Here is a 144,179-nt window from a genome sequence, read left to right on the forward strand (position 1 = left end):
CTCAGAAGACTCCACATAGAGCTTCCCTATGACCCAGCAATCCCACATTGGGCATTTACCTGAATGATCACAAACAAGACCATACTAAAGCTACCAGACCAAGTATGTTTATTGCAACATTATTTACCATAGCTAAGATATGGAACCAGCCAAGATGCTCCTCAGTAGATGAATGGATCAAGAAAATGTGAATGGAATTCTATGCCTCCATCAGAGATCTTCATTATAGCAATTCTAACTGGGGTGAGGTGTATTTCCTCTTTAGAGAAGCTTCTCTTTAAGTCTTTAGGCCACTTATTTATTGGGCAATTGTTTCTTTTAGTATTTGTTGTTGGGCGATTTAATTATTTGAGCGCCAAGTATATTTTAGATATGAGATCCTTACCAGTTGTGTGGATAGTTAAGATCTTCTCCCAGTACATGGGCTTCCTATTGATCTTGTTAGCTATGTGTTCTGCCATTTAGAATCTGTACAGCTTCATGCAATCCCATTTGTGCAACCTTTCTTTGATTTGTTGTGTTTCAGGATCTCTATTAAGAAAAATTTGACCTATGCCAAGAAGACCTAGGGTTTCTCCTATTCTGTATTTTAATTTTTTTAGTTTGTCTGCTCTGACTCCTAGGTCTTTGATACATTTGGAGGTGATTCGCTTGCAGAGTGATATATTCAGATATAACTTTAGTTTTGTACAGGTGATTAACCAATTTTGCCATTTAGTGAGGATGCTGTCTTTCTTGCATTCTATTTTTTAGCTCTCTCATGGAAGATTAGGTGGCTAAAATTCTGTGTGTTCATTTCTGAATTTTCAATTCTATTCCATTGTTCCTGAGGTCTCTTCTTGTGCCACTACCACACTGTTATGATTACTATGGCTTTGTAGTAGAATTGGTAATTTGCTATTGATATTCTTCCAGCACTGTTTTATTCTGTTAAGGATTGTTTTTCTATGCACAGTATTTTATTGTTCCATATGAATTTTTGGATTACCTTTTCTATTCCCTTGAAGAATAAGGTTGGAATATTGACAGGTATCACATTGAATTTGTAGATACCCTTGGGAAGTATGGCTATTTTCACGATATTAATCCTTCTGATCCAGGAGCAAGGGAGGATTTCCACTTTCTAAGTTCTGTTTTGATTTCCTTTTTCAGGTTTATATAATTTTCATCTTAGTGGTCCTTCACTTTTTAAGTTAACTCCTAGGTATTTTATTTTTTGTGGGCTTATTACAAAGGAGTTGCTTTCTTAATTTCTGCTGTGCTCTACTCATTGTTGGCATACAGAAAAACCATTGATTTTTGAGGGTTAATTTTATACCCTGCTTCTTTGCCAAATTTTCGAAGCAGCTCGAGTAATTTGGGAGTAGAGTCCATGGGATTATTTAAATACAAGATTATATCATCTGCAAAGAGAGAGAGTTTTACTTTGTCTTTCACTATTTGGATACCTTTTATGTTTGCTTCTTGTCTTATTGCTGTAGCTAGGCATTCTAATAATGAATTGAAGAGAAGTGGAGAGTGGACATCCTTGTCTTGTTCCTGAGTTAAGAGGAAATAGCTTTAGTTTTTCGCCATTATGTATAATGCTTTCTCTCAGTTTGTCATATACAGCCTTTATTGTATTGAGGAATGTTCCACGGATTCCTAATTTTTCCAAAGCCTTCATCATAAAGAGGTGTTGAATCTTGTCAAATGCTTTTTCTGCATCTATTGAGATAACCATGTGATTCTTATCCTTGCCCTTATTGATGTGATGAATTACATTTATTGATTTGTGTATGTTGAACCACCTTTACATCCTTGAAATGAATAATCCTGTTTGATCGTGGTGTATGATATTTTTGATGAATTTTTGAAGTTGATTGGCCAAGATTATATTGAGTAGTTTTGCATCGATGTTCATCAAATAGTAGGTCTATAGTTCTCTTTCTTTGATGAGTCCCTGCCTGGTTTTAGGATGAGGGTCATAATGGCTTTTTTTATTATAAAGGTACTCTACAGAGGGGTTACAATTACATGAGTAAGGTAATGAGTACATATCCTATCGAACATTGTTACCCCCTCCTTTGTTTTTACCCTATTATCCCTTTCCCCCTTACCTCACCAACTCCTCCCTTCCCCCCACACTCAAAGATATAAAGTTCATTTTCTTGTACATCTCATTGGTATAATGGTTAAACTTGTAACCTTATTTCAATATTTTGGTACTTTTCTTCCCCTTCCTAAATTTAAAAAAAAAATGTATATATAAGATGTAGGGGGTTGTACTAATCTTTCTTCACCTTGGGAACTCCCTGATTCCTCGTCCTAGTTGGCCCAGGTGCATATATCATCTGTCTTTGTTTTTTTTTTTTCAAAGTAAGTGGTTCCTCTTCCTTCCTCAAATGTAGGAACACAATTTTAGCACAGGGATTGTGGGGTGTGTCTTTGGCGTTAAGAGAACATCGTTTTCTTTCTCTTGCTGTCACTTACTGAACAAAAGATTTTATGTTGTAATATACACAAATTTGTTGATATTTTCCTATATATATATATATATATATATTTCCTTTGTGAAATAAATTTTCATTCTTAAAACACTCACTTAGTATTCTTTAAACGTCCATGGGATGCTTTCTACCTTTGTGTCCTTATTTGTTTTTAGGAATTGTTTGCAAAGGCTTTAAGTCGTGGTATACTTGGTATTTATTCATATAGATAGCTAGCTATCCTAGTGGCTGTTTATTGCATAATCTAGTGTCTGATATCAAGTTCCCTCTTACTTTTGGTCCTTATTTCTCTACTATTTTCTTATTGCGTTTCTTCAGCGTTAATATCAGACTGTCTTGATTACTATGCTTCAGTGTGACAAATCTTCATTTCAGGTGGGATGTGTCCCCACTTGTTCTTCCTCATTCTTTGCGTCTTTGATCTTTCACAATCCCTCCCCTCCTCTAGTGTTGGAGACCAAACCCAGGTCTTCTGCATGGATGCCAAGTTCTCTACAAGTGAGCTACATGCTCACCCAGCTCTTAATTATTTGAAACAGCAGTCACTGGGTCCATGTGGGGATTTTTTAAGTTTCCCTCTAGAATTAGGGTCTCTTTACTTACGATCCCTGACTTTGGTCACAGAATGAGAATTTCCAGAGAAATCACCATGGCAAGAAAAGTTGGCATAGTTTTATTGAGTAAGCAAGCAAACAATCAGCAGCGGACAGACAGAGGCACACTCCGTATGTGGGTGCTGTCACAGAGAGAAGCATAGAGCTGTTTGACATCAGGGGAGTTTTTCTGAAAAAGCAAGGTCTGTCATAAAGTCATGCAGATGCTTGTTTATCTTTGCTTTTTGTCATTCCTGGTGTTACACCTTTTGAGTTCTTGATTATTTATTTGGTGACTCACTCTTTAGTATATTTCTTCTAGGAAAAAAACACATTTTGCCATACAACAGATATTTGTCCTTAAGATGAGGAGTGCATCCTCTTGATTCTCAGGCTGTATTTAGAAGCAAAGAAGATGTGCTTGCATGTTTCTAAATGTCTTGTTTCTTTTTGAGTTCCTGTCTACCATTCCTCAAGGCTTATTTTTCCTAACTGATGATGCCTCCAATCTATACAAATTGCTGTGAAGACTTATCATAGTATTGCATTGAATGTATAGATGGTTTTGATGGAAATTAATACCTACTTGATGCTGTGTATTACTGTTCACAATTGAGCCATGGTTCTCCTTTTAGCTCTATTTCAATTATTTTTGCAAGTTTTAATTTTCTTTACAACGTATGATGTGTTTTGTTAGATAGTTCTTTGTGTGCTTTTATTGGCTTGTTTTGGTATGAACAACACTGGGGATTGAACTCATACCTCGTTTATGGGAAGAAAGCACTCTACCACCGAAGTCACAATCAGCTATGGAAGTTTGTTGTTTGTTGTTTTTTTGTTTTTCTTGGTCATGGGGCTTGAACTCTGGGCCTGGGTGCTATTCCTCAGCTCTTCATCTCAAGGCTAGACCCCTACCACTTTAGCTACAGTGCCACTTCCAGTTTTCTGTGTGGTTATTTGGAGATAAGAGTCTCATGGGCTTTTCCTTCCCAGGCTGGAGTTGAACCACAGTCCTCAGATCTCAGCTTCTGAGTAGCTAGGATTGCATGTGTGAGCCACTGACACCCAGATATGGTAGTTTTTTTTAATAATTGAAATTATTTATTTTTTTGTCCTAATTTAATTTAATATTTTATCTCTTTTTTCATCACATAGAATTGAGTATAGGATAATTTATATGTATGTATGTGCATGCTTCTGTGTACATATGTGCCAATACTGAGGCTTGAATTTCCTTAAATTTTTCCAAGCAAGGTTGGCACTACACCACTTAAACCACACCTTCAGGGATTTTTTGCTGCTTAATTGAAGGTAAGAATCACTGATTGGCTACTTTGAAGGATTAGTTGTGCGATGAGAGTTCAGAGCCAGACTGTGCAGTCTCCTTCCCTCTTCCCTCTAATAAACTACTCAGGAAAAGCTGCAAGTGTCATTGTGGCTCAAGAGGTAGAGCATTAGATTTAATGAAAAGCAACTCATATGCAGTGCCTAGGCCTGAATTTCAACCCTGGGGCCAGCGGGTTAAAAAAATAACAAACTCTGAATTGTCTGACCAGTCTAGCTTTAAACCATCATCCTATAGATCTTAGCCTCTGAAGTAGCTGGGATTACAGGTATGAGCCTTTAGTAATAGTAATAGTTTTCTAATATTATTATTGACAGATGCTTTAAAAAACACATGGCTAACAGTGTCTCATGTTTATAATCCTTGATATTATGGAGGGTGAGACATAAGATCCTCGGTTTGAAGTTGGGACCAATTACAGAATGTTTGAGTCTTATCTCCAACTAACAACCAAAAGGTTGTATGTAGAACTGTGGCCCAAATTTTAGAGTCATAGCCTTGATCAGAAAAATCTCAGAGACAGTGCTCAGGTAATGAGTGCAAGTCCCAGGACCAGCACAAAAAATTAAAATAAATAGAACACAAAATAATCCCAGGTATGGCTAGTGACAGTTTGCATATTTTTCCTACAAATTATGTACCAACAGTCAGGTGAAACTTCTGCTTATAAATCTGCACTAATTATATTTAAACAATTATTACACTCTTTCATTTAGAAAGTTAGCCAAGAATTAATGCCAGTTGAAGAGAAATTGTATGTGATTACGACTTCAGCAACAATGCATTTTTTTTACTTTTTAAAAGTGTCACCTATTTATCACCTTTCAAATATATATATATATATATATATATATATATAAAACATTATTAAATTAATTTCAGCTAAATATTAACTTCACTATCCTCTAAATTTAAGTGTTGAACTAAATTTTATATCAGAGTGAATTGTATAAACAGTAGGGAAATAACTGAGGCAATGAAAAGGGGAGCAAATTGGTTTGAGACTGGCTACCAAGGTAGGTCTTCAAGAGGCCAGGGCTGTTTCTCATTCTTAAGGTCCATTTCCCTGACTGGTCCTCCTCCCCTTGAGTCTAATCAAAGGATTAGCTTATAGGTATGGGAACAGCAGCAGCTTGAGTTGAAGGCTTTCTTTAAAGTCTCTTTCTTTTGTTTAAATGCAGGAACAAGAGAAGTCACTGGCTGACTGGTCTCTGACCTGGAAAGTAATTCGAAATATGAAGACCAACCTGTGTGGTCTGTGTGGAGGAGGATGTGGTGGTGACAAAGAATAGATAGAACTTTTGTGCAGAACTTGCACATTGTTACTCCTGTGTGTAAGTCAGCAATCTTCCCATAGGAAATTGCAATGTCCCAAAATGTTAGAAAGGGGCTTTAGTTTTGTTAGAATTCCTTTTCAGTGGGATCTCTGCTCCTCCACTGTTCCTTTAGATTCTGTAGTTTTAGAAGGCAGCAGCATGCTTAACAGAAACAATCCCTTCTTTCCATAGCACTGGATGCTGCAAGTATGTACACATTTAAGGAAAGTTTGAAAATAATCTTCATCAGGTAGGAGAACAATGAGAGGGATGGGGTGATAATGGGGCTAAGCTAATATTGATTAGATTGTGACAAGTGTTGCCTGTCTGTTGAGAGGCCTCTGGCCTTTCCTGAGCAACACCTCATTTGGGCCTAACAGCAGGGGTCTTACTGGGCTCCCCTAATTACACATGTAATCAGCTTCTTTTTAGAAGCTGTTGGGATTTTTAAACTTTTAGAAGCTATCAGATTAACTGATTGAACTCAAGAGGGTACGGGTACTTAACTGTTCACTGTTACTCAGGTTAGAGTCCTGGGTAATGTATTGGACAGTTTATATAAGTGATGAGATCAAAGCAAATTGAAGGCTTCTAGTACTCTTAAAGATCTTTAAGAACATAAAATCCAGTGGAAAGTGGCACTATGGCTCAAAGTGGTAGATTACTGGCCTTGAGCAAAATACTCTCACGGACAGTACCCAGGCTCTGAGTTCAAGCCCCACGACCGTCACACACACACAAAAATTGAACAAAGTATTTTCTTGTCTCATTTTAAATGTCAATTTAAGTTTTTTATTTAAAGTTTATACAAAAAGAAAGTATTTGGTGTTCTAGGAAATTTCTCCAAAAGTTAATGTAGAGCAGAATGTAGAGCCATTGTGAGATTAATTAGGAATTCAGAGCTGTGAACGACTATAGTTTTATAAGCTGAAGTCAAAACATGTCAGAGAGATGGAAACAAAACTTGGCTTTCTAGCAATAGACTTTCAAGCCTTTTCAACACATTTGGCTGGGTAGATGGTGCTACATTTGGTAATTTTGCTCCACTCTGAAAGTCTTGTGTAAGAAGAAAATCCTATTTGCTTTCTTATTTATGAACTGCATGTGAAAACTTTAGCAAAGGACCTTGTGTGGCCCCTTTTTAACTAGAAGTATTTCAAGTTTTTTAAGACCTCAGAATCCTTCTGTACTCTAGCCAGGCTGCTTTGAACTATTTAATTTGAAATTTATTAGCATAATCATTTATCATTGTTGGGAGGATATTCCTATGCTTAGTAAATCTACTTGTTGGAGTTATTTGTAAGCAATGAAGCATTGGGTCTTTCAGAGTTAGCCTGTGAAGAGTAGAATGGATTGAGGTGACATTTCCATGATTTATAGGCAAAATCACCCTGTTCAATTAGAAGTGTGGGATCAAATGTGTGATGGGCCTTGGTTTAAGGTTTCTTTTATTTTACTATGTATGAATCCTCCATCATATATATGCCTTTAATCTTTCTGATATGTTGTATTATAAACGTTTGGTTTTAACATGATGTGAATTAGTTTTTAAATGAAACAAACAGGACATTTGGCCTTAATGATGGAAGAATTTGATTAATTTTAATAGACAAAAATATTGTCAGAATTAAATTATAAGTTTATCATCAATGGAAAATAAATATTAAAAGTACATAAAGCAGAAGAATTAAGGTGGTGCTAAATATATTCAGCCTTTCTTGTTTATAAGGTAAAAAATGATTTGCAATGGGTAACAGTCCTCTTGGTCACCTAGAGTTGTTACTTCAGCAAAGGTATGATAATGTCTGAGGATGCTGAACCCTAGGTTTCTAAAAGCAAGAAACACAGATGTAAGTCCTCAAAGATGCTGACCAAAATGAATGAAATTCACACTCCATTAATAGGAGGGAAGGACACCATTTTGTTTGCTATCTTCAAAAGCCAAATGCATTTTTCTCTGCAGGTGACTATCAGCAAAGCGGTGGATGATTGTAGACAGACTAGTTTCGTGGATCTTATTCAATCAAGAGAATAAGGAGCTGTGGTGATGGCTGGTGTAGATGGACAACAGTTCTACAGACAGCTGACATCATCCTTGAAGAAAGGCCTGAGAAGTTTCAGAAAGTGAGCCAGCAGTGTCCAGGCAGGTGTAGTTTGAACACCCTTCTTACTGCTGAGAATCTTATATTACAGGCATGATTCCTATAAGGGTTGAAGAAAACAGTTGCTTTCTTTACATTGGCAGGTCTTACAGCAAGAGGGGCTGTGTGTCCTGAAGTATCTTGGTGTGTCAGACTAGTGAAACAGTCTAGTTATTACACAATAACAGAGGTCATCTATGGTGAAATTGATGATTTCAGGTAGTCACTAGGCCTCAGATGTAATGTAGCTCCATAATATCTGTAACAAGAGAGGTGTTCATGTAGTTAAATGAAACTGAATTATATCCACTTGTGAATTCCCAAGTAAATTAGAATAGAAGATATCCATGAGAGAAGTCAGTGGGGCTGCTGCGTCAATAAAGTAAGAACAAACTATATTTTGAATTTGTTTATTGAACCTTTCTTGACTTTCCAACCTTTCCCTTTGAAATTTCATTAACTATCACGTATGATGAGAACTTCTCAATTACAAAACTCTTTAAGAGTCACTCCATATTTGTAGCTAAAGAAATAAATAGTTTTGGAGGCTGAGCACTAATTGCTCAATCCTGTAATCTTAGCTACTCAGAAGCCTTGGAACTGATGGTTGAAGTTCAAATCCATTCCAGACAAAAATCTCCCTTTAGTCCTCAAAAACCATGTAAATGTAGCTTTAACTCAAGTTATAGAGCACTTGTCTTAACAGAAAAGCTAAAGGACAGTGCCCAGGCCTTGAGTTCAAGTTCTCATAGTGGAACAAATAAAAAGTAAAAAAAGAGAGATAGAGAAATACTGGAATTTCCTGTTTTCATAAATTACCAGGACCATATGGAGGTAATAATCCTGTTAAGTTAAAAGAAGGTCCAGTTGAAGCAAATGGATGAACAGTTGAAAAGTGGCAGCAGAAAGACAAGAACCTTCAGTATGGATAACACGCTTAGCAAAATCAAGGGCATTCATCTTCAAGAAAGTACACGTCTCTAATGACATATTCATCTTAGATTATTCTCCTCATATCTATGAACATCCTCTAAGATTGGCTACACATATCCACTAGAGTCAGCTGACCACAGCATACTGTTTGTGACATTTCCTGGATAAAGTTGCTTGTTCTCATTGTCATTAGCCTTCAGCAGTTTCAGTGAAGAGCATGTTCTCCCATTTTGCCTGTAGTCGATAGCCTCCTCTTCTATTTCACAGCAAAGAAACTGTGGCTAGCAGACTTGAGAACTGTTACATTCAGGGGTTCTTCAGCTTTGCATTTTCCTTTCCTTTCTTGGTAGGTGAGTTGGAATAAGAAAAAAAATTAAGCAGTGTGTTTTAGTTTTAACTTAAAGATATTTATTTGAAAATACTACAAGTTATAATTCTTTAAATTTATTATTAATTCGCATATAATAGGGCTAGTTTTAGGGTTGCATGCCTTTAAACCTAAATATTTAGAAAGCTGAAAGATGAGGATCATTGTTTCAAGACAGACAAGGTAAAATCTATCATGAGACTGCTATCTTCAACTAAGAACCAAAAAGCTCAAGGTGGAGCTGTGGCTCAAATGGAAGAATGCTAACTTTGAGCAAAAAGGAAAAGCGAAAGAAACTAGGCCCTGAATTTAATTCCTAGTACTAGGACACAGGAATTGTATATGTGTATATATATATATATATATATATATATATATATATATATACATACATACATATATATGTATATATATACTATATGTATGCATATATATGCATATTTGTGTGTCAATATGTATATAAATTGTATATGCATATGTATATGTATATATATAATTATATGTTATTAGCAAGTGTCAACTATATGCAAGTGAACATTTAGTCTTGCTCTTAAAAACAGATTCATATGCAATTATGAACCCTTGTGATTTATAGGATCTAACATACATAGGAACATAAACCACCAGACTGGGAAATTAATAGAATGGTTTTTGTTGTAGAATAGACTGTATGCACAATATTAGGTAAATGATACTAAGTTATTCACTAAAACATTGAAAGCAAAAGCATAATAGTACAAGAAATCACATTTAGACCTGGACTATGACATTCAGTGGACAGGTAGATCATGAAAATATGATAGCTATATGCATATAAGTATGCATATATATGTTCATATTCATACATAAGCTTATATACATACATATGTACATGCACACTGGAATTTTATTTATCCATTTGATAAAATGATAATGCATCATTTGCAAAGAAAGGAAAGAAATTGGGAAAAATCATGTTAAGTGAAGTAAGGAAAGAAAGTTAAACCCAAAGTGACAAATGAGATATGTTTTCTGTTATATAGGAAGTTATATATAATCTAGATCACTGCAATATGCACACATTGGGGTGGAATCCATGTATACACCTAGGTACGAACTGAAATATGATTGGTTCAGAAAAGAATTCAAAGAATGTAATTCCTTAGAATAGCTAACTTAAATTCCAACAAAGGAAACACTAGAAATCAAGTATTCACAGGTAGGGCTGGGATTAGGGTAGGGAGAAATAGATAAATGAAGCAATAAAGTGGGGAAAAAAGCAATGATCTAGCTTAATGAATATCCTACAAAATGAAGAAACTTGAGGAAAAGATGGGAGTGCCTGTGTTGGGAAAATTATGAAAGAAGTGACATTGATTAATATCCATTATAGACATGTACTCATGTATTGAATGTCAACTCATGTGTACTAGTAGAAATCAAAATAAAATTTAGAAAAGCAATACTCGGTATGCTCATTCGAGTATTTCAGTGATGGCGGTTCTCTGAATAACTAACAAACAATCAAAAGTTCAAGAAAATAAGTAACAGAAAGGGAAGTCATGTTTGGATGCAGAAGAGGTTTCAGAAAAGAGGGGGCAGATTAATGAAAAGAGGAAGGGATGGGAAATACAATCATATTGATGATATATATGTAAAATTGGAACCAGGAAACATAGGATGGGTAGTGTTGGGAAAGATGGGGTAGATCAATGGAACATTAATCAAGATGCATTGTACTAATAAACAAACTCATTGAATTGAAAACTCTTCGCACAACAACTATATGATAAATACAAATGAGTAAAAATAAAGACATGACTTAAATTTGTGCTCCATTTCTTGTAGCAAAGTAATATATAGTAAGCTTTAGTTTTGGCAAAAAGTAAAATTAAATTAGCTACATGACAAAACAAGAAATGGGAAATGTATTGGGGGTAACATTGCCTTTTGAAATATACATGCCTCATGATATGCATTTCAAAAATATCAATATTCTGATTACTTTTTATGTTTTTTTAATTGTGAAAATAGCATATGGAGGGGTTACAATTACATGTACAAGATAATGAGTACATTTCTTATCAAGCATTGTTGCCTCCTCCTTTGTTTCCACTTGCCATCCCTTCCCATCTCCCCCCTCCCTCTGCCAAAATTGTAAAGTTCGGTTTTCAACATAATGATTTGTACATGTCATTGTTGCAATGGGTCCACCTGTATCCCTATTTAAATGATTTGTTTTTTTCCCTTCCCCTCCAAAAATTATACCAACATCAAATAGAGTGAAAACAGGAGTTACGGAGTATGGGAGGGACATACTAAGCAACAAAGAAATCATCTTATAAATATGTTAGAAACAATTGCATGAAAGAAAAAAAACATTTGAATACTTATCTTGGGGTTCATTTCACCTAACATCAACTTATCTGACCTTTTCTGCTTGTCTCAGACATATGCTAGTTATTTCAAATAAGGGAAACCATGGGACCTATGTTTTTTTTGGCCTGACTTACTTCACTTAATATAATTTTTTCCAAGTCTTTCCATTTCTTAACAAATGGGGCAATGTCATTCTTTCTGATGGAGGCATAGAATTCTGTTTTGTATATAAACCATATTTTCTTGATCCATTCATCTACTGAGGGGTATCTGGGTTGGTACATATCTTAACTATGGTAAATAATGCTGCATTAAACATAAATAAAGTGATCTGTGAACTTTGGGACACTATTATCATAATGTCTTATGATACATAATTTAGCCAGAGTTGCTAAGAAAATCATTGTTATTTATCTTATATTGTAAAATATAAGGAACTCTTATAATACCACAACATTATAACATAGATACAGAAGTTTCTCTCTTTAAATTGCTCCATGGGAGACTGTTACATATAAGCTGCTACAAGATCCAAAACCACAAATATAAATAAAATTACTTAGAAAGAATTGTTAGGAGGACAATTCTTATCTTTCACAATCAATGTCAGCCATGGACTTCCTGAAAGAAAGTCAATCAGAGACAAATGTGTTTGTTTCGCTAGGCCTCTAGTGCCAAAGAAGAGTGTTGAAAAGACCCATTATAGGAACTTAATTCTCAAAGTCAGACCACAGTATGGTCAGAACCTCAAAGTCTACTATATGGAAGAGACTATCTCTGACCCCCATGCTCTTCTTTTTACCAAAGAAAAAGTTCTTTTAGTAATTTATGTTTTTTGAATTTATATAATGAATGAACATTTTTCACATAAATGAAGTTTGAAATCCCTTTGATCCATTTTCCCATGCTTAAAACTAGCAACACAATAAATAATAGTGGCCACAAATTAGAACTTTTCTGTATCAATGGAAAAACAATATAGAGAATATAGATTCTACAGAGAACCAAAGGAATCCAGAGATACATCTATTTTCCATACAATTGTTCCAACGGAATAAAGACCAACACGGTTTCTTTAAAGTAAGAATTAGTCTAATGTCTGCACACTCACACTTAACAAATATTTATTGTAAACTTACTGATTGTATTCTAGGTAGACTTTCTTATTGTTGACAGACAAAAATTGCTTGAGTGAGACACAGGAATCTTAAGAAAGTCTTATAGATAAAGGACATAGTGTGTTAGAAGAGGAAACCATGGTAGGAAAATGAAACTTACTTTCTGTTGGTCACAGGGCACGAACTCAGGGCCTGAGTACTGTCTCTCAGCTCTTTGGTTCAAGGCTAGCCCTTTACCTCTTTGGAACAGAGTACCACTTTGGGTTTTTCGTTGATTAGATACAGGCAAATCTCATAGGCTTTCTTCCCAGGCAAGTTTAGAACCATAGTTCTCACATCTCAGCCTCATGACTAACTAGGATTATAGACGTGAATCACCAGTATCCACCAACCCACAAACTGAAACTTTTGAGCTTCTAGTGAGTTCAATCAATTTTCAGTGGAAACCTCAAAAAGTGTGGTCAGGAAAGACCTCATAGAATGGTTCTATCAATATGATTGATCTTCAGTACAAATCTGATCTTGTTGTCACCTCTTGGCAGCAGCAGAGCCTGGGTCTATTCTATCACAAATGTAAAAGACTAGCAAAAGGATAGCCTATGGTATTTCTGCTTAGGAGTCAGGACAAGTAGTTGAATGCAGGAATGAAGCAATATGTTCCTGGCATAGGAAGGCGTGGGAGAGACAACAGACTAGAGAGAAAACTGGTGGACCCAACATGTAACCCCTTCTCCTTCGAGGAAAATGACCTCCTACAAAGTGGCAGTTACACAATTGACCTACTGCATTTTCTGATATGAAGGAAGGTGTCATATCTCACTAAACAACTCACTTGTAGAAAAAGAAAGGGAAATTCTTTAGTTTACCCCTTAGGCCCAGTCTCAGTTAATCTCCATCTTAGACTTTGTCCAGTTTCTATTCCCACCAGAAGGTCCCTGATGAGGCCTTGTGGGAACTGAAACCACTATCAGTTTTGGATCTGTTCCTTCTGTCAATGCTGTGGTGGGTGATGGGAAAGCTCGTTCTCTGAATTGTGCCCTAGTTCCAAATCTCTTCAGAGAAAGTCAAGGAATAACAGATTCTGCCTGAGGGAGTGAGTTTCTCCATTTCAAAAGAGATCAATTAATATCTGATTCTGAGGCCCAGGTGGAAGTCCTTCACTAGATCCTCTAAGCTGGAGTGGAAGTTAGCACAGACTCTAGGCCACCCTCACATTTCTCCATCTCTTTCTCATGAACACAAAGATTACAGGAGTTGAGTTCAGAAACAAGGAAAAATGAGAGTAGTAGAAAAATCATACCCAGTGGGAGGAATTAGAATCTCTGGGTAAAAATGAGGTCACAAAATCTCGTAGGATCACTCACGTAATTCGGGAATCACATCATAAAATTAGAGAATAAACATAATAAATTACTGCCTAAATTAGTCACCCTACTGTTCTGACTACAAGTGTTCTTTTAAAAGCTAGGTGTCCTAGATCTAGGTTGATGAGGAAAAGAAAGCACATTCTTTCCTCACAAAGTTCTACTGAGTATCTTCATCCATAGCATATATATATAGCATCCTATATTTTATTTTAATCCATTTGTTACGAAATTAAACAAATTATGGGGAAAATCTTTCTATGGTAAATTTTCTTCCATGGCCTATTTATTTGATATTATTAAGTATTATTTTTATAGTTTCATTTTTTAAAATTTGAGCAAAATATTTTGTTAAATTAACACAAATTAGTTGCACATTTTTCTTATTTTTCTGTGTCTGTATATGTGAAAATATACCTTGATCAGCACCACATATGTTTTCTTCATCTTCTTTCCTCCCTTCCCACACAAACACAGATATCTTCAAACAATCACATCAACATTTTTGGCCATATTCTCTCTCCTTCACAGTTCTGATCCTTCTGTGAATTCCTACTATTACGTATACAAAATACAGCTACTGTTTTGTCTTTTCATAAACATTTTAAGTGTATTTTATGTTTTGGAATGAGTTTCATCAGTGTGCACCAAATATGCATATACTTCATTCAACTTGACCATGCAGATGAATGTTTTTCTAACATTCATCCATCTTCTACCATTCAACAGCTTCTGATGTGTCTTATTTTATACTTTCTTTATTTAGCTTTTCAAGATAATTTCTTATTAAGCTTCTAGCATTATCTTTTTCCCAATTGTTGCCTTCTTAACATTGCTTCAAATTATAAACTATATATGATCGTCCTGTATGTGTTCACTAATATATTTAAATTTTGGTCTAATATTCATCTATTATAGGATATCCTTAACCTGTTGTAACTGCTCTGAAAATCAATATGGATGTTCCTCACAAAAGCAAAAACATAGTGCCATAAAAGCCCATGAAATTAGTATTAGGTGTATATCCAAAAATACGTTGCAATGAAACAGTAGAAGCATTCACTTCTCTTATATCCGAGAATATGTTTATAGCTATGAACAGCACATTTTCTTTATTCCCTTTACTGGTACACCTAGGTTGATTGCAGATCTTGGTTGTTATGAATACTGCTACCATGAACACAGATGTTCATGTTTAATCATATTCCTTCAATATGTATCCAAGTTATTGTAAAGGTCATTAAAATATGTGGGGTTTTTTGGTATTTTGTAAATCTCCACTCTGAGTTCCATATGGCTTGCACTAGTTTACAATTGCCACACAACTAAACACAGATCCTGATTTATTTCAACCTCTCCAGCATTTGTGTTTATTTGTTTGAGTGGTTATAAATATTCTGATGTGTAAGATTGGAGCTCAGTAACTTTTTGATATGTGGATAAGAATTTCAAATATTTCATTTATTTATTAAACATTTACATTTGTACTTCATTCCTGATCAGTGTCCTTTTTGATATTTGATCAATTTTTAAGTTTTACAATTTGTGTTTTTTTCCCATTCCAACTATTAACATTAGTTAAAAAATTATTACAGTGGTGCAAAATTTACTAAAATCAAGTGATTGTACAATTATAACACTGGATTTTTGTTTGTTTGTTTGTTTATACCCAGGCAATTATTTCAATAAAGATGTTGAACTTCTTTCACTAGAAAAGTAGATTGAAAGGATAGTATCTCATATTAGTGCTAAGATAATCTCAAATTAACAGTCACTGCGTAGTCCCCGACAATTGGGCAAAGTAAAACACATTAATACAGCACAAATTGCATTTGAAGAGATCCAAAGGCTTCATAAAAGATGTTTTCAAAAGGCACCAACTTCATGAAGCAAATGGTGAAGTTTACAAGCAGACCATAGGAATCTGATTATCAAGAAGATGAAGGGATAAAAGTATACAGAAAGACAACTTTAGAACATTGACTAAGAATTTGTGGAGGGGGGGAAACCACTAGATACAAAATCTCAATGCTGAAGGGAAGAAGTGTTTTACCCTAAAACTCAGGTGTGTCTGATTCTCTCACACCACACACACGCACACACGCACACACACACACACACACACACACACACACGCGCACACACACACACACACACCTCGTGTACACATAGAAATCCAGGGGCAGCTGTATCTGGGACAATGAAGCTTTTTTCCTCTTGCTATCAGATAATCAAACATGATAGTGCAGTTGGCTCCACAGCCACCCTACACTTGAGCAGGAGGAGGGAAAGGATGCCTTAGACTGCAGCACAGCTTTGTGTATCCCTGGCTTTCTATGTAAGAATGAAGTTCGTGGTCCCATAGGCATGGGTGGCGAAGGTGAAATAGGGGTACACTTTGCCTGGAGGATGGCACACCATGAGCCTTTTATGCATGGCGAACCAGGTGTGGGAAGCCCTGTGAGCATCTCCATAATGACCTCTCAGTGGCATGGAGTTGACACTGTACTTGGATGTGGCAGGAGGCAGGAGGACAGCTGGAATCCAGAAGGTGGAAGAGACACAGGAGTGAATGGGCCTTTCTGTGGAGAAACCTAAGGCAAGCTAAGGAAGTTCCCAGCTCACACATGACAGCCACCATGCTGGTCCCCAGAGGACACACCTAGTCTTGTCAATGGCAGAAGTCCAGATCTACAGCTGGAACTTCCCCAGTGGCCCTTGACCTGACTGGGCTGGAACAGCACCAGCCAGGCATGTTTCCTCGACCCCGCTGTGCGTGGCCTCCCAGACACTGCTCTGTGGGGCAGGCCGAGGCTGTGCTGGCCATTCCTGGTGCCAGGTGCGAGACCAGTCATAGACTGAGCCCACAGCATTGGAGCTGCCCCTCACAAACTTCCAAGAGGCGTCAAAAGAGGTACACTGCAGCTTGAATCCTGTGGCGTCCACCCTCCACACCCCCAGAGTTTGCCTCCAAGTCCCAGCCTTTGTTGTTGAAATTCTTCATCCCCTAGTTGTCTCATTTCTCATTGTCTGCTTTGCCAGCACTTGAGACTCCTTCCTCTCCTCACTAGACTGTCATACCGCAGGGGATCTGCCCCAAACATCCCACCTCAAAGACAGTCCCCAGACCTAGCTATCATAGGGGTGGCAGCTGCCTGAGCCACTGACCTGCCCATCCTTCCTCCCCTCACCAGCCTCTGTCGGGGCCTACCTTCCCCTCCCCAACACCCCCAGCCTCAACCCCAGTGCAGCCTCCCCTGTGTCCTACCCTCCTCTCCTCACCCCCACCCCCAGATCCGACCCCAGCATGGCCACTGCTCTGGGAAAGCCAACTGCGTGCTCCAGGTAGCATCAAGGGTGCCACAGTGTGTGGTTGGCTGAGAGCTTGAGGCAGCATAGGTCTCTCTGATCAATGTCTTTCACTTTACTTACTCATGTATTCATTATTAATTTAGTATTTAATTTTTGGATCTTATAATTATCGTTTCATTAATCCTTTGCAGAATAGCTGGTAGAAATACGGTCCCAAAATGCAGATTGTCTGTTTAATTCTTTCCAGATTCAGAGATGTTTTAGGTAGTCATAATAATAATGATCTCTCATTCTATAGCAGAGTGCTATTCAGAAATAATTGCTTGTGCATCTGTTATTAATTATTTAAAATACTTAAAACTTTTAAATTTCAAATATTACAGGAAGATCTTTGATTCATGTTGAGTGGATATTTGTGAGTAAGTTGAGCTGTTGTATACATTCCTGTGTGAGTATGTATGTGTGTGTGTGTGGGGAGTGTACATGTATTATTGAAATCACAGATACAGATGATTAGCGCTGTTCTGAACTTGTGTCCTTTTTCTGAGATATATATTGTGGTGTTTCTTTGTTGGTGGTAGGCTCCGACTGCTTGCCTTTGCCTGATGTGCACTTTCCAGCTCAATTTTTCAATAAAAGCTTCTTATTGAGCATCTAGGGCTCTGGTATTACTTTGTCTTTAGTCTGCCATCAGTGATCATATTTTCTTCTTTAAAAATTAACAATTAATATAAATTTTATTTCCTGGTTGATTTTCCCCTTTAATTTGCATTTAGAAATATGTATTATAAGACCTTTGAGCTCTGTATTCATGTAAAAAACCATTTTGAGTTCATTTCTTATTGGACAGTCTCATCACTTCCTTTGCTCTCTCTCTCTGCTTTTCCCTCCTGTCCCTGTTCACAAGTGGTATAGTTCATTGTCAAAATAATATATTCAGAGAACCATCGCTGCATTTGTTTTCCTGTTATCCATGAACTTCTGTGGCTTCCTCACTGCCCATAAATGGATAAAAAAGATCAAAAAAATCCCTCTTGTTTCCAATTCCTGCAATTCATTTCAATATAAACATCAGTAGTTTTATGAGAGTGTCAGGGTTTGTCCACACATCCCGAACACTTATACTTCAAGCAACAAGTCATAACTCTCACCATATTCTAAGGTCCAGAAAGTAATTCTTTTCACTTTCCGCGCAGGAAGAAGCTGAGATTCAGAAAGGTTAAGTAACTGACTGGAAATACCGGATTCAGCATTGAAGCTCATTCTTATAGCTTACCTAATTCAGAAAGTGAGATCTGAAAACCACAGTTTGAAACCAACCTAGATTGGCATATCCATTACGTGTTATTCTCCAGATAACCAGCAGACTTGTGTGTTTCAAGTGGTAGAGTTAGAATGCCATTAGTCTTGAATGGGAAACATAAAGGCCACTGCCAATATGTTGTTTTTTAACAACCGATGCTATCCCATACAAAATCTGACACCACACACACACACACACACACACACACACACAAACACACACACACACACACACACACTTTATAAAAGATCTTAGTAATGAAATCCAAATAGTTTATTTTTTTATTTTCATATGTTTTAGAATTAGCTTTAGTGAGATTTGACTTGGTAGTCTCTGCTGATGAGCCACAATTTGAAAACTGTTGAAATTGCTACCCATATCCGGGCTCAGAGAAACATTCTCCTATTTAAGTGTTCCTCCTTTCCGACAATGATAAATTGTCTTTCCTTGGCCCAGTTTCCACTTTGGGACTCAATATCTTAGACTTTCCTGTCTTAATAAGCAGGATTATGGGTGGCAACTACTGTAGTGGACGGTATGTGACTTGGGAAAAGTGTTCAAAATTCACTATTCAGTGGAGGTTGTTAGCACTCACCCATGATCATTCTGTGCTCAGAATTAGGAACAGTTTAGGGCCAGGAATTCAGGGGAAGCACTGTGTGCTACTTCATATTTTTGATTTACTAACAGATTTCCATCCATTGTTTACTTTAAGCATTGTGTGAAGAGAATGATTGCTTCTAGGAGACAGAAGCACTGCACTAACTGTTGCTCTCAGAACACAGGAGGAGGGAAAAGAATTTCTGAATGAGCCATATAGCCTAGACACTGAGTTCTTAGAAACTCAGTCTGCCTGTTATCTTACTTTAAACCTAGAAAGTCAGAGCCAGAAGGGGCTTGTAAGCTCCATTTATATTCCTGATCATGGGACTCCGTTCCCCTCAGTCCTTCTGACCCTTGTCTTTCTTTTTTGTTACTTCATTGCATATTAGGAACACACAAAAGCAGATTTCCATTATCCTAGTAGATGTTTTGCATTCCAGGACCTTCCTTCCAGGGAACTCTCTCCTTGAGACCTCATATGCATATATCCACAGATGTGAGTGACTCACAGACTGTGGAACATAGTTGCTCAATGATGATCAACTCAGAGACTCATGCAGGTTGAATTTGGAGCCTATCTGAGAGGCCTTAGCCTAGGCACTGTGGGCAACATTGACAGCAATTCCTCAGAGCAATATCACTGACAGCAAGTGAGCCCTGACTAGTCCTTAGTCCTTGACAGTTCTACTTAGGGGTGTGAACAAATGACTAGGTATGGTTAGCCTATTGCACCGTACCCCAAGCACTGAAGTCATTTTAAGCCTAGGAGAAAAATCTCCCTGTGTAAATCAGAACACATAAGAAGCAGATGATGTGCCACACTCAAACGCTCCAGGAGAAACGAGTGTATTGATGTCTCCACAGATGGGAAATAATATTCTGAGTGGTGGGAAGGGAAGATTTCAGATATTAAACTATGAAGTATTTATAAGTTTTTGAATTGCTAACCCAACTTCCTTGCTGCCCCTTAAATCTAGTTTCAGGTAGTGGTGGAATTTTTATGATCACAAAATGGAGCTTTTAAACCCAGACCCAAACTCAGGTGAGCTTCTTAGATCTTCCCACCTGCTACTCATACCAAATAAAGAGATGTGGTGAAGATCAGGAAAGGACATTGATTAGATTGCAGTCATAACATGACAACAACTTCGCGCAACTTCAGAAAACTAAGCAATACTCACTAACATTTCTATTCACCCATGTCATTAGGTCTGAGTTGTATCTAGGTGTCCTCAGTGCCTTCAGAACAGGAAGATCTAGGGCAGAGCCCAAGACTGGTCTGGAATTTTGTAAATAAACTAACTTGTTTGATGGAAACTATTTGTACTGTCGTAATGGAAATGTAGAGACAGATCACAGCACATTTGCACTTTTGTCAATGAGCAGTGATTGGGAGGGGAGTATTTAAGATGCTACCCATGTTCTTAGTTGCCTAGTACCACCTTGGATTCCAGAGTCAATATTGATAAACAGATATAGAAGTTACATGTAGCTTGCTATGCCCAATTCACACCTAGAGAAGCAGATGAGAAATTGGAAGGGTTTGGTGTGAAAGCCACACGTTGATCCAAAGCAGAAATCAAAGGATGTGGAGATGAAGCAACTACCTGGGAGGAAAAGGAGAGACAGTTGAAGGTGATGATCACCTAGAGGAGACAGAGAAAATTTGAAGTCACATTTAGTCCTGTAGATCAAAGTAACCCATCTGAGGTAGAAGAGTCTGGCTGTCCAGAGCCACAGAGATGTTGGAAGAGCAGCAGCAAGTGCTCTTGCCCATTTCAAGTGAGCTCCCAGAATGCCAGGGTAAGAACTGGTACCGTCCCAGAGCACTGCTGCTGAGCAGTCCTCAGATCCCTTGCTACCATGATAATTGACGTTGGAGAGAAGCAGTGAGATTTGTAAAAGGTGATTGAAGCTCACTATGTGGAGCCTGTTCTGCAGCATTGTGGAGTGTCGTCTCTCAGGATGCTTAGGGAAAAGATCCCAAAGCCACTATCAAACATTGCAATCTATTTGGAGTAGATATTTATGGATGGAACATGCCTGAACCCAACATACTGATAATGAGCTGCTAGCAGTAGTTACCTAAAGATTTGACAGCCAAAACTGGAGAGGGAAACAGCTCTGCACCACATCAGTATACCATGCAAATTGCTTCTATCCTAGTACTTGGTACCCAGTTTGCACACCCATGACATTGTTACCCTGATTGTGCCACCTTAATCCCTCACAACTTGTACTCTTTCACTTTCTCTTTTCCTCCTTATCCCTGCTAAACTCTCTGGATACCTGTGTTAACTACTCCAATCCCTGCAAAGCTGTTGCTGCTACACAATTTCTTGGCACTGCAACTTAGCGAATACAGTCACAATTCCCCTTTCCCAGGTATCCTATTCTCTGCTACTCTGTTCTGCTACCTATAATTCATAACACCATTGTTCCAGCCACCTGATCCCTGACACCCCTGTGGCTGATACCCCTTTCCCTAACATAGCAAGTGTAGAATGGTCGGAGCTAGTTGACTTGGGTACTGCTGTCTTCTTGCAGGGATATCAGGACAAGTTATTACTCAGGTATTTAACATGAAGGACTAACTGGAGGTGGAAATGAAAAAGGTTACTCAGAGGTGACTAAAATCTAGAGACATCAACATATCACTGGTTGTTAGGAAAAGAAGGGCCTAAGATGAAAATTGATGAGAAAAGAAAATTTTACAAAGAATACTAGGAATGATGCAATAGGTTTAGCTTATTGTCTTCTACTAGTGATCTGAATTATTTTATGACATAGATATGCAAATGTTTTGCATTTCAAAAATTACATGAAATTGCACATTTATGTGGTATGTATATTAATTTATGGAATAGGTACATATGATCACGTTAATGATATTCAATACTTTATGATCTATGATATGCTCATGAGTCTGACTATGTCAATATGAATTGAGCTCTCTATCAATAAATGGCATTTCATTGTCAAATACTAGAAGATTACTAATGTTAGTACCAAAATGAAAGCTAGAACAGGAAAATTGAATAAAGCTACATGTTTGAAGAGAGGGGTCAGTGGTTGTAAGGGTTATGATGAAAGAGAAATTCTTCATCATGCAATCTGGGAAGAATAGAATACATTTTGCTGAATTACTAGATTTTAACCTGTGAAAGCAGAACATTATCTTTATTTTGTTTTTTGGAAACTGTTTAATGATTGGTTTACAAAAAATAATCAATATAATTTTGAAAATTCACAGATGTGAATTATCAGATTATCATTATCCTCAAAGCTGTCTTTAGAGGCAAGAAGATTGTATTCCTTTTCTAATGAATTAATGGAGTAATCTTAATTTGGAATGGACAGACATCCATGACATTTGTTCCAAAACAACAAAGATACTGGAGAAAAAAAGAGGAAGTAGACCCAAGACTGATGAAATGAGCATATTTCCTGTTTGGACTTAAAAAGGATTTTGTACAAACAATAAGAATTTCATCTTAATATTATAATTACAAAATCTAGGTGCTATAGGACATCTTTTAAATATAATATTTAATGCTGTTGGATTATTGAAGAAAAAGTTTCACAGAAAACCTTAAATTCCAGAAAAACTGCAATGCTCTAATAAACACTAAGAATAAATATAATATAAATATCCAGACGGGTTGTTGGAAAATGCTGAGGTTCTCATAGGCAAGCCACTAAGTATCTCTGACCAAAAGAAGATCTAGTGCCACAGCCACCGATTACCTCAAGAGATCCACTCCAATCAAACTTTAAATACCTAAAGTCTTTTTCTACTACAAAAGGACTATGCTAGCAGGCAAACAAGAAAAGGCAAAAGAGAAAAAGTGAATGGGACTCCTGTGGAGCACCTGTACCACATAGGTCTATGCAATGCTGCACTAGGACTTTCTGCAGAGTTTTAGCAGAGGAGCACCCAAAAGCTGAAGAAAGTGCTCAATACTATACCTGTGAAATGTTAGAAGGGAATCTGGTGAAGATCTCCGAGTTGGTGAATGCCTCTCCCATTCCCCCCTGCCCAGCCCATGGAGAAGGAGCAAACTTAGTATTACCGCCACCATTACAATGGCCAGAAATTGGCACCACCGGGTAAGCCCCCAAAATCAGTCCATACCTGCAGCACTGGCAGGTTCCCAGAAGGCCCCTATCAACCCTGCACAAGATCTCCAGGAAACCACAGCTGCAGCCAATCGCTCTATGCTCTATGGGCCAATTGCCCAGCCTATTGAGCTTTCTGATGGGACTTCTCCCTCCTTGCTGCCCTGCACAGACCCCTGGCTCACACAGCTGTTGCATGACCAAGCTTCTGCAGGCATCTCTGGTGACACACCTAGCAGCCACAGGCAGAAACCCCCAAGGCTTCCAGCGCCTGCCACCTCCCACCACATCTGCTACAGACCAGCACGGCTCCCCCCACAATCCACACCAGCCTGCCACTCCAACCTTTACCCAGTCCTCCCAGTGCCAGGACTCCTCACACCACCACATAGGAGAGAGACCCTTCAGCATCAGCAAAGCCATCCCCCCAACTTGATCTACTAACACACAGACCCTCTCCTTTAGAACCTGCCAACTCCATCTTAGCCACCATAGCACAGGCTCTGTGGTCCAGCACACCAACAACTACAGACTTGTGAATAACACATCTGGGTCCATGCCCTGGGGGTGGTAATTCTCTGAGGGATCCCAAAGCTCCCTGACACAAGCCCACTTCCAAAAGGGATGGATTACATCAAAACTGAACACAGACATAAGCTCTGTTCCTAAGGCTCCTGTGGCTTCCTGGGAAAGCCTGGGAACCCAACTCCAGGCCTATGATAGCAGTCTACAAACCTGAAACTCCCAAAACTGCCTGCCACCAGGCCTGAGAATGGAACTCTAGGTAGCAGGCACCCTCCCCAATCAAAAAGCCATCTGCTCCCAACCAAGCCACAAAGAAAGTGGACTACAGCAAGGCACACAAGGTTCCATCAGGAATCTGCTCTGAGTACCACAGGGAGAATAAACTCCCCAAAGAACCTGAAAAATCCATTCTTTAGTATTTTCTTCTGGTTTTTGTTCTGCGTTGTTAGTTGTAATGTCTGATCATTTGTTGTTCATTTGTATTTCTATTTGTTACTTATGTGTATTGTGATTTAGAATTTGCTATTCCACTTAAAACTTCTGTTTTTCATTATTATTTGGTATCTGCTTCTACTTTACTATTTGCTAATTTGTAAGTTTTTTCTTCTTTCTTTTCTTCTCACTCCCCCTTAACCTCTCTGTCTCTCTCTACCTTACACTATTACTCCATCAGGGCTACCCTGTCTAGTTCTATGCACAAATAAGGCCTCCTTCTATGTGAGTAAACAATAATTACAGGAGTTAACAGAGTAAGCAACTTTTCAATAATATCTGACTGATATTTTTCTAATCTCAGCAAGCCTCCCCAATACACTTTCTTATTTTCGTCTTGATCTCCAAGCTACTCCCTACATAACCTTTCTTCAAATTCTTTTCAACCTGTTACATTCAGTAACAAGGTATTTATTCTCTTCCTACTACATATACCTCTCCCCTAAGCTGTTCTTACCCTTCTACTATCATTATACCCAAGTTCTCTTCTGAAATTAAATTTATATCTTTCTAATCTTAACCCTTCATTTCTCATTCTAATCCAGCCCATTGATCCTTAATGATTTATATGTGACTCAACTTGCAGTTGGTTCTACATTTGACTACAAAATTGGTTCCATTTGACCACTTTGAGTACAAGGGGCCCATCTTGTTAACTCTAAGGAGCAGACTACTTATTAAACAAACCTAGATTGCCTCAAAAGTTACAACTATATACAATCTCGACCCCAAAGCCAAAATATCCCCTGCAAGCAAAGAAAAAGAGAGCTAAACAGGAAAACACCTCACCTTACCACTGAAACCCTAAGATCTACCCATCTACATGACATCGGGTTGGCTCCGGTACTAAAAGACTGTCCTACTCTTGTAGCAGTGTGGTTCTTGTCTCCAAATGGGCAGAACTAACTGCAGAAACACAAGAAAAATAGCCAATAAACAAATCCCACCATCATCTCCACATAAACAAGCTACATAGCAGTCCCAGTATGACATAGAATATAATGATCAAGATAGATTAAAAGCATGGCTGGTAAACCTGCTGAATGAAAAATTGGAAACCCTTCATGGGGTTATCAGAGAGTGCAAAGAGGCCAACCAGAAGTTAATAGGTGACTTCATGGCCTCCACAAATAAAAAGGTAGAGGAACTCTAGCAGAGGGAGAAAGAATCTAATGAAAAGATAGGAACCTAGATTATGGAGTGGAAAGAAAAGTCTGATAACCAACTCCAGGAGGTAAGGCAATCTATTCAAGACTTGAAAGAGAACCTTAATAAAGAGCTGGGCACCATTAAGAAGACCAGCAAGAAGGAAAGGGGTTAAACACCAAAGTACAAAGTCTTCAACCTAGACTGGAAGAAGCCGAAGAAAGAATATATGTAGCTGAAGACAGTTTAGACTCCATAGAGAAAGAGTACACCATTTTTCATAACAAAATTAAGCATGACAAATCAATGCAGGAAATAGATGAAACGTTCAGAAAGCTTAATTTGAGAATAATAGGAATACAAGAGGGGCTGGAGAGGGAAGCCAATGCATTAGGAAATGCATTCAGCAAAATCCTAGCAGAGAACTTCCCAAATATACAAAAGGACAGGCCCATACACATACAAAAAGCTTTTAGAATCCCAAATAGACCAGAATAGCACATCCCACCTCTACATTACAATCCATACCGCTCAATAGCCACTAAAGAAAGAATTCTTAAAGCTGCCAGGGAGAAGAGATCAATCACATATAAAGGTAACCCAATCAGAATTACCTCAGATTTCACAGAAGACACTATAAAAGCAAGAATGTCCTGGAAAGAGGTATGCCATGTCCTAAAGTCAAATAACTACCAACCAAGAATAATCTACCCAGCTAACCTCTCATTCACAGCAGAAAGACAAATAAAAACCTTCCACAGCACGTTAAATCTGATGCAATATACCGCTACCAAACCAGCTCTTCAAAAATTCCTCAAAGAGGTTCTACATATAGAAAACCAACTAGAAGAGAATATAGTCAATGAAGTGCTCCACAAACACAGAAATATGTAATCACAAGAACAGCCAAGGCACAGCTTCCCCCCCCAAAAAAAATTGGATAAAATGGTAGGGACAGACAAACACCTCTGTGTCTTAACCCTCAATATTAATGGTCTTAACTCTCCAATTAAGCGACATATATTGTCCAGTTGGATCAGAAAGCAAGATTCTTCTATCTGCTGTCTTCAAGAGACACACCTTGCCCAAAAAAATGAACATTCTGAAAGTGAAAGGCTGAAATAAAATATATCAAGCAAATGGACCCCATAAACAGGCAGGATTTGCCATCCTAATATCATATAAATAGACTTCAAATTAAAATCAATGAGAACTGATAAAGAAGGTCACTACATACTAATTAAAGGATCTCTTCTTCAGGAGGATATTATGATCCTAAATATCAACTCACCAAATAATAGAGTACCAAAATTTGTCTAAGAAACACTACTTTCAATCCAGTCTCACATAGATTCAAAGACATTAGTTGTTAGCGACTTTAACACACCATTCCTTTCAATAGAGAGATCAATCTGGCATAAACTCAAGAGAGAAACCTCGGATCTTAAAATATGCATAGATCAACTAGACTTAACAGACATTTAACGAATATGTCACCTAGCAGCATCAGATTACACCTTCTGCTCAGCAGCACATGGGACATTCTCCAAAAAGATATCATTCTAGGCCATTTAGCAAATCTGTCCAAATTTTAAAACATTGAAATTATGCCCTGTATTCTCTCAGACCACAAGGGAATAAAATTAGAATTCAACATCAAAAGCCCCCAAAGGAAATACTGTAAAACATGAAGGCTGAACAACACACGCTTGGATCATCAGTGGAAGGAAGAGATTAGAAAGTAAACACAACTGTTCATGACATTCAACAAAAATGAGCACACAAATTACCAGCTTCTCTGGGACACAGAACGGCAGTACTCAGAGGCAAGTTTATAGCTCTGAGTTCCTCCATTAACAAATTGGAGAGATCTGAAACTAAAAATTTAATGAGTCACCTAAAGTTCCTTGAAAAAGAACAAGCTAAACCCAAATTCAGTAGATGGGAACAAATAATTAAAATTAAATCCAAATTAAGTAAATTACATTTAAAGAAAAACTATAGAAAGAATTGACAAAACAGAGTTGATTCTTCAAAAAAATTAATAGAATTGACAGACCCCTACCAAATCTAATCAGAAAAATGTAGTACACATCCAAATAGACAAACTCAGAGATTAGAATGGAAACATCACTGTAGAAATAGCCAAGATTCAGGGGCTGAGAAGGTGGCTCAGTGGTAGAGCGCTTGCCTTGCATACTTGAGGCCCTGGGTTAGATTCCTCAGCACCACATAAGCAAAAAGAAAAAAGCCGGAAATGGCACTGTGGCTCAAGTGGTAGAAAACTAGCCTTGAGCTGAAGAGCTGAGGGATAGCGCCCAGGCCCAGAGTTTAGTCCCCATGACCAGACCCCCCCCCCCCAAAAAAAAAACAAAAAAGAAATAACCAAGACATAGGATATACTAATAGGATACTTCTCAAAACTTTATGCTAGTAAGTTTGAGAATCTTAAAGGTATGGACAAATTTCTAGCAAATATTGACATGCCCAAACTAAAACAAGATGATTTAAACCAACTTAATAGAGCCATATCAAGCATCAAAATAGAAGCAGCAATAAAAGACCTCCAACTTTTCCCAGGTGCCAGTGGCTCACGCCTGTAATCCTAGCTACCAGGAGGCTGAGATCTGAGGATCACAGTTCAAAGCTAGCCTGGGCAGAAAAGTCCGTGAGTCTCCAATAAATCACTAGAGAAAACGGAAGTGGTGCTGTGGCTCAAGCGGTAGAGTGCTCACCTTGATCTGAAGTGTGCAGGGATAGCGCCCAGGCCCAGAGTTTAAGTCCCATGACCGGCAAAAAAAGAAAAAAGACCGCCCACCAAAGAAAAGCCTAGGACTAGATGGATTTATATCTGGATTCTACAAAGCCTTCAAGGCAGAACTCACACCAATACTCCTCCATCTCCTCAATGAAATTAAAAGTAAATCATACCTACCACACTCTTTTTATGAATTCAGCATAATCCTCCTCCTAAAACCAGGGACTCATCAAAGAAAGAGCACTATAGACCCATTTCTTTGATGAATTTCGATGCAAAATTTCTCAATAAAATCTTGGCCAATCAACTTCAACAACTCATCAAAAAAAATCATACACTGAGATCAAACAGGATTCATTTCAGTGATGCAAAACTGGTTGAACATAAACAAAACAATATAATTCATCTCATCAACAAGAGCAAAAATAAGAAGCACATGATTATTTCAATAGATGTGGAATAAAACTTTCACAAGATCCAACACTTATGATGAAGGCTCTGGATAAACTAGGAATCCATGAAAAATTCCACAATACAATAAAGGCTGTATATGACAAACCTACAGCCAGCATTATACTTAATGGCAAAAGATAAGACCATTTCCTCTAAATTCCGGGAACATGACAAGAATGTCCACTCCCTTCAGTTCTCTTCAAGCTAGTATTAGAATGCCTAGCTAGGGTAATAAGAGAAGACGCTGACATAAAGGGTATCCAAATAGGGGGAAATGAAGTACAACTCTTCCTCTTTGCAGAAGATATGATCTTGCATTTACAGAAACCTATAGATTCAACTCCTAATTACTTGAGCTGATTGGAAACGTTGGCAAAAAAGAAAGGTATAAAATTAACCCTCAGAAATCAATAGCTTTCCTGTATTCCAATAATGAGAAGAGGGCAGGTGAAATTAGGAAAGCAATCCCTTTTACAATAGCCCCACAGAAGAATAAAATACTTAGGAGTTAAGTTAACCAAATGGATGAATGACCTCTATGACAAAAACTTTAAAAACTTTAAAAAAAAAGATTTAAAGGAGAACTAAGCAAGTGGAAAAATCTCCCATGCTCCTGGATTGGGAAGATTAACATCGTGAAAATGGCAATATTGCCCAAGGCTACCTACAAATTCATTGCGATACCTATCAATATCCCAACTTCATTCTTCAATGAAATAGAGTAAGCAATCCAAAAATTCATATGGAACAATAAAAAAACCTGAATAGCAAAAACAATCCTTAGTTGAAAGAGCAGCACTGGAGGAATATCAATTCAAAATTTCAAAACTCTAATAAAAAGCCATAGTAATCAAAACAGCTTGGTACTGGCACAAGAACAGACCCTAGGATGAATTGTTTAGGACTGAAGACCCAGAAATGAGCCCACAGATCTATAGCTACCCAACCTTTGATAAGGGTGCTAAAGAAATTGAATGGGGGCTGAGAAGGTGTCTCAGTGGTAGAGTGCTTGCCTTGCATGCATGAGGCCCTGGGTTCTATTCCTCAGCACCACATAAGCAGAAAAAAAAGCCAGAAGTGGTGTTGTGGTTCAAGTGGTAGAGCTCTAGCCTTGAGCTGAAGAGCTGAGGGACAGCACCCAGGCCCTTAGTTCAGGCCCACAATTGGACTCCCCCCCCCCAAAAAAAAGAAGTTGAATGGAAAGAAAAAACAGCTTTTTCAGTAAATGGTGTTGGTAAAATTGGTTAAAAACTTGTAGAAAACTAAAGATAGGACCGTATCTAACACCCTGCACCAGAATCAACTCCAAATGGATCAAAGACCTCTAAAGAAAAGCAGAGTCCATGAAAACATGACAGGAAGGAATAGGAGAAACTCTAAGGTTCTTTGGCACAAGCCAAAAGTTTCTTAATACAGACCCAGAAGCACAACACATCAAAGAAAGGTTAGGCAAATGGTATTGCATGAAACTGCAGAGCTTCTGCAAGGCAAAAGACATGGCTCGCAAGATCAACAGAAAGCCCTCGGACTGGGGGAAAATCTTCACTAGCCAAACAATGGACAAGAGTCTCATGACTAAAATATACTTAGAACTCAAAAAACTAAATCTCCTAAAAACAAATCCTCAAACAACTGCCCAATTAACAAATGGGCTAAATACTTAAAGAGAGACTACTCTGAAAAGGAAATAAGAATAGCCAATAGACACATGATGAAATGCTTAGCTCCTCTAGCCATAAAATAAATACAAATCAAGATAACACTGAGATTCCACTTCATCCCAGTTAGAATGGCTATAATCAGGAAATGAAGTAACAGATGCTGGAGGCCATGTGGCTAGAAGGGAACCCTACTGCATTGTTGGTGGGAGTAAAAACTTGTTGAATCACGCTGGAAAGCAGTATAGAGGTTCCTCAAAAGACTCCAAACTGCAGGGCGCTGGTGGCTCATGCCTGTAATCCTACCTACTGAGGCTGAGATCTGAGGATCATGGTTCAAAGCCAGCCTGTGCAGGAAAGAACATGAGAATCCTATCTCCAATAAACCACTAGAATACTGGAAGTGGCGCTGTAGTTCAAGTGGTAGATCGCTCGCCTTGAGCTGAAGAGTTGAGGGACAGAGCCCAGGCCCAGAGTTCAAGCCTCACAACCGACAAAAAAAAAAAAAAAAAGACTCCATATAGAGCTCCATTATGGCCCAGCAATCCCACTTTTGGGATTTTACCCAACTAATCACAAACAGGGTAATACCAAAGCTACCAGCACAATCATGTTTATCACAGCATTATTTACCATAGCTAAGATAGGTAACCAACCCAAATGCCCCTCAGTGTATGAATGGATCAAGAAAATGTGTTATAAATATATACAATGAAATTCTGTGCCTCCATCAGAAGAAGGACATTGCCTCATTTGTTAGGAACTGGAAAAAGTTATATTAACTGAAGTAAACCAGGCCCAAAGAAATATAGTTTCCATGGTTTCCCTTGTTTGCAATTCCTAGCATAGGTCTAGAACAAGCAGAGAAGTTCAAAGGCTATGTACACACGAACACATGAGATAATGTGAAGCAAAATGTACCCTAAGACAGGGACACAGTGGTTTTTTCTTTATTGCTAGTGTTTTATAATGTACTTAAAATGCACTATGTGAATCTTTTGTTTCTTCTGTATGTTTCCCCCCCCCCCCACCGTGTAACTCCTGTTTTCACTGGATCTGATACTGGTGTTCTGCACTTGTACATACAATTTTGTAATTTGGGGAGTGGAAAGGATATTAGGGAACGTTTAAATGAGGATGCAGGCTGACCCATCTTGTGATGACAAGATGTACAGGACACTATGTAAAAAAACGAACTTTACAATGCAGGGGAGGGGGTCAGGAGGTGTTGGGGAGGGGGGAGGGAAGTGATGGTAGAGGGAAAACAAAGGAAGAGTTAAATGCTTGCTATGGAATGTACTCATTACCGTACTTATGTACCTGTAACCCCTCTCTACAACATTTTTATTATATATATATATATATATTCGTATATATATGTATAGACATACATATATTTTTTTAAAGAAAATGAACTTTACAACTTCAGCGGGGGAGGGGTTTAGTTATAGAGGTGGGAGGGAAGGAGTGGTAGGGGGAAACAAAGGAGGAGGCAACAATGCTCAATAGGAAATGCACTCATTGCCTTGTTCATGTAACTGTAACCCCTATGTACAGCTTTTTTACAGTAAAAAACTTAAAAAATTAATTCATGATTCAAAGCAAGCCCTAGCAGGAAATTCTGTCAGATACTGATCTCCAACTAACCACGAGAAAACAGGGAGTGGCACTGTGGCTCAAGTGGTAGAGAGCTTGGCTCGAGCTGAAATTCAACCCAACGACCAACAAAAAGAAAAAAAAAAATGAAAACACCAAACAACCTGAAGATGTTGTCCAGAATAATGAGTGTGGCATAATGGAATTGCATGACTTAGTCACTTGCAACCTAGTTTACCAGGGGAGATGGTGGGTGATTTGTGTGTGTACCAAAACCTGCAAAATTATTTTGCTCTTTCCCAAGGAGGGAGGAAGGGAGGAATGGAGGAGGGGAGAAGGAGTTTGTTTGGCCTTGACTTTTGGTTCAGTGATTGCCTTCTGGAGTCAAGTTCAGAGAAATTCCACTTGTAATCCTACTTACATGCCGGGCAAAGAAGTCATTCCATGGAAGTGGTCTGTGTCGTGTCCTTGGCCAGGGCCCAACCACCACTGGGTAATCCAAGTCCCAATTCAGGACCAAGATGCCTTGAAGACAACTGATCCACTGGGCAGGAGGACCTAACCACGCCCAGAAAAGACAGAAAGTACCATGCTGAGGGCAGCACCGGAGATCTAGACTGGGCAAAGATTTTTTTGTGATTCTCATTTTGTATTACCACTTTGATTCTACAAAATAAACTATGGATTTTAACTTTCTTCCCTCCCTTTGGATAAAACTCACAAAAACCTTGTCTTTAGCTTTTAAGACACTTAACTCTTAGGTCTGTCCAATCATTTCCAGGATAGTGAATTACTTAATTGTATTTTGAATGCATAAAACATGCATATAAAACTAGCATATTTCGATCTTATGAGAAAACAGCCTTGTTCTTCTCTGGTGTTATGACTAGTGTGATAATGCTCACTCAGGTTTATATCATTGTGCAATCATTGTTCCATTTTCTTCAGTAAACAGTTTTTCAGGACAGGAGAGCTGTGAGGGGAGAATATGGGATGAATAATTTATCTGTACTTCTTGTGGCCTGGGAAGAGCTTCTCAGAATGTTTGCAAGAGGAAATAGAACTCCATATAGACCGAATATAGAAAAAGATACACACCTTCAGTGCCACAGAAGGACAAATAAGAAAACTCATCCAGGCTCAGAGAAAAGCAACATGATGGGTTGTTTAGGTGCGTGAAAATTTGTGGATTGTCTTTCTTACCATAGAGAGATCATTCAATGCTGGCATTTACAATATGTTCCAGGACTCATATCTGTTTAGGTCTGTTTCCTCTGAAGCATCTTTGATAGTGACAGAAAGGAGAATCTAACAATGGCACCTAGTTATGTTCTCTGAACGAGATTTTATCTCTTTCCCGAAACAAGTTAGGGTTTTAATGAATGACTTGGATTTCCTGAGAGAAATTCATGTGTATTTCTTGTTTCTATTAAAGTTATCAAATGAATAACCTTAAGTTTGTAAGATGTTATTATAACAAATATGAGATAATGATTTTTATGTTACTAGGATGCACCCAGTTTCCTTTTAGATAGAAAATATTTGGCTGGCTTCCAACTACAATCTTTGCATCTCAGCCTCCAGAGTACCTAGGGATGTAGGCATCAGTCACGTCTCCAGGCTGAGACAAATATTTTTGGTAAGGAAAATCACTATGATATGGAACATGAGGCATGAAGAATGTAGACTAAAAAGGAATATTTTGAAAGCATTAACAAAACTGAACTTATCACAAACTTACTGTTTTCAGTGAGGAGAAAAATGAGAAAGAAGTTACAGAGGTAGACAATTGGAGACTAAAGAGAAGTTAGTGAATATTTCTTTGTTATCAGAGCTACTAAAGATTTCTTTTTAGAAAAATTCAGCTTGATATAGTGGTACATGCCTACAATTCTAACTACTTAAGAGCTAGACAGTGGAAAGTATAGGAGGTTTGCTGTTTGTATGGTAAAAATGTGATACAGGTACTTCAATATTTAAAACAAACTGGTGCCACATGTTTATAAGAGGCAAACGTAGGAGGATAAAGGTTTGAGGCCAGTCTAGGCAGTTAATAAGAAACTATCTGAAAAGAAATCTAAAGCCCAACAAAGTGCTAGGTGTATGGATCAAGAGCAATTATCCAGAAAGTTTGAGACCCTGAGTTCAATCCCTTCTCCTGAAAAAAAAAGAGACAAGAAAAAGGAAAAAGATTATGATACAATTTTCAAGATATTGTCTATGCATTGTTTGGCTACAATTTCCTTCTTCAATTGCCTTAAAAGTTTTGTGAAGTCATTTACACAGATGAATACCATTATTTGGGGAATTCACAGGAAATTCTTTACAACTCGTTTGGTTACAGAAAAACTCTGTAAATTCGAGTTCAATGAGCTCGAAAGGAGAGGTAATGGTTTCATGAAAATGCACTTCATAGCTATGCGTCAGAATGTGAGGAATGATTGAGTTGATTTTATATCAATTTTAAAAATTAGGGTAATTTCTTTTAGAATTTGGGATACACTTTTAAGCAAGATTTTTAGAATGCAAATGTGTGTTCTGTTTCATCTGATGGTGTTATATATCTCATCATCTAGGGTTAGGAGGATGTTGTCTTTGTTTTCAAAATACAGAAATGGAGGCAAGAGGAGACTTCGTGTGTTTCTGAAGGCTGATGTGTAAATGACAACTGAGACTGAGCAGAAACTAGAATCATGGCTCAAATTCATTTCATGATTTGCAAACCCCGTGACTATACTAACACTTATAAATTTTGTGCTAGCTGGGTGATATTGTACATGTTTCTTAGAGTTGCCATGTGTTGTTTTATTCTTGTAAACAGGTAAAAATATTGGTGTTTTCCAGAAATAAAGAATATAACTTTTGTAAAGTGTTATGCACAGAACATGAAATAAAAATTCCATGAATTCTGAAGTTCTTTATGCATTTTTGAAAATTATTATTGGAAGAATCAAGATGGTGAAATTATTTACATTTCTTACATTCCAGAAAACATTATCTGAACACATTTGAGAAGAATTTCTATAACATTCTTGTAATGTATGGGTTTTGGATGTGCTTATTTGCCTTCTCTCTGTATCTTCTTAATTGGGTTATTTATTGTCTTGTCTTATCCGTGTGTTTAAGAGTCCTTTATATATATAAATAAAAGCTATTTGTGAAGAACTTTATATTTTTCTTCATTATATTAGCAAAAATGCTTGCTATGTGTTTGAATACAAATGTTTGACATCTTTGCCTGACTTCAGAAGAACTGGGAATATTTTCATTCTAATGCAGTACTCTTTATCAGGTCAAGAAATTTCCCGTATAATAATTTTGACAAAATTCACCACTCTGCTATTTTGAAAAGTGCAGATTTATTATAGGGTCACAGCAGGGAATTGCCCTGTGACCTGTCTCCTCTGCAGGCATGGAACCCTTATTTGCAAACTGTTGATCATACTAGAAGTAATTTTTGCTTGTAGGACTGTTAAATTTTTGGCCTATGTACTCAGGATGTTTTGCCAGGAAACAAATCCACACATAGAAATTATATCATCACAACTCTTTAAATTGGCATTAGCAATACATATTTGTATTCTTGATGTGCAATATCACAAACTGTGTTTGTGACAGAATAAATATAAGTGGATCACCTAGAATCTGGGTATGGTTAGTAAACTTTTTGAGAATTTTCTCATACTTTCAGAACTTTCATAAACATAAATAAGACAAACCAAATGAGGTGGTTTATACCTATAATCCTAGCTACTATGAAAATGGAAATATGGATAGTCACTGTTCAAGGTTAAGCTAGAAGACATACAAGAGACCTTCTTCTCAAACAATAAAAGCTGGATGTGCCAATGTGTGGCTGTCATCCTACCTATGTTGGACATCAAGTAGGAAGTTCACTATCCAGGTATCCTAGGAATAAACAAATGCAAGGTTCTATCTCAAAAATAATCGAGGCAAAAATTGCTGGATGTGGCATGAATCAAGTGGTATGGTGCCTGCTTGGCAAATGCCAGGCTCTGAATTTGAATCCCAGTATTTACCAAAAAATTAAAAGTAAACAATATGAAATAATTCTCTAAACTTCTCACTTAGTGTAATTATCATATGTATTCTCCAAATAAACTTGTAGTGAAGGCAGAGAATTAAATAATCCAGATCAATATAAAACTCCAGAATCATAGAATGGCTAAGATTCAGCTTTGAGATCATTCAATGTCTGGATCTTACTCTTCTTAGATACACAATCTTATAGGAAAAGAAAAGAATGTATATGTACAATACATTTATTTACTCCCTTCATCCAGTTTCACATATCGAAATTCTGTCTCAAATGTAATGTTATAGAATTGGGCCTTTGTGAGTACATGGATGGTAATTAAGTCATGCAAGCAAAACTTCATGAATTGGATTTAAATAAACAACACCAAATAAATTTCACTCCTGAACTTTAAAACAGGGCCTCACTCAGAAATAAAAGGACTGACAGTAAGCCAGCTGAAAAGGACTGTTGTGGTTTTTTTCTTTCTTTCTTTCTTCTTTCTTTCTTTCTTTCTTTCTGTCTTTCTTTCTTTCTTTCTTTCTTTCTTTCTTTCTTTCTTTCTTTCTTTCTTTCTTTCTTTCTTTCTTTCTTCCTTTCTTTCTTTCTTTCTTTCTTCCTTCCTTCCTTCCTTTCTTTCTTTCTTTCTTTCTTTCTTTCTTTCTTTCTTTCTTTCTTTCTTTCTTTCTTTCTTTCTTTCTTTCTTTCTTTCTTTCTTTCTTTCTTTCTTCCTTTCTTTCCTTTGGTTGTGCGGCCTCAAATCTGGGCCAGGGCACTGTCCCACAGTTCTTCAGCTGTAGACTAACGCTCTATCACTTAAGCCTAGGCCCCAAATCCGGCTTTTTCTGATTATGTGGTGCTGAGGAATTGAACCCAGGGCCTCATGCTTGTAAGGCAAGCACTCTACCACTGAGACACCTTCCCAGCGCCACTTTCTCTATTTTATTTTTCCATCTTTCCAGAGTCCTTCTGATATTGAAAAATGCTAAAGCTCCATAGAGAAACGTTTAAAAGTGCCCTTTTGTCCAATTCTGACTTCACAAATTTTGGAGTGTGAGGAATGACATCAAGTACCCAAGAGACCTAAGACAGGACACTTCATCGTCTTCCGCTTTGCTCATCAGCACCTAGTTCAAATTTACACTATATAAACAAATCAACTAATGGTAGTTATAATAAATTTTAAAATGCATACCCAGAAAACACTTTATGAACACTCTTGCACTGTAGTCTCATGGGCTTCCATGTCCAAAATAGGAAACTGAGGTTTAAAAAGAGGTTGCAAAACTGGTATATTGGTTCATTTAAACTCAGACTGATCTATAATCATACTTAGGCTAACATACTATGTGCACTTATTTTTCTGCTCACAGAAAATTTTTCAAGTTCTACACTCTTATATGCTACCATGATATCTTTATCCTGGGTGTTTTACTGGTGCCCCCATGTCATATCAGCTGAAGTTGATATATCTGTTCCCACTCAGATAAAACAGCTGAGAATTGGGCAACGGTACTTTTAAAATCTCCCATGCAGTAATAATGTGTAATTAAGAGTATGAAATCCTGGGCTAGAGAATAAAACTTGTAGACAGGCACAAGTGGCTCAAGCATGTAATCCTAGCGCGTCAGGAGGCTGAGATCTGAGGATCATCGTTCAAAGCCAGCCCAAGCAGGAAAGTTCATGAGATTCTTATCTCCAATAAACCACTAGAAAACGGAAGTGGCACTGTGGCTGAAGTCGTAGAGCCCTCGCCTTGAGCTCAAGAGCACATGGAAAGCCCCCAAGCCCAGAGTTCAACCCCCATGACCAACCAAAAAAAAAAAAAAAAGAAGAAGAGAATAAAATTTCTATGATGATGCTAGGCCTACCTCACAAATCTTTCTTGGTCTCTTCCTTCCTTCATTTTTATTGCTGGGGATTGAACCCAGGGCCCTGTGCATATTAAGAAAGTGCCATAACACCAAGCTATATGGCCATTTCCATCTCTCCAATTTCACTCTCCAACTCACCTTGTTCCTGATACCTTACATTCCTTGGTCATAATATTTGGAGAATACTGAACTTCCTAAGTTTTTCATCATTTTACAGAATATTTGTTTTCTCCCTTCCTATGTATCAAGACACTGTGCAGGAAGGATTCTTTTCAACTCCCCAGGCAGAGTTCATATATCATTACATTTATAATAACAACTCACTTAAATAATTGTTTGTCTTCTTCAGACTATTAGTAGACCCATGTTGAATCCTAGCTTTTATATAAACAGGAATAGAATTCTTCTTGTGTTATTTTACTCTTTTTGACTTGGTCAAATTTTCCTGATTTTGTAGGAAAGGTTTTTCTGCAAGAATAATTTTCAGGACATTTCTGCATATTGTGTATAATAAAATTAAGAGATTTCTAGCCAAATCAAACAATTCAGAATTCTAGAGCTTAATGGCTGTACTCTGGGTTCCTGTGCACCTGGCACTGCATTTGGCATCTTGGTAGTACAAAAATAGACAATCTATATTGAAAGTTGCTGTCTTTTTGGTTTCCCCTTTTCAGCCATATGAAGAATTTAAGGTGTATAACAAGTAAACTGTGGGAGTATGAGCTGGTAATCTTTTAAAAATATTTTTATTGTAAAATATTGTATAGAGGGGTTACAGTTACATGAGTAAGGTAATGAGTACATTTCCCGTTGAGCATTGTTTCTCCATCCTTTGTTTTCCTCCTACATTCCTCTCTCTCCTTACTTCCCTAACTCTTCTTTCTCTGTATCCCGAAGTTGTGAAGTTCATTTTCAACATAGTGTATTGTACATCTCATTGTTACAATTGGTCAACCACTATCCTTGTTTCAGCATTTTGTTATCCTTCCCCTCCCCAAATTAGAAAAATGTATATACAAGATGCAGGGAACTGGAATCAAATACAGTGACAACAGAGGATATATGAGTTGGTAATCTTTAGCCTTCAAATTCCAAAACAAAAATAAGTAATGAAAGATCAAATTTGTTCATAAGAGTAATCTCTGCCTTCCAATGATGCTCTGATTCTTCCATTAAAATAAAATCCTGTTCCAGGCTGAAATGCAGATACCAGTGGAAATGATGACATTAAGTTGCTATTATTTAAATATGGCTTCCTATTAATGAAATACCATGGAAAAGGTTTTTACAAAAACTGGATGATAGCAAGAGTCATTTCAGACAAAGTTTATAGTGGGTAAGGTGGGTAAAAGTTACAAAATTGGAACTACATGCTGGGAAAAAGAATAAATTCACAGGGAGGAGTAACTTACTGTTTTAGATGAGCCAAGTTAAGATGGATCATTATGTAAGAAGAAAGTTTGTATTTGGTTCTTTCTAACTCGCAGATACTTTTCTATAAAAAATGAATACTAGAGTGAAAAATCCAAAAGATCTTTGATGATACATATAATATTTTGGAGACAACAAAGATTTTCAGTAATAAAAACAGTTCAATTAATTATGGAATTTATAAACACTGGACTCCCATGTAATCATTATAAGTGATGCTCTTAGAACAGTATGAAATTTCTAAGGATGTTATTGGGTAGGAAATATATGCATGATACAATGAGATGAAAAGTCAAAGTATAAAGTAGGCTCACACCTGTAATCCTACCTACTCACAAGGGTGAGATTGAGGATCATGGTTCAAAGCCAGCTCCCAGAGAAAGTCCATTCAACTACCAAAATGCCAGAAGTGGAACTGTGGCTAGCACTGAGGTGGAAAAAACACAGAGAACAGTGTTCAGGCCCTGAATTCAAACTCCAGTTTTGCCAATAAACAAATGAATAATCAAACAGATATATGAACCCAAATTGTAGGCATATATATATATAGATATGTATATATATATATATATATATATAGGAACAGGATGGGAACAGCACAAAAATTTACTTAATGGAAATTAAAAGTGACAATATGTTGGAAATGATCTGTACAACTTGGGCGGTGTGATTGAGAGAGCCAGGGAAAGAGGAAGAAAATGAGGGAGGGTGTAACAAGTTACACAAGAAATGTTATAACTGCTTTACTTATGTAAGTATATCCCATCTGTACATAACCTTGACAATAATATTAAAATTACAAAAAAAACAAAGCTTTTATTTATGATATTATATTTAAAAGTATATTTTAAAAGAATTATAGGCATGTTTTAAATTTCAAATGCATTGTCCAACTCTACTGGATTATACTGGAATATTGGAAGAATTACTTACACATGAGTCCATGAGTAAGGACCCCAATAAAAATTCGACAAAGAAATGAAACCTGGACCAAAGGGTCCTAATCATAATACCTTACTTCTATAGCAAATCACACAATCTCCAAAATCCTCATAATTTAATCATGATGATGAACCAAAGTCTCCATTTGTAGAAATACATACTTGCAACAAGGATGGAAAAGGCACCAAGAGCCAAAGTAATAATACACAATTTTAAGAAAGATTACATAATAAAGGAATGTGTCCCACAAATTTCCAACTCTAAATCTGGGAAAGTCAGTTATATTTGTCATGCTAATAAAAAAGCACAAATAAAAGCTAACTGTGGGAATCAAAAAGATTGTCTGAGAACAGGTGTTCATTGTGACAGCAAAGCAACTCCAGTGTGAATTACTATGTCTCTCTTTCCTTGTCTTATTCCCACCTCATTCTTGAATTCTGAAGGTCAGATTCTGGGGAGCCAGTTCTCTTAGCTCCAGTAATTAACAAAAGGGTGGTGGGAGATACATAGTTCATGGATTCTCTTTTTTTATTAAGCTTACTGAGTAATAATGGGACTATAAAACACAAGAAAGTCTTAAGTTTTCCACTAATTTTTGAAATGCCTGCTGTAAGAAGAATCAAAATTAATGAAAAAAACAACTCAGACCAAGGGTATTTCCTATTCCGTCCTGCAATGTTTTCAGGGTGTCTGCTTTGACTTCGGGGTCTTTGATAAATTTGGAGTTGATTGAATGACATTGTCCCATTTGTTAGGAAATGGAAAGACTTGGAAAAAATTATATTAAGTAAAGTAAGTCAGGCCCAAAGAAACATAGGTCCAATGGTTTCCCTTATTTGCAATAACTAGTACATGTCTCAGACAAGCAGAAAAGGTCAGATAAGTTGATGTTAGGTGAAATGAATCCAAGATAAGTACTCAAATGCTTTTTCTTTCTTGTTATTGTTTCTAACATAATTAAGATGATTCCTTTGTTGCTTTGTATGTCCCCTCCCCTGGTACAATACCTGTTTCACTGTATTTGATGTTGGTATAGTATGTGGAGGGGAAGGGAAAAAAATTGTTTATTAGGTTTACAAGTGGACTCATTGCAACAATGAGATGTACAAGACGTTATGTCGAAAAACGACCTTTACAACTTTGGCGCAAGGGGAGGCATGGGGGTGGGGAAGGCGGAGATGAGAAGGGATCATAAGGGGAAACAAAGGAGGAGGCAACAGTGCTTGATAAGAAATGAACTCATTACCTTGCTCATGTAATTGTAAAACCTCTGTACTGTTTGTTCGCAATAAAAAATGTAAAAAAAAAATCCTCAGAAACCATATAAAGATATTTGTGGTGTACTGATACCAGGCAAAATTAAAATGTCATGTGTAAATACCAAATGACATTTACAAGCACAGATCCTAATTCTTCTGTGAGCTAATGTGATAATTACACATTTACTTTCCAACAAAATCACCATTGAGAATACCACAGCCAATTCCAAACACAGAAACAATGTTGCAAAGAATTGCTAAATTTTTCATCTATTCATTCCTAGAGTTGAGAGAGTTGATTCTGCTGACGTTGACTGTTTGATCCTCTTCCTCCTCATAAATAAATGTGCCTATGTAGAACAATTTATATCTATATCTTAACTTGATGGGTTTCTAGAATTTCTGGTCTGATCTTCAGTCTGAGTACCAGCTATGGAGCATATGTAGTTTAGGAAGATGGACTATTTCTTAACAAGCAGAAACACACTCTAAAACAGTTTTTTACAGAAACATCATTGATAATGGAAATATTCTATATATGCGTTGTCTAACAGACTAGCCACTGGCTATATGTGGCTACAGAATCTCAAACGTTAATAGTGTGTGAGAAATTAATCCTTCCAATTTCAGTTAAATGAAATTTTAAATAATGAGATTCATCTACTCTGTTAACTGGACAGAGCAGTTTTCAAATTAGGAAGCTGAAGTACTCACAAAGATGGTGATAATATATATCCAAGTGAAGAAGATTTTATTGGATACTAACTGCATGCCTCTGAAATATCTGAGCTTTTATGTTTTATAGAATTCAGTCATCACTCACCTAGTTTGACAGCTGGGAAAAAAGTGGTAGGAGATATTCATAAGCTACTTGGGTTACTGAAAATTTTTCTTTGAAGATGAGGATTGTGCATGAATCTTTTCTATATTTAGCAGACAGCAAAGTGTGTAGAATCCTGTAGGAGGTAGAAATATAATGTTTGTTTTTCATTATGTCAAAGAGGTGCTCTGTTTATGAAAATGGGAGAGAAGTGAGACAGGCGAATTCTATAAATATACAAACAATATATACAAAATTTGCTACATTCTATTCCATGATAGGCCCTGGAATGAACTTTGGTTCTTTGTACATAATATAGCTATTTACACACTAAAAAACAGAAATGTAATCCTTTAATACTGTTAAAATACATAGACTATCTTCTTAAAATATATTCGTGGACCTATTTTTTCCTTAATTTCTTCCACACCTGCATTAAGAAATGTCTCTAAAAGAAAAACTTCTAGGTGTGTAAAATTTGAACTCCATCTATTTCTTTTGTTGAATTGTACTCTAGATAGGATTGAAATCCCTATTTCATCTTAAGGCTTAGATCTAGAAAAAGAATAAGTATTCTTGACAAATTGTCAAGCCTCATTTTTAAGGAGAGCTATGTACTTATTAGGAGAAATATGTATCTGTCTTGGTAGCTAGGAACCTTCAAGAAACAAAAGAAAAAGAATAATTTCATGGCAGTCTCATGTATTTGCATACCTTCAAGTGAACACTAGCTGCTCTATATTCTATAGTATATTTGCAAAAATATTTTCATAAAGTATTTCTAAGCTATTTTCATACTCCAGAGTAAAGTTCAGGTATGCCTATGTCTCATTATATAGATTGTAGTTGCTCAAAGTCAGAACCTATTGTTTCTATAGGTTTCACATGGCTATCTTTACTTCACTCCGTGTCACTAAGGGCTGGAAGATTCACTTCAAATATATAAATACACACATATACCCACACATATCTGACTGGCTTTCACTATTGTCGTACAAATTAACTCCTTTTTGTCTCTAACTCAAGAGTATCATAAATCTGTGACAAGTTCATTATTAACTTGCAAGTAGGTTATATCTCTAGCTTCACACAATTCTAAATACTCATATGAAGAAAAATATATATCTAGAGTTTTGGTGTGCTTTTATATTACAAAGCTCTCAAGTTTCATCTTATTTTCCTGGAAGAGGCACCAGTGCTCGATAGGTAATATACTTATTACCTTACTCATGTAACTGTAATACCTGTACAGTATTTTTACAATCAAAAACTTACAAAAAGGAAAAAAAGTGAAATTGGATGTCACGTATTTCCATTAGAACTAACTAAATATAGGGGCTTTAAGTTTCTACAGGTTTTAAGGACCTAGTAAGTTTTGGATATGCCCCAAGGCCATTACTAAAAGCTGAGGGAGAGAGATCTAAAAGTGGAAGTAGATAGGTGGCCAGAGCATAATTTTGTATCTTTAGTCACTGTTACAATAACAGGGGTATAAATCAATATGATGGTTTGTAGATACAGGACCAGAAGACGTACTGGAAACTGACATCAGAGTAGGGTCATTCATTGTGGGAAAACACAAATCAGGAGGCAAGAAAGGATGCAATCAACCGTGTCCATGAAACAACACAGAATGGTATAAAGTCAAAGTGTTAACCAGCCCACGAAGAAGGTGTTTAACATCACTAATCACCAGAAAGTGTTAGTCAAAATAATGAAGAAAATTACTGCTTCATATGAATTAGGCAGGATAACTACAAGAAATGGAAAGAACAATGTTGACAAAAGTGTGGTAAAATTGGAACCCCTCTATGGGAACCAGTAGAGCATCTCTTCAAACAATTTAAAACAGGACTATTCATACTAGTCACCTAACCACTCAGGACAGGGGCTGAAATAAAAGGATAGTGGTTCAAAGCCAGCCTGGGCAGAAAATGGGAAGTGGATCTGTGGTTTAAAGTGGTAAAACACTAGCCTTGAGGAAAAGTTCAGAGACAGTGGCCCTGACCTGAGTTCAAGCCCCATGACAGAAAATAAAAAAAGAAGAAAAGAGAATTTTCATATGATCCAATTACTCCATTTCTGGGTATATACTCTAAAGATCTAAAAGCAAGGTCTGGAAGAGATCCTTGTACTCTCATATTCATTTTGTACAATACTCAAAACCTGGAGGCAATCCAAGTGGCCATCAACTAATGAATAGCTAAGGCAAATGTGGTTTATACCCACAGAAGTATATTATTTCAACTTTAAATAGAATTATGTTTTGACAACTGCTATATTATGCATGAATATTTGGGACACTTTGCTAAGTGAAATAAGCCAGTCATAAAAAGATCTAATATTACATGATTCTACTTATATCAGTTATATAGAACAGTCAAATTGATAGAGACAGGAAGCAAAATCGTACCTGATGCATATCTTGAAGCAGAGGAGAGTGGAAAATTGTTTTACTGAATATACAATTTGAATTTTGGAGGATGAAAAGTGTGAACACTGATCTTATACAATATTGTAAATGTACTTACTACAACTATGCTGTATTCTTAAAATGATTAAAATAATAAAAAAAAAACCTGGGAGAGGAGAAGGAGAATAATGAACAGTTAAGTATAATCAAGAGACATTGTATGCCTATGTGGATATATCAAAATGAAATACACTTATTTAACTAGGTAAAGCTAATACAGAGTTTAAAAAAGATAATACATTTTAAGTTGTTGCATTTGAGCACAATTATTGAACAAAAGAGAAAAACAACAACAGGCTTGGAAACAATTTAAATTGTCAGAATTCTATAAACCTATGTTCAAAACTATATCTCATTTAAGTGTGTGAGGGTTTTTTTTGGGGGGGGGGGTCTCTGGTCGTGGTTCCTGAACTCTGGGCCTGGGCACTGTCCCTCAGCATTTCAGCTCAAGGCTAGTGTTTTACCCCTTGAGCCACAGCACTGCTTCTGGCTTTATTCTTTTTGCTTCTGTGGTGCTGGGGAATCATACCGATGGCCTCATGCATGCAAGACAAGCACTCTACCACTGAGCCACCTTCCCAGCCCCTGTGAGGTTGTTTTTTAAACATGTTTTTATTAGTATTATCTTTAAGGAGTTGTACAAACAAGTTCCCATTCTGCACAACAGTATATGAATACGATGTGTCTGACAACATAATCACCCATCCCTCTCAACCCAACCCTTCTCCCACTTTTAAAAAAAATTGAGATAGGTGATTACATAATACTCACATAATTCACAGCATTGTGGAATTATGATACTTAGCAAAAGTCACAAACGTTTTTTAACCATACAAGGAAAATGATCATTTTCATGGCCTATAAAGTTTGTGAATTCTATGAGCTTTGACCACACCAAGTATTTCTTCCATATTAGGTGATGTTTACATTTCTTCCCTTTTGTATAGTGTAGATTATTCCCGCTTTCCCTGTTATTCCTCCCTTCCAATCACTGTCTTTGGATTGCTTATTTCTTTTCCTTCTATGACCAGTGGAGCTGATGGGCCTCTTGTTGTGTGTTGTTCTGTTTTCCACTCATTGTGTTCCTCCTTCTGGCTTCCCTCCATTGAGTGCATATTTTTTTTTAATGTAATGAGAGTATGCTCAGGGAAATCACCCCATTAGTTCAAAATAGATTGTCAATGTGCCTTCATTTGGATGTTTTCATACACATTTTCAATATATAATAGCATATGGAGCATAAGAAATATGTTTCTTCTTTTTCTTATGCTTGAAAGCAGTTTCTAGTTGCAGATAAAATGCATCAACTATTCCTCATACAAAATAGTAAAACATTGCACACGAGTTCTATAGCCCTTGATATACATAGCAAAACATCTCAGGTGCTTACCATAATATCCACCCTTCTTTCTGAATCAATAGATTTAACTGAAGTCTAGGGTAAGTCAAATAGTGATAACATTTCCCAATAGTGGTAATATTTAGATAATACAGATAAAAATATTACCTGATAGCATCTAGGATATTGCTTTAAGGCCAGTCCACACATGTTCTGTATTTCTTGATTTCCTTCTTTCTGTTCCTTCATCACACTTCCTGGAACTTGGAAGTGATTACTGGCAATTGAGGGGTCACTTTGGGCCAAGACAGTGAGAGCTATATCCTAATGCTGGGGTATGCCTCCATCTTCTTGGAATCTTCATGCCTGTACTGTCTTCCTCTGGGCTTTCAACAGATAAGAGACTAAACCATTACTAGTTGCATTTTTATGATCATTTGAGTTCTCCTTTCTTTAAGATACTTACACTGTGGATTGAGATGCACTCACAGAAAATACATAGTATTGCATATATATATATATATATATATATATATATATATATATATACATACATATACATATATATTCCTTTAAGTAGTTGTAGCAAGGGTCATCATTCAACAAGTCAGAAAATAAATACAATGCAGCTTGATCAATATCACTCCTTTTATCATTTTTCTTTCATTTGTTCATCAAAATGTCATTACCAGTTTCTTCTCTTCCTCTTGTTCTGAGATAGAAATTGATCTATTGTAAAGCCAAAGGATATGCTTCCTTCACTAGCTAGATCACGTTCACTGACCTTTGCTTTCTTAAAAACTGCTTAACTCCTGCAAGAGGGAATTGAAGGCTGCCAGACAGGAAGGATTGAGTGTAAGCTGTGGGAAGTGTTCTCATACTCTGCATCTAGAGGGCTAGTAAACATGTTGATCTGCTCGATGCCTCAAGCAATTCAGAAAGTGGCTTGCATTTTCTAAAACCTAAATCCAAACTTTCCCCTTCTCCTTCCCACCAAGAATTCTCCCTCAGGCCTCTTCCTACCATAGTGTCTTGGCAGCTTAGAACTGCTTTACCTCAGAAATGTGGCACCAGAAGTCTGCCCTATGCTCAGCCAAGCATCTGGGATCTGGCTGATTCATCTATGGCTCTGAAAATACTGCAGTCTAATCTGTGTCCTGTGCTCAGGGTTCAATATGTGTGCTTAAATCCATAGCTACGTGCCTCCAGAGAGAGCAGGCTTTCCTCTTTCTATTAGCATTAGGAGCAGAATTACCATATAGGTTCTTTATAATAAAGCAGCCACACACAGCGGTTGGTTTCATAACCACTTGCTGAGGTGAGTTTGCCTAAGGGAGCCAAAGCAATATGTGAATAAGGTGTTTTCAACTGGAATCTCATAAGCCTCCATTCCTAAGAGGAAGTTGCTGATAATAAATTCTGTCTGGGAATGGACTTTGTAGGAGATAGAATATTTTTCTGTGAAAGTGATTGCTTGAAGGAAAGCATTGACTACACGTAGCCATAATCTTACAAAAAGCTATTTTAACTAAAGTATATCCTGTAAGTAAAATCGTTCTAGGAACATGGTTCAACTCATAGGCACAGTCTAATTCATAGAGCACAAGCGTAGTAAGAATTTTCTAACAATTTCTGGAATGGTTGTCCTGGTTTCATTGATTGCTCTGAAACTGATCCCCTTTCAAACTAGCCAGCTGAGCTTCAAAAGAGGCAATTGAGCAAGATTTTGAACACAACTTCTGATCAATACCAGAAGTAGTAACTCATTAGGGGTAAAACCTACTTCCTACTCAGACTTCCTACTCAGAGCAGTTGCTTCATTGGCTTCCTGCCAATAACATGCCCTTCAACAGAACTAAACTTTGCCGTGCTAAGTTTCTTTCAACTTGCTTGTCTTTCTTGGGATATTGGCTTACACTATGGGAGTATTCCCAATAATCTGGGGTATTGTCCACAATCTTTGTTATGCAAGGTGGTAACCCTTTAGAAGGAGACACATCCTGCCTTGTTGGGGTAGCTCAAGGTTCGGTTAAACCCACCCATTGTGGTTAATGATGGAAAATGTATCAGCAATGTCAGGAAAGGGCCGATGGAAGCACCTCAATAAAAAGTTAACTCATGCATTTGCCATGAGAGGAAAAATTGGACTAGTGCACATTACCTTGTTGGTTGGGGACTTTCATGTGCTGAGTGAGTCTTAGGCACAACGAAAACTTGAGTCTTGATGTTTGTTTTCATTCTCTGGCCCAAGAATAAAAATGTGGGAGCTGGAGGAAGCCATATTTGAGAAATCTCCAGTAAGGGGAGAGTTGAATATGAGAGGGGAGCACAAGAAACTTACAATAGATAGGATTTAGTGCACCAAAAACTGAAATCTCAAGAGACCTGCTAAAATGGGGAATAGGAATTCTAGGCTTAAGGAACCAAAGAAAAATGATCCAAGGACCTGCTTCTGATAATCCACTGGGAGAATGGTGAAAAAGATCTCAGAACACTATTAAATAATGGATAATTTTTATTATTGAGATCCATACTGTGCACTTGTCCAAACAACAATTTGTTATACATAAGTGCTTGAATGTGTGTGTTTTAAATCTTATATGCTGAAAGGGGAACTCAAAAAAGTCATGTCCAAATCTGGGTGCCAGTGGCATGCACCTGCAATCCAAGCTACTCAGGATCTGAGGATTGGGGTTTAAAGACAGACAGAGAAGAAAAGTCCTTGAGACTCTTATCTCCAATTAACCACCAGAAAACTGGAATTGGCGCTGGGCTCAACTAGTAGGGCTTTCTTTCGCCTTGTGCTGAAGAGCTCAGGGACAGTGCCCAGGCCCAGAGTTGAAGTCCTATGATCAATAAAAATTAATGCTTGGGTGAAATGGATTAAATATTCTGCTCACCATTACTGTTAAGACTGTGTGGCACAGAGACCAGAAAAACAAGTGGTACACTTCCCACTGTAATGAACCTCAGACCCCCAAGGGCATGGAGTGCATGATCTGTCGGCCAAACACAGCTTGGGGAAACTCGAAAGACCCTGCTGTTGCTGTTTGCAAGAGGAGGATCTAAGACAAAAATCCTATCTTCCCAAGGCCAACTATACCCTTTGCCTCTGTAGGTACGGGGGACAGCTGGCATTTCTGGGAAACTTATCAAGATGCAGTGAAGGCCGAACCTGTGAAGAGTTGAGCAGTAAGCACTAAATATAGCCAGGGGAAATGTCTGATGGTATTGTGGAAGACCAGTGCTGGAGACCTTCCTGGCCAACTAGAGTAGAACCTGTGCTTTGGTTCAATTTGCCATCACTTACATCCTAGCATTTCATCCACCTGTCCATTCTCAAACATTTTATACTAGTTAGGAGAGACCCCTTCCCCAGAGGGTCATTCATATTTCATATTTACATGGGTACTATTCAGGATCCTCCCCCAAAAGTTTCCAAAAATTCAAGCCAGGCCCCAGATAGCAGCTTAGGAATCAGTATAATTAGTATAAATAAGTTAGTATAATTAGTATAAATAAAATGTAGTTTGGAGGCTAGGAATATGGCTTAGTTTTAAATTGTTTGCCTAGCATGCATGAAGCCCTGGGTTTTATTCCTCAGCACCAGATAAACAGAAAAGACTGGAAGTGGCACTGTGACTCAACTGGTAGAGTGCTAGCTTTGAGCAAAAGAAGCTCAGGGAGCACCAGGACTGGCAAAAATAAAATGTAGAGTAGAATAAGATCAACAGAGATTTGTTAATTATACTAAAATATTTTTTAAACCCATAAATTAAGTGCTCTAGTAGGATGGCATGGGAAAATTAATTCTAGAAACATTATCTATAAAGGGTAGATTTTGTTTTGTGATTGAAGGCCAAAGCTGCACAAAGGACTTAGAAGAATTCAACATTGGCAAGTGAGAGAACTAAAATCTCAGATAAAGGGCTGAGAAGGTAGCTCAGCAGTAGAGTGTTTGCCTGGCATGCTTGAGCCTCTGGGTTCGATTCCTCAGAACCACATAAGCAGAGAAAGCCAGAAGTGGTGCTGTGGCTCAAGTGGTAGAGCGCTATCCTTGAGATGAAGAGCTGAGGAACAGTGTCGAGGGCCAGAGTTCAGTCCCAAGACTGACCAAAAATGAAAAAAGAAGGCCAGCTACACATAAAGGGTTTCCTACCAAGAGGGACGGAGGGTTTCCTACCGAGAACGAGGGAGTTTGGCGGATTTTTATCTAGCAGGAATGCAAGTTTCCCTTGTGGGAGAAGGAATGCCTTCTAGTAAGGAGGGTGTTAATGATCACATTGGTCAAAATCATCATTCAGTTTCATAATGCCCAGATAAGTGTCTAATGTTTGTCAGGTATTGACTTGTGAAAACATATTTATTAATGTACTACCATCTGCGTGTCAATCTGTTCTTATTTTCTCAACCCCAGGGGCTCAATCTCAGGTCCGGCATAGTTTCTGTCAGCTCATTTTGCCCCAGGATTGCATGCTGACCCTCACCCATTCAAGAATTTGGCCCTGTAGGCCATGAATTCAGATTCCAGCACTCCCAAACAATAATCGTGTAGTAAGAACCTGATGGTGACACATGTTTTCCTTTTCTGCGAAAGTTTTGGGTGTCAGGTATGAAATGGAAAACATATGCAGTCCTATATCCTATGTAATCAAAGTAATCAATGTTCTATGTGCCAAAATAATCAATAAAATAGTCAATACATGAACAAAATGAAAAATAAAATGAATAACTACACTGAACGTAATATAGAATCAACATATGTATGTAAATATAAATCATATATCTAAAATGTACACGAATGGGATGTTTTCTAGTGTTGAGGATCAGTTTCAGGCCTAAGGAACAGAACTGAATTTCTTCACTTCATGGAGGCGAGCTTCCCCTTCCCTTACATTGTAACAGATTTACCCAGACCATGAGTTCCAATACCAGTCCTGGCAGAGAAAAATGGCATCTCTATACTATGTGATGCCCAATTCTTAGGTATTTCATTATGCCTTCATTAAATGAATGTGATTGTGTAAATGCTTCATAAAGTATTGATTAAAATCGATCAGTGTCCTATAATAGTGTGTAATTTTATCCTGGAATCATTCAAGAACTGCCTATTCAATAATACATACATCCCATTCTATTTGTATTCATACGGATATGAATGAGTGTCTTAGGATCTCCTGCCATTTGGAGGTGGCAGGACCAGGATTTGAACTGTGGGCTCCAGCTCCCACCACTTAAACCTACGGATAGGGAACTCACTGGTCTGTCCCAAAACATCAGCAAGACCAATGATTAGGCAGGCACCAGTGGCTCTCAGCAGTCCTCCTTGATACAAGCCTGTATAGGAGGATTATGGTCAAAGTCACCGTAGGCAGGAAAGTCCTTGAAACGCCTGTCCAAGTTCAATGTCAACAAAGCCATAAGTAGACCTGTATGGTAGAGGGGTAGCCTTGATCAAAAGCAGCTCACGGACTGTGCCCAGACCTTGAGTTCAAGTTCCGAGATTGGCAACAAACAGTCATACAGAACAATCTGTGCAGCCATCTGGCTAAAGCAAGTCACCCTCTAGTCTCCAACTGAATTGGACAGAGTTTACATGGAAAGGGGCTGGGGAGCCGCTGTCATCTTGACTCCACCTATGCAGCCTGCATCACAGGATTCTGACTGCACCCCCATTCTTTCATGGTTCTTTCTAACCAATGGGATACAAGAATTGTGGCCACTCCCATATTCCATGCTGTCCAGTAGCACCCAGATTCCCTCTGTTGGTTGACACCACTACCAGCAGTTGAGGAAGTTAGAGGTGGCTGGGTGGTGAGCAAGAGTCTTGAGGCGACTTTGGAGTGGATTAGGAAACTTACAGCCTAGTCAGTGAGTGGGAGAATAGAGGATTACCCAGAGCCTGGGAATATGGCCAGCCCATCTCTCCCATCCTAGTGCTCAGATGTCTTTAACAACCAGACTCCGTGAGAGAGTTGTGGGCAAGAAACAACTGCCAGATCACCGACAGAAGAATCCTGCCATCAGACCTGCAACATTCAAAAAAACAAAGAACACAAAAAAGGGAGGGATCCCCAAGACAAACACCACTGGAGAGCGTGATTCAAAGGAAGGTCCAGGGGCCACCCCTGCCTTTGGAGAGTGTTATAGCCATCAGGGTCCAGAGTGGCAAGGGTCCGGATACCACCAAAGATCTTCAGAGGTGCTACCAACACATGGTGCCTGCCCTGGACCGCAACAAAAGAAGAAAATAGGTGCTCTGTGCCAATATCTAACCACTGAATCAGGAAAAGACAGACCTGCAGTATCAACGGGAGAAAGAGAGGAAGAAGATAGCCCAGGGGCACAAAGAACTGAAAATAGAGCTAGAAATCCACAAGCCACTCAAACAATAGTTGGTTGTGGCAGAAAGCGATTTACAATCAGCACCGGCCCACATGCAGCACGTGGCCGATCACAGAGTAATGGAGCACAAAACTCTCACTAGCTGCCTGCAGGCCACATAGCAGCGAATGGCCGAGTTGGATATGGAGGCTTCTGCAGTCACTGATGCACAGAAGGAGATTGAAATATTCTTCGAACAGCTGAATGATGTAACACTTCAGCTCGAGTAAAAGATCAGAAGCTTCTATGACCTGGAGCAAGTGAACAAAGATTTGCAGGAGAAGCTGGAAGGACTCTGGACATAGAGGAGCAACAGGAATAACAGAATCTGCAAGCTCCAACAAGCATTGGCAGGGCATGGGATACTAACAAGACTACTGGACAACCTGAGTTGGATGGTGACAGCAGCGAATCTGGACACAGACACCTTAGGGAAGGACCTGAGAATTGAGAGGTCCACACAAAGGAGGAGGCCTGGCCGCTGACCGAGCAGGTGAACCAACTGACAGAGCAGAAGGAGGAAGGGGCTAGGCAGGTGATGGATTTGGAGAAAGAGCTGGGGGAACTGAGAAGGAAGCTGGCAGAGCCATGGCCCCCCACAGGACTATCTCAGGCCAAGCAGCAGCTGCAGACCCAGGCCTACCGCATGCAGATGGAGTTGAAAAACCTAGAGGAACAACTTCACATCCAGGTCAAGGAAAACCAGAGGCCCAATCTCCAGAATGCAGAGCAATGGGAACAACTGCGGAGACTGGAGGAGAAGGCGGAGGGTTGGCAAGGGATCCCGGAGACCCCATGATGCACATGTCTGTGCGACCCACAGCTAGAAGAACAGCTGGCCTTGCTGTGGGTTGCTCTCCATAGGGTGAGCGGTGAGAAGGAGGAGTTTGCTAGCATCTTGGACTCTGAGCAGCAGGTGAAGAAACATCTGCAGGAACAGATGGACCACTCAGAGGAGAAGATAGAGAAATGGAAAGAGATGGATGAGAGAGAGACCCAAGTATCTTGGGAGCTGCAGGAGCAGCAGGAGCAGTCCCTGGCCCAGCTGCAGGAGCTCAGAGCCACCTGTGAGCATCACAACACCTGCAATGAACGGCTGAACTCCAAGAAGTAGGCCTTGCAGCAGCACCTGCAGAGGCAGACCCAGCTGCTGGAGCAGCTTTAGCAAGTGCAGGGCCCGACCAACTGTGGGGACTAGGTGGTGCCTCCAAAGTGGCAGGACACTCTCAAGTGCCTGGAAGTAATCAGAACACAGGATGAGTGCCTGCAGGCCCAGCTGATCTTCCTGGCTTTCCCTTGGGAAGGGGAAGGTGTGAGCCCTGGAGAAGCAAAAGGTAAGAATGCGAATCCCCCTGATGTGCCCATCACAGAGGATAGAGACATCCTCCAAAGTAAGAGGGATGTGTCTCTGCAAGCACTCTTTGAGGCTGACATCCACAGGGGGAAACTCCTGCCGCAGGAACGGTGGGCCTGTTGCAGGCACTCCATCAACCCGACAGCTCAGTGCCAAATAGAGCAGGATCCACAGGTACCCGCCCCGTGAGCTGCCACCACAGCATGTGTGAGGATGGGAAGTGGGGCAAGTGGGAGTCTAAAAACAAAATCTGCTTAATCCACAAACTGCCTGATGAGTTGCACTTCCATAGTCCAGCGAACAAGCTCCACCATCCATGCAACCAGGTGTTGGCACATATCCACACCGTCCAGGAGTTGCTCCTGGTATGTAACGGACAGATGTTCATCCTGGATCAACTGTGTCGGGAGAAAGCAAAGGGCATGTGCCAGCTGTCACAGGAGAAGATAAAGAAGAGGAAAGAGCTGCAGGAGCAGCTGTCTCTCTTCTCAAGGGGCTCCAGATGTCGGTCCAGTCTGAGCCCCCAAATCTGTGTTGCTGCTTTAGAGGCCTCAGGCTCCTGGGTGGGCAAAATGAGGGAGGAGCAGAAAGGTTTTGAAGAATTGCAAATTCAAGACCATGTGGAAATTGCCAGAGGGTTCCTTACCCTGTAAAGGACTCTACCACAGAGCACATCCTGCCACAGACGTCCCACATCCAGAGCCACCCACAGCTGGCGAACTCAGGCTTGCAGCACTCTGTCCCTTTTTTCTGTAGGCTGATGGGGATGATGACTCCCTATGTGACATATTGAGTCTCAAAATCCTCTGCCTGGTGATGGGAAGGGTAAACTGTGGGCTGCGTAGAGCAGAGGCTGCTGGGAAGAGACAAAATTCAAGGGAATAAATTGTTTTCAAAGGGAAACAAATCCTCCACAAAGATTTCTTCTTCCAGTCATAAGGCTTGAACTCAGGGCCTGGTCACTGCCCCTGAGCTCTTTTTGACCAAGACCGGTGCTCTACCAGTTGAGCCCCACCTCTCCTTCCAGCTTTTTCTGTGTGGAATTGAACCCAAGGCTTCAGACATGCTAGACAAACACTCTACCACTTAGCCACATTCTCAGCTAAGATGATCCCCTGCCCCAAAACACATATAGTCTTTACTCAGATAAATTGGAAGTAGGGGCTAGGATGAATATGAAACACAAATCTGGTTCACACAGAAATATTCCACTGCCCCCACTTTGACACCCTTATTTAAAGTTTCTCTTTTACCTTTGAGGGATGAGAGAGGGAGAGGGGAGTCCCGAGAGAGGAGTACCAAGAACAGTGGCCCCCTGAGCTCCACAGCCTCCCCCACAAATGTAGTCCTCCAGATTCTGATCTTACCTGACTCAATGTGGAGTCTACATTGTCTCCCCACCCCTGCAAGGCTCAGGATGAAATAAATGTCAGCCCTGGACTTAGCCCACACCCAGGGTGGAAACTCCTAGTCCCAGACCGACTTCCACCCCTAACTTCCCTGAGTTTGGCTAGACCCACCACTCACCACAATGTTGGTGGCCATGATCTCATGGATGGATTCCAGGAAGTAGGTCTATTGCAGAAGCAGCAGGGTGTGTATGGAAGAAGGAGGTGGGTGATTGCTCTGGGATCTTCCTCCTCGGAGCCCTCCCATCCAACTAGGGCCATGGTGACCCGAAGCATGCCAAGGTCAGGGGGTGAGACAGATGGAGGAGCACAGGACTAAAGGAGGTAATGCTTTATCTTGGTGCACTTGAAAATTCCAATTATATTCAGCCCATGTCAATCCCAGAGCCAACATGCAATGCCTCTCGTTGTTGTTTTCCATGAGTGCTGTCCCTGAGCTCTTTTTCTCAAGGCTGGCATTCTACTACTTGAGCTACAGGGCCACTTCTTGTTTTCTGATGTTTCATCAAGGATAAAAGTCTCATACACTTTCCTGCCCAGGCTGGCTTGTCACCATGATCCTCCAGATCTCAGCTTCTAGAGTAGCTAGGATGACAGGTGTGAACCACCAGTGCCCAGAATGTGATGCCTTTTAAAAGAATCTTGGCGAGTGTGTAAAAGGAGCCCCAAAGGGCTGGGATAGATCACGACCCAATCAAGGAGCTGGGATGGGGAATGCCGACTTTCTAGTCATTCTGTTCCCCAAAATTAAAGATGCCAAGTGGTGTTGTATGCATCAAACTCCTAGGCCAACAACCACCAGGCTTAATGCGGAAAAGGTAGAGAATACCTAAAAATTGCCGTGTAGAAATCTCTGATTTTGCATGCACATAGTGTGTGTGTGTGTGTGTGTGTGTGTGTGTGTGTGTGTGTGTGTGTGTGTGTGTGTGTGTCCGTGTGTGTGTACCGGGTCTTGAACTCAGAGCCTAGGTGGTTACCTTTAGCCTGTTTGCACAAAGTTGGTGCTCTACCACTTGAACTATAGTAGCTCCACTTCCCAGCTTTTTGGTGATTCATTGGAGATAAGAGTCTTCCCAGGTTAGCTTTGAATCTTGATTTATCCTCCTGTGTCTGCCTTGAGGAGCTAGATTATAGGCATGAGCCACTGGCATCCAGCTGCATGGATGTCTTTTCATAGTCTCTTCTGTTCTAACAGCTATCTACTTGCTCTGGCCTAGATCTCTGGCCTCTACATCAGCTCCCAGCAGCCCCTGACTGTGTGGAGAACATAAAGCTCAAATCTGTCAATGCATCCTATTTCTTTGTCCTCAGGGGAAGGAATGATTCCTCTGAAACCTGGAGGAGTAGGGGTAGGGGTAGAGACAGGTGGGATAGCTGTAGATGGGTGCTCAGCTAGAAGATAGATATCCTGTTTTATCCAAGAAGGAAAGCATGGCCAGATGTTAATGACTCATGCTCTTATATTCCTAGCTCCCTCAGGAGGCTGAGATCTGAGGATTGACATTCAGAGGCTAACCAGCAAAAAATATCTGTGAGACAGTCATCTCCCAAAATACCACCTGAAAGCTGGAAGAAAAGCTCTGGCTCAAGTGGTACAGTGCTACCCTTGAATGAAAAAAACTGAAGGACAGAACCTGGGCCCTGAGTTCAAATCCTACTACCAAGATGCACTCATGGGCATGTGCACACACACACACACACACACACAAACACACACAGAGGGAGGTGGTAATGATAAGCAGAGCTAGAACTGCAGGCAGTCCTGAAGCATAATCATAGTACACTCTTTTTTTTTTTTTTTTTAATTTTATTTTATTTTATTTGAGATCATACTGTACAGAGGGGTTACAATTACATGGGCAGGATAATGCATACATTTCTTACCAAGCATTGCAGCCTCCTCCTTTGGTTACCCTTCACCTCCCTTCCCAGCCTCCCCCCTCCCTCCCACCCAATCATACCCCCCCACCCCCACCCCACCCCCCACCGACATTGTAAAGCTGGTTTTGACATGACATTTTGTACTTCTCATTGTTGCAACAGGTCCACCTGAATCCTTAAACGACTTGTTTGTCCCCATCTCCTCCACATGTTATACTGACATCAAATATAGTGAAAGCGGGGGTTACACTGTGGAGGAGGGACATACAAAGCAACAAAGAAATAATCTTATAAATGCGTTAGAAACACATGCATGAGAGAAACAAAAACATTAAAATACATATTTGAGGGTTCGTTTTCCTAACATCACATTATCTGACTTTTTCCGCTTGACTCATACCTATACTAGATATTGCAAATAAGGGAAACCATGGGACCTATGTTTCTTTGGGCCTGGCTTACTTCACTTAATATAATTTTTTCCAAGCCTTTCCATTTCCTAACAAATGGGGAAATGTCATTCTTTCTGATGGAGGCATAGAATTCCATTGTGTATATATACCACGTCTTCTTGATCCATTCATCTACTGAGGGGCATCTGGGTTGGTTCCATGTCTTAGCTATGGTAAATAATGCTGCAATAAACATAGTTGTGCTGGTAGCTTTAGTGTGGCCTTGTTTGTGATCATTTGGGTAAATGCCCAAAAGTGGGATTGCTGGGTCATTGGGGAGCTCTATGTGGAGTCTTTTGAGGAACCTCCATACTGCTTTCCAAAGTGGTTGAACAAGTTTACATTCCCACCAACAATGAAGTAAGGTTCCTTTCTGTCCACATCCCCTCCAGCATCTGTTGTTGTTAGAGTTCTTGATTTTTGCCGTTCTAACTGGAGTGAGGTGATATCTCAATGTTGTTTTGATTTGCATTTCTTTTATGGCTAGGGATGTTGAACATTTCTTCATGTGTCTATTGGCCATCCTTCTTTCTTCTTCAGAGAAGCTTCTCTTTAAGTCTTTCGCCCACTTACTTATTGGACAGTTGTTTCTTTGAGGATTTGTTGTTGGGTGGTTTAATTTTTTGAGTTCCAAGTATATTTTAGATATGAGACCCTTGTCCGTTGTATGGCTAGTAAAGATCTTCTCCCAGTCCGTGGGCTTTCTATTGATCTTGCTAGCTATGTCATTTGCCCTGCAGAAGCTCTGCAACCTTATACAATCCCATTTGTCCAGCCTTTCTTTGATTTGTTGTGTTTCCGGGTCTCTATTCAGAAAATTTCGGCCTGAGCCAAGGAGACCCAGGGTTTCTCCTATTCCATCCTGTAATGTTTTCAGAGTGTCTGCTTTGAGTTCAAGGTCTTTGATCCATTTGGAGTTGATTCTGGTGCAGGGTGATATATAAGGATCTAGTTTTAGTTTTCTACATGTAGTTAACCAGTTTTGCCAGCACCATTTACTGAAGAGGCTGTCTGTCTTCCATTCTATTGTTTTAGCTCCCTTATCGAAGATTAGATGGCTATAGGTCTGTAGGTTCATTTCTGGGTTTTCAATTCTATTCCATTGGTCCTGAGGTCTGTTCTTATGCCAATACCAAGCTGTTTTGATTACTATGGCTTTATAGTAGAGTTTGAAATTTGGTATTGATATTCCTCCAGCAGTGTTCTTTCCGTTGAGGAGCGTTTTTGCTATTCGGGGTCTTTTATTGTTCCATATGAATTTTTGGATTGCCTCTTCTATTTCCTTGAAGAATGAGGGTGGAATTTTGATAGGTATTGCGTTGAATTTGTAGATAGCCTTGGGAAGTATTGCCATTTTCACGATGTTAATCTTTCCAATCCAGGAGCATGGGAGGTTTTGCCATTTTTTAAGTTCTGTGTTGATTTCCTTTTTCAAGATTTTAAAGTTTTCATCATAGAGGTCCTTCACTTCTTTAGTTAAGTTAATTCCTAGGTATTTTATTTTTTGTGGGGCTATTACAAATGGAGTTGCTTTCCTAATTTCAGCCACACTTTTCTCATTGTTGGCATACAGAAAAGCCATTGATTTTGGGGGGTTAATTTTATAACCTGCTACTTTGCCAAAGTTTTGAATCAGCTTGAGTAATTTGGGAGTGGAGTCTGTGGGATTCTTTAAATACAAGATCATGTCATCTGCAAAGAGGGAGAGTTTTATTTCCTCTTTCCCTATTTGGATCCCCTTTATGTCTGCATCTTGTCTTATTGCTGTAGCTAGGCATTCTAATAGGAGATTGAAGAGAAGTGGAGAGAGTGGGCATCCTTGTCTTGTTCCTGAGTTAAGAGGAAATGGCTTTAGTTTTTCACCATTGAGTATAATGCTGGCTGTAGGTTTGTCATATACAGCCTTTATTGTATTGAGGAATGTTCCATGGATTCCTAATTTTTCCAAAACCTTCATCATAAAGGGGTGTTGGATCTTGTCGAATGCTTTTTCTGCGTCTATTGAGATAACCATGTGGTTCTTATTCTTGCTCCTGTTGATGTGATGAATAATATTAATTGATTTGCGTATATTGAACCAGCTTTGCATCCCTGAAATGAATCCTGTTTGATCGTGGTGTATGATTTTTTGGGTGAATTGTTGAAGTTGGTTGGCCAAAATTTTGTTGAGAAGTTTTGCATCAATGTTCATCAAAGAAATGGGTCTATAGTTCTCTTTCTTTGATGAGTCCCTGCATGGTTTTGGGATGAGGGTTATGATGGCTTCATAGAATGTGTTCGGTAGTGAGCTTTCTCTTTCAATTTCATTGAAGAGTTGGAGGAGAATTGGTGTGAGCTCTGCTTTGAAGGCCTTGTAAAATTCCGCTGTGAAACCATCTGGTCCTGGACTTTTCTTAGCTGAGAGGTCTCTTATTGCTGTTTCTATTTCAATGCTTGATATGGGCCTGTTAAGATAGTTTGCCTCATCTTGGTTTAGTTTTGGCATGTCAATATTTGCTAGGAAGAGGTCCATTTCTGTCAAGTTATCAAACTTATTAGCATAAAGTTTTGAGAAGTATTCCCTTATAATGTTCTGAATCTTGCTTGTTTCCGTGGTGATGTTTCCATTCTCATCTCTGAGTTTATTAAGTTGGGTGTGTTCTCTTCTTTTTCTGATAAGATTTGCTAAGGGTCTGTCAATTTTGTTAAGTTTTTCGAAGAACCAACTCTTTGTTTTGTTGATTCTTTCTATAGTTTTTTTGGATTCTAATTCATTTAATTCTGATTTAATTTTGATTATTTCTTTCCGTCTACTGGATTGGGGTTTATCTTGCTGCTCTTTTTCAAGGAGGTTTAGATGTGTCATTAAATTGCTAGTTTCAGATTTCTCCAATTTGTTGATGTAGGAGCTCAGAGCTATAAACTTGCCACTGAGTACTGCCTTTGCTGTGTCCCAGAGGAGCTGGTAATTTGTGTGTTCATTTTTGTTGAATAGCATGAACATTTGAATTTCCTTTCTAATCTCTTTCATGACCCACTCTTGATTCAGCAGTGTGTTGTTCAGCCTCCATGTGATACTGGACTTTCTTTGGTGGCTTTTGGTGTTGAGTTCTAATTTTATTCCCTTGTGGTCTGAGAGAATGCAAGGTATAACTTCAATGTTTTTGAATTTAGACAAGTTTGCTTTGTGGCCTAAAATGTGGTCTATTTTAGAAAACGTTCCATGTGCTGCTGAGAAAAACGTGTATTCTGATGCTGCTGGGTGAAATGTTCGGTAGATGTGTGTTAAGTCTAGTTGATCTATGCAGCTGTTTAGATCTGTGGTTTCTCTGTTGAGTTTTTGCCGAGTTGATCTATCTAGTGGGGAGAGTGGTGTGTTAAAATCCCCAACAATTAATGTCTTTGGATCTATATGGGATTTGAGGGAAAGTAGTGTTTCTTTGATAAATTTGGGTGCTCCATTGTTTGGCGAATAGATATTTAGAATTGTAATATCCTCCTGAAGGAGAGATCCTTTAATTAGTATGTAGCGACCTTCTTTATCTCTTTTCACAAATTTTAATTTGAAGTCTATTTTATCTGATATTAGGATTGCAACTCCCGCCTGTTTATGCGGTCCGTTTGCTTGGTAGATTTTGTTCCAGCCTTTAACATTGAAAATGTGTTTGTTTTTATGGGCAAGATGTGACTCCTGCAGGCAGCAGATAGAAGGGTCTTGTTTTTTAATCCAACTAGACAGTCTATGTCGCTTAATTGGAGAGTTCAGTCCGTTAACATTAAGAGATATGACTGAGAGGTATTTGGGAGTTCCTGCCATGTTATCTACCTTCTTGGGGGCTGCGAAAACTGGGTTCTTCCTATGGTTCTTGGATTCGCAGTTTGGGTGCAGTTTCTTGGCCTTTATTGCGGTCTTGTTGGTTTTCTATGTGTAGGACATCTTTAAGAATCTTTTGTAGGGCTGGTTTGGTGGAGATGTATTGTTTCAATTTTTCTTTGCTATGGAAGGTTTTTATTTGGCCTTCAGTTATGAAGGAGAGTTTAGCTGGGTACAGTATTCTTGGTTGATAGTTGTTTGTTTTTAGGGCCTGGCATACATCATTCCAGGCTCTTCTTGCTTTGATTGTCTCTGCTGAGAAATCTGAGGTGATTCTAATTGGTTTCCCTTTATAAGTGATTACCCTTTTCTCTCTGACAGCTTTAAGGATCTTTTCCTTGTTCTGAGTTGATCCTGTGTGGATTATTATGTGACGGTGGGATGTCCTATTCTGGTCTGGTCTTTTTGGGGTTCTAAAGGCTTCTTGTATCTGGACAGGCCTATCTTTTTGCATGTTTGGGAAGTTCTCTGCTAGGATCCTGTTAAACAGATTTCCTAGACCATTAACTTCTGTTTCTAGGTGCTCCTCTACACCCATTATCCTTAGATTAGGCCTTCTGATGGTGTCTTCCAGGTGTTGGATAGATCTATCATATTTCTTGGACTTGTCTTGGATGGTTGTATGTTCTTTCTCTATAATATCTAGGCTGTCTTCAATCCCTGAGATTTGATCTTCTGCATGGTCTAACCTGCTGTCAAGACTCTCTACTTTGTTTTTTATCTCTTTTCCTTCTAGTTGGTCAGCTTTGATGGCTTCAAGTTCTTTGTTGAAGCTCTGTTTTAGGTCTTGTATGAATTTCTTTACTTCCTTAATTTGGTGTTCAGTGTTTGTCCTCAAATCACTTAGTTGATTGGTTATGGTTTCTTTGGGCTCCCATTCCTTCTGTTGGGTTCCATTCAGCATTCCCTTTGTGGTCTCCCTGACTTCCTTCAGCTCTTTGTTAATGGCTTCCATGAATGCCTTTATTGATCTTTGTGTATTCCCTTCGTGCTCTCTCAATTCCTGTATTACTCTTTGATTAGCTTCCTCCTGTTCGTGGGATTCCTGCAGATCTCTTTGAGTGTTCTCAGCCTGCACACGCCATTCCTCTCTTTCTCTTTGAGTGTTCTCAAGTTGTTCACGCAAATCCTGTATCAGTTTTGAGTAGCTTCCTCACGCTTATGATATTCCTGTATAAACTTCTGGGATGCCTCCTCTCTCTCCCTATCACGCTCATACAGAGTCCTTTGTACGTTGTCAAACTTTTCATTTATCATGTTTGCCAGCAGTGTTTGTAGAGCTGTTTGGGAACTCTCCTCTGGATTATTCATTATCTGTTCTAACCCGTGATTATCAGGATTGGGAATTGAGATACCCGAATTTGCCATTTTTCTTGTGTTTTTCCGGCTTACTCTGCCCATTTGAGATGAAGATAGCACCAGCTTTGTGCTAGAACACTATCTTAAGGCAACCATCAACCAAAGTTTGCATTTGTACAGTCAATAGTCTACAGATACAATCTAGTTCAACAGATACATCTATTCGACATCAAACAACTATATGTTAAAGGACTTCGAACCGCAGAGAAGAATTTGGAAAACCAGAAATTATTAGGGTTAGGGAGAGATGTGGGTAAAAAATAGGAATAGATTGGTGTGGGGAGGCACAGGGAGAGTTAACTATGTCCTAATCACAATGCAGGAAATAGGTTGGGTAGGATGTAAGTAGAGAGAGAGAGAAAAAGAAGAAAGGGAAAGGGGAATGAAAAGAGACCAGAAAATAAAATAGAAACGTAAAAATTAATGTTATTTTAGAGATTAAAAGACCATCTATTTATAGAGGAATATGAATATGTTGAGAGAAAGGGAGGGACATAGAGGAGATGAGAAAAACTTTAAAAAATGCTTAAAATATTATATAGGTATAAAGAGGTAGTACTGCTATTAATGAATTTAAGTCTCAGAGGTTTTGAATTGAGTAATAAGTTTGTGGATTAAGTGTGTACACAATGGGGGATAGGGTCTACTGGTTAACTACGGGTTTATCTGAGGATGTGCAGGACAAGAGTTAAGTCACATAAAGATGAATAAAGAGGAAAAGATGGAAAGGATAGGAAAGTGAGAAGAAAAGATCAGAAGTTCAGTAGAGCTAGAAAAAAAAAACAAGATAATTAAGAATGAAAGAAAAAGAGAAAGAAGACAAGAAAAGAAAAGAAAACACACATTCACGTATTCCTATAATAAAAATTATAAGAGGAGAAAAAAAAAAGTTAATGGAAAACAATTATTTTTTCAGAAGAGGCAAAAATTAAAGATTAATAAAAGTTTTAGAAAAGCAAAAAAAATTTTATATATATATAAGGTAACAAAAAATGAAAAAAAAAACAAAACAAGAAAAAAAAAAAAAGAAAAGAAGAAGAAGAAAAAAAAAAGTTCTTTGATTTTTTTTTTTTTTTTTGGGAGGAGTGGGAAGAGTCCTGTATCTCCCTTTTGTCTGTAATCAGAGTCTGGTTGGAGTCTCTGGTCAGCTTGAGGTCCTGTGGCTTGATTGGTTTCTTAAGTCAGTTTGTTGGAACAGGCAGAAAAATGCTCTGCTTTACCCAAGATTTTGAGATCCCCCTCCCAGGTTAGTTTACTGGGAGGGTGATCTGCTTTGAGAATCACAAAAGAAGGGGATGCAGTGATGAGGCTAGGTTCTGGGTAGAGTTGAGGCCTTTCAATGAACAGTAGCTTTTCCCTGGGGCTATTTTGTGAAAAAAAACTCACAGCACCCAGCCTGGAGCCATTCTCAGGGTTTCTGTTTTTCAATTGATTGTGGTGGCTGCTAGAGGGCGGGGCAGCCTCTGGCTTTGGTTACCCGGTGAGGAGAGCCACTCCAATGGCTGGTGCCTGAGCTGGGTGACTTTTCCCTGGATGGAACTGAGTCTGTGAGGTCACTTCGCCGTTAAGTTAATGTGACCTGCTAAATGACTCGTTTTATTCCAAGGCCTGAGCTGGAGCTAGCCGCTCCTCCGAGCTTTGTCGGTATCCAAGATGGAGATCACAGGTGCTGGGGGGGGGGGAGGGGTGGCCTTCCCTCCTCTGCTCTCAGAGAAGGAGTGAGGAAGTGGGGCTTCTACTCACGCGGAGTCTTGGATCCCAGGTCGTCTCTGGTCTGCAAAGTGCAGGATGAAGTTGTCCGCTCCTTGTCGGTTCTTGCTGGTGTTGAGTAGAATCCGCTCGTCCGCTGGGTCTGGCTCCTTCGTCCCGGACTGCGTCTCAGGTATGCCTCCGCGGCGGTGGTCGCCGCTGCGACCCTGCCGCCGCACCGGCAGCTGCTCAGATGTGTCTGCTTGGCTTCCCCTCTCTTGACTAACTCTCTGTCCTGTGATGGCACACTTGGTGTGATTCTCTGGCTTGGGACTGTTCACTGGAACTCTGAAACTGTTTTCTATGCAAGAGCTTGTTCAGATTCCAGCTTCTCCTCCGCCATCTTCCCGGAACTCTCATAGTAAACTCTTAAACAACATCAGTTGTTTCTCCCTAAGTCTTTCTTGGGCTGAGGGATCTGTGCCTCCATCTAAGCACTGGGGAGGAAAGCTGGGTTCTGAGCCCTGGGACTACTGGGATATAGCGTTTACTACAAACAGCAGCCAGCCGGCACTGGATTCCTGAGACTACAAGTCTTTCATGAGCCCAACTCAACACCGCCCAAGGTGTGCCTGACAAATGTGCATTCTTGTGATATCCATATGAGTGGGCATTTACTGTTTTACCCCTCCTGGACCAGAACTGTGGTCTGAGACATCGATTTAGTGCTCAGATCCACACTGCTCTCATGATAGATGTCATTCTGATGACCGGGTTGATGACCTCCGTGTCACAAGGGTCGATCCATCTCTGGTACTGTGGCCCACTCTGTATGCAAAGGCCTCCGAGGAGGCTGCTCTAAAGAAGTGTAAGACACCTAGACATTGGGAGACCCTCAGGAACCCCATGGAAAATACTCTGCTTAGAGCCACAGCATGAGGTCAAAGCAGTCCAGGTATTGTTCATGTAGCTCAAAAACTGGGCCTGGTTGCTGTCCCCAGCTCTTCATCTTACCACTTGAGCCACAGCACCACTTCCGGTTTTCTGGTGGTTCTTGGAGAACAGAGTCTCCCAGACTTTCCTGCCCAGGCTGGCTTTGAATGGCAATCCTCCAATCTCAGCCTCCTGAGGAGCTAGGAGGACATGCATGAGCCACCAGCGCCCAGCTGATCTGGCCTTTCACCACAGTGGAGTAGGAGCTCCTGAAAGCTTTTCTTTATTTTCTCTGTGCCAGTACTGGGGCCTGAAATCAGGGTCTGGCCTGTGGTCTCTTTAGTTTTGCCCTCAAGGCTGGCAATCTACCACTTGAGCCACAGCTCCATTTCTGGCTTTTGGTAGTTCATCGGCAAAAATGTCTCACTAACTTTCCTCCCCTGAGCTGGCTTTGATTCACGATCTCTGATCTCAGTGTCCTGAGTAGCTAGGATTTACAGGGGTTAAGCCACAGGTGACACTGGGCTAGAAGTTTTTCTTAAGCAAGCATTCTTCCTTGCATTTGCCCTGACTCCTCCATGCAAAGGAGGCCTGAAGGTAAGGAGCTGTGGAAAATAGGCTTCTGGTCAAAGAAAATGGCTGGGGTCCTTGGTGAAAAGACACGCTAATCTTCCCCTGGACCCCATTCTGCCCTAACTGTGACTCAAGTGTAAATTTTGTCCCAGACTTGAGTGTTCTGCCAGACTTGTCTGAAGCCACAGAACTTTCATTCCACTGACACTACCAGCTCTACAACACACCTCAGGACCTTTGCCCAAGCTGTACTTATTGCCTGAGGCTCTCTGCCTTGTTCCACATCTTAGAGCTCCTGTGGAATTTTGGCACTGGTTATATCACCTCATGGAGCAAGCCTTTCCTTCCCTTCTCCCCCTTTAAAAAATATATTGAGTTCCTACAGATTGAACTTGTGCAGGCTGACTGGAAATTGCTCTATTGTGGTGGTGGTGGTGGTGGTGGTGGTGTCTGTGTGTTTGTGTGTGTGTGTGTTTGTGTGTGTGTGCGTGTGTGCATGCGTGCATGTGCACACACGCATGTGCATGCATGCAAACACGCATGCGAGTCGTGGGGTTTGAATTCATGGCCTGGACGCTATCCCTGAGCTTTTGTGCTCAAGACTAGCACTGTACTACTTGATTCTCAGCTCTACTTCTGGCTTTTGGGGTTTAATTGGAGAAAAGAGCCTCATATATCCGTTCCTGCACGCAATTGGCATCCTCAGATCTCAGCCTCCTCAGTAGTTAAGATTACATGGGTGAGCCCCCAGCACCTGCCCTCTACCTCTTACCCATAACGGCCCTCCTCTGAGTCCCAGAAGAATATGTCTCACTCTGCGTACTTTTTTTTTTGTCAATCTTGGGGCTTGAACTCAGGGTCTGGGCATGTTCCTGAGCTGCTTTTTTTCAACACTAGCACTTTTATCACTTAAGCACAGTGTCTCTTTTGGCTTTTTCTCTTTCTGTGGTAGTGAGGAATCAAACTCAGGGCTTTGTGTGTGCTAAGTAAGCACTCTACCAGTAAGACACATTCGCAGACCAAGGCTCATTTCTAAAAGAAGCTATGACGTTAGGATTTATTGGATTACCCACTTTGGCACAGAAATCGCTGACTGTTTCCTATTTTTGTCAGGATTTGGGACCATCCTGAGACTCTGCAATAAGTAATAATGAGTGAATGATGGCCACCAGGCCCCAGAGGTCTAGGCTAACATCTTACAGGGAGATAGAGGAAATGGAGACACAACCTTCGACAACTCCTACAGCCTAGGAACTGTGGTTTCCCTGGAGGCAGTGGCTGGCTGCTAGGTGTTCTGATGGGACATCTCAGCCAGAACATAATGCACCCATTGCACACACTGTAAAGCTAAATTCAGAAATCCTTAACCAAAAGACCACCAGAGGCCACCACCAATGTAAAAGCAAAGTAGTCTTTATTGCGAGCTCAAGCTTGGTCCCCTCAGAGTTACATAGCAGCAACCGAGGTTTGCAGCACCTTTTATACACATTTTAGGGATAATTCTATATTACGATTGGCGAACTACAATGTGGGAAAGGACCAGAAACAAGTTGTTGGTTAGATCAAGGGGACTGACATACTTTAAACTGGTTGGCTTGTACCACAGGGAAGTCTCAAGAGGATATGTGCTAAACTGCAGGGTGTCTGGTTTAGATAATGGTCACCAGACCATAAAAGGGGCTGTTTTGGAGTTTCTGATACCTTGACATCCTGCCTTAAGCAAACACCATGTGTTTCCCCAAATTGTCTGTGCAATGCTATTTCAGATATCTCCACATCCTGGCATCTAGTGTTCCCAGGACTGTCTGTGGCTGGAATAGGTCAAGGGTGGCAGAACTGAGTTGGGGTCTTCAGTAAAATAGAGTTGCATAGGTTCCTCAACACCAATTGCACACACCAGCCCAGGCAAAGCCTTCGTGGCTTCAGTTCTTAAATGGCAGGAAAGGATGCTTTGTTCAAGCTGCAGACTTAGTACTCTCTGAGGGCTTCTTCCAGCTTGCCCAGGTTGGGGGGCTGGGCATGGGCAACCTGCTGAAAGCCCATCATCCAGGCCCTGTCGCTGAGCTCCTTTTGCTCAATGGTAGTGCTCTGCAACTTGAACCACTCAGTGATTTTGTTTGTTTATTTCTTTTGTTTTCCTGTGATCTCTTAAGAAATACAAGGGTCGCGGAATTTCCTGCCCAGGCTGCATTCAAATTGGCATCTCAGCCTTCTGAGGAGCTAGGATCACAGGAAGGAACCACTGACAACCTGGCTTAGTTTTCTTCTTGTTCTTTTTTTTCGTGACAATCTGAAATCTTAACGGTGTCATTCCAATGGTTTAAATTCCAAGAAAACATCCCAGACCTGGAATTCGAATGCTAGGACTGGCACCCACAAATAGAGGGAGATCCTGCAAACTCATTCCTATTCATTTGAATGCTAATGGAATGTTATAAAAGTAATAAGTAAATTTGAAATTAATTCATGATTCTATTTTAGAATGCGACACAAAAATTATTGAATTTATATCTTCCATTCTAGCACCATGGTATGATTAAGGATATTGACTGATATTTTATTAATGCTTTTGTAAGTATTCAACGATGATTCTTCATTAAATGGAGGCATAATTTAATAACTAATAATTGGTAATTATATATATAACTTAATAATATAATATTCCCTCTGCATATATATACACATATATATGTATGTATATATATATATACATATATATACATGTATATACATGTACATATATATATATATATACATATATATATATATATATATTGGGCACTACTGTGGCTTGATTATAGGTCCTCAGAACTTCCTGGCAGCTCAGTTTGCTGGAGGCTGGTGTGCTAAGACTGTGACCCATTTATGAACTGGCCATTGTAGGCTGTGAGTTGAAATCCCCGCATGGCCAAAAATTTATTCATGGAGTAAGAAGCCAATTTTGACAAATTTTTTTCCTTCTCTGTGAAAGTCCTGGGTCTCAGTATATGTGATATGATATAATAAAATAAATGTTATATGTACAATAATACTAAATAAATAAGGGTAATAAATATCATATGGAGTAAACCCATATGACATAGATCTAATATATGACTATTATATTTTATAGTGCTGGGGCTTCAATTCAGGCCCTGGGAACTTGTCTGAATTGCTTGTCTTCGAGGACAGTGATCTTCCCCTTCACCCACAGTGCCTCAGAATTCCCCAGACCCTGAGTTTAAATCCCAGGCCTGCAAGAAAAATGGGGCAAATTCCAAGCCATGATGATGATGATGATGATGATGTTTTGGGTCAACCACCGGGCTTGAACTCGGGTCTTGGTATCTCTGCCACAGCCGATCCTTGGATCCCAGGTCCTGAGTTCAAATTTCGGGGCTGGCTAAAATAAAAATAAAAACGAGAGATAAAACTGAGAAGTTCAAGGAGGTGGTTTTACTTTTTTTTTTTCATTGCATTGTGACCATCCTGGGTCTAAATGACAATGCCCAGAAAGTGTACATGACCTTACATTGCTGATATTTGGATGACTATTAGGGAAGCCAAGCAAAAACTGGCAACTTAAGCCTGGAAATCGAATCCTGGACTGCCGGGATGGCAGGAGATTCTAAGAAACAATTTCCAATATACATCTGTGTGAATGGAATTTTGTAAAAGTAACAATTACCTTAGTAGTTAGTGTACGATTATATTATAAAATTATACACAATTATACAACTTTGAATAATTTTCAATTAATATTTTATTATGTATTCAATCATGATGCTTAAAAAAAGAAGGAATAATTTAATTGCCAATAATTGGTTGTAATATTGTATATGCAATTTCATAATATAGAGACATCTCACGTTATATACATCTATCCATCTATCTATCTATCTATCTATCTATCTATCTATCTATCTATCTGCAAGTCAAACATTTATCTTTTTATACACTTGTCACTAATGGGGCTGAGTGATAGAGTGCTCGCCTAGTACGTACAAAGCCTTCGTTTCGATTCCTCACTACTGTGTGCATAGGAAAATCCAGAAGTTGTGCTGTCGCTCAAACAGTCGAGCACTAACTTTGAGCATAAAAGATTAGCGACTGTGTCTAGACCCTTCCTCAAGACCCATGACTGGCACCAAAACAAAAAATAAAAAGGAAAATATAGAATGTTCTGACTGCAACTATATAAGAATAGGGCTGCAAATACCTCATCACAGAGCAAGGAGGGAGTCTAGTGCTGACAGCTGCCGTCTAACCTGACTTAGCCAGAGGTGAACCACTGCAACCCATCTCCACAGAACCGGATGGTGCTGGCTTACTTACCCCTGTCATCCAAGATACTCAGGGACTGAGATCTGACACTGGTGGGTTTAAAACCAGGCCCTGTCAGGATGTCTGTGAAACTCTGAGCTGTGGCTCAAAGTGGTAGAGCTCTAGTCTTGAGCAAAAAATCTTAGGACAGTACCCCCAAACTGTCAGTGCAATTCCATGGCTGATGCCCTCCCTCCAAAACTCCATCCCTCTAAAATCTAAATTTGGACTGTTTGTGAGGTGTTTCTGAAAGAATTGTGATACTGATGAAAGCACCTTAATTTAATGACAGCATGTGGGATACAGCTATGTGATCAGTCCTTCATGAGATGTTGTGTGTTGAGTCATTCACGCGGTGCATTTTTTCATCTGGTTCTTGTAAGAGCTCCACAAGTAAGATGATGATTTGCCCCTGTCAGGGGCAAAATTATGTATGTACCTATCTCTAGTGAGTTGTCTCCTGCAGACAATTTTTTTGGCTTAAGTTTCTCAGTCATGAACCTTGAACTCAGGACCTAGCCACTGACACTTACCTGTTGGGATCATGGCTAGTGCCCTACCATGTAAAGCCAAGGAACACCTTGCAACAGAGTGTTAGGGTCTAGGCGTATAGTAGCTAAGGACTGTCATCCTTCCTACTCAGGAAGCTGAGATCTGAGGATCTGGGTTCAAAACTATCCCAGACACAAATGGTCCCATGAGACTTTTATCTCCTATTCACCATTTAGAAACTTGAAGTGGAAGCCTCGCGCCTGTCATACAAGCTACTCAGGTGGCAGAGAGCTGAGGATCACGGGTCCAAAACCAGCCTGGGCAGAAAATTCCTTGAGATGCTTCTCTCCAGTGACCCACCAAAAACCAGAAGGGGTGCTGTAGCTCAAGCAATTGGCTTTAGCTGAAGAGCTCAAGGACAGCACCCAGGCCTAGATTTCAATTCTTCCAACTTCCAAGAAAAGAAAGAAAGAAACCTGTAGTGGTGTACTGAGAATGTGTCTTATGGGTAGAGTGTATTGCATGTATGAATCCCTGGGTTTGATTCCTTAGTACCGCATCACTAGAAAAACGCCTGAATTGGCTGTGTGGCTCAAGTGGTAGAATGCTATCCTTGTACAGGAGAAACTCAAGTACTGTGCTCAGGTTCTGAGTTCAAGCTCCAGGACAAGTGAATGAACACACATACATGTACACACACACACACACACACACACACACACACACACACACACACACACACACACAAACACACACACTGATGCCAGAAGTGAAGCTGTGACACCAAATGGTAAAGCACTGAGCTTCTGTTCTGAGCTCATGGTAAGCACCCAGGTCCTGTGTTCAACCCTGAAACACAGCCACCCAGGGCCCAACTAGGAGAGGTCAAAGGTTTCAAAATCTGATGAGCTTCACCAGCCCTAGATGACAGGAAGCATTGTGATATTACACATGTGCTTAGATTTAGCAAGCTTCCAGAAACCTAGGGAAGCACCATTGCCAATAATGAGTCAATTCATTAGGTCCAGCTACCTAGTTGTCTGCCAGAAGGACCCTTGAATTAATTGTAGCAGGTTATTTTAAAACTAGAACATAGTCTAACAAAGACAGGGTAAGTGCAGGAAACTTGGCCTATCATGGGAGGTGGCACAAATAAAGACTTCCTGTCAAAACAGCACTGGAGAGAGAGATAGCTTGGGGGTACAAAGAGGCCTTTTTCTCCTGGCCTTCAGAGCCAGCCCACACTCCTCCTCACTAATTGGCCTCGATGGAGTTTTTTGTTACACAGCAGTACAGGAATGAGGGCTTTTGTCTGCCTGTTCCAACAATGAGGCAGACTTCCTCCAGCAGTCCCTGGTGAGGAGAAAACCTCAGGATAAAATGGGAACAGCAAAGGGAGCCCCGGAACACGCACTGTCTTGAAAGCACTTTCGGTGTTATGAAATCATTCTATTCAAAGCAAATTTCCTAGCTGGATGCCTTTCATCATAGGGACTCTGGACCTTCACTGATAGAAATATATGCATACATACATGGGGACACATAGAGTTACTGGCTATTTTTTTGGCTGTTGCGGGGGTTGTACTATGAGCCTAGGCACTGTCCCTGAGCTACTTTTGCTCAAGGATAGTGTTCTGCCCTTGAGCCATAGCCCCACTCATGGAGATTTTGTATTCCTGTGGTCCCTCAGAAATGAGAATGTGATGGACTTTCCTGTCCTGGCTGAATTCAAACCGGCAGTCCCTACCTCTCAGCCTCCTGAAGAGCTAGGATTACAGGCAAGATCTGCTGACACCTGAGTTTCTTTCTTCTCATACTTTTCTTTCATCGTGACAATCTGAAATCTTCACAGTGTCATTCTAATGGTTTGCATTTCAAAGTAAACTACCCAGGTCTGTAGTTCAAATGCCAGGACTGCCACATACAAATGGCAGGAGATCTTGAGAAAATCATTCCTATCTATAGGAATGCTTACTGTAATGTTATAAAAGTAACTATTAAATTTGCAGTTATTTCATGATTCTCTTATAGAATGCAACACAAAAACTATTGGATTATGTCTTCCATTCTAGAACAATGGTATGATTCTCCTAATTAAGAAATAGTGACTACTTTTACATTAATGCTTTAATAAGTATTCAACCATGATACTTCATTAAGTGGAAGCATAATTCAATAACTAATAATTCATAATATATATAATTTGATATCCTTACATTGTCTCTCTCTCATATATATAGCTAAAGACACATCTGCCTGTCTGTCTATCTATCTATTTATCTGTCTGTCTGTCTGTCTATCTATCTATCTATCTATCTATCTATCTATCTATCTATCTATCTATCTATCTATCTATCTATCTATCCACCAATGCTATTGCTTTATCGAAGGTCCTCAGAACTGACTGGCAGCTCAGTTTGCCAAAGGCTTTTGTTTTACAACTGACCCATTCATGAATTGGGCATTGTGGGCTGTGAGTTCAAGTCCCAGCATGGCCAAAAGTTTATATGTGGAGTCAGAAGCCAATTTTGACACATTTATTTCCCTTCTTGGTGAAAGTCCTGGGTCTCAATATGATGTCTAATCCATATGCAAATAAATCCATGTGATAAGATGTAATAAATGAAATAAATGTTATATATGTAAGAATACTAAATAAAATAAATAAAAATAAATAAGGGTAACAAATGTCATATGGAGTAAACCCATGTACGTAAATAGATCTCATGTATGAATATTATTTTTAACAATGCTGGGGCTTGAATTCCGTCCCTGGAAACTGGTCTGAAATTCTTGTCTTCCACCAGGGTGAGTTTCCCCTTCCCCACAGTGCCAGAGAGTTAATCATACCCTGAATTGAAATCCCAGGCCTGCCAGAAAAATGGTGCAAATTCCAAGCCTGGGTCTTAATTTTTTTTGACCAGGATCATGGACTGTCTTGAAAGCACTCTCTGTTCTATGACATCATTCTATTCAAAGCAAATATCTTAGTTGTTTGCCTTTCTTCATAACAACTGTATGTTCACCGATAGAAATACATGCATACATACATAGACACATGGAGTTACTGGCTCTTTTTTATTTTTGGTGCAGGTCCTGAGACTTGAACTATGAGCCTAGACATTGTGCCTGAGATCCTTTTACACAAGGTAGCACTTTATTGTACCTTAATCCATGATACATCATTAAATTGAGGCATAATTTAATACCTAATACCTAGTAATTTAACAATAATTTAATACCTAATAATTATTAGTAATATATTACATGTAATTTAATAATATACAGACATCTCACATTCTATCAATGTATTTATATGTTTAAATATACAGTGGAATATATATATATATATATATATATATATACATCTCTCTCTAAATATATACATATATATATTTATTTGCAGCAATTTACAAATCTACCTATTTATATATTGGCCACTCCTGGGGCTAGAACTCAGGTCCTGGGAACTGCCTGGCAGTGAATTTGTTTGAGACTGCTGTGCTTACAATGACACCTTGATTAATTGGGCATTCCATGCCCTGAGTTCAAATCCCAGCAGTGCCGAAGACAATAGGTGAGTAAGAAGCCAATATTGTCCTGTTTTCCTTTGTGTGGAAATATTGTGTCCTAGGTACAATATGTAATATCTATGCAAATACATATATATGATACACATTATACATGTATATAAATATTATTTTTGCCTGTTCTGGGGCTGGAATTCACACCCTGGGAAATGCTCCTGAATTTTTTTCTTCCAGGAGGTTAGCTTCCACTTCACCCACAGAAAAATAGAGTTACCTAGTCCCTGAGTTCAAATCCCAGGTCTGGCAGATAAAATGGCCCAAATTCCTAGCCAGGACCTTAACTTTATTGGTAGTGCAGGCATGGGGCTTGAATTCAGGTCATCACAACTCTGCCTCAGCCTTGATTACCCTAGGCTGGGGTGCAGCTTTTACACCCACAGATGATCCAGGGATCCTAGGACCAGAGTTCAACTCCCAGCTTTGGCAAAAAAAAACAAACCAACCAAGATGGAAGAGGAAAAACCAGGAAGTTTTACACAACAGTTTTACCTTTGTTTCCTTAGCACTGTGACCATCCTGGGTCTTAATGACTTGGCTTGAAAACTGTACAAGACCTTGCATGGTCGAAGGCTGGTGGGCTGTCAGTGAAGCCTGAGCCCAACCTAGAAACCTAGGCCCTGAGTTTGATCCTGGGACTGCCACGTACAGGGCTGAAGATCCTAGAGAACTCGTTCCTATCTATAGGAACAATAATAGAATGTTTGTCATGTACTAATTAAATTACTAATTAGCTAGTCATTCTAGTATAAGATTGTATGAAATAAATATAGGTCATTGATTAATTTAATTAATACTTTATTAAGTTTCCTACCGTGATTAATTAATGGAGGCATAATTTTAGACTAAATAATTGGTAGTAATAGAATATATAAAAATAAGATATGGGCATCACACTTTATATAGAATTATACATTAGAATCTACATAAATGTCTATCTGTCTCTGTATAAATTTATTTATAGATACATATACATATGTAAATACACACACACACAAACACACACACACACACACACACACACACACTTGAATCTACACATCTATCTGTTTATATATTGACCACTCCTAGGGCTTGATATCAGGTCTTCAAATTTGCCCTACATCTTCATTTGAATCAGACTGGTGTGCTAACATTGACCCATTCATGAAGTGAGCCTTCTAGGCCCGAAGTTCAAATCACAGAACTGCCCAAAACTTAATCCTGGTGGAAGAAGCCAATTGTCCCACTTGTTTTCCTTATCAGTGAAAGTCTGGGTCTAAGGAATGATGTATAATACATAAGCAAATCTGTGTCCTATGTAATAGGATGTAAAAAATGTTATACATGTAATCATACTCTCTAAAATATATAATAAATAAATAAAACACAAAATAAAATGAATAACTACACTAACTGCCATATGCAGTAAACATGTGTATGTAAATATAAATCATGTATTTAAAATGTATACGAATATTATTTTTTGGAGTGCTAGGGCTTGAATTCAGTCCCTGGGATCAGGCCTGAATTTCTTGACTTCCAGCTCGGTGAGCTTCCCCTTCCCCCACATTGCTGCAGATTGACCAAAACCCTGAGTTCAAATCCCAGGCCTGGCAGAAAAATGGCCTGAATTCCAAGCCAAGGAGCTTCATAATTTTTAAAATATTTTTAATGTATGTCTGTATCTGTCTGTCTGTATGTGTGTGTATATTTTTATTTTGTCAAGGACAGGGCTTGAACTCAGGGCATGGCAATTCTGCCTCAGCTTTGATCACTCTACACTGGGTTGCAGCCACTGGACACACAGCCGAAACTGAGTCCCCAAAGGATGACAAGAAAAAAAAACCACCCGGCAACATTTTTCTTTTCAAGGTGATCATCCTGGGTCTGAATGACACAGCTGAAAAGTGTTTGTAACCTGGCATTGCTGAAGTCTGATGGTCTTCCAGGGAAACCATAGGCCAACACGGCAAAATAGGCTCTGTGTTCGAAGCCCAGTCCTGACCCTTACCAATGGAGGGAGATCCTAAGAGTCTCGTTCCTATTCACAGGAATACCAATGGAAATTAATGTCAAGGTTGAATTTGTTGTTCTGAATGATACTACTATAAAATTAGAGACTGATTTTAGGAGGCTGATGGATTTTAATGAATATTTTTTGACACATTAAGAGAATACTATTAATTATATGGATGCAATAGTTTAGGGACAGTGGTTAATTTAATTAATTATTCATTAAGTATGAAAACAATAATATTAATTACATGGAGGCATAATAATTACCCAAAAATTGGTAGGAATGTAGCCTATATAACTAAATAATGTGTCGACATCTTTGGCACTCTATAAATATCTATATCTATTTGTGTACTACCTTCTGCATGTCAGTCTGTTCTTATTTTGTCAACCCTTGGGGCTTAATCTCAGGCGCTGGGAACTGCTTGTCAGCTCCATATGCCACAGGCTGGTGTGTTGACACTCACACATTCATGATTTGGGCTTTGTGGCTGTGAGTTCAGATGCCAGCACTCACAAAAATTGAATTGTGCAGTAAGAAGCCCATGGTGACATGTTTTCCTTTTCTGTAAAAGTCCTGGGTGTCAGGTATGAAGTTTCATACATAGGCATATCTATATCCTATGTAATAAATGCTGTAAATATTCTATGCATAATAGCAGTCGATAAAATAAATTGCAAATGAATAAAACAAAAATATAAAATGAATAACTACACTAAGCACAATTTGGAGTCAACATACGGGGCAGGATGTCAGGGACTGGGGACCGCCTGGCAGCTGATTTGGCTAGAGGCTGCTGTGCTGGCAGTAACCCATTCATGAAATGAGCCTTTTAGGCCGTGAGTTTAGATTCCAGCCCTGCCAAAAATGTAATCTTGGAGTGAGAAGCCGAGTGTGACACATGATTTCCTTTTCTGTGAAAGTGCTCAGTGTTAGGTAGGATGTTTAATTTGTGTGCAAATCTATAAGCTATGTAATAGGATTTAATAAAGATAAAAATGTCATAGGTGGAAGAATTGTCACTATGATAAACATTGAATTAGTAGTGAATCATTCTAGGATAAAATTAGACACAATAAGTATAGGAAGTACATTAAGTTTAATTAAAATTTTATTAAGCATTAACAGAATAAAAATTACATGGAGACATAATTAAATACCTAATAATTGGTAGTAACACATGATGCATAATTCAATAATATATAGATATCTGTCTCATTCTATGAAATATTAATTATATGTATGGATATATGTACATATATGATAAACAATACTGATATTGAGTAATTATTAATTGATGCTTTATTAATTGTTAACTGGGACACATCATTAAATGGAGATATAATTTAATACCTAAGAATTGGTACTAATATTATCTATAATTTAATAATATGCAGACATCTCTCTTTTTGTGTCTACAATATTTATATACAGAAATCTCTATCTATTTATACCTTGTTCACTCCTGGGGCTCGGTGGTTCAGTGCTCACCTAGTAATCATGAAGCCCTGTGTTCAATTCCTCAGTGCCACATAAATAGAAAAACAGGAAGTTCTGCTATCTTTCAACCAATTGAGTGCTAGCCTTGAGCACAAATGCTTAGGGAGAGTTTATAAGCTCTTCCTCAAGCCCCAGGACTGCCACCAAAAAAGGGTAGGATGTTCTAACTGCAATTATAGAAGGACATAACTTCAAATACCTCATTACAGAGCAAGCTAGGTGTGTGGTGCTTACAGCTGCCACCTAACCTGACTTAGGCACATGTAAACCACTGCAACCCAGCTCCATGGGTTACACATGTCATCCTGGCTTATGCGCGTCATCTTAGCTGCTCGAGGTGTTTAAACGCCAGTCCTGGCAGGATGTCTATGAGACTCTTCAAAATATGGCTCCAAGTCATAGAGCTCTAGCCTTGAGCAAATATCATTAGAACAGTATTCCCATGCTTTCAGTTCAAGCCCCATGTCTACCTCCCCCAAGTAAAAAACCACCCCATTTAACCATTAGATGTGAACTTGTATGGTTTGTGAAATTTTCCTTAAAGAACGGTGATATTGATGAAAGCACCCTAATTTTAATGACAGTTTGTGGAACAGAGCTATGTGCTGAGTCTTCACAGGGTGCAGTGTGCTGAGTCCTGCATTGGGTGCTAAGTCTTTCACAAGATGCTGTGTGCTGAGTCCTGCAAAGAGTGACATGTACTGTGTCCTTCACAGGGTGCATTCTTACATCGTGCCCTTGTAAGGGATCCACAACTGAGATGATTATGCAGACAAGAATATTGAGTCTCAGATATGCTCCCATGGCAAGTATAAAATTATGTATTACTGAAGAATAGTGAGTTGTCTTCTGTGGACAAATGTTTTCTTTTTTTCTGTCATGATCCTTGAACTCGGGTTCTAGGTGCTGACCCTTACCTCTAGGGCTCATGGCTAGCACTTCACCACTTGGAACCATGGACCCCCTTGCAGCAGAAGCCAAGCCCAAGGGGTCAGTAGCTGGTCTGTCATCCCGCCTTCTCAGGAACCTGAAATCTGAAGATCTGGGTTCCAAAATATCCCAGACACAAAAGGTCCCATGAGACTATTATCTCCAATTCACCACTAAGAACCTGAAGTGGAAGCAGGGTGCTTTCCTTATGCTGGTAATCCTAGCTACTCAGGCGAATGAGATCTGAGGATCATGGTTCAAATCAAGCCTGGGCAGGAAAGTCTTTGAGACACCTAGCTCCAATGAACCACCAGAAAACCTGAAGTGGCGCTGTGGCTCAAGTGGTACAGCACAAGACTTTCGCTGAAGAGCTCAAGGAAAGCACCCAGGCCCAGATTTCAACTCCTACAACTGACAACACAACAACAAAAGACAGAAAACACTAACAAATCTGAGGTAGAGGTCTGGGAAAGTGCATTAGGGATAGAGTGTTTTGCATCTATGAAACCCTAGGCTTGATTTCTCAGGACCATATCATTAGGAAAAATCCTGAAGTGGCTCTGTGGCTCCACTGGGAGAAGGCTATCCTTCTACAAGAGAAACTAGGTACAGTGCTCAGGTCCTGAGTTCAAGCTCCAAGACTCATGTATGTGTGTGCGTGCACACATACCCCCACCCCCCCACCCCCACCCCCACACAAACACACACACTCACAGACCAGATGTGATGTTGTTACACAAAATGGAAAAGCACTGGGCTTCTGCACTGTGCTCCTGCTCAGCACAAAGACCTTGTGATCAAAACCTAGCCACCCAAGGCCCAACAAGGAGAGGTCAAAGGTTTCAAAACCTGATGAACTTCACCAGCCCTCGATGACAGGAAGCTTTGTGATATCCAACATGTGCTTGGATTTCCCAAACCTAGGAGAGGCATCATAGGCACATCATTGCTCCAATGAAACATTTCATTAGATTCAGTGCCCTAGTTGTCTGCCAGAAGTACTCCTGAATTATATTGAGCACTTTATCTGAACACAAAAACATAGTCTCACAAAGGCAGGATAAGTGCACGTAACTTTATCTGCCATGGAAAGTGGCACAAATGAAAACTTGTTGTTAAAACAGAGCACTGGGGAGAGAGATAGCTTGGGGTAGAAAGAGACCCTTTTCTCCTGACCTTCAGAGCACGCCCACATTCATCCTCACTAATTGGCTCAGGTGGAATTGTTTGTTACCAAGCTGTACAGGAGTGAGGCCTTTTGTCTGCCTGTCCACACAATGTGAGAGACTTCTTCCAGCAGGCCTGGGATGCAGAGAAACCCTCAGGTTACACTGGGAATAGTGATGAGTTCCCGGGAACATTCACTGTCTTGAAAGAAGTCTCTGTGTTATGAAATTATTGTATTGAATACAAATTTCCTAGCTTGGTGCCATTCATCATAGCTATTCTATAGCTTCACCTATAGGAATACATCCATACATAGACAATGACATGGAAGTACAGGTTCTTTTTGAGGGGGCAGGTCCTGAGGTTGAACTATGAGCCTAGGCATTGTCCCTGAGCTCCTTTTGATCAAGGGTAGTACATGAAGCTTGAGTCATAGCCTCAATTCTGTTTTTTGTGATCTCTTAGAAGTAACAGTGTCATAGACTTTCCTACACTGGCTGGATTCAAGCTGAGATTCTCTCCATCTCAGCATCCTAAGGAGGTGGGATTACAAGCAGCAGCCATTGACATATTATTTCCTTTCTTATTCATTTTTTAATCTGGACAATCTGACTTCTTAGCAGGGTCATTCCAATGGTTTGAATTATTAAGTAAACTACCCAATGTTTATTATAGTTGCTTTCTCTCCTCATCTTCTTCTCTGGTCACAGGTTTGAGGCCAAACGTGAGAAATGAGTGTCACAGTATTTTGGAGCAAATATCCACAGGATATGCCAATTCTGTCACTTAGCATTGAGCTAGAATTTACTGTCTCAGGATGAAAGGACCAAAATCTGGAGTGATCCTCATACTGTCTGCATTGCTCCTTTTGCCTATGAAATGATCTAATCATTATGAGTGTTTTGTGTCTCCAACTTTAAGTATCTAGAACACACTAGAAGCATCTTCCTGTTTCTGTTTTTCTCTAGTACCTCTCGAGATTTAGACTAAGGATTTGTGTGAAGCAGCTCCTCTGCGAATCCCTTGAAGCCTCTTCAGGAGATCACCATTCAAAGCCAACTGAGCAGGAAAATCGGTGAGACTCTTAACTACAATAAACCGCCAGTGAACCAGAAGTGGAGCAGTGGCCCAGAGGGTAGAGCTCCAGGTTTGAGAGAGAAAGCTGAGCAGGACGTACAAGCCAGACCATGCAGGAAAGCCTGGGAGTTAATTATGTCCAATTAACGACCAGATAGCTCTTCAATTACTTTCTGTTGGCATGTTGCATGGGCCTAGGTGAGAAGTCTTGCCCCTGTTATCTGATGATACAGGTAACTGGGACCTGAGATCCTAGGACCCATGGGTCCTACAGAAGAGAAGTATTTTTTAGACATCATATCAGCAAAATTTGGGCATAATCACTGGAATGCTTCAGAAATACGGAGAAAAAAAGATTGGGACCAGCGAGTTAAAACAATAAACAGAGCAGCAGAATAAAATCCCATATAGATTAGAGGAAAACAACACTCATTTTTTGCTATGTGAATTCAGAAGGCCATGTACACTTAGAAGGTATCACAAGTTTGTACCTAAAATATTGCATTGATACAATTTATATTCTGATATATATTCTAAACCTAATTATTTACATTCTAATTGTATTGATTGGAATAAATATCAATTTATTTGTCAAATTATCAAATAATTCTAGTAACTTTCATAGTGTGAAATATAAAATCATCACATATAAATGTAAAATATATAACTATATATAATATAATGAAAAGGCTCATGTTTTGCATTGTTCTCTTGGGGTTAGCGTATCAAAGGCAACTCTGTTTTAAAGTATTATTCCATTATCTCTACCTCAGTGTTTGGTAGAGTTAAACCTAAAGCTTTACCATTTGTAGATTTACAGCCTGGATGCAAGAGGAAACACTGTGGTTAAAACATTAGCAATTTAGGGAGGTTGAGCTTTTCTTCATGTGTCTATTGGTCATTCTTCTTTGTTCTTCAAAGAAGTTTCTCTTTAAGTCTTTAGCCCACTTATTTATTGGACAGATGTTTCTTTGAGTATTTGTTGTTGGGGATTTAATTTTTTGAGTTCCAAGTATATTTTAGATATGAGACTCGTGTCCGTTGTATGGCTAGTGAAGATCTTCTCACAATCCGTGGGCTTTCTATTGATCTTGCTAGCTATGTCCTTTGCCATGTGGAAGCTCTGCAACTTCATGCAATCCCATTTGTCCAACCTTTCTTTGATTTGTTGTGTCCGGGTCTTTATTAAGAAAATTTCAGCCTGCGCCAAGGAGACCTAGGGTTTCTCCTATTCCATCCTGTAATGTTTTCAGAGTGTCTGCTTTGACTCCGAAGTCTTTGATCCATTTGGAGTTGATTCTGGTGTAGGGTGATAATGCAAATCAAGACAACATTGAGATACCACCTCACCCCAGTTAGAATGGCAAAAATGAAGAACTCTAATAACAACAGATGCTGGAGGGGATGTGGACAGAAATGAATCTTACTGCATTGTTGGTGGGAGTGTAAACCTGTTCAACCACTTCTCAAAAAACTTCACATACAGCTCCCCTATGACCCAGCAATCCCACTTTTGGGCATTTACCCAAATGTTTACAAACAAGACCACACTATAGCTATCAGCACACCTATGTTTATTGCAGAATTATTTACCATAGCTAAGATATGGAACCAATCCAGATGCCCCTCAGTACATGAATGGATCAAGAAAATGTGGTATATATACACAATGGAATTCTATGCCTCCATCAGAAAGAATGGCATTACCCCATTTGTTAGGAAATGGAAAGACTTGGAAAAAATTATATTAAGTGAAGTAAGCCAGGCCCAAAGAAACCTAGGTCCCATGGTTTCTCTTATTTGCAATATCTAGTATATGTATGAGTGAAGCAGAAAATGTCAGATAATGTGATGTTAGGAAAATGAATCCTTAGATATGTATTTAAATGTTTTTTTTTCTTTCATGCATTTGTTTCTAACGCACTTATAAGATTATCTTTTTGTTGCTTTGTATGTCCCTCTCCCACATTATAACCCCTGCTTTCACTATATTTGATGTCGGTATAATTTGTGAAGGAGAAGGGGAAAAACAAGTCGTTTAAGGATACAGGAGACCTGTTGCAACAATGAGAAGTACAAGTTGTCATGTCGAAAATGAGCTTTACAACTTTGGTTGGGAGGAGGATTGGGTGGGGGTCGGGGGGAGGCTGGGAAGGGATGTGAAGGGTAACAAAGGAGGAGGTTGCAATACTTGATAAAAATGTACTCATTATCTTGCCCATGTAATGTTACCCCTCTGTACATTTTGTTCACAATAAAAATAATAATAAAAATAATAAAAAAACATTACCAATTTAAGGCCTAATAATGAAGAGAAATATATGGACTTCTCTTGCAACTATGAAAATATTTGGTGATAAAATGGCAGTAGTGTAAGTTCCTGCCTTTTTGGAAGGTAGACAGGCCAAGACATTAGGTAATCACGAATATGAACAATTTTTCACTTTCTTGGTTTTAGCTACATTTGAAATGGTAGGTATCATAAACAATCATATTTTAATAAAATGCCTTCTAGTATGAACAGTTCTGGCTGAACTGTTCATCTCTCTATGATCCCTTGTAACTAAGATTAGATTTGTTCCACTAATACAATCTATCCTGTCAGAGTAAGATATTCTGGTTGGTCTATTCCTACATGGAAGAAGGGTAAAGGGTCAGGTAGACATTTGTGCCAGTAAGACCTCATTTGGGAAAATCTCAGCTGCATATGTTTAGAAGTAGCTCTTAAACAAGGCTTACTTTGAATCCATTGGCTCCACAGATCTAACACAGTTGGATAAATAAGTACTTGAAAAAGCCGTCTCCTTTGGACATAGCTATTAATACTTGAAAGTTTGATCAAATTCTAAGTGAAAAAGACTTAAAATAGTCATTGACAAAAAAATTGCAAATGTGAGCAATGAACTGAACAACATATTTTTTTTAACTATTCAAAGAATTTTAGGGAAATAAGATTAATAGCATTTTTAGGAACAATAAGGTTTCCTTGTTACAAATAGGCACCTAAGCATATAAGACTGTATAAATATTTCATCATTAACTACTAAAATTTACAGGATACTACATTCTTCAGCAGCTTGTATACCAAAATTACAACAATACAGAGATTAACATGGCACTTGTACAAGGATGATATGAAAATTTGTGAAGTATTCAAAATTTTTCATTCTTCAGATGCAAGAAATGAAAAACAGCTATTAAAAAGTTGATTACAAAATTACAAGTGTAACAATACACCTAATTCATATAATTAAAAGTTACTTTGACATCAGTGTATTAAATTTTCACCTTAGAAAGGTCTTTACATAGCATAACCTTTACACAACTTTTGAAATTAGACAACATTGTTGTTTTATCCCAAAGAAATATAATACTAAAAGGACCTAGGGGAAAAAAAAGGAATCTTAAACTGTTTCTGTATGGAATGCAATCTGAAAGGACACATTAATGAACCTATATGTTATAAAACATTGTAGAATTCAATGTATTATATCTAGGAGAGAATAAAAGAGATTATGGACACTATACAAACATAGAATATAGAATATTTTAAAATATACTTTTTCAGACAAACACCGGAAATATCTTTATTTTCTATAGTACTCATTTCAACAGATAAATTAAAATTATTTCCGATCAACAAAATCACAAACTCTGCATAAATCATTATAGATGTATACAAAAACTCTTGAATACATTTTGACATCAAAAGCAGACAATTCCTTTGAAGAACTCCACAGAATCCGTGAATTGTTACTATAAGATATTGTTGTTATTTGGATTGTGAAAATATGTTGTATTGACAAAAAGGAATTAATGACATTTTTGAAATTTAAGAAAATTAACCGAATCATTAGGATTTAGGAGAACAATTTGTACAGCCTTCCACAACTTCAAAGAGGTAGTGATACATACTTATCCTTTTGGTAATATCAAATGCAGTTTCTTCCAAGTGGTTCTTCAGACCTGGTTTGACATATTGGTTCAACAGTTCCAGTGTATTTTTGCTATCTCAATTACCAGCAGCAAGATGCAAGGGGGTCAAAAAGCGTTTAGTTTGGGCATTGGTATCTGCATCATGAAGAAGAAAGAAGCCACTCTGGTTGTATTACACGTATATGCACTGTGCAGGGGTGTCCAGCCATCTACAGTTATTGCATGTGCCCCTTGAGCCACCAACTCACGGACAATGTCTAAGTGTCCACTGTAGGCTTCCCGATGAAGAGGGGTATACTCATCGTCATCCCTAGTATTCACATGAGTAGCCTTTTTGGAAAGTATTCTCTGCACTGTAGTAAGCTGGTTATTTTCAGCAGCCCAAAGAAGAAATTTGCTTGGATCCTTCTCCATTTTTTTTCTTGCAATTTTTATCATTCCTCACATTTTCATCTTGTTCCTCATCTTCATTAGAATTGCCTAACCAGATACATTGAGTGCCAGTGGAAATGAGGTGTCCATGTATTTCCCTAATAGTTCATGTTGGTTGAACTGGTCAGAAATATCTGGTGAATTCTCTGCTTATGTTTTTTCACCATGATTTATTTTCTTTTTCCATTTTTACTATTCGAAATTATTCTAACTGGAGATTAGGGAATAAATGGAGAGCATAGGAAAATGTTCCTCCATATTCAAAGGTACAGACTGAAAATGAGGACCAGTGGTGTCCTCATGTGCAACTTATTCTAGGAATGAGAAAATGTGAAATAATGCCTCCTATATAAATGATTTGGGAAATGGCAGTGCAGAAAGTGAAATGATGCAACCCAAAATATAAAACAATATAAATTAGGATAATTATGGAGCAATCATATTATCTATGAGAGCCATGAAAGACAGAGATGAGCTATCCACAAAATCCATGCCTCTGATCAATTTATAGAACAAGCAGAAATTTTTTTTAAAGAAAGATGGAAATAGAATTTATGTATTTACTTGAAATTAGTAAATACCTTTTTAATAGCCTACATAAGAATCTAAATCCTTGATAGCACTAGTAACAGATCTGACTGAAATCAGTTGAATCACACTTTTCCTGTACAATGAAGGAATAGGTACAGGCTAGGAAAGCAGCTAGAAAAGGCAGGCTGATTGTATCTGTGAGAAAACTTTGTGGAAACTGGTATTGAGGATTACTTACTGGTGACCCACTTGCACTGGAAGCATGATTCTGACCTCTTGCTTGCTGATTCTGAACTATTGTTTTGATCATTATATTCTCCAAAAAGAAAAAGTCAGAATTGATAACAAAGGACTACTAATACAGTTTGACTTTTCATTAAGCATATTCAATCATCAAAATCACACGAAGACAATAGACAGGCCTATTTTTTTTTAGATGAAAACAAGTGTCTTTAAAAAAAACAAGGAATTTAAGTAGTCTTCCAAAGGACTTCCATTTTACTTACTGCATTATACATTTTTCCTAATGTTGAGTAACAATAAATAATGGATCTATTAGAAAGCTCTTAAAGCTCGTCTGTTCAATACTGAGTTCTCTTACACTATATTATGGTATTTTTTTGTATGGTCTTAGGAAGAAATTTACTTTACTAACTTGAATTTGTGACAGGACAATATCATGACTGTACATCTTTCTTCTATACTCTCAGTTTTACATTATTATCTAAATATGTGCATTAAATAAGTATAGAGGAAAAAGTAGAAGCCACACTGGTGGATCATGGCTTTAATCCTAGCTAATCAGAAAGAAGAAATCTGAGAATTGTGGTTTGAAACCAGACCAAGAAAAAAAAGTCCATTAGATCTTGATTTGAAAGTAACCAGCAAAAGCTAGAAATGGAGCTATGGAGCTAGAAATGGAGCTATGGTACAAGCAGTGAAATGCTAGCCTTGAGAAAACTAAAACAAAAAAATGACAAATTCTGAGACAGAGCCAGGCCCTGACTTCAAGCTCTAGTATTAGCATCAAACTAATTAATTAATTAATCAATTAAAAATAAATTAAGTGGTCACGTGTGGAGAAAATGCTCAGAGATATCACCCAGGCTCTTATTTCAAAAACTTCAATCTACCGAAAAAATCTATTTAAATAATACCTGTGTAAATAGAGTATTTTCATCACCCAAATGCACATCCATGCTCAGTTATTTTTGCAAGGTAACTCTGTTATGTCTGGAGTACCACATAACATTATCACTTAAGTAGAAAGCATTGAAACATGGGTTCACTCTATCTCTCTAATGGATTTTTCTCCCCACAAATACTCAAATCTTACATTTATTCCAATTCTTTTAAGTCATAGCTTTTTTCTTTAACATCCATAATATTAAAGTTTGAATTTAGTGTCTTGTGTCTCCTAAATGGGTGTTCTTACCAGTTTGTCATGCCCCCAGCCCTAAATTATCCAGATTAATTTTCAGATAGAATCTGGCTTCCTACTTGTGTATGATCATGGGCTCAGTCCACTTGATGTTATTCTTCCTGGAATTTAGGTTAACAGGTGTCTGGCATTGTGTACAGATCTTTATATCCAGTCTGGGCTTTAACCACTATCCTCACAACAGTAGACTCCCACATAGTCAGGTTTTTCATAAGCTTACCATAGATGATTTTTTAAATAAATTTTTGCATTTCCTGCAGGTTCTTGAGTACTGATTTAATTTGTGTTTTCTTTGGATTCGTTTGTTTCATTTGAATATATGTATTCAGTGGTTCCTCATTTTTCATTTGGTTTCTTTCACTCAAGTTCTTACCTAAATTTCTGAGAAACCAATTCTTCTTTCTGAAGATAGTCAAGCTGAACTTTATTTATTCCAAACCAATTTCAGTAATATTTAAACATCTTCATATCTAGGAAAGGTACACAAATGCTTATCACTGGGAAGGGTCTTTTTATTTTCACAGCAGTCTTTGGCATTCACAGACTTATCATGAATTATACAAATATAATAAAACTCAGATGCTTGCCAGGAGGAGAAAAACCTATTACTAATTGTTTGACAGAGGCTTCCCTTCTCGTGAATGAAATATGCTGCTTGATGCAGGATTTCACAGAATCATATTGCTAGGGAGAGCCTAAAAAATCAGGTAACACTACAGAGTTGAGGGAGATTACTTGACCTCCTGAATAATTTACTTTTATGTCAAATAAAAGCAGGCTTCCAAAAAGAGAGTAGACTTTAGAGAAACATGATGAGTTGTATGTAAATAGGTGCTTAGCTGACTTTGTTGATTGGTGAACTAATACAGGGAAATAAAGTACAGCACGGTAAAAAATTAAAGAACTCTGCATTGAAATAATCATTTCTGTGTGTGTGTGCATGCACACATGTGCGTGTACACACACACGCATGTGCATTGCTCATGCATGCATTATTCATTGCTGAGCCTTGAGAGTGCCTAGACACTATCCCAAAGCTTCTGGTCAAGGAGAGTGGTCTACCACTTAAGCCACTACTCCACTTACGGTTTTTTGGAGATAATCACATGTATTGTCATGATTGGACTGGCTTTGAATAGTGGTCTTCAGATCTCAGCCTCCCGAGTAGCTAGCTAAGCTGATTCAGTCTCTGAGTAGCTTGTTTAAATGCTGCCTGTACTCTATGCTTCACTGCTGTTTTATACTTTTCCTGAGGTAATCACGAGTCTAAGTCATATATGTCTAATTGTTTAAAAATATTTACTGCTTGGCACCAGCGCTCCCAACTGTACTCTTTACTACTTAGGAGGCTTGAGAACAGAACCCAGGCCACATTTTAGTGGACTTCCTTAATCTATAACTGGGTGCATTGGATCATTTCCACCATCTTGCACTATCTAGAGACTAAAATTGGAAGGACTGCAGGATCAAGGCCAGCCATGGTAGATAGTGCAACTCTGATGCCTTTGATGATGGGAAGGCTAAAAGGACAGATCAGGTGCATGTTCTTGTGGAAAGGGAACCCCTACCCTAAAATTAACAACTGATATGATGCCTGCCTAGCAAGAACAATACACCAAGTTGAAATCCCCACCAAAATAAGTATATACCTTAACATCCAAAAACATAGTAGAATCTGTTCTTTGCTCTAATATAATCTTTATCTGATTATCATATGATATGGCAGAATAGTTTCTTCGTTAAACTTATGATATATTTAAAAGGACCTAGAAAATTCTTCCTCACTTCTTAAGTGCAAACGAATGGCAAATTGACTCATTTCTTACATATTTGACTACCACTAAAAATTCGTCTACTGATTATTATAGTAATATATACTGATTTATTACTTTACTGTGTAACAGTTTTTAAACTTTTTGCTTCTCTGTTGAAGTTTAAGTATTTAAATTGTATCATCAAAATATATTCCTTGTGTACTTGGGGTAGTTCTTTACTAAGTTTTTAACCAATGGGTTCTAAGTATTTTTGTTATTGTTAAAATATTGTACAGAGGGGTTACAATTACATGGGCAATACAATGAGTACATTTCTTATCAAGCATTGTTGCCTCCTCCTTTGTTTCCACTTCCCACCCGTCCCCATCCCCTCCTCTCCCCCCCCAACCCAATCCTCCGCCCCTCCACAGCCAATGTTGTAAAGTTTGTTTTTCAACATAACCTCTTGTACATCTCATTGTTGCAGTGGGCCCACCTCTATCCCTATTTAAATTATTTTTTTTCCCTTCCCCTCCAAAAATTATACCAACAGCAAATACAGTGAAAGCAGGGGTTATACCGTGGGGGAGGGACATAGAAAACAACAAAGAAATAATGTCATAAATATGTTGGAAATAATCGCATGAAAGAAAAAAAATTGAATACTTATCTTGAGGTTCATTTCACCTAACATGAACTTATCTGACCTTTCCTACTTGACTCAGACAAATACTAGTTATTGCAAATAAGGGAAACCGTGGAACCTATGTTTCTTTGGGCCTGGTTTAATTAAGTCAATATAATTTTTTCAAGTATTTCCATTTCCTAAAAAATGGGGCAATGTCATTTTTTCTGATGGAGGAAGATCATTCCATCTAAGAATTCGTAATTGGTATATTCTTTGGTTTATTTTTAATTTCAATTTAATTTTATTGTAAAGGTAATTTACTTAGGGATTACATTTTCATAAGTAAGATAATGAGTACATTCCTTATGGAAGGAACATTGTTATCTCCTCCATCGATTTTTTTGTACACTCATACAACTACTGATGCTTTTGCAATTGCTATTGACAAATGGGTACTTTTTCTTTCTTTGTTCATGCATTTTTATTATAAAATTGATATACATTAGGTTTACATTTACTTGTCACCTAAAGAGTACACTTCATTTTATTTTCTAAATTTCAAATTTTGAACTTAATTATTTATTTTCTTTTGTTTCATTAGGGTAATTCTTTTTTCAGAGCTGTAGGATTAGTTAATATAATTGCATGATTTCCACACATGTAAATTAATCAGACACATATATTTTGCTTTTAAAATATTTAACATGTGAACAGGTAAAATTATTTTCTTAATTTTATATGGTTGGTGAATTTAAATACATTTATTTTCTTATAGTTCTAAACATATTTTTCCAGGTAACAAATACTAACTGTATTTTCAAGAAACACATACTTTATTAAGAAAGGCTTCATTATGTGGTCACTTTTTGAAAATTTACTTTCTTGTACTTGAATTAAAAAAGTTTGAGCTGGGCATGGTGATTTGTGGCTTCATTTTCTAGCTATAGGAGGAACTGCAAATAGGTTTGTAATTCAGGAGAGCCTGGGAAACTATGAGACCTTATTCTAAAAATATCCATAGTGAAATGATTAGAGATATAGCCATCAATAGCAAGATATGGAGCACGCACCTGGATATCTTATTCTAAATCTTGAGTTAAAACACCAGTAACCTCAATCTTTTGTCAAAATAAAACGATACATGTTTCAAAATGTTTATTACTTAAAACATGTTTGCAAAGGTTCTCATGTGTTCTATTTCTTAATTTTCAATTTACTTATTCTATAAGAATCCAAGTGTATTGTCTTTTATTTCTCCTAAACTTTTAAATAGTATGAGCAATATTATTATTTCATATATTAACCTTCTTTTAGTATTTGTGATAAATTCCTCGGTTTAATATAATAATATCAATATTCTAAATGTGTGTACGTGGTGTGTGTGTGTGTGTGTGTGTGGTTGTGTGTGTGTGTATGTGTGTGTGCTTTGTGTGTACTCTGTAATGTTGGGGGGGGTCAGATCCATGGTTTCACATATGCTAGGCCAAGGTTGTTCCACTGCACTATACTGTCTAGTTGTAATGTAGTGTTTTAAATTATGACTTTTAAATTTTCATTACTAGTGATTTTTCAAAATTATATATGATAAAATGTGATCCGTATTCTATCCACGTTAGCAAATTTTACTGTTATTTAGAATATTTCTACTGCCTTGCCACTTTCAAACCCTTGTGTTTGTTATTGATAAAGGTTTTACTTTGCTTCTTTTCTCTCTTCATTTTGCCATTAGACTTACTTATTCTTTCCCTTATTTCTTTGGAAAATAATTATCATATTCCTATTACAATTTCTTTACATTGTAAGAGGTCTATACAATGCTTTATTTTCTACTTTATTTTTCCAATCTTCTCTGACACTCAGCCCACACAATTAGGTGGATTAAAAAGAAACTTGTTTCAGGACAGTTGATTATTTTCCTGCTTCTCTTCTCTGTCGTCTTTCTGTCTTTTGAAACAAAATACTAATGGCATACAGCTCCTATATGATCCATCATTCTGTCCCCTCTCACTCTCCTCTGTAGTACAGCTCTCAAGTCGTTATCATTCAGGTATATTATGCTGTAGTGTTATCTAAATTTTAACTCATTCCTAAATTAATTTTAGTGGCTTCAAGCATTCTCTAAAGACATTTTTCTATATATAATCTCTGGGACCTTGTGTTTTCACAAGGTGCAAAATATGAGTGACTATCAAACATCTAGATAACTGTGTTATTGGATATTGGTCCACCTGCTCAATAAACTCACATGTAAGTTCAAGGAATACAGATCATTCAGAACAATCTTGTAAAATGGTGTAGCTTGAGACCTCATACTAGATTTGAATCTTATTACCATGTTTAGTAGTGAGGACAAAATAGCTCTACTATAAGAACAGACACCCAGAAGAATGTAACAGATTTATTAAAAATAAATTCTTAGTTTTATGGTCAAAAGATTTTTAAAAGGATGCCATGAACTTTATCAAATAAAAATAGAATTTTAAATAGGTGTATTGGCACTATTGCTTCTCTAGATTTAAAGAATGATCTTGGACTACTACCTTAAACATTATACAAAAATTTAAAATAAAAAATGATTATCAAACTAAATGTGAGATATAAAAACTGATAATATGTAAATGTAAAAATTCATGGCATTGGATCAGTAAAGGTTTCTAAACATTTGAAATGGAAAACATTAGTGGCTAAAGAAAAGCAAGAATAAATGGGTTAATATCAACAGATGACCTTTCATAATTCTATGAAAAAAGTGAAAACATAGCCAACGGATAGAGGGCAAATATTTGTTAATGCTACAATGTTAATTCGACATTGATCTTGAGTCTTAACTACTTTTATATCTTCTAATTACATATAAATTTTTTCCTAAACAGGTTATTTCTTTAAAGAACATATGTACATTAATGGTCAATAAGAAGAGCAAATGAATTAAACTCCTCTTTAGTATCTAAGAAAAAATAAAAATAAAACTCATTTCTATGACCATAATATAAAAAGATGACAGAAAATATAGTAATGCATTTGCAGATAAATTGATATACTCTAGATAGCAGAATGATTTGTATAATACTGCAATCAATATTGCAAGCAAGTTTTCAAGTCTTCTAAAGCTCAAAGAGAATTGTATATGATCCAGCCATTACACTTCTATGTATTAGTAAAGAGAAGTAAAAAACTTATTTGGACAGGGAATGTAGTTCATTGACAGTGCACTTGAATAGTATGTGTGAGAATCTGGAAATAATCCCCAAAACAAATTTTGAAAAGACACCCTATAAAGGATATATGGAGGACAAATTCCTGTAACTTAATTTTGTATCTATTTTAATGTCTGTTCTAAAATTTACAGCATTTGTTTTTTTATTTTATTTTATTTTTATTATTGTGAACATACTGTACAGAGGGGTTACAATTACATGGGCAAGATAATGAGTACATTTCCTATCAAGCATTGTAGCATCCTCCTGTTTTTACCCTTCACATCCCTTCCCAGCCTTCCCCCACCCTCCACCCAATCCTTCCCCCCTCACCAAAGTTGTAAAGTTCCTTTTCGACTTGATAACTTGTACTTCTCATTGCTGCAACGGGTCCACCTGTGTCCTTATTTAAACGACTCGTTTTTCCCCTTCCCCTCCACAAATTATACCGACATCAAATACAGTGAAAGCAGGGGTTATACTGTGGGGGAGGGACATACAAAGCAACAATCTTATAAATGCGTTACAAACAAATGCATGAAAAAATGATTTAATACATATCTTAGGGTTCAATAAAATTATAGCATTTGTATTCGAAGAAATGCAAGTTTGTGAAAATTAGGCTTGGAAAACCTCTGATTGTACCATTCACTTCCAAAGCACTAAAATGTATACAATAAAAGGAGATAAATATATTACATGTGAATTTCATGTCAGCAAATATATATATATATATATATATGTATATATATATATATATATATATATATATATAGAGAGAGAGAGAGAGAGAGAGAGAGAGAGAGTTAAAAATAATTCACACAAATTGCAGAATACCTAAAAACATGTTTTCGTTGTTGGCTAAAAATTCTTTGTAAATTACAGTTTTTAAAACTAAGATGTGATTCTGTTTATTTTGTTTATTTTCGTATTTTTTTTAGTTTATACAGAGATAACTCAATCAAAAAGTGTATGTGATGACTGGAATATCTAGGAATTATGCAACACTTATAAGTAATTGATAACATTTTCTGGAAGAAACTTTTAGCAAATGACAGAAGACTTAAGTCTATGCATGTACATTTTACGAAAGCCATGTTACTTGCTCAATCCAATTGCTTTCCTCTTCTTTGCTAGAAAAAAGTATTCTCAAGATAAGAGCCAATAGCAGTGAAAAGAAACAAAATACACAATCATCTTGATTTATTTGTGAAAATAACAAATGAAATAAAACAATTCCAATTAAGGAACTCCAATATTAGTATCTATGAAGATGTTCCTGAATTTTTGGAATTTTTGGAATTTTAATTTCTACTAACATATGAAAACTCGAACAAGAAAACAAATATAGTCTTAGAGCAAAACAGCCTTGGAATAATTTTCTTAATTGTTTTGAAATTACAAAAGAATTGATACCAATAAAATGATCCTTTCCTATGGAAATATTTTAAAATATTTATCTCTTATTATAATTCAAATAACAAACAAGAGAAATTTTATATAATCATTGCAAATATCATTTTATTACTATCATAAAATACAATAAATGACAAGACCCAATATATTATCATTATTATTAATTCCTAAACATTACTTAATATCTTAAGCAATCTAAATAGTCATGTCTATAACATAGAGGTAAATATTCTATACTTTTTTTTTAAATAGAAGATTTTTTTATTGTGAAAATACTGTACAGAGTGGTTACAATTAAATAGGGATACAGGTGGACCCATTGCAACAATGAGATGTACAAGTCGTTATGTCGAAAACGAACTTTATTCTATAATTGTTACTTAACATTTTGCAGGGCATATATTCATGTTTCTTTTTTTTTATTGTGAAAATACCGTACAGAGGGGTTAAAATTACATGGGCGAGATAATGAGTACATTTCTTAACAAGCACTGTTGCCTCCTCCTTTGTTTCCCCTTCCCATCCCTTTCCCTACAACCCCCCGCCCCCCCATCCAGTCTTCCCCCGATGTAGGCTAAAGAAGCATTCTAAGAAATGTTCACAGCAGTTAAAAGATGTTTTTATGAAATTAATGTGATATATGCTGTTGTTATTGTTCTTGTTCTTTTTGTTCTCGTTGTTGTTTGCAGGGCTTGAGCATTGTCCCTAAGCCTTTATATGCTCAAAGGCAGCACTCTACAACTTGAGGCACAGAGCTAACTCCTGTTTTTAGTGGTCAATTGGAGATAAGAATCTAACAAGTACTTTTATGACTGGGATAGTTTTGAACACAATTCTAAGATCTCATTACCCAGAATAGTTCGAATTATAGGCGTGAGTCAATGGCACTTGGTTTGATGTATTTTTTAAATTTTAATTATGTTTTAAGATTTTTGTTTAACTATAATGTACATCTTTCTACACATAAATTTAGGTATATGTATATATTTCTGGTGAAAAATAATCTCTAAAAATCTACGCCTTTCTACATACAATATATATGTATATATGTGTGTGTGTGTGTGTGTGTGTGTGTGTGTGTGTGTGTGTGTGTGTATGTATATATATATATATATATGTATATTTCTGAAGACAGACTCCCTCTAAAATTTTATGCTAATATTTTTTAACTTTTTCATTCAAAGATATACACTTTATTTTCCGAAAGTTTCTTAGAATAAAATAACTAATATTCCAATAGAATGTAGAGTTTATTATGTTCAGAGGAAGTTCAGATATACACATGATATTATAGTAAAATTTGCAGTATATTACTTGAAATAATTCTGTTCAAACTCATAAACACTTGTGTGTGGTGGTGGGGAGAGAGGAAGTTAATTCATACTGGTTAGGAATTTGCAATACTTCAAAAATCTATTCCATAATTTGTTATAAGCACATAGTCAAGCTACCTGATATGCTTTAGTTTTTTTGTATATTTGTTCAAAATTTTAATATGGATGCATGCACAGTGGTAACATTAAAATTATTAATCAAAAAACAAATAATCGCAAAATCATAGATACATATCAGACTTTCAATAGTTAGCATTTTGATGTCAATAATAATTTTGATTATGCTGGGCGCTGGTGGCTCACGCCTGTAATCCTAGCTACTCAGGAGGCTGAGATCTGAGGATCGCGGTTCAAAGCCAGCCCGGGCAGGAAAGACCGTGGGACTCCTATCTCCAATAAACCACCAGAAAACCGGAAGTGGCGCTGTAGCTCAAGTGGTAGAGCGCTCGCCTTGAGCTGAAGAGCTGAGGGACAGAGCCCAGGCCCAGAGTTCAAGCCCCACGACCGACAAAAAATAATAATAATAATAATAATTTTGATGGATACGATGATGACCGCAGTGTACCCTGATAATGTCATTGTTGGGATTGAAAAGGAAAAAAACCTTTACACATTTTTACAGCTAGATTTCCCACATTGAATACATAGTAATAAACAGCGTTGGATTACATACAATAAGAATAACAAGAGGAGAGTTTCAATATCAATAAATACATTCACATAAACAGGCAGAGACCGTAAAAACCCAAATTCCTGCAGTCTCTCTAATGTATACTCACTTTTCTTGATAGTACTATTTTCTTATAAATAAAATCATTTATTTCCACATTTTGATGGACTAAAGTGTAGTTTTCAACTTAGTGGGGTTAGTTCAAATAACATTCTCATATAGATACTATTCAGTAACCAATGTTTTCAAATGCTATATTGAGTATGTTCTGCAATACAGCTGTAAAGACATGACACAATTTACATAATACCACTTTCATATCTGTAGTTACCTAGAAAGGACATAGGTCTTAGAGCCAGGAGGTAAAACTTATTTTTATTTCTACATGAAACAATTCAACAAACTGAATTTGACTCTTTCCTTATTTGTAAGGTAAAGTGGAAAATGTAAGGTCTCTTCACTTTTCTTTATTCTTGCTCTAGAAGTCAACAAATATATTCTTCATTATTTCTGTTAGATTACATTGATTTACGCATGAGAAAGGTAAGGCCAACAATCAATGTAGTAAGTAAATATTGATACTAGAATATGTGTCTGAGATCTTCACTCTGTGTGCTTACAAAGAGAGTAATTTGGTGATAGAGAGGACCAATATGAAAAGACGATGGGGGAAAAGCGTACTTTTGAAATGGTTGTTTTAGGACTAGGTGACAGTGATGAGTAAATGAAACAGGCTGGTGTTAGGGGCATAAAAAGAAGTACAGAGAAATCATATTGTGTAAGTCGTTATGTCGAAAACGAACTTTACAACTTTGGTGGGGGGGGGGAGGATTGGGTGTGGGGTGGGGGGAGGATGGAAAGGGATAGGAAGGGGAAACAAAGAGGTGGCTAAAATGCTTCATAAGAAATGTGCTCATTATCTTGCCCATGTAATTGTAACCTCTCTGTACAGTATTTTCACAATTAAAGAAAGTCATAAAAAAAAGAATTCATATTAGTGATAAAAACTGAGTAAATCTTGATCATTCATCTTATCTAGTAGGAGGGAGTAAGAAGGGTAAGAAGAAATATAAAAGGCTTCCATATGTTTGGCTGGTAACTCTGTTAGTGATGTTCTTAGTGATAAGAACCACAGGTGGAAATAATGGATTTAGGGGAAACATATCTGATAGTTCTAAAGTTTATATTAAACAGATGCAAATATAGGTCTGTTTAGACATCATCAAAATATCCACGATCATGAATAGGAAAAAAGAATAATAAAATTGGGGGCATTATTGGAGGGAAGAGGAAAAGGAAAGTTCTGACAGAAGTGGGAGCAATGTGAGTACCAGTGTGGATAAGATTGGAAGAAAGAGATACATAAGGAAACAAAAAAGTAGTAAACAGACATTGACAGAATTAAAGGAAGGAAAGAATTTGCAGGAAGATCTTGAAGGAAATATGCTATTTGGATTTGAAAAGAAAAAGAAATAGACAAGTTCAATAAAGAAATGTTTTGGTGAAAGTCATCTTGATAAAATTTTGAGATATGAATGTGAATCCATAAAATTCTGGATCCATGAATTCAACAGAACCTGCTGATTTTAAATGTTGTGAACAAATGCTTTTATCCTGACCTTAGAAGAATTATACAGATATAACTGTCATGAACTTTACTTAGAGGTATTCTGTGAATATTTTTTGAAGACTTATTTAGCCAGGAGTTTATAGATTGAACTACAGCACAAACCAGCCTAATTTGTCCTACAGTTCCAAGGAGTGGCCCATGTATCCACATCAGTTTGAAATTTTATTGAAATATCTTTACATAGGTTTGGATATCTTATCAACCTATTAATTATAAATGTAGGAAAAGAAACACCAAGTATTAGGTTGAACATACAGCTTTACTGATGTGACTGAAGACTCCTGGAATTGATTTTTCTTTAGAATAGAAAATGCTTCAGTAGGCATTGACACATCATAACTGTCATATACTCTATTTAACTCTAGTTCTTGTTAGGGATATCTCCATGCTGAAATAACCATGTCAATCAACCTGCCAGAAATTCTTATATGTAGGAAGTTCTCTTATAAACTTCAAACTTTATTGAATGGAAGAGTTCAGACATTACCTTCACCAGTAAGATTAAATGCATAGAAAGATATATCATTTTGCTTTAATGCCTTTCTTTCATTTTCTCATACGCATTTGCAAGTAGGGAAGGATTCTGATGTAAAAATAATACAATTGTGACTAGTACTAACACAAAATCTAGGATCTAGTGTTAATTCGATACTTTCTAATTAGATCCAGATTTTGTGAATTTTTATATTTCTCCTGTGAAAACTAATGAGCTCCAAGAAAATGTCCCTAAGGATCCTTTCAATTCTAATATCACTGTTTGTCTCAAAATTCTTTAAATTCTACATCCTCTAATATGGGCATAGTGTTATACTGTGGAACTTTTCTCCTGAGAGAGTGAGTACTACCCTGTTGTTTAACATGGACAAAGTACCTTCATACATAGACTGGGCATGTGCAACAAGAAGTGGTAGTTGAACAATGTTCTTAGCAGTTTGTACAGATGAAATGGAAATAGAGCAACTCAGAACTCAAAAGGAATGTGCAAAAAAGACAACGGCACAACGTAGAATGTGCCAAGGAAATGCTGAAGTGTAATTTCAAATTATGAGCTCAGGTGTCAGGGTGTGTTCAAAGTACAGCTTCAGACAATGTAGTTGGATATCTTTGGGGGGGGGGGAAATCTGCTTTAAACTATGCTGAGATAATTGTACATGTAGAAGCTCCTGACTCTGACTATAATCAGCCAAAACATCATCAACTTAGGGACTATTTTCCAAATTGAAATTGAGAAAAGAGGGCAAAACACAGTTAGTGTTCAGGGTGAAGTAATGGACATCACATAACTTTTCTTATAAGTCTTCATTTATTTTGGAGCATTAAAGTAGGAAAAAGCCAAGCAAATATTTTCAAGAATCTAAATTGAATGGGAGGTATGATATTGTTCTCTTTTTAACTTGGAAGTTAATGATTATGTCTTTTTATACTCTAACTTGGGAAAATGATCTGCTGTCGGTTATTTTCTTCTCTTCCATTCTTTTGCCCTTCCACTTACATACTTTTTATTTAAACACACATACTGGAAATTGCATTTCTCAATGCTTCAAAATTATCTGAACTACTTACTACTGCTGGCAGCCTTCTATATCTTTCTCAAGGGAATATTTTGTCACTACCATTTTTATCCTATATGATACTGGATATCTTTCTGCCCAATTCAGTGCAAGATATGCATTAGATTCATCCAGCTATCTCAACCATTTTACCACCATGAAATCCTATCGTACATAGAAATCATGATTTTAGAATGTCTGGGGAGGTGGCATCTGTCATTTTTGAATGACCCTAAGTAATAGTTACATGCAATCATGTTTTAAACCAATATGTCACTCAGTAAATGAATAATGACAAAATGTGGTGTATATGCAGCGGAATTCTATGCTTCCAATTCTAAATGGAAAGACTTGGAAAAATCCTAGTAAGTAAAATAAACAAGACACAAAGGAAGAGATTCCATAGTTTCTCTCAGTTGTAATAAGTAAGAAATATCTAGGATAGTCCTAGCAAATGAGCAGAATGGCTTAATGGATATGTATAAGATGATGCTGATCAAAATGACCTCCTAGATATGGAAACAGTTGTTTTTCTTTGTGGTTGTTGTTTTTAATGTACTATGTGATTTCTTTTTTTTTTTTGCGTTTTCCCCAATGGTTTGTTCCCTGCAGTATTTGATTTCACTATTATGTGTCATTGTATATGCATTTATCTTAATTTGGCAAGGGAAGAGGAACAACAAAATTTTGAGACAAAGAACAATGGGCAAACCAACTCAATAGCAATACTCACAAGACAACATGTTGGAAATTTACATTACAACTTGTGAGGGGTATGGGGGTGAAGGAAAACTGTGAGAAAAGTGAGGGAGGGGGTAAAAAGTTTGACATGTTATGTATTCACTACCTTACAATTATTGCAACCTATTCTATATATCCCCTTGACTGTAAAATTAAAATAAAAAATAAGCTACATAAAATATAATTTCACTGTATTTGTATGGTAAATATTATTCTGTTATCCCTTTCTCTATCAGAGGGTCATCAACTTGAATGTTATCAAAGTATACAATATTTTCACAATACACTTGCCATTATTTTGAAAAAAACGTAATTTTAGTATTGTCTTATAGTAAAACAGTAAACAGTTCAATTCTATGGAAACTCCTAACTTTTAAAACTGAATAATTGTTAAGAGAACAGAATATAAGTGTTCTTCAATATGCCTATGACTATTAAACACTCATTCTAAAATTCTGAACATGCCGTACCAGAGACATTTAAAACAGTATCTGTTTGCTTTTTAATTTTGCAATAGATACAGTTTCCAATGGGATGTTATGTATTTAAAAGTCAACAGAAAAAAGAGCCACATTCTGTTAGAAGATAAACCTGTGAACTATGAAATATCTATAATAATAAATTACAGAAGAGTAAACATTTGGTCATCAGAGTAAGGTATTCTGTCTTTCTTTCTTTTTTTCTTTCTTTCTTTCTTTCTTTCTTTCTTTCTTTCTTTCTTTCTTTCTTCCTTTCTTTCTTTCTTATTTTCTTTCTTTCTTTTTGTCGGTCATGGGGCTTGAACTCTGGGCTTGAGCACAATCCTTTCACTCTTCAGCTCAAGGCAAGTGCTCAACCGCTTGCGCCACAGCACCAATTCTGTTTTTCTAGTGGTTAATTGGAGATAAGAGTCTCACAGACTTTGACTCCGAGGTCTTTGATCCATTTCGAGTTGATTCTGGTGCAGGATGATATATAAGGAGATACCTTTAGTTTTCTACAAGTTAACCAATTTTGCCAGCGTCATTTACTGAAGAGGCTGTGTTTTTTCCATTCTATTTTTTAGATCCCTTATCAAAGATTAGATGGTTATTGGTCTATAGGTTCATTTCTGGGTTTTCATTTCTATTCCATTGGTCCTGAGGTCTCTTCTTGTGCCAGTACCAAGCTGTTTTGATTACTATGACTTTATAGTAGAGTTTGAAATTTGGTATTGATATTCCTCCAAGAGTGTTCTTTCTGTTGAGGAGCGTTTTTGTTATTCGGGGTCTTTTATTGTTCCATATGAATTTTTGGATTGCCTCTTCTATTTCCTTGAAGAATGAGGTTGGAATTTTTATAGTTACCGCATTAAATTTGTAGATATCCTTGGGAAGTATTACGATTTTCACGATGTTAATCTTTCCAATCCAGGAGCATGGGAGTTATTCCCAATTTCTAAGTTCTGTTTTGATTTCCTTTTTGAAGTTTTTAAAGTTTTCATCATAGATGTCCTTCACTTCTTTGGTTAAGTTAATTCGTAGGTATTTTATTTTTAGTGGGGCTATTAAAAATGGAGTTGCTTTCCTAATTTCATCCACACATTTCTCACTGTTGGCATACAGAAAAGCCATTGATTTTGGGGGGTTAATTTTATACCCTGCTACTTTGCCAAAGTTTTGAATCACCTTGAGTTATTTGGGAGTAGAGTCTATGGGATTCTTTAAATACAAGATCAGGTCAACTGCAAAGAGGGAGAGTTTTATTTCTTCTTCCCTATTTGGATCCCCTTTATGTCTCCATCTTGTCTTATTGCTGTAGCTAGGCATTCTAATACTAGGATGAAGAGAAGTGGAGAGTGTGGACATCCTTGTCTTGTTCCTGAATTAAGAGGAAATGGATTTAGTTTTTCACCATTAAATATAATGTTGGCTGTAGTTTTATCATATACGGCCTTTATTGTATTGAGGAATGTTTCATGGATTCCTAATTTTTCCAAAACCTTTATCATAAAGGGGTGTTGGATCTTGTCGAATGCTTTTTCTGCATTTATTGAAATAAATATGTGGTTCTAATACTTGCTCCTGTTGATGTGATGAATAATATTAATTGATTTCCGTATATTGAACCAGCTTTGCATCCCTGAAATGAATCCTGTTTGATCGTGGTGTATGATTTTTTGGATGAATTGTTGAAGTCGATTGGCCAAAATTTTGTTGAGAAGTTTTGCATCAATGTTCATCAAAGAAATGGGTCTATAGTTCTCTTTCTTTGATGAGCCCATGGTTGGTTTTGGGATGAGGGTTGTGATTGCTTCATAGAATGTGTTCGGCAGTGAACTTTCTCCTTCAATTTCACTGAAGAGTTGGAGGAGTATTGGTGTGAGCTCTACTTTGAAGGCCTTGTAGAATTCTCCTGTAAAACCATGTGCGCCTGGACTTTTCTTAGCTGGGAGGTCTCTTATTGCTGTTTCTATTTCAATGCTTGATATGGACTTGTTAAATGCTTTAACTCATCTTGGTTTAGTTTTGGCAGGTCAATATTAGCTAGGGAAAGGTCCATTTCTGTCAAGTTCTCAAACTTATTAGCATACAGGTTTGAGAAGTGTTCCCTTATAATGTTTTGAATCTTGATTGTTTTCGTGGTGATGATTCCATTCTCATCTCTGAGTTTATTTATTTGGGTGTGTTCTCTTCTTTTTCTGAATAGATTTGCTAAGGGTCTGTCAATTTTGTTAATTTTTTGGATGAACCAATTCTTTGTTTTGTTGATTCTTTCTGCAGTTGTTTTGGATTCTAATTCATTTAATTCTGATTTAATTTTAATTATTTCTTTCTGTCTACTGGATTGGGGTTTATCTTGTTGCTCTTTTTCAAGGAGGTTCAGATGTCTCATTAAATTGTTGGTTTCAGATATCTCCAATTTGTTGATGTAGGAACTCAGAGCTATAAATTTGCCTCTGAGTACTGCCTTTGCTATGTCGCAGAGGATCTGGTAATTTGTGTGTTCATTTTTGTTGAATAGCATGAACATTTGAATTTCCTTTCTAATCTCTTCCATGACCCACTCATGATTCAGCAGTGTGTTGTTCAGCCTCCATGTGATATCGGACTTTCTTTGGTGACTTTTGGTGTTGAGTTCTAATTTTATTCCCTTGTGGTCTGAGAGAATGCAAGGTATAACTTCAATGTTTCTGAATTTAGACAAGTTTGCTTTGTGGCCTAAAATGTGGTCTATTTTAGAAAATGTTCCATGTGATGCTGAGAAAAATGAGTATTCTGATGCTGTTGGGTGAAATTTTCTGTTGATTTCAGTTAAATCTAGTTGATCTATGCAGTTGTTTAGGTCTGCGGTTTCTCTGTTGAGTTTTTGCCAAGTTGATCTATCTAGTGGGGAGAGTGGTGTGTTAAAATCCCCAACAATTAATGTCCTTGGATCTATGTGGGATTTGAGGGAAAGTAGTGTTTCTTGGATAAATTTGGGTGCTCCGTTGTTTGGCGAATAGATATTTAGAATTGTAATATGGTCCTGAAGGAGAGATCACTTAGTTTGTATGCAGCAACCTTCTTTATCTCTTCTCACGAATTTTAATTTTAAGTCTATTTTATCTGATATTAGGATTGCATCTTCCGCATGTTTATGGTGGCCATTTGCTTGGTAGATTTTGTTCCACCTTTAACATTGAAAATGTGTTTGTTTTTACGGGCAAGATGTGACTCTTGAAGGCAGCAGATAGAAGGATCTTGTTTTTAAATCCAACTATACAGTCTATGTCGCTTAATTGGAGAGTTAAGTCTGTTAATGTTAAGAGACAGCCTGAGATTTATTTGAGAGTTCCTGCCATGTTATCCACCTTCTTGGGGACGGCGAAAACTGGGTTCTTCCTATGGTTCTTGGATTCCAAGTTTGGGTGTAGTTTCTTGGCCTTTATTGTGGTCTTGTTGGTTTTCTATGTGTATGACGTCTTTAAGAATCTTTTGTAGTGCTGGTTTGGTGGATAGGTATTGTTTCAATTTTTCTTTTCTATGGAAGGTTTTTATTTGGTCTTCAGTTATGAAGGAGAGTTTAGCTGGGTACAGTATTCTTGGTTGATAGTTATTTCTATTTAGGGCATGGCAAACATAATTCCAGGCTCTTCTTGATTTGATTTTCTCTGCTGAGAAATCTAAGGTGATTCTAATTTGTTTCCCTTTATAGGTGATTAATCTTTTCTCCTTGACAGCTTTAAGGATCTTTTCCTAGGTCTTAATGGATCCAGTGTGGATTATAATGTGATGGTGAGATGGCCTATTCTGGTATGGTCTATTTGGAGTTCTAAAAGCTTCTTGTATTTGAATAGGCCTATCTTTTTGCATGTTTGAAAAGTTCTCTGCTAGGATCCTGTTAAACAAATTTCCTAGACCATTAACTTCTGTTTCTAGGTGCTCCTCTACACACAATATCCTTAGATGAGGCCTTCTGAGGGTGTATTCCAAGTGTTGGATAGATCTCTCATATTTCTTGGGCTTGTCTTGGATGGTTGTATGATCTTTCTCTATAATGTCTAGGCTGTCCTTGAGATTCGATCTTCTGCATGGTTTAACCTTCTTTCAAGAGTTTCTACTTTCAGGATGGAATAGGAGAAACCCTAGGTCTCCTTGGAGCAGGCCGAAATTTTCTGAATAGAGACCCAGAAACACAACAAATCAAAGAAAGGTTGAACAAATGTGATTGCATGAACATGCAGAGCTTCTGCATGGCAAAGAACATAGCTAGCAAGATCAATAGAAAGCCCATGAATTGGGAGAAGATCTTCACTAGACATACAACGGACAAGGGTCTCATATCTAAAATACACTTAGAACACAAAAAATTAAATCTCCCAACAACAAATCGTCAAACAAACAACTGCCCAATAAATAAGTGGGCTAATGACTTAAAGAGAAACTTCTCTGAACAAGAAAGAAGGATAACCAATAGACTCATGAAGAAATGCTCATCATTCCTAGCCATAAAAGAAATGCAAATCAAAACAACATTGAGACACCATCTCACCCCAGTTAGAACGGCAAAAATCAAAAACTCTAATAACAACAGATGCTGGAGGGGATGTGGAGAGAAGGGAACCTTACTTCATTGTTGGTGGGAGTGTAAACTTGATCAAACACTTTGGAAAGTAGTATGGAGGTTCCTCAAAAGACTCCACATAGAGCTCCCCTATGACCCATCAGTCCCACTTTTGGGCATTTACCCAAATCTTTACAAACAAGACCACACTAAAGCTACCAGCATAATTATGTTTACTGCAGCATTATTTACCATAGCTGAGATCTGGAACCAACTCAGATGCCCCTCAGTATATGAATGGATCAAGAAAATGTGGTATATATACACAATGGAATTCTATGCCTCCATCAGAAAGAATGACATCGCCCCATTTGTTAGGAAATGGAAAGACTTGGAAAAAATTGTATTAAGTGAAGTAAGCCAAGCCCAAAGAAACATAGGTCCCATGATTTCCCTTATTTGTAATATCTAATATATGTATGAGTCAAGCAGAAAAGGTCAGATAAGTTGTTGTTAGGAAAATGAACCCTAATATATGTATTTTAAATATTTTTTCTTTCATGCATTTGTTTCTAATGCAATTATAAGATTATTTCTTTGTTGCTTTGTATGCCCCTCCCCCACAGTATAATCCCTGCTTTCACTGTATTTGATGTTGGTATAATTTGTGGAAGGGAAGGGGAAAAACAAGTAGTTTAAATAAGGATACAGGTGGACCTGTTGCAACAATGAGAAGTACAAATTGTCATGTCGAAAACGAACTTTATAACTTGGGGGGGGGAGAGGTTTTGTGGGGGGATGGTAAGGGATGTGAAGGGGAAACAAAGGAGGAGGCTACAATGCTTGATAAGAAATGTACTCACTATCTTGCCCATGTAATTGTGACTCCTCTGTACAGTATTTTCACAATATAAAAATAAAAAATAAAAAAAAAACAGTCTCACAGGCTTTTCTGCTCGGGCTGGCTTTGAACCGTTATCCTCAGATCTCAGCCTCCTCATTAACTAGGATTACAGGCATGAGCCACCGGCGCCCGGCTTAAGCTAGTTTTTCTATGACAATCAATGCTAAGTTTTTATGCCATAAAGTCATCCTAGCCCAACAGTTTCCAACTTGTAAGGTACACCATAAAATTCCCTAAATTTACATCATGACTAGCTTATCACTATTGTGAAAAAATACTGCACTTCTGCTGTGATGCCCTCCCAAATTTGCAAAGAACAGTACACTAAACATTACTGCATCATTTCCCCACCAGTGGTGTTCTTGAGATTAGAACGTTTGCAAATATTATTCTTTTATTTTTATTTTACATTTATTTTATTATATGTTATTTGTTGGGTCTTCATCCATCCCACCAAAAATGGACGTGGTCTGAGGCAACATATGTGCACCGCTAGCCCATTCCCCAGCCTCCCTTAACACAGGAAACAATCAGACACAGAGCGGAGTCAAGTGAAAGTAACTTGTTTATTAACACACAGCAAGCACATTTCAAAAGCAAAAAGACTGGGTGGCCTGCGGAGGAAAAAGAACAAACCAATCATTGTAAAGGTCACACCGTATCATGCACCTAAGCTTCCATGAGCTGTTTATGCACTAAATGTAAACAAATCAGGCTCTGCTCACTCAACTCTCTCTCAGCACAATCTTTGCTGCCCACGTGTTCCACAGATTCCCCCTTTTTTGTTTTAATGACATGCCCACCTCCCAGTTAGTTATCCTTTTCCCTCCTTTGGAAAGGTTATTTTAACAGGATTACATTGTTAAGAATAGCATTGGCCATGCAGGGGGTTCGAGGCAAGTCTGGGGGGCGAGATTCGCCAAACAAGGATAGGGAGGGTCCTTGTGCATGATTTCAGAGCCTGTCCCAGTTACCTCACAGCCCCACCTAGCACAGTAATAAACATCAGCCCCACTACAGGTAGAAATATCTGAAGCAGCTCGATTACTTCTGGGACATATATAAAAGTCCTTATCTCGTAAGGTTGTACTCTTCACAACATGGGAGCAGCTTGGGTATTGGGAGTTCCACACATGCTGCACGGTGCATCCTAGTGGGTCCCCACATTCAGGCTATTCTACTATCATCCATAAAAACAAGGAAATTTAAAACAAACTCTGCAGACATAGCAAAGCAATCCCAGGCACCTGGTGTCTTTTAAGTAAGTCAGTTCCTTGTATGTGCCTTTAAGCGAGCACAGGGGTCAAAATGACCTTTGAGCTTTACTGTCAGCTCCCAACACCCCATCTTTGTTTAAAGAAGTGAACCGACTTGTCTTAGGTTGTGTGGATTTGACTTGTCTGCCTTACCTATCATTGGGAACTTCTTCAGAGAGAAGATGAATGCTTGTCTTAGGTTGGTCAGACTGACACCCCCTCTTATCTGTCTCTGGCTGCAGTTCCTTTAGGGGCAAATTCATTCACTTGGAGATTGAACTTATGAACTAGCTGACAAAACTCATAAGAGATTTGCACTGCACGGATAATGCAAAGAAGGCATAGAAAAACCATCAGCAAAAGCATTACCAGGCCAACCAATATCACTAGCAGTCCTTTAACATTTGTCAGGGATGGGATAGCAGTCTTTGCCACTTCAAAGTCCAGACGTGGGGCTTGTTCTAATCCAGCTATTTGCCTGTGGGGTTGAAAAAGATCTAAAGACAAATTATTTTTTTTTTTTGATGAAAAATATTGATGCTTTATTTTGGCATTTGTAAGGAAATGTTTTGAAAATGTTTAGTTTTCAACTAAAATCAAAGGGTTTTGAGGAGCAGAAGTCTTTCCTCACTCTGTGGCTTCCAATAATGAAGGTAAGATGTTTGTTTTGTCTCCCATCTGTCCTTGAGGGTTTTTTTTTTTTTTTTAATTTAATTTTATTTTATTTGAGAACATACTGTACAGAGGGGTTACAATTACATGGGCAGGATAATGCATACATTTCTTACCAAGCATTGCAGCCTCCTCCTTTGTTTACCCTTCACCTCCTTTCCCAGCCTCCCCCCTCCCTCCCACGCAATCATACCCCCCCTCCCGCCCCCCGACATTGTAAAGCTGGTTTTGACATGACATTTTGTACTTCTCATTGTTGCAACAGGTCCACCTGAATCCTTAAACGACTTGTTTGTCCCCATCTCCTCCACATGTTATACTGACATCAAATATAGTGAAAGCGGGGGTTACACTGTGGGGGAGGGACATACAAAGCAACAAAGAGATAATATTATAAATGCGTTAGAAACACATGCATGAAAGAAACAAAAACATTAAAATACATATTTGAGGTTTCGTTTTCCTAACATCACATTATTTGACTTTTTCCGCTTGACTCATACCTATACTAGATATTGCAAATAAGGGAAACCATGGGACCTATGTTTCTTTGGGCCTGGCTTACTTCACTTAATATAATTTTTTCCAAGCCTTTCCATTTCCTAACAAATGGGGAAATGTCATTCTTTCTGATGGAGGCATAGAATTCCATTGTGTATATATACCACATCTTCTTGATCCATTCATCTACTGAGGGGCATCTGGGTTGGTTCCATGTCTTAGCTATGGTAAATAATGCTGCAATAAACATAGTTGTGCTGGTAGCTTTAGTGTGGCCTTGTTTGTGATCATTTGGGTAAATGCCCAAAAGTGGGATTGCTGGGTCATTGGGGAGCTCTATGTGGAGTCTTTTGAGGAACCTCCATACTGCTTTCCAAAGTGGTTGAACAAGTTTACATTCCCACCAACAATGAAGTAAGGTTCCTTTCTGTCCACATCCCCTCCAGCATCTGTTGTTGTTAGAGTTCTTGATTTTTGCTGTTCTAACTGGAGTGAGGTGATATCTCAATGTTGTTTTGATTTGCATTTCTTTTATGGCTAGGGATGTTGAACATTTCTTCATGTGTCTATTGGCCATCCTTCTTTCTTCTTCAGAGAAGCTTCTCTTTAAGTCTTTCGCCCACTTACTTATTGGGAAGTTGTTTCTTTGAGGATTTGTTGTTGGGTGGTTTAATTTTTTGAGTTCCAAGTATATTTTAGATATGAGACCCTTGTCCGTTGTATGGCTAGTAAAGATCTTCTCCCAGTCCGTGGGCTTTCTATTGATCTTGCTAGCTATGTCATTTGCCCTGCAGCAGCTCTGCAACCTTATACAATCCCATTTGTCCAGCCTTTCTTTGATTTGTTGTGTTTCCGGGTCTTTATTCAGAAAATTTCGGCCTGTGCCAAGGAGACCCAGGGTTTCTCCTATTCCATCCTGTAATGTTTTCAGAGTGTCTGCTTTGAGTTCAAGGTCTTTGATCCATTTGGAGTTGATTCTGGTGCAGGGTGATATATAAGGATCTAGCTTTAGTTTTCTACATGTAGTTAACCAGTTCTGCCAGCACCATTTACTGAAGAGGCTGTCTGTCTTCCATTCTATTGTTTTAGCTCCCTTATCGAAGATTAGATGGCTATAGGTCTGTAGGTTCATTTCTGGGTTTTCAATTCTATTCCATTGGTCCTGAGGTCTGTTCTTATGCCAATACCAAGCTGTTTTGATTACTATGGCTTTATAGTAGAGTTTGAAATTTGGTACTGATATTCCTCCAGCAGTGTTCTTTCCGTTGAGGAGCGTTTTTGCTATTCGGGGTCTTTTATTGTTCCATATAAATTTTTGGATTGCCTCTTCTATTTCCTTGAAGAATGAGGGTGGAATTTTGATAGGTATTGCGTTGAATTTGTAGATAGCCTTGGGGAGTATTGCCATTTTCACGATGTTAATCTTTCCAATCCAGGAGCATGGGAGGTTTTGCCATTTTTTAAGTTCTGTGTTGATTTCCTTTTTCAAGATTTTAAAGTTTTCATCATAGAGGTCCTTCACTTCTTTAGTTAAGTTAATTCCTAGGTATTTTATTTTTTGTGGGGCTATTACAAATGGAGTTGCTTTCCTAATTTCAGCCACACTTTTCTCATTGTTGGCATACAGAAAAGCCATTGATTTTGGGGGGTTAATTTTATAACCTGCTACTTTGCCAAAGTTTTGAATCAGCTTGAGTAATTTGGGAGTGGAGTCTATGGGATTCTTTAAATACAAGATCATGTCATCTGCAAAGAGGGAGAGTTTTATTTCTTCTTTCCCTATTTGGATCCCCTTTATGTCTGCATCTTGTCTTATTGCTGTAGCTAGGGATTCTAATACTAGATTGAAGAGAAGTGGAGAGAGTGGGCATCCTTGTCTTGTTCCTGAGTTAAGAGGAAATGGCTTTAGTTTTTCACCATTGAGTATAATGCTGGCTGTAGGTTTGTCATATACAGCCTTTATTGTATTGAGGAATGTTCCATGGATTCCTAATTTTTTCAAAACCTTCATCATAAAGGGGTGTTGGATCTTGTCGAATGCTTTTTCTGCGTCTATTGAGATAACCATGTGGTTCTTATTCTTGCTCCTGTTGATGTGATGAATAATATTAATTGATTTGCGTATATTGAACCAGCTTTGCATCCCTGAAATGAATCCTGTTTGATCGTGGTGTATGATTTTTTGGATGAATTGTTGAAGTCGGTTGGCCAAAATTTTGTTGAGAAGTTTTGCATCAATGTTCATCAAAGAAATGGGTCTATAGTTCTCTTTCTTTGATGAGTCCCTGCCTGGTTTTGGGATGAGGGTTATGATGGCTTCATAGAATGTGTTCGGTAGTGAGCTTTCTCTTTCAATTTCATTGAAGAGTTGGAGGAGAATTGGTGTGAGCTCTGCTTTGAAGGCCTTGTAAAATTCCGCTGTAAAACCATCTGGTCCGGGACTTTTCTTAGCTGGGAGGTCTCTTATTGCTGTTTCTATTTCAATGCTTGATATGGGCCTGTTAAAATAGTTTACCTCATCTTGGTTTAGTTTTGGCATGTCAATATTTGCTAGGAAGAGGTCCATTTCTGTCAAGTTCTCAAACTTATTAGCATAAATTTTTGAGAAGTATTCCCTTATAATGTTCTGAATCTTGCTTGTTTCCGTGGTGATGTTTCCATTCTCATCTCTGATTTTATTTATTTGGGTGTGTTCTCTTCTTTTTCTGATAAGATTTGCTAAGGGTCTGTCAATTTTGTTGAGTTTTTCGAAGAACCAACTCTTTGTTTTGTTGATTCTTTCTATAGTTTTTTTGGATTCTAATTCATTTAATTCTGATTTAATTTTGATTATTTCTTTCCGTCTACTGGATTGGGGTTTATCTTGCTGCTCTTTTTCAAGGAGGTTTAGATGTGTCATTAAATTGTTAGTTTCAGATCTTTCCAATTTGTTGATGTAGGAGCTCAGAGCTATAAACTTGCCTCTGAGTACTGCCTTTGCTGTGTCCCAGAGGAGCTGGTATTTTGTGTGTTCATTTTTGTTGAATAGCATGAACACTTGAATTTCCTTTCTAATCTCTTCCATGACCCACTCATGATTCAGCAGTGTGTTGTTCAGCCTCCATGTGATACCGGACTTTCTTTGGTGGCTTTTGGTGTTGAGTTCTAACTTTATTCCCTTGTGGTCAGAGAGAATGCAAGGTATAACTTCAATGTTTCTGAATTTAGACAAGTTTGCTTTGTGGCCTAAAATGTGGTCTATTTTAGAAAACGTTCCATGTGCTGCTGAGAAAAACGTGTATTCTGATGCTGCTGGGTGAAATGTTCGGTAAATGTCTGTTAAGTCTAGTTGATCTATGCAGCTGTTTAGATCTGCGGTTTCTCTGTTGAGTTTTTGCCGAGTTGATCTATCTAGTGGGGAGAGTGGTGTGTTAAAATCCCCAACGATTAATGTCTTTGGGTCTATATGGGATTTGAGGGAAAGTAGTGTTTCTTTGATAAATTTGGGTGCTCCATTGTTTGGCGAATCGATATTTAGAATTGTAATATCTTCCTGAAGGAGAGATCCTTTAATTAGTATGTAGCGACCTTCTTTATCTCTTTTCACGAATTTTAATTTGAAGTCTATTTTATCTGATATTAGGATTGCAACTCCCGCCTGTTTATGCGGTCCGTTTGCTTGGTAGATTTTGTTCCAGCCTTTAACATTGAAAATGTGTTTGTTTTTACGGGCAAGATGTGACTCCTGCAGGCAGCAGATAGAAGGGTCTTGTTTTTTAATCCAACTAGACAGTCTATGTCGCTTAATTGGAGAGTTCAGTCCGTTAACATTAAGAGATAGGACTGAGAGGTATTTGGGAGTTCCTGCCATGTTATCTACCTTCTTGGGGGCTCCGAAAACTGGGTTCTTCCTATGGTTCTTGGATTCTCAGTTTGGGTGCAGTTTCTTGGCCTTTATTGCGGTCTTGTTGGTTTTCTATGTGTAGGACATCTTTAAGAATCTTTTGTAGGGCTGGTTTGGTGGAGATGTATTGTTTCAATTTTTCTTTGCTATGGAAGGTTTTTATTTGGCCTTCAGTTATGAAGGAGAGTTTAGCTGGGTACAGTATTCTTGGTTGATAGTTGTTTGTTTTTAGGGCATGGCATACATCATTCCAGGCTCTTCTTGCTTTGATTGTCTCTGCTGAGAAATCTGAGGTGATTCTAATTGGTTTCCCTTTATAAGTGATTACCCTTTTCTCTCTGACAGCTTTAAGGATCTTTTCCTTGTTCTGAGTTGATCCTGTGTGGATTATTATGTGACGGTGGGATGTCCTATTCTGGTCTGGTCTATTTGGGGTTCTAAAGGCTTCTTGTATCTGGACAGGCCTATCTTTTTGCATGTTTGGGAAATTCTCTGCTAGGATCCTGTTAAACAGATTTCCTAGACCATTAACTTCTGTTTCTAGGTGCTCCTCTACACCCATTATCCTTAGATTAGGCCTTCTGATGGTGTCTTCCAGGTGTTGGATAGATCTATCATATTTCTTGGACTTGTCTTGGATGGTTGTATGTTCTTTCTCTATAATATCTAGGCTGTCTTCAATCCCTGAGATTCGATCTTCTGCATGTTCTAACCTGCTGTCAAGACTCTCTACTTTGTTTTTTATCTCTTTTCCTTCTAGTTGGTCAGCTTTGATGGCTTCAAGTTCTTTGTTGAAGCTCTGTTTTAGGTCTTGTATGAATTTCTTTACTTCCTTAATTTGGTGTTCAGTGTTTGTCCTCAAATCACTTAGTTGATTGGTTATGGTTTCTTTGGGCTCCCATTCCTTCTGTAGGGTTCCATTCAGCATTCCCTTTGTGGTCTCCCTGACTTCCTTCATCTCTTTGTTAATGGATTCCATGAATGCCTTTAGTGATCTTTGTGTGTTCTCTACCTGGTCTCTCAATTCCTGTATTACTCTTTGATTAGCTTCCTCCCGTTCGCGGGATTCCTGCAGATCTCTTTGAGTGTTCTCAGCCTGCTCACGCCATTCCTCCCTTTCTCTTTGAGTATTCTCAAGTTGTTCACGCAAATCCTGTATCAGGTTTTGAGTAGCTTCCTCACGCTTATGATATTCCTGTATAAACTTCTGGGATGCCTCCTCTCTCTCCCTATCACGCTCATACAGAGTCCTTTGTACGTTGTCAAACTTTTCATTTATCATGTTTGCCAGCAGTGTTTGTAGAGCTGTTTGGGAACTCTCCTCTGGATTATTCATTATCTGTTCTAACCCCTGATTATCAGGATTGGGAATTGAGATACCCGAATTTGCCATTTTTCTTGTGTTTTTCCGGCTTACTCTGCCCATTTGAGATGAAGATAGCACCAGTTTTGTGCTAGAACCCTATCTTAAGGCAACCATCAACCAAAGTTTGCATTTGTACAGTCAATAGTCTACAGATACAATCTAGTTCAACAGATACATCTATTCGACATCAAACAACTATATGTTAAAGGACTTTGAACCGCAGAGAAGAATTTGGAAAACCAGAAATTATTAGGGTTAGGGAGAGATGTGGGTAAAAAATAGGAATAGATTGGTGTGGGAAGGCACAGGGAGAGTTAACTATGTCCTAATCACAATGCAGGAAATAGGTTGGGTAGGATGCAAGTAGAGAGAGAGAGAAAAGGGAAGAAAGGGAAAGGGGAATGAAAAGAGACCAGAAAAAAAATAGAGACGTAAAAATTAATGTTATTTTAGAGATTAAAAGACCATCTATTTATAGAGGGATATGAATATGTTGAGAGAAAGGGAGGGACATAGAGGAGATGAGAAAAACTTTTAAAAAATGCTTAAAATATTATATAGGTATAAAGAGGTAGTACTGTTATTAATGAATTTAAGTCTCAGAGGTTTTGAATTGAGTAATAAGTTTGTGGATTAAGTGTGTACACAATGGGGGATAGGGTCTACTGGTTAACTACGGGTTTATCTGAGGATGTGCAGGACAAAAGTTAAGTCACATAAAGGTGAACAAAGAGGAAAAGTTGGAAAGGATAGGAAAGTGAGAAGAAAAGATCAGAAGTTCAGTAGAGCTAGAAAAAAAAACAAAAACAAAAAGATAATTAAGAATGAATGAAAAAGAGAAAGAAGACAAGAAAAGAAAACACACATTCACGTATTCCTAAAATAAAAATTATAAGAGGAGAAAAAAAATTAATGGAAAACAATTATTTTTTCAGAAGAGGCAAAAATTAAAGATTAATAAAAGTTTTAGAAAAGCAAAAAAAAAAAATTTTTTTTATATATATATATAAGGTAACAAAAAACAAAAAAAAAACAAAACAAGAAAAAGAAAAGAAGAAGAAGAAGAAAAAAAAAAAAGTTCTTTGATTTTTTTTTTTTTTTTGGGGAGGGGTGGGAAGAGTCCTGTATCTCCCTTTTGTCTGTAACCAGAGTCTGGTTGGAGTCTCTGGTCAGCTTGAGGTCCTGTGGCTTGATTGGTTTCTTAAGTCAGTTTGTTGGAACAGGCAGAAAAATGCTCTGCTTTACCCAAGATTTTGAGATCCCCCTCCCAGGTTAGTTTACTGGGAGGGTGATCTGCTTTGAGAATCACAAAAGAGGGGGATGCATTGATGAGGCTAGGTTCTGGGTAGAGTTGAGGCCTTTCAAGGAACAGTAGCTTTTCCCTGGGGCTATTTTGTGAAAAAAAACTCACAGCACCCAGCCTGGAGCCATTCTCAGGGTTTCTGTTTTTCAATTGATTGTGGTGGTTGCTAGAGGGCGGGGCAGCCTCTGGCTCTGGTTACCCGGTGAGGAGAGCCACTCCAATGGCTGGCGCCTGAGCTGGGTGACTTTTCCCTGGATGGAACTGAGTCTGTGAGGTCACTTCGCCATTAAGTTCTTGTGACCTGCTAAATGACTCGTTTTATTCCAAGGCCTGAGCTGGAGCTAGCCGCTCCTCCGAGCTTTGTCGGTATCCAAGATGGAGATCACCGGTGCTGGGGGGGGAGGGGTGGCCTTCCCTCCTCTGCTCCCAGAGAAGGAGTGAGGAAGCGGGGCTTCTACTCACGCGGAGTCTTGGATCTCGGGTCGTCTCTGGTCTGCAAAGTGCAGGATGAAGTTGTCTGCTCCTTGTCGGTTCTTGCTGGTGTAGAGTAGAATCCGCTCGTCCGCTGCGTCTGGCTCCTTCGTCCCGGACTGCGTCTCAGGTATGCCTCCGCGGCGGTGGTCGCCGCTGCGACCCTGCCGCCGCAGCGGCAGCTGCTCAGATGTGTCTGCTTGGCTTCCCCTCTCTTGACTAACTCTCTGTCCTGTGATGGCACACTTGGTGTGATTCTCTGGCTTGGGACTGTTCACTGGAACTCTGAAACTGTTTTCTATGCAAGAGCTTGTTCAGATTCCAGCTTCTCCTCCGCCATCTTCCCGGAACTCCGACAAATTATTATTATTAACATTCTGTATTAGTGCCATAGCAGCTGCTGCTGCAGAGGCAGCTAATGAAATAAAGGCCAAAATCATACCAAGTTTTAGACATGTTTACAGGAAGCATATGGATTCAAGTAATGCCACTATACAAGCAATTTAGTAAAAGAACAATGAGAGCAAGTAACATTAAAATAATTAGCTAAACAAATGCTTCAGCCACCATAGCCACTTTTCTTTCTTTGTTGGTTTGTTTATCCTTGGGCATCCTGTATAGTGAAAATGGGTAAAAACTTAAGGATCCTGGCAGGGATCCAAATGGGATGTGTAGGGCTAGATCTCTGGCAGGAGGTAAGTGTGAATGATGCCCACAAGGAACAAACACTGGGAGAATAGGCTTAAGCAGGTCTCCTTTATTCTTCCTGAAGGTGGCGGGGGGAGGGGGGTGGAGGCGGGAGAAGGGGGGGAGTTTTGTAGCCCCAGGTTTCCCAACCCCCTGAGTCCTTCCCTTCCCTGCCAATCACTTCAAGGGGAGTTGATGTAAGGCACTTGTGACAGGCACAGCTTGGTGACAGGCACTGATTGGTTCCCCGGGGTCATGTAGGGAGCATGGACAGCTCATGGCTGTCAAGCTAGGCAGACTTGCCTGTGGGTCACATCTCTATGAGCAGGAAGTGCAGGAAGTGTGCTTCAACTGCTACTCTAGCTGACTCAACCAGATCTGACCGACTCTACCCACAAATTCCCCCTTTTCTTTTAAAAGGAACGTCATTATGGTGACCCGTCATTGGAGGCATTTTTGCCAGGAGTGTAAGCATTTAATAATTCCCATGAGAATAAGCCCTAATAGCGCAAGGCCTCCCCAGGTGACCAGAGAGGATGGTAAAACCCATTGTTGTAGCTTTTTAAGCACATCTTCTAAAAATGAGGCAGCGCAAATAAGCCGTATGGTGGTTTGGTTTAGGCGGGTAACATCATGCAGCAGATGGTGGGTGAAGTTTAAGTACTTAAGGCACCAAGGGCCTTTGATGTAGTTACTAATTTTAGTGACGTTGGGCGCTGGAGTGGAAAGCTGACAGACAGAAGTAGTCATAGCATTACATAGTCCTCCTTGTAATCGAAGAAAAGTAATCTCTTTTTGGAGCAAGTCTATTTGTTGCTGGAGCACAAGGAGGCCTCCATTAAGATGATTGGCAACTTGAAAATGCTGTAATTCTATGGATGACAGTTGAGGGATGAGCTGGTTTATCTCTTGCACGGTGGACATGCTTTGGGACAGCGATATAGCGGTGGTGGTAGCTGAAGCCACTGTAGTGATGATCACCAACATGAGTGTAATGGATGAACTAATTGAACCTGAGAAAACTGAGAGTCATTAGAAGCCAGAACAATAAATGCGGGAACACATACCAAACCTACAAACTGATATGAGTCATTGGGTTGCCAGTGATTACTGAGAGTGCAAGTAGTGGAGAAGTTGTCTCCTAGACAAAAAAAGAACAGGGCTCTACCCACTACCATTCCTGACACCTGGTTGCATGCAGAGTGTTTACAGCGACAAGTATTGGCCAATAGGAAAGGGAACAAATCCAGGCAGGAATATGATGAACAAACGACTGGCATGGGGAGTACTAGGTCTCCCAAATGTCCCCCTGACGAGTTCTAAAACTCCTTTAGATTTTGAGGTTTGGGATTTTTTTCAGAATGGTTGTATATAGCCGGGTAGAGGGACAATGTGATGTCCCCAAATACTCTGCCTTGCCAGGAACTGGCACAAAGTCTAATCACTAATTCCTCAAGAGGAATGGGAACATTGCCAAAGCTATCAAAGTCCCTGCATGGGCATAACTGCATATGAAAAGGTATGTCAGTACCCTGAGTACAAATTTTTCAGGTGGGACAAATGGGTTAGGGTGCCATGTAGTTCCACCATCCTGTCCCATGAGTTACAGACTGTTTTACAGTCTCGTCTGAAAAACAAAAAGAGATGGCTCCTTTCCACCCGAAAGTAAGGTTTGTATTTTGGTGCCATAGGGCAGCTGCCGAGAAAGGAAGGCCAACCATGCCATTGGAAGAAAGCATTTGAGGGATGATGGTGGTATCTTCCCCTACTATCATCAAGATTTGGGGGCTAGACATTAACGTTCTTTACCTTGTCCTGTAGCAGATTAAGAATTGGCTGTAATAATGGCACACATTAGGAGGAATAGAGTACCATGCCCTGAGTTAGGGTCTGGGGCCATAGCCTGGGCTTGTTCTACCAATTCTTTTAGGTCTCCCCAAGTGATGGCATGGGGTCTAGATCGAGGTTTGCATCTCCTCCTCCTCGGGCTGTTCAAGCGTAGTCAACGCATCTCATTGGTAGGTGGTGACGGTTGGTCTGACAACTCCAGCTGCAGGTTTATCACCATGTCTGGAAAGATACAAGCAAATCCTCTCCCTTGTGCCATTAAGGGAGCAGGACCCTCCCATTTTCTTGTGATGGGGTCCTTCCATCTAACCAAAGGGACTGGAGTAGGTGTTTTCATGAGTCCCCAATGCAGGGCCTTGGGGGATGCACCTGTGGTGGGTGTGAATGTTAAAACGTTTTTTTACTGTAAGGCAATAATTTAATTTTGTTTGGGGATCTTTATGCCCTAGCCCCTCCAGTTTCCCCTTTTCTTTTAAAAGAAGGGTCTTAATTTCTTTATGACTGTGTTCAACAATGGCTTGGCCTTGTTGGTTATATGGAATACCTGTCTAGTGTGTGATGTTCCAAAGGGTACGAAATTCATGAAAATATTTGGAGGTGTAAGCAGGGCCATTGTCTGTTTTAAGGGTCCAAGGAACGCCCATATATGTAATGGCATGTAGAAGTGACTTAATGGCGTGGCTTGTTTCACCTGTTAAGGCTAAAGCTATTAGAAAGCCTGAGAATAAATCTATGCATACATGGACGTATTTTTGTTTGCCGAACTGGGGGATATGGTTTATGTCCATTTGCCATGTGCCATTGGGCCTAAGGCCTCACGGATTTGTTTCCATGGGTTGAAGTGATCCTAAGGGTAAAAGAAGTGCACAGGAGGAGCAGGACCGAATCATGTGCTTGCATTGTTGGTGTGTCAAATCAGGAAATAATTGTTTGATAGTAGTAAATGAAAGCGACATTGCAACGTTCAAGCCTAGTCCATAGACGTATTGGTGAGTAATACAGTTGGTGTGATAGCACGATCAATGGCTTCATTACCAGCAGCTAGGGGTCCGGGGAGGTTAGCATGAAATCTAATGTATTGAATGTACCAGGGTTGGGCATGGTTGTCTAGTACAGTTTGCAGTTTACACATTATTCGTGTTATATCATGACCATCATCTGTTAATAAAGCTCCAGGAAGAACGACAACAGTTTGTACAGCGTATAAACTATCAGAAAAAATATTAAGAGGTTCTCTGGGAAAAGATGTAAGGGCGAGTAAAATGGCCAGTACCTCAGCAGCTTGAATGGACAGGGAATGTTGTTGAATCATGTATTTTTTAGTATTAGCATTGTAAAATCCATTAACAGTTTTGCTAATATCGGTAAAAAGCACAACAGCTTGAGGGATAGGTTGCCCTTGGAATGAGCACAGCATTTACGTCAAAGTGGGAGTTCTTGTGTAACTTTAAAAAGGGGTTCTTGGGCATATGATTATCAATGTTAAACTAGTAATGGATGACTTGTAAGGCTAATTCCTCTTCAACTGTCAGGAAATTAAAGACTGTTTTTCGAATGGGCCAGATAAGACAGTCGGAGAATCAGCCGTATGTTTGATGGCATCGTTCCACGCCTTTGATGGCTAAGTTGCATAGCATGGTAATGGGTGTGCTATTTTTTGGTAATTGGGAAGTGTCAAGGTCTACCCATTGTAACACACCACAAGTTTGAGTCATCACCGACCTTTTTTTGTCAATTATGAGTTAATATAATCAGCTTGATTTTGTCGGTGGTATCTAAAAACACCATGGGTGTTGACCATAATAGATCCGTGACTTGTTGTGAAACTTGTTGAGCATCAGGGGAAAGTATACAAAGGGAAGTTGTGTCAGAGGGTCCCTGAAGCAATTGAAATAAAGTTTGGAGCTCTTGGGTAGGGAGGCGCATAAAATTGCGCACCCAGTTGAAATGTCCACATAATTGTTGCAATTCAGTTAAAGTATATTGGGACTTAATGACAATATTAGACCCATTTGGGGTAATTGTTTGATTTAAATGGTACCCAAGATAGGCATAAGGGGCTTTAAGTCGAATTTTTGGGGGGAAATATGGAGTCCTATTTTCCTTGAGTTGTGTTAAACAGGCTTGAATGGTGATAGCCTCTTTATGTGCTATTAAAATGTCATCCAGGTAATGGACACAAAAGCATTTTGAAAGCAAAGGTCTAATAGCATGAGCAACATACATCTGACGTATAGTAGGGCTACTTTTCATTCCTTGAGGGATAACTTTCTATTGATATCAATGTTTGGGTAACTGACAGGAGGTTCCCAAACTGAGAAGGCAAAATATTTTTATCTTTGGGATGTAGGTGGATGGAAAAAAGTAGTCCTTGATGTCAATAATGGCAATGTGCCAATCATTGGGTATTGCAGAAAGATGTGGGAGTCCGGGTTGAAGCATTGCCATCTTTTTCATATGAATGCTTATGAAATGTAGGTCATGGAGAAGTCTCCATTTTCCTTGAGCTCTTTTTTTGGATAATAAAAATGGGAGAATTGTGGGGACTGATGCTTTGTTCTATATGTCCCTTTTCTGGTTGCTCCTCCAATAGAGTGTGAAGATGAGTGACCTTTTCAGGGAAAATAGGCCACTGTTCTACCAAAATGGGTTTGGTGGTATCCCATTGGAGTGGAAATAGCTCTGGCCCGACAACAGTGGCCATTAGAATTGGGGGTACTGTGGGTGACTAATGGCTTGATCGGTTATGATGTCTTCATAAAAAGCCTTATCATCTGTTGTTATCACAATACCCATATTAGTGAGGACATCTCTTCCCCAAATATTGCATGGAAGGCCAGGGGCAACAAGAGGTTTAAAAGCCGCGGTGAAGTCATCACAGTCTGTCCATCTTACAGGCCATTGGACATGGAGGGAATCTGTTTTTCCACCGACACCTTGTATGCAGGGGCCAGGAAATAGGTTCCATCCCAACCCTTCGACATCTTTTTTTCTAAGGACTGTACATTTAGCACCCGTATCAATGATGCCCTTAAATTTTGTTCTTTAACCTTAAGTTCCATTCTAGATTTTCCATTTGAGGTGGTGGTTGTTGTTTTTGTCCTCGGGGTAGGGGCTGAGGACTACCCCATATTTAGTTTAAAGGCTGAGTCTTAGAGTGGCATTCAGAGGCCCCCAAAAAAACCTTTTTACATTTAGGACATACGGAAGGAGTTTGCTTTATTTTGGGTGAACCCCAGAGTGAAGGGCAATCCTTTCTAAAATGACCAGTTCCCAGAGGAGCTGGTAATTTGTGTGCTCATTTTTGTTGAATATCATGAACATTTGAATTTCCTTTCTAATCTCTTCCATGACCCAGTCGTGATTCACAGTGTGTTGTACAGCCTCCATGTGTTACCGGACTTTCTTTGGTGGCTTTTGGTGCTGAGTTCTAATTTTATTCCCTTGTGGTCTGAGAGAATGCAAAGTATAACTTCAATGTTTCTGAATTTGGACAAGTTTGCTGCTGAGAAAAATGTGTATTCTGATGCTGCTGGGTGAAATATTCAGTAGATGACTGTTAAATCTAGTTGATCTGAACCTCCTTGAAAAAGAGCACCAAGATAAAACCCAATTCAGTGGACAGAAATAAATAATTGAAATTAAATCAGAATTAAATGATTTAGAATCCAAAAAAAATGTAGAAAGAATCAACAAAACAAAGAGTTGGTTCTTCAAAAAAATTAAAATTGACAGACTCTTAGAAAATCTCATGAGAAAAAGAGGAGAACACACCCAAATAAATAAACTCAGAGATGAGAATGGAAACATCACCACAGAAACAACCAAGATTCAGAACATTTTAAGGGAATACTTCTCAAAACTTTATGCTAATAAGTTTGAGAACTTGACAGAAATGGACCTTTTCCTAGCAAATATTGACATGCAAAAACTAAATCAAGATGTGTTAAACCATATTAAGAGGCCCATATCAAGCATTTAAATTGGAACAGCAATAAGAGACCTCCCATCTAAGAAAAGTCCAGGCAAATCTTTTTACAGTGGAATTCTACAAGGCCTTCAAAGCAGAGCTCACACCAATACTCCTCCAACTCTTCAATGAAATTGAAAGAGAAAGTTCATTACCGAAAACATTCTATGAAGCCATCATAAGCCTCATCCCAAAAGCAGGCAGGGACTCATCAAAGAAAGAGAACTATAGAACCATTTTTTGATGAACATTGATGCAAAACTTCTCAACAAAATTTTGGCCAATCAACATCAATAATCCATCCAAAAAATCATACACCACGATCAAACAGGATTCATTTCGGGGATGTAAAGCTGGTTCAATATACTCAAATCAATTAATATTGTTCATCACATCAACAGGAGCAAGGATAAGAACCACATGGTTATCTCAATAGATGCAGAAAAAGCATTTGACAAGATCCAACACCCCTTTATGATGAAGGCCTTGGAAAAATCAGGAATCAACGGAATATTTCTCAATACAATAAAGGCTGTATATGACAAATCTAGAGCCAGCATTATACTTAATGGTGAAAAACTAAAGCCATTTCCTCTTAACTCAGGAACAAGACAAGGACTCCACACTTTCCACTTCTCTTCAATCTCCTATTAGAATGCCTAGCTACAGCAATAAGACAAGATGAAAGCATAAAAATGATCCAAATAGGGAAAGATGATGTAAAACTCTCCATCTTTTCAGATGACATGAACTTTTATTTAAAGAATCCCACGGACTCCCCTTCCAAATCCTTCAAGCTGATTCAAAACTTTGGCAAAGTAACAGGGTATAAAATTAACCCCCGAAAATCAATTGCTTTTCTGTATGCCAACAATGAGAAAAGTGTGGCTGAAATTAGGAAAGCAACTGTATTCGTAACAGCCCCCAAAAATAAAATACCTAAGAATGAACTTCACCAAGGAAGTGAAAGACCTCTTTGATGAAAACTTTAAAACCTTGAAAAAGGAAATCAATACAGAACGTAGAAAATGGCAAAAACTCCCATGCTCCTGGATTGGAAAGATCAACATCCTGAAAATGGCAATACTTCCCAAGGGTATCTGCAAATTCAATGTGATACCCATCAAAATTCCAACCTCATTCTTCAAGGAAATAGAAGAAGCAACCCAAAAATTCATATAGAACAATAAAAGACCCCGAATAGCAAAAACGCTCCTCAATGGAAAGAACAGTGCTGGAGGAATATCAATACCAAATTCCAAACTCTACTATAAAGCCATAGTAATCAAAAGAGCTTGGTACTGGCACAAGAATAGACCAGAGGACCAATGGACTATAATTGAAAACCCAGAAATGAACCCACAGAGTTATAGCCATCTAATCTTCGATAAGGAAGCTAAAATATAGAATGGAAAAAAGACAGCCTCTTCAGTAAATGATGTTGGCAAAATTGGTTAACTACTTGCAGAAAACCAAAGCTAGATCCTTATATATCACCCTGCAACAAAATCAACTCCAAAAGTATCAAAGACCTAGGAGTCAAAGCAGACACTCTGAAAAGATTACAGGATGGAATAGGAGAAACACTAGGTCTCCTTGGCTCAGGCCGAAATTTTCTTAATAGAGACCTGGAAACACAACAAATCGAAGAAAGGTTGGACAAATGGGATTGCATGAATTTGCAGACCTTCTGCATGGCAAAGGACATAGCTAGCAAGATCAATAGAAAGCCCACGGATTGGGATCTTCACTAGACATACATCGGACGAGGGTCTCATATCTAAACTATATTTGGAACTCAAAAAATTAAATCCCCTAACAACAAATCCTCACAGAAACAACTGCCCAACCAGTTAGAACGGCAAAAATCAAGAACTCTAACAACAGATGCTGGAGGGGATGTGGACAGAAAAGAACCTTACTTCATTGTTGGTGGGAATGTACACTTGTTCAACCACTTTGGAAAGCAGTATGGAGGTTCCTCAAAAGACTTCACATAGAACTCCTCTATGACCCAGCAATCCCACTTTTGGGCATTTACCCAAATGATTACAAACAAGACCACACTAAAGCTACCAGCACAACTATGTTTACTGCAGCATTATTTACCATAGCTAAGATATGGAACCAACCCAGATGCCCCTCAGTAGATGAATGGATCAAGAAAATGTGGTATATATACACAATGGAATTGTATGCCTCCATCAGAAAGAATGACATTTCCCCATTTGTTAGGAAATGGAAAGGCTTGGAAAAAATTATATTAAGTGAAGTAAGCCAGGCCCAAAGAAACATAGGTCCCATGGTTTTCCTTATTTGCAATATCTAGTATGAGTCAAGCGGAAAAGTTCAGATAATGTGATGTTAGGAAAACGAACCCTTAAATATGTATTTTAATGTTTTTTTTCTTTCATGCATGTGTTTCTAACGCATTTATAAGATTATTTCTTTGTTGCTTTGTATGTCCCTCCGCCACAGTGTAACCCCCGCTTTCACTATATTTGATGTCAGTATAACATGTGGAGGAGATGGGGACAAACAAGTCGTTTAAGGATTCAGGTGGACCTGTTGCAACAATGAGTAGTACAAAATGTCATGTCAAAAATGAGCTTTACAATGTCTGTGTGGGAGGGGGAGGGGGGAAGGATTGGGTGGGCGGGAGGGGGGAGGCTGGGAAGGGAGGTGAAGGGTAAACAAGGGAGGAGGCTGCAATGCGTGGTAAGAAATGTATGCATTATCCTGCCCATGTAATTGTAACCCCTCTGTACAGTATGTTCTCAAATAAAATAAAATTAAATTAAAAAAAAAGAAAGAAACAACTGCCCAATAAATAAGTGGTCTAAAGACTTAAATAGAAACTTCTCTGAAGAAGAAAGAAGAATGGCCAATAGACACATGAAGAAATGCTCAATCTCCCTAGCCATAAAAGAAATGCAAATCAAAACATTGAGATACAACCTCACTCCAGTTAGAATGGCTAAAACAAGATCTCTAAGAACAACAGATGCTGTAGGGCATGTGGACAGAAGGGAACCTTACTTCATTGTTGGTGGGAGTGTAAACTTGTTCAACCACTTTGGAAAGTAGTTTGGAGGTTCCTCCAAAGACTCCACATAGAGCTCCCCTATTACCCAGCAATCTCACTTTTGGGCATTTACCCAAATCTTTACAAACAAGACCACACTAAAGCTACCAGCACGACTGTGTTTATTACAGCACTATTTACTATATCTAAGATATGGAACCAACCCAGATTCCCCTCAGTAGATGAATGGATCAAAACATGGTATATATACACAATGGAATTCTATGCCTCTATCAGAAAGAATGACATTGCCCTATTTGTTAGGAAATGTAAATGCTTGGAAAAAATTGTATTAAGTGAAGTAAGCAAGGCCCAAAAAAACATGGTTTCCCTTATTTGCAATATCTAATATGTGTCTGAATCAAGCAGAAAATGTCAGATAAGGTGATGTTAATTAAATGAACCCTAGGATATGTATTCAAGTGTTTTTTTTTTCTTTCAGGTGATTGTTTCTAACACATTTAGAAGATTATTTCTTTATTGCTTTGTATTTCCTCCCCCACAATATAACCCCTGCTTTCACTGTATTTGATGTCGGTATAATTTGTTAAGGGGAATGGGAAAAACAAATCGTTTAAATAGTGATACAGGTGGACCCATTGCAACAATGAGATGTACAATTCGTTTTGGTGAAAAATGAACTTTACAACTTTGGTGCGGGTGTGGGGAGGTAATGGGGAGGATTGAGTGGGAGGGGCAGGGGGAGGATGTAAAGGAATGGGATGGAGATACAAAGGAGGAGGCTACAATGCTTGATAAGAAATGTACTCATTATCTTGTCCATGTAATTGTAACCCCTCTGAACAGTACTTTCATAATAAAAAAATTAAAATGAAAAAAATAAAAATAAAATGACCAGTTATGCCGCATCCCCAACAAGGTCAATTTCCCATTGCACCATTGGGGGCGCGCACTGGCGGTCATAGAGGTGAAAGCCTGTGCAAGGGTCGTCCTAGCATGAGTTGATGTCCCCAAATTTTTGTGGCTAGGATGCAATCAGTGATCTCCCCATTTCGTTCAGGGGCAATGGCTTTTCTGCATTCCTGTGTGGCCCCTTCCCATATTAGGGTCTTGGTTTGTGCTTCTCGGGCTCCAGTGTGGGATAACTTCTGGGCTACTGCTTCTAGAACACTGGCCACGAAGTCAATGAAAGGCTCATTGCGGTGTTGGATGAGGGTTTTTAGTTGTTTGTTCCCTTCCTTCGAAGGGACCAAGGAGTCAACCCACAATGCACAGAGGAGTACTTGGGCAAAGTACTGCGGAGATGCCACTGCTTGTGCAATGGAAGACCCATAAGCTCCCTCCCCTTTTAAGCAATCAGGGTCCCCCATGGTTGCATCATATCTTCCAGCAGTGACATTTCATGTGCTTTGTTGTTCACATTCATCATAAAAAGCAGCCTTCCATAAAAGGAAGTCCCCTGAAGATGATGCTGTGCACATTAAGTTCTTCCAATCATTGGGGCAACTCAGATCAATGCTAATGGTTTCGAGCATCTGTTGAGCATATGGGGAGTGCAAGCCATCTTCCTTAACAGCGGTCCAATTTTTGTCAAGCACTTTTGGGCCATGGGGGTACCATTGGTTAGGTGGTGCATTGGTTCGGTGGATGTTTACCGGGAACATGAACTGGGGTTCAACCATAGGCTTGGCTGCCATTGCCATGGTAGTTGTGGGGCCCGCAAACAACTGTTGTATTATAGGGGGAACAATGGGTTTTCTTTCTTGGGCAAAGTTGGATATGAAGGCCCAAGGATACAAAGTTCCCTGAGGGGAGTTCCCAGGCTAGCCAAATGGCCAAAAGAAGTGCTTGGGCAGGTTTCCTGGGACCCATAGTGTGGGAGAGGGGTTTTACAAGCATAGCTGGCTGACCCTCTGGGTCACATTATGGTGGCAGTTGTTGGTCATCTGCATTCTTACTGGAAGATGGGAGTGCCTGAGCAGCTTCACCATTTTCTGTATGCTGCTTCTTTTTGCAGTGAGACCTTAAATGCCTGCAGACTTTCCCCTACTTCTCTCCCCGATAGACAGGCTTGAATGGCTATTACAATGGGGTAAATTTTAGGGGTAGCTCAGCACCTTCTCAGATTTCTTTTTTATGAGCCGCCTGAAAGAGCAGGTCCAGCTGTCTGGATCCCAAATGGCCCCGGAGTCAATCCAGGGACACAATTCGTTTACTATTTCCCATATTAAACTAGCTTCCTTTTGTGATACTTTTAACTGCCTACTCTGAAGCAGGGCAACAAGCGCTCGTAATTGAGGCTCTCGTGCCGCAGGGGGAAGGTTGCCCATGGAGGCACTTACCTTGCATTAGACCATCCATCTGCCGAAAACACTTGAGCCCCAAGTTGGGCGCCACTTATAGGGCTAGATGTCCTGCAGGGAGTAAGCATGAATGATGCCCACAAACAACACACACTGGGAGAATAAGCTTAAGCAAGTCTCATTTATTCTTGTGCAAGTGGGGGGGATTTTACACCCCAGCTTCCCCAACCTCCTGAGTCCTTCTGGGACAATCACTTAGCGGGGAGTTGATGTAAGGCACTTGTAACAGGCACTGTTTGGTGAAAGGCACTGATTGGTCCCCCGGGGGGCATGTAGGGAGCTTGGACAGCTCATGGCTGTCAAGCTAGGCAGACGTTCCTGTGGGTCACATCTCTATGAGAAGGAAATGTGCTTCAACTGCTACTCTAGCTGACTCAACCAGATCTGACCGGCTCTACCCAAAGGGGCTGTCTCCCCTATGGAAAAAACACATCCAAATCCCCTGCCCATAGTAACTAGGGGGTCAGGTCGTCTCAATTGATTTGTCAGGGAGGTCCTTCCACCTGACTTTCACTTAGGGCTTAGGGTTTAGTTGTCCCCAGTACTTCTGAAATCTGGATTCAGTTGCCCCTGTTGAAAAATTTAAAATGTTAATGGTAAAAAAGCTATCTGTAACTGTATATGGGGGCTAACTCCTCCTTTTTGTTTTAATAATTATAATTGCTCTTTAAGACATTGGTGATTTCTTTCTATAATTGCTTGGCCTTGGAGATTATAGGGAATTCCTGCTCCTGCATCACCAATATTCATATATATATATATATATATATATATATATATATATATATTGTTGGTCATGGAGCTTGAACTCTGGGGTGGGGCGCTGTCCCTCAGCTCTTCATCTCAAGGTGAGTGATCTACCACTTGAGCTACAGCGCCACTTGTGGCTTTTTCTGCTTATGTGTTGCTGAGAAATTGAATCCAGAGTCTCATGCATGCAAGGCAAGCACCCTACCACTGAGCCACCTTCCCAGCCCCTTCCTGCACCTGGGGCAGGGTGTAGGGGTCAGTTTGGGCCCCCCTGGATGGTTGGTGGGGGATTGTTGTGAACAGTCCTTCTTAAAGTACCCCTCCTGCCCACATTTAAAACAAGTCCCTCTCCCCAGTGGTCTTGGGTTTCCTTGGCCCTGGGCTGGCAGAGCCTGGGTAATAGCCTCAGTCATTGCAGATGTCTGAGCCTGTAAGGATAAAGGTAGTGATTAGGAATGATGCTGTTGTGTTCCCATATCCTGCAAGGCCACCACCCATCTGCTCAGGGAACTCTCTCTCAATCCCACGTTAGGCCATGATGTGGTCTGCATTCATCCCTTCCCAGACCAGTAGCTTTACAAACTGATTTCGGAGGTCCCCTGCCAGCAGCTTGCAATTAATACTCTGTTGGAATAGGGCTATAAACTCAAGTAGAGGCTCACCAGGTTTTTGTCTCACTCCTGCTATGGGGGACTCAGTGGGCCCATCATCCAGTTTGTACCACACGGCAAGTCCTACCTGCCTCACCTGGTCATGGCACAGGACAGGTATTGTGGCCTGTTGGACCCCAGTGGAGTACCCTTTTCCCATCCCTGCTAAAACTGCATAAGGAATAGGTATTGCGGCTTGAACCTGCCAGTTATTCTCCGCCCACAATCTGCATGGCTCCTTAAAGAAAGCACACCATTTAATAAACTGAGAACTGGTGAAGACGGCTTTGGCCACATCCAGCCAGTCCTTAGGGACACATGGGTGATAAGCAATATCCTCTAATTGGGTATGGGCCCAAGGAGAGTTCAGGACATTCACTGCCACCACCTTGCAGATCTCTTTAAGATCCTTAGCTTCCCATGGATACCATTCCAAGGGCCTGTTAGCTCCTGGTGAATGATTGACTGGATATGTTGGGGAAGTGAATCCCGTGGCCCAGGTTCTGGGCTCCCAGGTGGGACTTCCTTTACAGGGCAGGCCTCCGAGTAGGTTTCTTCTGCAGCCCTCAGCCCCTCCATGGAAGGTCGGTATGGGTCTGGGTCTTGCAGGTCCTTCTCACAGGTCTACTAAGGCACAACCTCTGGCCCAATCAGGGGAATAGGGTGGAAGCCTAGGAAAGTCAGGACACCCAAGTCAGAGGGGGTAACCTTCACCCTTGTTTTGACTTCCACTGTGCATGTTTCAGTGCATTCTCAGTCGAATTTTACCCATTCCTTTACCTTCTCACTTCCCAAGTCCCGCTTTACTCCCTCTAGGCTTAATGTTGCCTCCTCCTCCTTCTTCTGTGAAATAGCATTACCCATACTAAGCTTTTTACTTACCCTGAGAGACCACTTAGCCTCAGCCGGTGTATTTTCCTTTCTTGCCCAAGTTGGGCTCCTGATGTCGGGTCTTCATCCCATGATAGATGGACGGGGTCTGAGGAAAGTTAAGTGCTCCTCTTGCCCATCCCCCAGCTTCCCTTAACCCAGGAGACAATCAGACACAGCAGGGAGTCAAGTCAAGCAGGAACTCGTTTATTAACACACAGCAAGCATTTTTTAAAAGCAAAAAAGACCGGGTGGCATGGGGAGGAAAAGGAACCAACTAATCACTGTAACAGTCACACCCTATCATGCACCTAAGCTTCCAGGAGCTATTTACGCACTGAATATAAACAAATCGGACTCTGCCTACTCAACTCCCTCTCAGCACCATCTTTGCTGCGCACTTGCCCCCCAATTATTATTATTTTATCTATCATAGATATTCAGGAGATCTGAATATCTGAATATTAAGATCTGAAGATTATGGTTCAAAGCTCACCCAGGAAAGAAGTTTCCTTAGATTCTTATCTCCAGTAAACTGCTCAGGAAAAGCCAAAAAAAAGTGGCATTGAATTTCAAGTGGAAGAGGTGTAGCCTTGAGCAGAAACAGGATCAGGGACAGTGCCCAGACCCAGAGGTCAAGCCCTAGGACAAACTAAACAACAAAAACCAAAGAAAAACAAACCTCAAATCTAGCATTTTTCTAATTGTATACAGAGGTCCGTAATTAAGGAAATTTCTTCCTGTGTTATGTATAGGTAGAAGAAAAAAAGATATAACACAATTACTCTCTTCACACCATGTTACACCAATGTCTCAAAAAATTGCTTTTTCTAAATTTATAAATTAATAGCATCCATTTGTTGGCAACTGTGTAGATTATTCACATTATCATGATATACATGAACTGTTGATATTATCTATAATTTCTCATTATACCTCAGTTGAAAGAATATTCCAGGCAAATAGAATGTCAGAATCATTTGTGCATTTCTAAATTAAACCTTCTACTTGAAGGTATTTTGCAGTATCCTATCGAATATGAAATTACAAACAAAAAATATTTATTTTAAATGTAAATTCTAATTTAGCCAGGTCTACAAAGTCCTACATTAGATGAGCTTTGCCATTTCTCCAGGCTTAAGTTTTTGTAATCCTTCATCATTTCTTTGGAATCCAACAGAATGATGCTTACTTTCTGAAATTTTTAGTTGGGAATCATGAGCCATTTTGCATCTAGGCATTTTCTGAAATTAAGAGAGCATTTAAAACACAACTGAGGATGATATATGAATTGCATTTCAATAGGAAACTTGACTTCTCAAAACATAGTGACAAAATTAGCCCAAACTTCAAACTGTATATTTCTTTCTTGTTGTTTGGCTTGTTTTATTGAGAGAAAATTATACTACCTGTTCCAGGGAAGATATCGTTACGTAATTCCATTCTCTAATCTCCTGTCTTAGTCTGAGTTCTAAATTTCTAGGCTTGTATCACATTGCCCTGCCATAGGGTGATGGTTTATTTAATCTAGAAACAGGCTAGCAATTCTGAACTTCTCTGATAATCTTATCCACTAGACTAAGTGCTTAAACTGTTTATGTACAATTTTCAAAGACGTTCTAACATTTGACAGAGGTTATGAACATTTTCAGGTGCACCTGCAGGGGTCTCTGTTTCGTTCCTCCATGGATCTGATCACTTTAATAATAATTAGTTGACTATCTTATTATCTCTGGTCCCTACCTATGTAATATTCTCAACCTTTTTTGGGGAAAGTTCACTTGAGGAATTTCTAATATTAAAAATTATCACTTGTTCTAGTCTTACTCAAGATATATTTTCTGACTTTTCTACACATTCTGAAAGTTGTTTCTTATGTGTGTTTACACATATAAGTGCCTCTGTGTGTATATGCATGCTTGTATGTGTGTATGAAAAAACCTCAAGCTCTTATTCAGCAATCTTGCTCATAACTAGTATTCAATTACTTGAGCCATTCTTCCAATGCAGCTTTTGGCTGGTTAATTTTAGATAATGTTGCAAAGACTGTTGTGCCTAGGCTTGATGCAACCTGAACTTCCCAGACTTCCTTATATTCTTATGTTTTATCTTTCCAAGAGTATCAACTTTTAAACTTGAAACATTTTTGCGAGTGTAAAGTCATTTTGCAATTATTTTCTCTGCTTGGGATGATTACTATTGACTTTGTCGTTCCTTTTGAGGAAACTTAACGTCATATTTATACCTGTTCTGTTCATCGTGCAATGAACTCTGATCCTGGGTGCTGTCCCTCAGCTCTTCAGCTCAAGTCCAGTGCTCTACCACTTGAGTTACAACACCACTTCCGGATTTCTGGTGGTTAATTGAAGATAAGGGTCTCATGGATTTTCCTGACCAGGCTGGCTTTGAACCACAATCCTCTGGTCTCAACCTCCTGAGTAGCTTGCATTACAGGCATGAGCCACCAGCACCTGGCTCATATTTGCATTTATGTGCACTTAATGACACTATGTAGACAAAGAATGGAAATTTGAATCAAATGATGTGACATTGCAGCTTTTCAGAAAAATTGAGGTAGCAATAAATATTCCCTCTTTTTCCATGTTGTTACATTAATGACTCATGAGCTATGGGACTCTTACATTAGCATCGTCTGATGTCTGCATATGTGGATTTAGTATCAGAAATTGTTCATAGAGAAATAGAGAAAGACTGAGATTTTTAGAAAGCAAAGGAGATCAGGTATGAAAGATCAGCATAGAAGGATATACAACTTATCACACAGAGATTAAGAAGAGCCTAAGTGATTAGAATAATAAAAGCAATGAGGAATAAACCTAGTTTATAATTAGTTTATAATTCAATAACCAAAAATGGTTCCCTAGAACGGTTTCTGCTATACCTTAGTTACTATAATTTATTCCTTCCATCTGGAGTTATTCCTTCTCTTCTGTCACAAATGTTAACTAGCATCTGCATTTTTGGTGCCATGACTGGCCACAAAGATCTCTAAATCTCACTTAGATTACCTTTCCCTTTCTGATTAACACTGACCACACAAAATCCTAGAATCTTTCAATTTCCAGAATTAAACTTCACCTGACATCCAAGCACATTCCTGGCATTAGTTGGCATGACCTATTAACAAAACTTTTTTTATTCAACACAGCATTCTAATATAAGTAAAGTACATGAATTAAGAACTATTGTTAGGTATCACTTGGAAGCAGCAATAATATATTCCAAGTATGGGTTCTTTATTTTGCATTTACTAGCTAAATGACTCTTTTGCCTGTCCTGGGGCTTGCACTCAGGGACCGTAAACTGTTCTTGAGCTAGATGTCTACCACTTGAGGAAAAGCACCACTTCCAGTGTTTCTTTTTCTGTTTATGTGGTGCTGAGGAATTGAACCCAGGGTTTCATGCAATGAAGCCATAATCCCCGAGCCCTAAATGACTTTTTTCATATTAATAATTTTTGCGTGAAAATACAGTACAGATGGGTTACAATTACATGAGCAAGGTAATGAGTACATTTCTTATCAAGTATTGTTGCCTCCTCCTTTGTTTCCCCTTACCATCCCTGCCCACCGATCCCTCCATCCCCCCACAAAGTTGTAAAGTTCCCTTTTCGACATAACGTCTTGTTCCAATGGGACTTTCTTAAGATGGTATTACTTTTCCTTTCTGTTAATATGTATTATAATTTAGGTCAGGTGGTAGGAAAGAAGTGGAAAACAATACTACGTCCAATAAAGCTGACATCCTATTACATCACTAAGGAAGTAGTGTTAAGATCTGCAGGACTCATAGGTTGTTGCATGTGACATTATTATGTAAAACACTATTAATGATCATCTCGGACATCCATAACATTCTGCTTCCATTTTGAAGGTCAAGAGCCAAATATCTATGCCTTTTATTGATTGGGTGTGTTTCCTAGGAAGGAAGAAGGAGGATGTGGTAGGTGATGATGCAAAAATATGTATTTTAGCTCCCTGTCCAAATTTTTTGCAGTTTATTTCTTTTTCTATTTTTATATTATTTTTTATTGTGAAAATACTGTACAGAGGGGTTACAATTACATGGGCAAGGTAATAAGTACATTTCTAATCAATCCTAGCCTCCTCCTTTGTTTCCCCTTCCCATCCCTTCCCAACCTCCCCCTGCCCCCCTAATCTTCCCTGCTACCCCCCCCCACCAAAGTTGTAAAGTTCATTTTTTGACATAACGACTTGTACATCTCATTTTTGCAAAGGGTCCACCTAATTTAAGTTAAATAAAGCATAATTTGTAAAGTGAAAGTAATTTATGGTTTCATTGACTGTTTTAAGAAAACAATTATGCCTTTTGTTTTCAATTATATTTCTGTGGTAATGTGTAATATTCATGATTTAACTGGTAAAATTGATAACAGTTATATTATATCAAGTTGATTCAAACTTGTATTTGAAAATTGCACACTTAACACAAATATACTTCCACTTTCCTCTACCACATAATTAAAATAATAGTAAAGCAAAGATTGGTATTAGCCATTCATATGTACAATCCTAGAACTCAGGGGGCTGAGACCTGAATATTTTAGTTCAATGTCATTCCAAAAATACAAAAATGTGAAAACTTATCTCCAATTATGCAGCAAGAAGCAGAAGGTGAGCATGTGACTCAAGGATAGAGTGTCATCAGCCATGACCAAAAATTACAAGGGAGACCATTAAACATCGAGTTCAAGCCCTAAAAATGACATATACACACAAGACAACAACAAAATGTACTATGATTATCAATAATGAAGACAAAATAGTAAAAAAGATCATGAGAAATGTGTAAACATCTGGAAGAAATAAATCATTTGACAGAATTTTGATTCATAAGAGGGAAAAGTCACAGTGTCATTTGTACAATTTCATTGTAGTCATTTGTGTTGAAACCTGGCTACTGGGTAATATGTGAAAGAGTAGATTGGATTACCTGACACAGGAGAAATTGCCTGTGACTATATACCATCCCACTCTGCAAAAATTTAAAATCATGCTTGTTAATTTAAATAAAACATTGTTAGAGATTGTTTTGTCCACACAGACTGCGGTCCTTATTTTGAGGCTTCAGACCAGTGCTTTTGTTTATAACCACTCCTGTTTTACTCCCCTTCCCTTGGGCAGCTATACCTTACTTAACTGGCACCAAGCCAAGTCTTTGAACTAGACACCCGTGCCTTAATTCCTCCCTTTCTCCAGCTACAACTCATTTCACATACTATCTCTATCTTAGCATTAGTTGTTTTCTGACTAATCCCCATAAGAAAATACTTATATTCATGTAAATAGAGAATAATTAACCTAGTTAGAAAAGGGAGAAAGGGTTTACCATTGGCTGAGGCTCTCATCTGTAGGTTTGCTCCCTAATACATCTGTGCTACACTATCTCTTTTTTTCATGGCTTTTGAGTCTGACAAATGATTGATTTGGTTTGATTAATCCCATTTATCCAGACTTACTTTGGAAATTTTGACCTATGGCAAGGAGCCCTCATGTTTCCCCTAACTCTTCCTGTAAGTTTCCTAAGGCATCTGGATTTACTTTGAGCTCTTCAATCCATTTGGAATTGATTCTGGTGCAGGAGGATATAAAATGATCTAATTTAAGTTTTCTGTGGGAGAGAAAATATAAGATGAAAAGTAGAATAGTGAACTATTGAAGAATTCATAAACAATTTTCAAAACTATACAAGAGAGCTTGGGTACAGCTAAGTTGTAGAACTAGACTAATATATACAAAGTCATGATTTCAATCTCCAAACCTAAAGGTCTAATAATAAGTTAATAAATAGTAATAATACAATATTTGCCTGAAATAAATGCTTTTATATTAGAGAGGCCTGAATCCTAAAACAATAAACAAAATACTCTCAATTCTTGTATCCAATGAAATGAAACCACGAATGAAGAGCAAATAGTTCCTTTTTTATCCTTTCCTTTCATTTTCTGTTTTCTTCTTTTCTTTTTCCTTTGGCACTACTGGTGCTTGAAGGTGCTAAGGCTCTAACCACTTTAGATTATTTTTCAGGTCAAGCCTCCCTTGAGCAATGATCTCTTACCTGTGGTTTCCACATAGTGAGATAACAGGAAAATTACACTATATCTGGCTTTCTTTGTTTTTGTAGTTTTTTTACAATATTTTTTGGCAAAACTGGTCATGATATCATTCTTATAAATCTCTGCCTCCTAATTAGCAAGGTTGAGTGTCACCAGTATCAAATAACCAATTGCTCCACATGTTTAATTGGGACAACTAATAGATTTTTTGCTAGCTGCCAGTGGCTCACACCAGCAATCCTAGCTACTCAGGAAACTGAGGTCTGAAGATTGTGGGTTAAAATTAGGCCAGGATAGAAAGTTCATGAGATTCTTACCTCCAATTAACTACGATAAAGTTGGAAGTGGTACTGTAGCTCAAGTGGTAGAGTGCTAACAGTTAGCAAAGCAGCTCAGGGACAGCATTCAGGCACCAGAACAAACACACACACACATACAAAGATAGATGCTTCTAGTTCCTGGCCATGTTCTTTTTTATAATGCTTCTTTTGGTGAAGATTTTGTAAGTCAAATAATCTTGATGCAAAGTAATAGCTATGCTGTCTTGGGCATGTAGTCCTCAGCTTCATCTTCCTTGCTTGTACAATGAAGAAATTTCTTTGCCAAACTGGTGCAGTGGGAGAATCCAGTCATAATATTCAATGAACATGTGTGAAAATGTGACCACGTAAATGGAGGGGGTGGGGTTGGGTGAGATAGAGAAGAATGGTCAAATTAATGACATCGATCAAGATGTACTCACAAACCGACATATTAAATTAAAACTCATTTTTACACTATTTTTGTATATTTTGTAAGTAGAAAAAAATGAAATCAGTGCTTCAGTGCAATCCACACATCTTAGGTATAGATTGCTCAAAGCTATTTCTTTTAAAAAATACAGGACAGAGAAGAGTGGAACAAATCATTTCCAGAATAAAACTGATCAACTCTACCCCAAAGTTAACATCAATAATGATGTTGACCATACACCTTTGATTTCATGGACTGAGAATACATTTCCACCTATCCCCCAATCCTGGGTTTAAATTCTGGGTCAAGATTCTGTCTCCCCCACCCACTCATAGCTAATGCTCTAACATTTGAGCCACATCTTCAATTCGGGCTCTTTTTGTTTAATTGGAGATGAGTCTCATGGATTTTCCTGCCCAGACTGACTTCAAATCATTATCCTCAGATCTCAGGCTCGGAATATAGGTGTCAGCCATCAGTACCCAGCTTGAGAACTCACTTTTCTACTCTAATTCTCCTCCCCGAAACCTCATAGCCACAATCTTGGGAGAAAAGTTTCAGAGAGCCACCAATTGAAAAACATTCTATAGAATGCCCTGTCCCATACACCTAAAAAGGGAGAAATGCTATCTCTCTCCCTTTGATGAAACAATAGATGTTAGATTATTATATGATAATAATAGTAGATATTATTATAGTGCTCTCAATATCTATTCCCATCCCCATTAATACCAGGCTTGGTTGTAGAACTTACTTTGACAAATGACATGTGAGAAGTGATAGCATGTGTCTTTTATGAGCTTTAGCCCTGTGGTTTTCACTCTTTGCATCCCCTGGGAACCTCCAGCATTCAGTCTGGTTCCCAGAATGGACACCATGCTGAGTGGAAGTGGATCTGGAATAGGCTTTGTAGCATGAGATAGAGTAATCAAAATTGTAAGGTATTGCATCCTTCGGGTTGGTTTCCCCAGTAAAATTAAGCTCACATTGAGGTCCCAGCTCTAGGTAGTCTAGGTCTCTTTTTCTCTATTCCCTCCCACTTCCTTCTCATTCTTCCTGAATATTTCCTTCTTCTCCTCAGGTGACACCAATTCGTGAGTCTCCTTATCCTAGAAATTTGTTTTAGGGTTAAACATTGTGGCTTTCTGTTTTACATTTTCTCTTAAGTGTTTCTTCACTTTTCTCTTTCTGGAATTTTCAGCCAGAAGCTCCCAAGTGTGATGGATCTTCAGATAAAAACCCTCTGCCAGGGCTGGGAATGTGGCAGAGTGGTAGAGTGCTTGCATTGCAAGCATAAGGCCCTAGGTTCGATTCTTCAGCCCCACATAAGCAGTAAAAGCTGGACGAGACACTGTGCCTTAAGTGGGATAGTGTTAAACTTGTGCTGAAGAGTTGAGGGACAGTGCCCAGACCAAGATATCAAGCTCCAAAACCGACCAAAAAAATTTTTTACATGAAGTAAGCCAGGCCCAAAGAAGCACAGGTCTCATGGTTTCTCTTATTTTCAATAACTAGTACATGTCTGAAACAAGCAGAAACTGTCAGATAAGCTGATGTTAGGCGAAATGAACTCCAAGATAAGAATTCAATGTTTTTCTTTCTTACGATTGTTTCTATCATATTTATAAGATGATTTCTTGCTTTTTATGTCCCTCCCCCACGGTATGCCCCCTGTGTTCACTGCACATGATATTGGCATACTTTGTGCAGGGGAAGTGAAAAACCAAATTGTTTAATTTGGGGTACAGGTGGATCCATTGCAACAATGAGATGGGCAGGATATTTTGAAAAACGAACTTTACAACTTTAGTGGGAGGTGGGTCTGATGAGGGACCACTGGGAAGGGGTGGTGAATTGGGAATAAATGGGAAGGGGAATCAAAGGAGGAGGCCACAATGCCTGATAAGATATGTACTCATTACCTTGCCCATGTAATTGTAACCCCTCTGTATGGTATTTACACAATTAAAAAAAATAAATTCCTCTGTCATATCTGCCTTGCTTGCTTTCACTCCCCTCATGTTGGCCTACTAGGAGGCCAGAATAACATGAAGCTCCAGAAACATTTTGGATGCAAAAAGAAACCACCGCATGGGAAGTGAGGGGTGTATTACAAGAGATTGGGAACTGAACACAGGTAGAAGGGATCATAGCTTCAGCCTCAACTGTCTTCTGAATCATTGCCCAGTTACCAGCTGTAAGCCTTTGCTCCAAAATCTATGTGGCGAATTCTGCAATTCTTACTGTATCATCCACACACACAGACTTAGTTAGTCATCCAGCATGACATAAAATACACATTTCTTAAATCAGAGAAATCTGTACCGGAGAAAATGTGCAGAAAGAACTTCATTTAATCAGGTTCACTTTATTTTTACAGGCTTATAATTTGACTGAGAGAACATATCAAATTCTCTTAGCCTTCACAAAATCAAAATATCCAAGCAATACAACACTGTAATGAAAAAAAAAATCTTTTTACTAAAGTGAGTATTTGGAATGGGAAAAAATCAAATATTATAAAACTTAAAAATTGATCAAATACCAAAAGACAAAGAAAGACACTGATCAAGAACGAAATACCAATATGTTTAGTAAATAAATGAAATGTTTGAGATTCTTATCCACATAGGAAATACATAGGAAAATAAATAGGAAAGTCACTGAGATCCCATCTTACACACCAGAAGAGTTATCACCACGCAAACAACAAAAAAAAACTGCTGGAGAGTTTGAAATAAATCAGGAACTGTGTTTGGTGGTGTGGAATTGTAAACTAGTGAAACCCATAGGGAGATCATAATGGAAGTTTACACGATACAAAAAAGACAAATACCTTAAGACCATTATTGCAACTTGGATACATACTGAAAGAATATAAATCAATATGAACATATATGTTCATGGCAGCAATATTCATAGAAATCAAGCTGTGTAATCAACCTGGATGTCCCATAAAGAGGGAATAAAGAAAATGCACATTTCATAGCTATGAACATGTTTTGGTATATAAGAGAAGTGGATGTTTCTACTATATCATTGCTAAATATTTTTGGATAGATACCTAATCTTAATTTCACTGGTTTTGTGGCATTGTGTTTTTTCTTTAATGAAGGATTTCCATATTGATTTCAGAGCAGATACAATAGGATGAAAATATCATATAAAATGTGCATATTAGATAAAAATTTATATTTATAAATGAACACATACAGATCATCATATAGAGTTTATAATTTGAAGCAATTTTAAGAAGGCAACAGTAGGGGGAAAAGACAATGTAAGAAGCTTAATAACAAATATACAGATATGGAAAAATACAAAAAAGTTGCAACTAATTAGTGCTAACTAACTAAACATTTTCCTCAGGTTTTAAAATGAAACTATTAAAATAATACTTAATAACATCAAATATATATGGCATGGAAGAAAATATAGCATAGACATATTTTCCCCAAAAATTTGTTTTATATTATAACAAATGGATTAAAACAAAATGTAATTACATGTCTGAAGATGATAACACTTTCAAGTGTCATTGATTGAATCCAGCAAAGGAAAGTAACTGACAAGTACAGGGTAAGAACAACCTGGGTTATGGAAGAAGATACTTAGTAGAACATTGTGAGGAAACAATGTGCTCCTTTTTCCTCATCAAATTAGTACAGCTACATTTTGAGAGAACATTTGTAATGTAGTCAGAGCCGTGGAGTTACTAATTTAGGTAATAATTTGTTAATTTTATTCCTGAATCCTGTGATGTGGTTCCCAAATGATGTGGGTGATCCTAGATTTTCTTTATTTTATTTTATTTGTGAACATACTGTACAGAGGGGTTACAATTACATGGGCAGGATAATGCATACATTTCTTACCAAGCATTGCAGCCTCTTCCTTTGTTTACCCTTCACATCCCTTCCCAGCCTCCCCGCTCCCCCTACCTAATCCTCATCACCACCCCCCCCCCGCCCCCCACCGACGTTGTAAAGCTCGTTTTCGACATGACAACTTGTACTTCTCATTGTTGCAACAGGTCCACTTGTATGCTTAAACGACTTGTTTTTCCCCATCGCTTCCACAAGTTATACTGACATCAAATATAGTGAAAGCAGGGGTTATACTGTGGGGGAGGGGCATACAAAGCAACAAAGAAATAATCTTATAAATGCGTTAGAAACACATGCATGAAAGAAAAAAACGTAAAAATACAAATCTAAGGGTTCATTTTCCTAACATCACATTATCTGACATTTTCTGCTTCACTCATACATATACTAGATATTGCAAATAAGGGAAACCATGGGACCTAGGTTTCTTTGGGCCTGGCTTACTTAACTTAATACAATTTTTTCCAAGTTTTTCCATTTCCTAACAAATGGAGCAATGTCATTCTTTCTGATGGAGGCATAGAATTCCATTGTGTATATATACCACATTTTCTTGATCCATTCATCTACTGAGGGGCATCTGGGTTGGTTCCATATCATAGCTATGGTAAATAATGCTGCAATAAACATAGTTGTGCTGGTAGCTTTAGTGTGGTCTTGTTTGTAAACATTTGGGTAAATGCCCAAAAGTGGGATTGCTGGGTCATAGGGGAGATCTATGTGAAGTCTTTTGAGGAACCTCCACACTGCTTTCCAAAGTGGTTGAACAAGTTTACATTCTCACCAACCATGAAGTAAGGTTCCTTTCTGTCCACATCCCCTCCAGCATCTGTTGTTGTTAGAGTTCTTGATTTTTCCCATTCTAACTGGAGTGAGGTGGCATCTCAATGTTGTTTTTATTTGCATTTCTTTTATGGCTAGGGAGGTTGAGCATTTCTTCATGTGTCTATTGGCCATCCTTCTTTCTTCTTCAGAGAAGTATCTCTTTATGTCTTTAGCCCACTTATTTATTGGGCAGTTGTTTCTTTGAGGATTTGTTCTTGGGGGATTTAATTTTTTGAGTTCCAAGTATATTTTGGATATGAGACACTTGTCCATTTTATGGCTAGTGAAGATTTTCTACCAATCCGTAGGCTTTCTATTGATCTTGCTAGCTATGTCCTTTGCCATGCAAAAGCTCTGCAAATTGATGCAATCCCATTTGTCCAATCTTTCTTTGATTTGTTGTGTTTCCGGGTCTCTATTCAGAAAATTTCGGCCTGAGCCAAGGACACCTAGGGTTTCTCCTATTCCATCCTGTAATGTTTTCAGAGTGTCTGCTTTGTCTCCGAGGTCTTTGATCCTTTCGCAGTTGATTCTGTTGCAGGGTGATATATAAGGGTCGAGCTTTAGTTTTCTACAAGTAGTTAACCAATTTTGCCAGCACCATTTACTGAATAGGCTGTCTTTCTTCCATTCTATTGTTTTAGCTCCCTTCTCAAAGATTGGATAGCTATAGGTCTGTAGATTCATTTTTGGGTTTTCAATTCTATTCCATTGATCCTGAGGTCTGTTCTTATGCCAATACCAAGCTGTTTTGATAACTATGACTTTATAGTAGAGTTTGAAATTTGGCATTGATATTCCTCCAGCAGTGTTCTTTCCGTTGAGGAGCGTTTTTGCTAATCGGGTTCTTTTATTGTTCTATATGAATTTTTGGATTGCCTCTTCTATGAGGTTGGAATTTTCATAGGTATCGCGTTGAATTTGTAGATAGCCTTGGGAAGTATTGCCATTTTCACGATGTTAATCTTTCCAATCCAGGAGCATGGGAGGTTTTGCCATTTTTTAAGTTCTCTGTTGATATCCTTTTTCAAAATTTTAAAGTTTTCATCATAGAGGTCCTTCACTTCTTTGGTTAAGTTAATTCCTAGGTATTTCATTTTTGTTGGCCTATTACAAATGGAGTTGCTTTCCTAATTTCAGCCACACTTTTCTCATTGTTGGCATACAGAAAAGCCATTGATTATTGGGGGTTAATTTTATAAGCTGCTACTTTGCCAAAGTTTTGAATCAGCTTGAGTAATTTGGGAGTGGACTCTATTGGATTTTTTAAATACAAGATCATGTCATCTGCAAAGAGGGAGAGTTTTATTTCTTCTTTCCCTATTTGGATCCCCTTTATGTCTGCATCTTGTCTTATTGCTGTAGCTAGGCATTCTAATACTAGATTGAAGAGAAGTGGAGAGTGTGGACATCCTTGTCTTGTTCCTGAATTAAGAGGAAATGGATTTAGTTTTTCACCATTAAGTATAATGCTGACTGTACGTTTGTCATGTACAGCCTTTATTGTATTGAGGAATGTTCCATGGATTCCTAGTTTTTCCAAAACCTTCATCATACAGGGGTGTTGGTTCTTGTCGAATGCTTTTTCTGCATCTATTGAGATAACCAGGTGGTTCTTATCCTGGCTCCTCTTGATGTGATGAATAATATTAATTGATTTGCTTATATTGAACCAGCTTTGCATCCCTGAAATAAATCCTGTTTGATCGTGGTGTATGATTTTTTGGATGAATTGTTGATATTGATTGGCCAAAATTTTCTTGAGAAGTTTTGCATCTATGTTCATCAAAGAAATGGGTCTATAGTTCTCTTTCTTTAATGAGTCCCTGCCTGCTTTGGAGATGAGGGTTATGATGGCTTCATAAAATGTGTTCGGTAGTGAACTTTCTCTTTCAATTTCTTTGAAGAGTTGAAGGAGTATTGGTGTGAGCTCTGCTTTATAGGCCTTGAAAAATTCTGCTGTAAAACCATCTGCTCCTGGACTTTTCTTAACTCGCAGGTCTCTTATTGCTCTTTCTATTTCAATGCTTGATATGGGCCTTTTAATATGGTTTAAATCATGTTTTTTTAGTTTTTGCATGTCAATATTTGTTAGGAAAAGCTCCATTTCTGTCAAGTTCTCAAACTTACTAGCATAAAGTTTTGAGAAGTATTCCCATATAATGTTCTGAATCTTGGTTGTTTCCGTGGTTATGTTTCCATTCTCATCTCTGAGTTTAATTATTTGGGTGTGTTCTCTTCTTTTTCTGATAAGATTTGCTAAGGGTCTGTCAATTTTGTTAATTTTTTGGATGAACAAACTCTTTGTTTGTTGATTCTTTCTATAGTTTTTTGGGATTCTAATTCATTTAATTCTGATTTGATTTTAATTATTTCTTTCCATCTACTGGATTGGGGTTTATCTTGCTGCTCTTTTTCAAGGAGGTTTAGATGTGTCATTAAATTGTTGGTTTCAGATCTCTCCAATTTTTTGATGTAGGAGCTCAGAGCCATAAACTTGCCTCTGAGTACTGCCTTAGCTGTGTCCCAGAGGAGCTGGTAATTTGTGTGTTCATTTTTGTTGAATAGCATGAACATTTGAATTTCCTTTCTAATCTCTTCCATTACCCACTCATGATTCAGCAGTGTGTTGTTCAGCCTCCATGTGATACCGGACTTTCTTTGGTGACTTTTGGTGTCGAGTTCTAATTTTATTCCTTTGTGGTCAGAGAGAATGCAAGGTATAATTTC

The 144,179-nt window shown here is 38.5% G+C and overlaps 1 pseudogene; it reads left to right on the forward strand.

Moving 5' to 3' along the window:
* The first annotated feature begins 84,168 nt into the window (after nucleotides 1–84,168).
* LOC122123451 lies at nucleotides 84,169–84,268 on the forward strand (annotated as a pseudogene).
* Nucleotides 84,269–144,179: the final 59,911 nt, after the last annotated feature.

Source organism: Dipodomys spectabilis, unplaced genomic scaffold, assembly GCF_019054845.1.
Source record: "Dipodomys spectabilis isolate Male_0828 unplaced genomic scaffold, ASM1905484v1 ptg000228l, whole genome shotgun sequence".
Classification (NCBI taxonomy): Eukaryota; Metazoa; Chordata; class Mammalia; order Rodentia; family Heteromyidae; genus Dipodomys; species Dipodomys spectabilis.